This window comes from Cibotium barometz, chromosome 40 (genome assembly GCF_041138505.1).
Source record: "Cibotium barometz isolate CiBa-2024 chromosome 40, ASM4113850v1, whole genome shotgun sequence".
Taxonomy (NCBI): domain Eukaryota; kingdom Viridiplantae; phylum Streptophyta; class Polypodiopsida; order Cyatheales; family Cibotiaceae; genus Cibotium; species Cibotium barometz.
This window is the reverse complement of record NC_141085.1, coordinates 39,140,540-39,277,192: the sequence shown is the minus strand read 5'-3', so window position 1 is coordinate 39,277,192 and position 136,653 is coordinate 39,140,540. Positions and strand designations below refer to the sequence as shown.

Here is a 136,653-nt window from a genome sequence, read left to right as displayed (position 1 = left end):
CACATGCATGATCTCCCGCATGCATACTAGTTCAGTTTTGTCATGCATGATCTTCCACATGCATACGAGTTTGGTTTTATCGTGCATGATCTCCCACTTCGATTTTGTCAGGATTTCTCTTCTTTGCACGGGCACTACATCAAACTCATCAAATGTAAGGGCATTAGGGTTACTCTTCATCATCACGAGCCAGTGTGGATGCAAAACCCTAGTATGAATCCTATAAAGTTGTGAGAATAGTATACACTAATGAACTATCCGAATAGGCCTCATCATGCAAGCTACTCTCTGATGTCTTTGATTCTTTGAGAAAATCATCCATCTAGTCTCCCTTATTCATATCCTTGGACTCTAACTGCTTACACAAGTAGACCACATGTGCCTTGTTATGCATGTGGTAAAGCACATCAAGCCCTTTACCAGGCTTGGGATGCGCAACAAGCACTTTACCATGCAGTTCCACGAGCAAATATAAGGAATAATGCTTCTTTTCATGAAAAGTGCCACCAATGCATGTGCCTGTGCATCTTGCCATTCCACTTGGCTTGTTCCACTAGGAGAGGTGTGAAGGCAGATGCCCCACAATTACATCCGAACTAGTATCACCACTTGGCTTGTTCCATTTGTGAGAGGTGCGAAGAAGGATGCCACCACAGCTACACTAGGTGGAATGGCAAGGATACACATGCACATGCATTGGCTTGTTCCGCTATAAGAGATGTGAAGGCGGATGCCACGGTTACATCTAAACCAATATCACCACCTGGCTTGTTCCATCATGAGAGATGCCAGGGAGGATTCCATAGTTACATCTGAACCAATATCACCACCTGGCTTGTTCCATCATGAGAGATGCCAGGGAGGATTCCATAGTTACATCTGAACCAATATCATAATTTGAAGTACTTGTACTATCCTACACTAGTGAGACAGGGCGTGCCTCCATGCCAATAACAACATTACAAAGCCCTTTGACAACCAACACATGATGCATATCATAGCCACAACGGGTCCTGTCAAGCTTATCCTTAGTGGGTGGAAAGCATCCCAAATACATCATTGCTTGCCATAGTCTACAAAGAACAAGTCTTTGACACAAAATACAAATATCCCAACAACCTCCGTAACCAGCAAATCACTGATGATGATGAGACTTGTAAAGTGTATGAAAAATGGCAAAGTGTAGAGTGTAGAAATGTTACTGCAAAGGATGCGATGTCAAGGACAACGGAGAAGCAACAATGACGGCCCAATAACACTTATAGCATACGCACACAATGTCTACACACCAAATTTATGCTCGTGCATTGTAGAAAACCTAAAATCGAACAAAGATAGCTCGAACTGACACTCTCTCAAGATGTTTATGAAAATCTTACAACATGCGAACAGGCCTCGAAATGCGTCCAAAAACTGTGTGAAAGTTATAAAAATTAGGTTGACTTTATTAACAAAACTGTTAACTTTGTTAACAAAACACTACAAAGTATACCTTCTCCACCTAAGAGGATTGATCAATCTAAGATAATCAAAAGAGTAGCTCGAGGAGGTAATGACGAGAGTAAATGACAGTAGAGGCGAGACCCAAGAGAACCTACTTTGTGTTAACAAAACACTACAAGGTATACCTTCTCCACCTAAGAGGATAGCTCAATCTAAGATAATTCAAAAAGCAGCTCAAGGAAGTGATGACGAGAGCAAATGACGGAGGCCATAGCCAAGAGAACCTACTCTGATACTAATTAGTGGAGTGGAGACTAAGGTAGCAACACACAGTAGATACAACAAGTAAGGAGAGATATAGAGAAGCACAACACTCAAAGTAGATTGATGAGAATGAGTGAAGTACAAGTGAAGTGACATGATAAGGTCACTTACACACTCATCACTCATAGGGTGTGTACACACGTTCGAGAGAAAAACTCCTACACAACACTCAAAGTAGATTGATGAGAATGAGTGAAGTGACATGATAAGGTCACTTACACACTCATCACTCATAAGGTGTGTACACACGTTCGAGAGAAAAACTCCTATAAGGAGGGAAAAATTACCGTAGCCCATTATTAGCATACGTCCACACAGCACTATGGCTACAAGAATCAGTCCTAAAGTAGCTCAAAAGTAGGCGCCTCCTTCAAGTGGGCTAGTGAATGAGATGACGTCAGGAGATGGCCCTTGATCAATATGAGCTTGATTAAGTATGATTATGGAGTCAAATTAGTAGCTAATGATGATGCATTGTAAGCCTATTTAAAGACATCTATCTAATGTGTTGAGTCTACTCTTGCCTCTTGTCATTAATGCCAATCATTTTCTTAATCCTAATTCGTATCTAGAGTATGCTAAAGACATGGGTGTAATGCATATTAATATCCACCTTCCAACTTGGTTTTCAAGTCCATGAACCCTAACCCTAAATAGCAACCCATCGGTGGGGAAGTCCTAACCCTAATCTAGACGTCATCACACCCTTCTCTCTCTCTCTCTCTCTCTCTCTCTCTCTCTTTTTGTGTTTTTTTGGGGGGGAGGAAGAGAGAGAGAGCAAAGACATAGTGCAAGGTGCACTCTCTGCTATGTTCAGAAGACAGGTGATGGAGAGCCTCTCTCTCACCTACCTCCTTTGATGACCTCTGATGAGAGGATGGAAAGGATGGCACCGCCTATTGAAAGGGGTGGATAGCCACGTTTATGCATCAACAAGTAGTTTTCTCAATATGCATCAACGATGGGCACGCTCAATTAAATTTCTTCTAAAAAGCATGATTATCCAAAATTCAAATGCATGTATGCCAAGTCTAAAAGACCAAAAGGATAAGGCGGCGCTGGATTAGCATGCTAAAAATGTGAAGGTGGAAGCCTAGGTGTAGAGATTTCAAACCAGTTGCGTGTGCGCGCTCGGAGACAGAGACTGCAAGATTGAACTCCTACCACGGCAGCCTTTTTTTTTTTCTGGGTCACTTTTTTAATTTTAATATTTTCCCTACTACCCGATTTCTGACACTTTTGATCTTTTTAAAAAATAAAAAATCAACATTTTTCCCTTTCAAGTCTCAACCACCAGCCTTCTGACACGTCAACAACGCGTTTTTCACCTCTGTTCTAACGGTCCCCCCGTGAAAGAGTGGGTGTAAAGCTACCCCCGACCCTAACGAAAGCGAAAGCTCACCTCCTATTCTAAGGTTTCCTTTCAACAAAGCCCTCATTTCTTCAAAGCCCCCAACCCACACATGATTTTTTTACATCAACAACAACATGGCACTCTGAGCTTTGCAGTTGGAAGTAAGGCCTCTCGTGCTCCCCTTTCTTTCACCCCTCTCTGTCTGCCCCACTCCTTCCTTTCACCCCTCTCCTCGTGCCCCACACTTGCACTTCTCCTCCTGCCCCACACTTGCACTTCTCGAGTCCCTTGCCTCCACAACAACCTTGCCTCCTCTCCCCCCCCCCCTACTTTCCCCCCTTTCTTTTCTTTTCGACTTTCATCTAGAAATTATGACTCGCAACTCTCCTTGCGTGGAAACATGTGCACTTTATTTTATCTAGTTCCAACTTTCAAGAAAACACGTTACCCAACATACCATCTACCCATTTGTTTTGATGTGTACCCATAGGAGCCACCAAGACTTTGAGAAGATTTAGGACACAACAATTAAAGTTTTATAAAAATGCATGAGTAGGTTACACATTATATCTCTCATGAGCATGCACATGAAACTATGCACCCCATACTAGCTAAATTGACAAATTCATGATTTTATGTTTCATTTCATGTGCATACCCATAGAGTTGCATGCATGTAACAAGAATACAAAAAAGGGATATTGTAAAAGAAAATAAATCAAAGGGAATGGTGCTTTCTATAGTCTATCTCATAGAAAGGTGAGCTCCCACATCTGAGATTGTTAAGCGAGATTAAAGTTTACTTTTAAATTCAAAGAGCTTTTAAGTCACTTCTAGCATGTCAACATAAATTTTTTGCTAGGTGTCTTTGGTAATTGCAAGTACGCTAGAATCTACCATTTTCTTAAAAAACAAGATCCATAAAAAAAGTCACAAGCGTATAAACCACACATGCATCACAACATGAGCTTTATAATCAACATAGTAATTACCATAAGCATTTTTAAAGGATGAGTTGAAGTTGTGCCTTTGTATGACCATCATGATGCAAATTTTGGTATAGAAGAGTACGATAAACTCAATCAATGAGCATTTTTATATGCAAATAAAAATATGAAATATCATGAGAAGGAATGAGGTACTTGAGTATTCATATGGCTATAGTTCACAAGGTATCACTATGGATGGTATATGAAATTATAAAGTTAATATTTTTTCCATCTTATGGAACTCTAATATGACTCATCATGGTAAGCCTTTCTTTTCAATTTAAGCCTAAAAATTCTTCAACATATCTGTTTCTTTTAAAAGACTAAACCCATTATAAAGCTAATACATGTCATCATGGCAAGCCTTTCTTTTCAACTTAAGCCCAGAAAGCTATATCTTTGATAAAATTAATTAATATACCGTTTCACACATCCAAGTGCAGGTGTGTGCGCGCGCGCGCACGCGCATGTGCGTGCATGCAAGCATATATGTGTATGCAAGCACACATACATAAGTGCATGCATGCATGATTTCTTACATATCTATGAACTTAAAAAATACAATTATATGCATACATATATGTATTCATTACATAGCATGCTCGTGTAGAATTCATTGCAATAGCACAATGGTTAGCACATGTATAGTATGAAGAAACTTCATGATGTAGGTTATTTGTGGGGAAGTTATTTAAATGAATATTTATGCTAATGCCCTACATTATTAGTGGATAAGATGTTATGGTTAAAACATTTCTAGTGGATAAGATGTTATGCATATAATATGGTTAAAGCATATTGAAATCTTTTGTGTCTTGTATTTGGAAAGTTCTATGCTCCTTCTATAATGTGGTTAAAGCATATTGTAATACTTTGTGTCGTGTATTTGGAAAGTTATATGCTTCTTCCATTTTTAATTGATACATTTGACATTTCAACTAGCTCTTTGGTTAACATTTGATCACAATTATCACTTTATGGTACATTCAAAGAAACATGCATTCATTGAATATTTAAAAATAAAAAGTACTCACATTCATCGTCACTTACACTTGCACTCATTTTAAAGCACTAATAAATCATGATTTAATGATTAGAACATGTTAAGTTTTTTTCTATATCTGAGTAGATTATTAGATCTTGTTTGACATCAATTTAACTATTCTATTATGAATGGACCAAAACAATAAACAAAATATATTTTCCTAAGAAATAACTTGTTGGAGAGTACTTTTGTCAATTGTAATCTTTCATAGGCACATGTATCAAATTAAATCGTTTTACCATCACAACATGAGTTGATCACACGTATCAAACTTAGGCTTCTTTATAGCGACCATCAAAACATGCTCCGATCAAACTTATCTTTTATGCTATAAAGGTACGTTGAAAAAGGTTGATACCATGTGTTTTCTTATGTTGAATGAACTCATGATTGATTCTTTGCATACTATACACCTTCAACCCTACTTTACCTATAATTATAATATCTTAGATAAATTCACATGCTTTTTACCTTCAACCCTATTCTTTACCTATAATTATAATCTCCCGGATAAATTCATATGCTTTTTACCTTCAACCCTATTCTTTACCTATAATTGTAATTTCTTGAATAAATTCATATGCTTTTTTAATTTCCCTTTATGTAGTATGAACAAAAAGTTATCTCCTTTCCCCTATAGAAGGAAATGGACAAAATTCTCTCACTAGGACCTTGGGCAGTTCAAGGAGCATTCTTTGAAATGCTTGGTCAATTTAATTATAAAACCTAGACACTAAGGGTAGCCCCTACACCACAAATGAGTGGAAGAAAAGTGATCTTCATTATCTTCACAAACACTCTTATTCTGTTTTAAAAATCTTACACGAAGCATGTTCCCACACATCAGGCTAGCCTCCTCTGTCCCTTGGGACCAACAAGGGACAATACATGAATATTAACCCATTGTGCATCGACTACACCTTTCATCCTAATCTTAGGCCTTGGCTCACCCTCCATGGATGAGCCTTGCGGAGAAACCCTTAGGTTTTTAGAGCATCGGATTCTCACCAATGTTTGCGTTACCCAAAGAAGAACATGGAATCAAAGAAAACTAGCTTAAAACACTATAAAGGTACTTTGAATTAGTAAAAAAGGAGGAGTTTAAAATATTATCTTTTTTTCATTCAATCCTTGTTCCTTGTTTGTTTATTGTATGAGAAGCCTCATGGTGTCTAAATTAGAGATTTATAAGGGTGAAACCCCCATTATTAATCCTAATGATGGGTCCATGGTTTATCGATGAAAATACACACAATCTTTATGAAGAGATAATTCACTTCTACAAGAACTTTATCTATTTTCAAATAATAACATGTTTAATTTTATGAAAAAATAATCTTATAATTCATTTTCAATTGGAGTATGGTTAGCACCCACTAAGTATCCTTGAACACATATGGTTGCAATTGGCACCCACTAAGTATCCTTGAACACATATGGTTGCAATTGGAGCATAGCTAGCAGCAGCCACCACCAAGTATCCTTGAACACATATATGGTTACAATCAGAGCATGACTAGGACCTACCAAGTATGGTTGCAATTAGAGCATGGCTAGGACCCACCAAGTATGGTTGCAATTAGAGCATGGCTAGGACCCACCAAGTATCCCTAAACACATATATGGTTGCATAAATGGTTTTGTTTATGTGTAAAAGTAAGAAATTAATGTAGTTGACATGAAGAACTATATTTGACATACTCACAACATTTGAAGGTGTGTACACATAAATTTATACAAGGTAACAAAGTGTACAACATAAATGTATACAAGGTAACAACATTGGGAGGCACACAAACTTGAATTTGTCAAAAGTAATGTTGAACGGTTAAGTTGGAAGGCATCATAACTTTTCTTTTGTAGGAAACCCATTAAGGCTATAATGTGTGATAGCATAACAATATAACCAAAGAAATTTCTCAACAAATGTGGCAAGGGTGAGTGAGTAAGTAGGGTAGGGAACAAAGTTGGTATTTTAGCACGTCATTCTCTCCCACAAATTCTTGACAGTCACTCTAGCTCCCAAGCATTACACTTAATGAAGGGAATATGGATAAGCTTGAGCATTGGGTTCATTATGGGCTTGTAGTGGTAAACTAGAGTTGGTACTGATGTTGCCAAGTTGAGATGAATAGTGTCTTTTGAGATTTGTAGAGTATTCCCAAAGGTTCTTACATATGTTCCTGTTGACAATGGCGTATTGTATCCACTAGATGTCTCAAAGCATGGTGACATAGAGTTTTAATGCATAAAAACCCTACAAGAAAAAATGCTTAAATAACAAAGGAGGGCGTGGCTATAAAGGCAAAGTTCATTAAAGTAGACATCAATGTAGAGGGGATATTACTAGGATTGATACAATTACAAAGTGTCTTGGTGGAGTTGTTGTAGTTGTGCATCTCATTGTTGAATGTCAAAGAAACCTAATGCACTTTAAATGGCCTTCATGCAAAAAAAAAATTATGATATGAGAAAGGAAAAGGTAATAAGTTTTAAGATGGTAAAATAGCAAATGATGGGTCCATGGGGTTCACTACTACTAAAGAATGTTAAATTTTAATGATTTTCTTGTTCTATCATATCAACAAAAAGGCAAAATATGCAAGATAGAATGAGTCTATTTTTGTTAAGGACAAAATAAGGTACTTCCTTTAAAGTTAAAGTTCAATGATTTTCTTGCTCCATCGTATCAACAAAAGTAGCATACAAAATATGCAAGAGAGAATGAGTTTAATTTTTTCAAGGATAACATAAAGTATTTCTCTAATTGTAGGTGTAGTTGTAGTACACAACAAAAAATATATTGTGCATGATAAAGATAAACTATGTGAGCATTTCATTACATGGAATCATACTATTCTCCCCCTTAATCCTTAGAAAACTTAAGTTTGCTTCCATAGAGGTAGGCATGCTAAGTTTAAAAAAACAATCAGTAAATGAAACTTTGCTAGGAATAATATTAATAGTTTGTTTTTCTTAAACTTCAATGCTAGGAATGTGATATAGTTGACCTTTATTTTCCATTTTTCTACTTAATCAATCTATCTTTCATTATCATTAATGAAAATAAGATTGCCCATAATAAAAAGAACTAGAATTATGTCATTTATGTATACCTTGTACGAGCATGAACATAGTAATGGAATGATCATAATTAGAAAGAACATAGATCGATTACAATCATGATTGATTATAGATCGATTACAATCGTGAGTGATTACAGACTTGGGCATGCTTAAATAGACCTCAAATAGAATGTGAAGGGTCTTGACCCTTGAGATATCCACATAAAAAGTACTCACACCTCTTCATATCTCTTTCACAACTCTTCATGTATGTATTGCATTTAATAATCCTTATAATTAAACCTTACTCTATAAACCATTCAATGTTCAGACACCTTAGCAAAGGGATAATATCTTATGTTTTAATAAGTGACATACCATCTCCCCTTTAATGATCAACACCCCCATCATAACTTTGAAGTACTCAAACTTGAGTTATCCAAGCAACCTTGTGAGAATATTTGCTACTTGTTTTTCTATGGAGAAGTAAAATGAACCAAAATCAATCAAAAGCATTTAAACACTTGCATTAACACTATTAAGTAGGATTAAAAACCTTAATGACCCTTATTCAAGTCCTAGAAACCATAAAAAATCTCCAAAATCCATTAAGAGACGTAAGCTCACAATCCTATGAAAAAAAAATGTGAGTCCAAGTAGACATGAGCCTGGAGATGTGAGCCATGAGCCTAGAGACATGAGTGGTAAGCTGTGTGATCCTATAGACATGGGTGTCACGGGGCTGTAGTCACGAGTCATGAGTGGTAAGCTGTGTGATCCTATAGACATGAGACGTGAGCCATGAGTCTAGAGGTAGGTGAACCTAATATCATGAGTCATGAACCATGTGAGCATTTAGACATGAGACATGAGCAGTGAGTCTAGAGGTAGGTGAACCTAATATTGGACCAACTAATTTGAAATTGCATTAAAGACTTCTAGGACACCTACTCACGTCTTATAAAAATCATTTGCCACTTAATTTGTACTAGGAAAATTCTTGTCCTTTGTAATTATTGAAGCATTAAAATATAATTATTTTCTAATAATTGCTCACCAACCCCAGAGTTCCAAGTACTACTTGTAATCCATGCCCAAGTAGGCCTATTTTATAAAAATGAAAATCCGTGAGCTTATTTTATAATAACAAATTGTGAACCTACATAGGCTTGAGTATTGAGCCCACAAGGTGTAAGCCCACCACAAGAAGTGAGCCAATTGGCATGAGTCCACTAGATGTGAGCCTACCATGCATGACATGAGTCTAGCTCATGAAACCTATATTTCGTATATAAAAAGACATAAGCCACCAAGCATGAGTCTAATAGACATGAGTCCATAGGTGTGAGCCCATAAAGTAATGTGACTTGTGAGCTAATAGACGTGAGGTAATAGGTGTGAGCCCACAGACATGACATGTGCCTTTTTGAAAAAAGATACAAAAAACTAAAAAAACTTATTTTTTTTTTGCAACTTGGGCAGAACACACATATTTTAATTCATTTAGACCTACTTCAGGAAGCATTAAAGTCCAATTCACTAGAGAGAAATCCTTTGATGTGAAATCGATCCATTTGTTGAAAACGATAATCTAGCTATAGTGCATCAAACTAAACTAACCTAACCTTTGGTCCCATCAAATGAGACCAACACTCAAATAGTGTGCTTCCATGCTAAGAAGGCAAGACCAACACTCACTGATGGAGTGTTCCCATGTTAAGAAGGCAAGGCTAACACTCAATGGAGTGCTCCCATGTTAAGAAGGCAAGACTACTTTTGAAAAGTGTCTCAAGCAAGGAGCTTTCGGAGGAAAGAGGAGCCATAACTAGTTCTTTGAGCCTGATATTTCATTGTATTACTGAGTTTTCTTTTATAATGAGTAGAGGAACAATAGAACTCGTTGGAAAGAGGATCTGTTAACAGTCACATTTGATTTTCCTTTTTCACTGTTTATTTGATCCCTCTAACTCCTCCTCGTAAGGCATTGAATATCTTATTTTTTCAAATGTAGAGTATGCTAATAAAACTAAAGATTTCTAGGATTGGGTAGAACCCAATTTTGAGGACATGCACCCATAGGAAGAAGACTTAGTCTAGTTGGAAGCATCCATCTTTTCATGTACACATGATTCGGAAGGTTTGTAGGTTATAGTCCCCCAATAGAAAAGAGTGCCTTGAATGACATTGAATATCCAGAGTGCCTTCCAAGGATAAGTAATAGTGACACCTAACTCCATTCATAGAGACCTATAGAAATCACACCACCTTAGTAATTGACAATACGAGCAAGAGCAAGGACAGAAGTTCCCGAGAGAAGCCTACGAGACTAGAATCGATAAATGAGGAATGAGCCTTATATGGAAGATGAGTTATTTGAGAAACATGATCTAGGATTCTTAACACCTACACAAAGGAGTATTGTTGAGAGGCAAGAGCTCCTTGGGAGTATTATCAACACCTCTCACTTACCAATACTTCTTTGGATTAGTATCAACACCTAGTGCCCATCACCTCTCACGTAGCTTAGATGGTTGGGAGAACACTAGTAGAGCCACCCATCCTAGGGGTTGATCCCAATGTGCTAGAATATAGGGATGAGTGTCTAATTCTATTTGGAACAAGTGGTATGGCTACTATAGTAAAATTATCACCAAGAGACTTAAAACTTTTGATTTGTTTGGACCAATGGCAAGAGCGACAGTTGGAGCTTCAAGCCTTTCACCCTTGGTAATAGGATACACCCTAGGCGGAGGCTATTATCCTTATCATAATCCAACCATTCATTACTACCCCCCATAATCATAGCATCTCAACCATGACATATACCATGCCTAACCAACATATGTCGTGCCAACATCATATCCATATCCTCAACCTCAACCAACTCACGCTAGGAGGGTTGATAGAATAGAGTCTTAGGCTAGAAATGGAAATAGGGAGAGGAGTAGTAACGAGGGATCACTTTATCGCTCTAATAGGAAACAATACTAGAAGCTACACAAGGGAAACTCGATAAGGTTAAACTAATGCAAATAGATAAGCTAATGCCAAAAATCAATATAATGAGAGATCACATTTCACGCCTTAAAGTGTTTGATCAAATGTGTAACAACACATGCGATCGGTTAGACAACCATGGATGAGCACATTTGGCCTTACCATGGGTAGTGGCTTCGATCACTAAAACCTAAGGCCAAGGTAAATTTTGAAGCCTTGAAAAAAAGACAACCTTCACAACCTTCACAATTTAATATTCTTGACAAGGAACATGATGGAACCCAGTAGATCTCAACCTTCACACATAAAAAAGTTAGAGAAAGAGGAGTCAATCCATGACTACATCAACATGTCTACACTCCTATTCTAATGAGACATTGATGAGAAGTTTCCTAGAAGGAATCTGAGAATCCACATTTCATAATTCTTTATATTAAAAAAATATGTCCTTTAAGCTGTCCTTTAAGGTGTGGTGTTGACTTTGACTTTGATGACAATTTCATGAGGACACACACTCATGAGAGAGCACCTTGAGGGACCTCGTCAAATGCATATTTTGGACACACCCTCATGAGAGCACCCCAAGGGAAATACATCAAAAGAATCCTTTGGAATAGTACCCTCAAAGACTAAATCCTAATGTAATTATGGCTTATGCTTTTTCATCCCTACTCAACAAAAAGTTATTCTCATCCCCATCCAAATGAAGAGTAAGATCTCTAACTCCCTTGATGCATTAAAATATTTTTTTATATGTAGCTAGAAACATAACACTTGTTCATAATGCTAGAAACGTAATCTCCTTGACATATTGGTGATTGGGGAGTTTGCTATGAGAGACACCCAAATCTCGCCATCTGATAGAGCATTCTTCATGTGGATCCATCGGCACGTGTACTGGTTCCAATTGACTAAGTACACACTACAAGTGTATGTGAAGTTGGAGACTCACCTACTATTGTCTAGCTAGCATGCATGAGAGAGCCACAGTGGACTTTGGGGTAGGTATCATAAATGCCCTCAAATCTTATAGGAAGACTCACTTTGAGAAGGCGTTTGTAAGGTGGAAAGGGCAAATGCATGCCACCTTGGATCCTAACTAGTAACCAAACCTGTCGTGCATGGCATGATGTCTCTTGTACAGGTATGTAGAAGCATGCCATAATAATATTATTTTTATTTCATTGCATTACGTGGTGGAGAAGTTGTTGTTATTATTATATTGGTTTCCTAGAGAATTTTAATGTTTTTGTATTAGGTGGTGGAGAAGAAGTGTGTGTGATTGGGTAATTATTACCGAGAACCCTTCAGACGCATGGGTGCAGTCTGAGACAGGGAGACATGATTGTACCCCAAGGAGTGGATTGACGAGCTTCAGGGTAAGGACACTTGGATACTATGCCCATGGTGGATAGACTACCCAGGGGGGAGTTTCCTCCATAGGAGGCTAAGCAGTTTTAGAGTACGTTTCATTGTGTACAGTAGAACATTTGTATGAATTATAAAGCTTGTTTTTTGGGAGTTTAAAGTTCCTATGTTGGTTAAATGCAGGAGCAAAGAAGGGCAAGAAGCTTGGCACTGAGCAACAATGGACCAAAGAAAAAGGGCAAGAAATCAACAAACAAGGAGCCTCCATCATCACGATCGTGATTGCAACGCCCAAAAAAAGGTTAGGATCGGAGTGGAAAGGGGATGACATTGACAAGGGCGCCAACAAGGATAGCCACTCTAATAAGGATGATGAGCATGGTGATGAGCATTAGTCCCATGCACAGGGTGATGAGAAAGTGACCCAGCATGGTGAGAGCAAAGGGCAGGTGTCGGAGAGTTCAAAAGAAGATGACATAGCCCTCTTAGGATCCAATAAGGATAGCCACTCTTAGGATGATGAGCATTAGTCCCATGCACAGGGTGATGAGAAAGTAACCCAGCAGCATGGTGAGAGCAAAGGGCAGGGGTTAGAGAGTTCAAAAGAAGATGACGTAGCCCTCTTAGGATCCAATAAGTGAACTTAACATGTTTGAACATTCATTAGTTCATTATTGAACAACAGTAATAACATGTATTTGGTCTTGTCTCAATGAAGACTATCGTCCAACTGTGGTGGACCCCCTTGCACTTAATTTTGAGCTCCAACGTTGATCACCTCCCCGTCTCACACTAATGGGAAAGCGAAAACACATGTATGATCTCTATTCCATGTGACTCTCTCCATTCATTGTCATTCTAGTATTTGCAATCCACTTGTATGCTTTATTGTTCCAGGAATCTTGCAGTATTCAACAATTCATGAGATCTCCGATGAGGTGGGGAAGTATGGATGCCTTTGATAGCATTGGAGGCATGCACTTGGTGTGGGCCAATTTTCCATCAAATCTATCTCTCTACAAGGACGAGGTTGTGGTTCCTCGATGGAATGTTTAGGGAGGTACTTGTGGAGTCGGCTTTTGTGCCTGCGTTGTAGAGTTCCTACAAGCCAATGGCACTATGGTGTGCACTTTACGCGCGAAGCACCTGGGGATTGCTGTGCAAGAGGCAGGAACTTGGAACTTCACACTGTGAAGGACTTTGTTCTTGTGCTTCCCATCGGCGATACTTGTATGTCATATCAGAAGATGGCCAAGAAGAGGTGAGTGAAGGAGTGAGTGGTTTTTATTAAAGTGAAGCTCAATGATTTCCTTATCATACTTACTAGTGTGTGCATGTAAGTCATTATTTTGGTCATTGTTTGCTATCTTGACTCACCCCAGTGAGAGTACATCCAATCGTCCAAAGTATGAAGCGGGGAGGTGAGGTAGCTGCTATAGATTGTTTAGGTTTTGAGGTGGACGACTTCTTGGAGCCAAAACTACAAGAGGGAACCTCGTCATACCAGTTGGATGCAGACGGGAATCCCATTCGAGATGTTGAGCATAGCGAGCCTTTGCAAGGTAAATACAGCACTCACTTCATTACAACTCAATTCGAGTAGTGTAATCATTTTATATAGTCATTGTTTTTATATTGTCATCCATTTGTTTTGCCAATTATTGTGAGCTTGTACTATGGCAAGTGGTTACTCAAGATGTTACCGATTGCATGGGGCTATAGTCTTAGATTGCTTTATCGATACTAGGACCATGGCTAGAGCATGTAGGATACTGCAATGACATTGCATCAGCTTGGAGAGCGACGAGGTGTGCCTTAGTTTATGTCTACTACCAGTTGCCTATGTTCACGATGATTTGGGTAAATAATTTTTCAGGGGTGAGGTTAGTGAGTATGCTCGACAAGAGTAGCAAATGGACATGGGGGCATTGTCTCCACATGATCCTCACCCATTTTCTCCACTCGTCCTCCCAGTATCTATGAGCCAAACATAGTCAAGTGCCTTGTCATGGCCACCTGATGTTGCAAGGAGTCCCAATATCGACATGTCATGCCACATATATCCCCCATGGGTTCTTTTACAATGCCCTCATCATGGGCACCATGGCCCGAACTTGCGAGGCCACTATATTCCCACCCGCACCTACACCATGTGGTAGAGCTCCCTACCCCCATACCACCTTCCTTCTTCCACCAAAACTGCGTTGTCTGTAGTACTAATGTATTTCACTCACTTGTAATGAAAAAAATATATTGTTTTTTTAAACATTATTGTTGTACAGTGAAATTATGTCAATAGCATTGTTTTTAGCTTCTTCCGTGACCATTTACGTAATTAAATTAACAATTGAGAGAGATGGAGCAAGATGGACAGAGATCTCAAGGACACGAGAGAGAGTGTGAGTGAAAGAGAGTTTGAGCGAGACCTTAAAACAAGTACATTTGTGCTTAAAATAGTAATTTTTATTTCTAAGAAGTTATAACTATAGTAGAGATTTCCATGTTCTAATACTCTTCTTCTAGGCACACACCCCACCCTCCCCTTATATCTTCATATTACAATAGACTCTTTGTAAACTCTTTTATCATAGCTTCATCTAGCACTCCCTCTAATACTACTATGTTTACAATTAAGCAAAGCTCTTCAATCTTTCATGCACCTCAAAGAAAAGGAACCTAGATCAGATGCGTTTATCGAAGCATGGAAAACAACGTCTAAGGTACATGATCTCTACAAGAAGCTCACAATAGAGAAAGCAATAGAACTTGCAAACAAGAACATGCTAGAGGTGAAATCAGCAATAGCCATTGGGATATGGAGACCTTTTGGCATCATTGAAGAGGCAAAGGAGGCTCCCTCTTCGAGCTGAAGTTTCCACCATTGCAGGGAAGACGGAGAAGACCAAGATGATAGTTGAGGCCCAAAATGCTTTCATATAGTGTTGCCATGTGTTTACATAATTGCAGGTGTTTGTCATAATATGCTACAATATTGCTATTTTTATTTGAAATATAAGAGAAGTTGCATCTCTCTATGGTATCTTTGTGACCCTTGCTTTCATGTATTGTTGCATGTGTTCAACATCTTGGCCAGAATTTGCCATGTAATGCTGTGATCTATAAATTTGCTTTGGAATACAATGCAAGTTTTAGATTATAATATGGTGAACATTGTGTACACACATGCTTTCATGTATTGTTGCATGTGTTCAAGTACTCATAGGTGTTTGTCATGTAATGTTGTGGTCTTGTAAAATTTGCTTTGGAATGTAATGGAAGTTTTACATCATAATATAGTGTTTGTCTTTGTAAATGAGTTACAACAATGATAGTGTCCCATGGTTTGTAGTGCCCAACATCTCGTAGGTGTGATAGTAGAGGGAGAGGAGTAGACAGATACAAGAAGTGTAGAGAGAGAAACTGCTTGCCTGAATGCCAAAAAGTGCTCGCTCAAAAAAATACACCCGATATGATTCAACCATGGAACAACTAGACTGGAATAGACCTTACCGTAGGAATTGGGTATGATTCATCTAAGTAAAAATGTCCACTTTATAATTATCACAAATAAGAGGTATCAAATGACTCCCCTGGGGGCTGAACACGGTGTCTTATTAAATGGCTCTACATTAATTCCACTAAAAATTCTACGATCTGAAAATTGATTTCTAGATTTTTCCAAGTTTCTAAGTTTACAATCAAGTTTGGTCTCTAGGTTTTGAAAGCACCCACAATTCGGGTCCACTTACCACCTTTATCTACTTTGATCACAATTCCATAAACTCAGCCTAACCCCATCCAATCCCATGCGTTAGCTTACAACCCTCCACTAGGCCTATGGAGTTGGTGTGAACTCACACACCTGTAATTAAAAATTCCTTTTTCATTACGCACACACTCTCAAGAAAAAAATAGAGTTCACACATGCACTCTATGGCAAACATTTCTTTTCAAATAAAAGTTACTAGAAAATTTCCATAAATTTAAAAAATATGTCCAATACATCATCATAAAAATATTTCAACATTCTACAAAATATCCATCACCATCTCCACACACCATGATTGTGTCTCTCGAACTAAGAAGGTATGTACTACTGAGCCCAAACATCTAGAAGCCTCTCAATTAACCACTATTTATTCTGAAGTAGTAAAATCCATGGATACCATTGGCATCCTTCTCGCATACTAGCATTGAAATGTCACTTTGATGACCAAAGGAGCCCATAAGTATTGCATATGAATCCAATAGTAGCGCCAAAATCTAGAGAGGCACTTCTGATAGTCATACCACTCCACCCAAGGCAAGAACGCTCTAGCCAACTAGTCTCACAAGAGCCACATGAAACTGACGCGCATGTTCAGTCCCCAGACCTTCTTTGCCTAATATAACAAAAACTACCCTTTTTCCATCACACCAACCATGTCGAGAGCACACCCATGTCCAACCAAGATGGGTCAAGGTCTTGAGCAATTGTCTGCATGACAAGACTCACCACTCGACTGGGCCGACATATACAAATCATGCTCCTGTGTGGTATACCTTCACATGGTGTCCACACAAAGCAAACAAGCAAAACATGATTGACCCCATCTTTGTGTGATAAGACACACCACCCCCAACATCTACAAACCATGCACATGTGTGGTACCTTCACAAGGTGTTCACAATGAATACAAGAGTAAATAAGTAAAACATAATCAAAAAGTTATGCATCACTCAAGTATCCACATTCATGCATACAAGAGTAAATAAATAAAACATAATCAAACAATTATGAATCACTCATGCATCCACAGTCATACATCTAGAGTCTTCGTAAACCATCATAATCTCGTGATACTTCCATAATCCTTGAGTCGTAACTCCAATCCAGATCTTCTAGCCACATAGTCCAGGCAAGGTCTTTGCTATTTCATGAACAATATCTAGTTCCTCTTGAGGTTACTTTAATCTATTGAAAATCCTTATAACCTTCTGAAATCACAAAAGGTTGAGACTAAGGCATCAAGACTAGGGGTAAACCTTATAATGGCTTTGTGTCTCCCTTATTTCTAAGGTCATAACTTTTGTTAGATCTCTATAGGGGACTCTAGTCTTCCAGTATAATCAATGTCTTATAGCTTTAGAGTTTAAGAGCTTTGTCAAAAAGTTATATTTAAAGGAAAACTACTTTATACTTCTAACTACCATACATAGTTGAGTGTACTTATGGGTTTGTTAAAGACTTACAAAACTCTTAACTAAATTAGTAGTCCCTTCTACTAGTCAAAAGTTTTAGACTTTAATACCCAACAAGTTTAACTAATTGCTTGGGTCTAACTACCTCTCTTTCTCTTTCCTAAACTTGTATAGATTGAGCCCTTATCTCCAAGGTTTACTTTAGTCTAATCTCTAGTCTAAGGAAAGGATTTCCACTTATGAACTAAACCTAAGTGCCTTGTTACTTGGCCTAAAAATATAAGACTCCATATTCTTTAGAAATCTTACCTTTTGGACTAAGAATTTCTCTCTCTAGATTTAAATTCAGACCCACATCATCATTTTTTACCTTGGGGCTTCAGACTCGATAAATCCTTTAAATTGATTTCTAAGGTAAGAATTAACATCAAAAAGTAACCTTCTAAACATAATACCTTTTCTCGAGAGATACATACATTGTAGAGAAGTCCTCTCTCTCTCTCTCTCTAAAACTATTCTATGATACAATCTATATATAAGCCTTCATTCTAGTCCAAGAATTCTTCCTAGGCCAAGGGTTAATTATAGGACAATAATCTATTTTGTAGAGAAATAAAAAGGAGTCTAGATAAATATTCTCTATCTAGAATTATGTCATCTTTCTCTACCAATTCTAGGTCATTTCCTAAGGTCTTAATCCAATAACTTAACATAATTGTGTTTTAAAAAAAGCTCTACTTAAGGTGAATAATTTTCCCTTTATGTGAAATGGAATCCCTATGCGTATGCATAGTAGGGGTACATAAAAAGGAGGGGAAGATGCACATATACATTTTTAGGTTAATAAACCTAGCCTCATAAATTTTCTTTTATTAAATTTAAAGAAATTCAATGGAATTATACCCTAAAATTCAATGGAATTATACCCTAAAATTCTCCAATCCTAATTTGATAAAACTAGGGGTCCAAAAGATATCAAAAATATACCTAATTTCTTCTATGCTAAGGCAACTTTGAATAATATTTATAGCATCAAAAAAATCTTATTAATAGGAGAGCTAAGGTTTGTCCTTATTAGACCATTCAATTGACCTTATAAAGGTCTAGTGGTGGATAGGCATAAATCACAATTATTTAAATCATTTGCTCTACTTTGGTTATTTACATAAAGCTAAATAATAAAGAAAAATTCATTTCTCTACTAATTAATGAACAATTGAGTTCAAACTTAAAAGGGTAAAATCGATACTTAGAAATTTCAAATTTGAATCAAGGGAAGCCAACTTACATGTATAAAGGCTTGAAAATATGTAGCGGTGCTATAGAGTAAATGAAGAGCTCCCAATTGGTCAAGAAGTCCACAAGCTTTCTACCTTGATTTTAGTGCCCAAAAGTGACCAATTATGATCTCTACTAGCTCAATTGCCTAGAGAGGGTACTATGACAATATAAGGGCTTGGAGTACTACTGTTGGAGTACCATTGTAAGGGGCAATAAAGATGAAAAACTAACATCTAGGACCTCATGAAGGAGGCATGGGAAAAGTGAAGGTAGATGGCCTCATTTTATAGCCCCAAAAATTAGCCCCACCACATGCATGCCTAACTACTCTAGATAAGTGCGTACTTTAGCCCACCACACATTGTCAACCATAGTTAATTGAGTGCACTTGAGTGAATTGTGGGCTCATCCTCTGGTTGAGTTTAAGATCCTATAAGCTAGGCTTGAGTTAATTGTGGGCTAGACTAAGGCTTGAGATATGCATGAGCCCCCTTTTGCTAGAGTGAACTAATAGAGGTATGCACAACACACTTAAGTTTGGCGAAAACTACTTACCACTTACCACTCCTATTTACTACCCATTGCTTTTCACTTCCCACCTAACAATTCATCCTTGGTTTCCACCATACCATGGTTTTGCAATGTGCACACACTAAGTTGGGTTTTTATTTATTTTCTTGGGGATAATCATAATGTTTTATGCTGGATATTTGCACAAGGGTAATTGGCATGTGTTGAACTCATTTTTAGGGTCTATGTATTTAAATTCCCTCATCTTCAATTTATTACCTGCTACTACTAGGGTTACACACATGTGCACATAGGCCCCCAGTACACTATTTAATTTTTTCAAGAGCTGAAAAATCTTGGTACACCCACTACAATTCATTTTTATATGCTAAAATTATTTTAAAACATTAGAAAGAATTCGTCCTCCATTATTGACAAATACATTATTATTCCCATTTTCTTTCTCTACAACAACACATAGATTTTAATGATTTTTTTATATTAGTAAAAAATACAGGGGTAAGAGGAATCTTCCCCCACTTGAGATTCGAGATATACTCATCTCAAAAACTGAGGATAATCTCATACTAAGTCTTCTTTCTCCCATGTAGCATCCTTGCTATCATGAGCACTCTTGCACCTGGCAGTTCCTAGTTTAGACACAAGATGGTGGCCAAGTGTGGCCAGATGGTTAAGAGATAGCTTATGTAGACTTGGAACTCTTGTCAAGTAGGATGCATGCTTGCACGGAATAAGTGACCGCATTATGTGGGCACTTGATAGCAAACTAAAGACACACTATTCTCGAGTTGTGGGAAGTTCATACTTCATAGCCTGTCAGTCGGATACACGTGGTTGTGGGTAGGGTCAAATGACCAACCTACCATATATGGTACTATATATGGGAGGATTTGTAGAACTTTATAATCATCATCGAGTTCATTATATTCAAGCATTCTTATAAGAAAGACATCCTTTGCTCTAGAGTCTATCTAGATCACCCATCAAAACTCCTTACCCAGAGCACATGGGTACCCAGAGCACATGGGTGGACCAATGCCATCACTTTGTAATAAAGTTTTTGCAAGCAGTAATCTTGTTTACTCTCCACTTCTTTCTACAGTTCAATTCTTTGTATTATGTTGATCTAGCTTCTGCCACTCTATTGTGTATTCTTATATAGTATTAGAGCATAGGCTCTAGACAAAGCTTGTTTTTGGTAGTTTTTTTAAAGGCAGATTTGGAAAGATGATCCAAATTACAAATAACACAGTCACTCATGCCCGTCCTCCACCTTTTGGTGATGGGAAGTTGGATGGGACAAATTATACTCTTTGAAAGTTTAAGATTAGGTCCATTCTTGATTCATAGGGGTTGATGTAAAGCTCGGTTCTACTTCAGATCTAGTAGATCCACTACAGACCATACCACCAGATGCTTCTCTTATTTTGGCATGGAGGTGAAGGAATGTAGATACGCTATATCCAGTGTGACTACACTCATTCAATGATGACCCTAATTCAGCACACTACCATAGCTTTTGAAGCATGGAAAGTTGTAAAGAACCAGTATGAGATGAGGAATCACACAAGGATTCAAAACCTTCAGAATCAGCCTGTAGTAGAAAGGCATTCTAATGGAGAAGTAGCATAGTAGTTAATATCATCGATAAAGAATCTATAATATCATATAACAAAGGTGGGGATCACTAAGACTAGCAAGAGTTGGCATGCAAGTGCATCAGAGTGTTGCCCTCGACGTATGACAGTTTGGTGACCTCACTGAACACATAGGTTCACAATGCACCTCTTACTTTTGAGTAGTTCATTGCAATGCTGATAGAGGAGAAGATGCGTTTCAAAACCAGTGATGGTAGCGACATGGCATTCTCTGAATGCAAGGAAAGGCAAGGGGAAGGGCTTCGGTAACCCCAATTCTTCTAGAGAAGAAGAATAAATCTAAGGCAAAGTGTTTCTAATGATTGTGATAAGCTTGGTCATGTGGTCAAAGCGGGTAGATTGAAGAAAGTAGATGAGAAGAATGGCACTTAAAGGCTTAAAAGAAGGAGTTAAAGAATAGTGCTAAAGTAAAATTGGAATTATTTTTGGTAACAGAAGAAATCTGTGCAAAAGTAGAGCATTCGTTAACATTCGATGTTTCATGGATCATCAATAGTAGAGCATTCCTTAACATTCGATGGTTCATGGATCATCAATAGTAGAGCATCTCAACATATAACCACTCAAAAGGGCTGGTATACCTCCTTCAAGCCTATCAAAGGAATCCATCTTGGTAGCGGTTGGGAATGACAAATGCCCAGCCATAGGTTAAGGTATCATTTCTTTTATTTCTAGAAATGGTGATAATAAGTTTTCTGATGTCCTTTATGTTCTAAACATCAAGATGAATATGCTATCTATTACGGCCATAGATGATCGTCATTACTTAAAGGTTCTCTTCAATAAGGCTGGTGTAGTTATGTCATTGGGAAAGGAATCCGATGTAGTAGCTTATATGAGCTATCGACTTTTACAGCCGAAGTCGATGTGGGGACAAGAAAGCTATGACATGAGAGATTTAGGCATGTGAGCTTTATAGTCTTGAAAGAGATGCAAAAGTCTAGTATTGTGGCACATCTATTGGCATTTTCAAAGATGTCAAATGTGTGTGAAGCTTGTATGATGAGCAAGCAGCATCGGCATGCATTTCCACACATGTATTTTCACAAGAAAGCAAGTAGTAGACACAACCACCAATGATAGGACCAACTCTATAAGAGGTGGATGCATCAGATGATGCTGAAGTAGAGAAGCCTGCAACACCTCATACATAAGGGGCCATATCCTAAATGACTAAAGCTACCCTTGGATGGGAAAGCTTCACCATGGCTATCAGAGAAGGGCCATCAGCTATTCACAGATCCAAGAGAATAGAGGAGAAAAAGATGGCCTCCACTCTCACAGGCCTTGTTGAAAGTATAGGAGCCAGCTAGCTTGGAGGAAGCATAAGCAGTGAAGGGGGCCATGCAGTCAAAGTTTGACTCAATTTTGAGAAACCACACTTGGGATCTTGTGGATCATCATGCAAAACGAAAAGTTATTGGCACGAAGGGGGTTTGGAAGACCAAGTACAAGTGTACCAAGATGGAGCTATGAAATTTACAATTCTTGAGCCATTGATTCCCATTGGAGGAATCAATGTCCTTAAAAAGGAAGTGGGAACTTATGAAGGTAGCAATCCCCTACATGCTTATCTCAAGGCAGTTACTAAGGGAGAGATGATATCTTAAGACCCCATGTGTGTGAGGATGGAGTACATTAATATTCTTGAACAAGCTTAGGCTAGGAGACAGTTCTGATCACCAATCTCAATCCTTTATTCCAGATCGCTGATCTTAATGTTAGCCAATCTCAATCCTTTATTCCAGATCGCTGATCTTAATGTTAGCCAATCTAAACTTTAGACCGTCTCTTTTCAAATCGCCGTATCCAATCCAATCATATTAATCCTAAACTCTATCATTTGAATCACCGATCCCAAAATCTCACATCATTAGGCATATCGTTAGGATGTTAGATCGCCAATCCCACACTTTGGATCATCTGCGCACTTTCAGATCATGAAGTCTTTTAGATCATTAGATATTTAAATTGCCTCATTTCTAGATCATCGAATTTCAAATCATCTAATATCTAGATCATTCACATGTTCAAATCATCCAAGTTTGGATCGCCAACTCGACCCAATTCCTACATGGACGATCTGGCTAAGATACATATGTAATGTACAAAGCCCTAAAAATTATTCATTTTGTCAATAATATCAATTCAGAAAGAGCCTCGACTCTGCCCAAATTGCTAAAACCCCCATCACATAGCTCAGGTGCACTTTTTGGAATGGTTGCATCCACCACTAGACCCTTTGCATCTAGTGGATTGTAAGGACTATAGGGTGCATTAAGATGAATGCTCTGGAGGTGGTATAGTCAAGTCCCACAAGCTTGTAGATAAAGGGAACAACACCCAAGGAGGCAGTTCCATACCCACAAGTTTGTAGATAAAGGGAACAACACCCAAGGAGGCAGTTCCATACCTCCCCCATACCAAGTGATAGCCAATAGAGTGGGGTAATTCCATGCTAAGGAATTCATGCTTAAATTTCACATTAAAGACAGGCACACTATCAAGGCATATTATGCCATGGTCCTGTTATAGCAGAATGCACAGCATGCTTAATTTGGAGGATTTAAATGCTAGTTGGCTCCTAGAAAAGGTAGGACTCAACTTTTTCAAATTGCCACCATGGGGCATGGACTTTCAGAGATGTTTCCAAGCCATGGCCTCATATGACTGCACCACCAAAGCTTTCCACATAGAACCCATCCAAGGCCAAAGAGGGTAGAGAGTGATCCTAAGATTAACTATGGACACAGTATAAAACTTCATGATATTGTCAAGAGTTGACCATGCTTGGGTAAAGCAAAGAGGCAGAGAGAGAATGGCCATGTTCGTCCCTATAAAGATAACCAAGCCCCATTGGATAGATGTTTGACTTCATTATCTTGTCACACTAGGAAAAGCCATCTACACTTATTTTTCTTTTCTATAAGCCCAATTGATTCACTAAAGTGGACACAAGGGTGCTTTTCAAGTTGTATAGAGCCTAGAAAGGGCAAGATGATGAGGTAGTTGTCCAAAATTTTGAAGAGCTCATCTAGAGAGAGTTAGAAAAGATGGTGACATTCTGAGGAGGACAATACTTGGGTGAATGTCTCTCTTGCTTATAAGGATTATATATTTAGGACTTGAAGCACCAATGAAAAGACCCACATAAGGAAAAACTTCTAGTCATACCCCACTCAATAAAAAATAAATAGAAGTCGTGGTGACTCCCCCACCTACAAAAAGAGACTAAAGTAGAAGAGGAGGCACGAACCACTACTGAGAAGTCTTTAGAAAATAGTTCAGGCGCACAAAGAGCTGTAGAAAATGCTCAACAAATTTCCATCTTGTTGCAAGAATGGATCTGATTGAGGGAGGCACAAATACATGAAACTTTAAGGGCCAATAAACTAGAAAGGACTCATTCTGAGTCCCAAATCAGCATCATGCAATAGAGCTACATAAGCTCACTTCTTAGCTTATGGCTAATCAATTAATTCTTACCAAAAAAATATACAAGGTAATGGGCACTTTGAAGAAAGAAAAGGGGTCCGCCCTTTATGCTATGTCAAAGTAATAAACTGAAGTCACCCACCTTGTGGCAAACCCGGCCATGACACTAATGCACGTAGCACCATTGCACTACATGCAGCAAAAAATTAAAAAGAGAGATGTAATTATCAGAGATCTATAAATAGGATCTTTCCAAAGAGAGTTCTCAAGAGCCCACAAGCTTGAACTCATTTTTAAAGAGGACATCTTCTTTTAGAAACTAGCAGATATTTATAATCAAAGAGTACGTCCTATTGTGTCCAACTACCATGCATGGTGGTGCTCTATATTGGAAACCCATGTGCAAAGGCCAATGTAGAGCTAATCATACTGAAAGTAGATTAATTTGCTAAGCATGTTGCTATTGTTAGATGAAATAATGGATCACAAAAAAACTTGGATACATGAGGAAGGCCTTGCAGACATGAGTAACACATACAAAGAACTTTAAGTGAGTCCATTATCAACGTGGCATTTCTTTACCACCATATATTGTGGTACAAATTGAAGAGCAGCCAATGCTCTCTTTTTTACTACAATGCAAGTAGCCTATACAACATTTGATAGGATGGAGGGGGATGAAGCCTTGGACTACTTCATTGATGAGTTGAAAAGGTACTTATATAAGCACCATAAGTTGAGAGGACCAAGCCCCAAAGGATCTAGCAAAGATGTTGAAGATACATGCAAAGATGTTGAAGATACATGCAAAGATGCAGAACAAGGGGACAAAGATCTGCCCTCTGGCACCATCACAAATAAGCAACAGAAATATGTTAAAGCATTCTAACAAAGAGTTGAAATAGAACATGGAGAGACAAGCTCCAAGAGGTGGACTTACCGAATCTGAATGTCAATGGATTTGACAAGCCACCATGCAAGAAGGCAAAAAGCCACAACAACAAGGAGCTGAGTTCCCACCAAAACCAGATTAGAGAACCACATCACAATGGGCATGCGATCCTTGCCTTCTTGCACTCTCAATCCCCCAAACTTATTTTTTGAAGTAGAAGGAGAGATTTCCTAAAGATATTCCCAAGGACCTCTCACACCTATGGGCTATTCATTATTATGACAAAGCAATTTACAAATTGGTAAAGAATCTCCCCTATAGAGAGTCTATCCATGGCTTCTACAGACTTGAGGTTCCACTGATGTGGCTATAGCTTAAGGGGGGGATTTTTTTGGTGAACATTTTCCAGCGAATACTTTGTTGGAATCGAGCAAGCATATTCAAAAAAGATTCCCTCCCCCTCCATCAAGAGAGAGGGACTAAGAGAGTGGGAGATAGAGAGAGAGAGAGAGACATGACAAAATTATTTGAGAGATAGAGAGAGAGAGAGAGAGAGAGAGAGAGAGAGAGAGAGAGAGAGAGAGAGAGAGAGAGAGAACATGAGAACATTGCATCCTCTAGGTTGAGGTTTTTTCTTCGAAGTGAAATAAAACCAAGTTCATTCACACGCAACTTCCAAATACAACTCTTCAGTCATCAGAACAATCTTATTTACTTCCGTGGTGGGCTTTGCTTCCGTGGTGGGCTTTGCTTGTCCTTCCGGGGTGAAGGCACAAAGTAAGCAAATGGCATTCATTCCCTTCTGCACTTCCTCAAGCAAGAGATGTTCAGATGCATCATCAGTAAAACCATGGGCTTGCCATATCATAATTAAGCCTACCACTTTGGTCTTCACTTGAGAAACTACCAAGAAGTGGTAAGGATGTGAGACCTTTCCATGCTTGTGCACCATCTATGATCTTTTGCTTGGCCTCCGCATTGGTGGCCTCCCTTGCGATACGTGCAGCAAAACAACTTCAATGCTAACATTTGATGAGGCCATCATAAACAATATAAAGGATGGTTGTGGATGGCGTACTCTACTAACAAGGCTTAGTTGAATGGTGATTGACAAAGGGCTATATAGCTTATCTCTATATTTATAGGAGTGGGAGAGGTGTACACTACTTTTGTAACAAACAAAAAGAACACCTTTCTTCTTTTTGAATGATAATAATAAAGGCATATTTTCTCAATTTTCTACACCACAATAATAAAGGCATCTTTCCGTAATTTTTTTGGGAAGAACAAGTATGTATTATTTCTTTTTGTACATGCAATTTCAGAAACATTCTTTTCAGTTACCCTAAAGGCCTAAATTCTATGTCCATGTACATATCCCAATCACTGGGATGATCTTCCACAAGCTTGAAAACCAATCCATTGAAGCTCTCTACCAACCCATTGCATTGGGGATGGTATGGTGTAGTAAATCTGTGTTTAATCCCCAACTTCTTGGTTAGATCTTTGATTAAATATGCTCTGAATTCTATGTCTAGGTCAAGGTGGTTCCAAACGTTATGTACTGTACGGATCCGTACGTACTGTACGTTGTTTGGTACGGAAAAAAAATTTTAAGGTACGTAAAAATACGTACTATTGGTAAAAATACATAAAATGTCAAAAATTTCAGCCTCAGTCCATGTCCACATTGACATATAAAACTTTTGAAATAGAGACACAACAAGGTCAAAAACCTACTAATTCAAAAGTGAGAAATTAGAATCACAAAGTCGTCAATCATACTTAATAAGTTAATTGTACTTAATACTTAATACTTATTACTTAAGACAAGTCACATTGTCACAAGTGAGTCGTGACAACTCACAATTCACATCAAGAAATGATGAAATTTGAAAATGAGTCTATGAATAATGACAAAATGTGCCATGTCCATACAACACCAAATCAAAACTAAGGTAATCCAAATCAAAACTCATCATCCGATGAGGATGATGACCCTGGAGAATCAAGCATATAACCCTCCGTGATGACATTGCCCTCGTCATCATACTCAGGCCCTGTCTCATCATGGGCACAGGTGGGTGGGCTGCCTCAGATGTCCCTGTCCCTGTCTCTGCATCATCCTGCTGGGTAGTGTGAATGAGGCGAACGGCCTCATTCGCACGTGCTCGAGGAGTCTAAATAGGCAGCTTCCCTCTCCGGGCACCTCTCCAGCCAGAACTCTCTGCATCTGCAGGTCCCTCATGTAGCTGAATTTTATAAGCTCAGGCTCTCGATCTCGTCACCCGTCTGTCTACACTCTCTAGCTCTCTATGCAGGAGGCAAAGAATCTCGGCCTGCTCATCTCTCAACCGTTGCTCTGCCTCATCAATGGTGGTAGGATCTGGGACCAGCTTGACACGTGTTGGATCCACCTATTCAACGTAAAACCAAAGAGAATGCGGAGTGTCAACGACTCAACTTTTTGTATACTATAGTATAAAAGCTATGTAAATGGGAGGCCAATCCCCACAAGCGAATGAATAGGATAAACTCACCTGTTTTGGGGTGCCCAAAGCATGATAAGCTCGTACGAGCTTCATGTTGGCCCTACAATAGACCAGTCTCTCTAGTTGAGAGGTGCTCAAACGATTGCGTATCTTTGTATGTATGAGCGAGTAAGCGCTCCAGTTGCGCTCACAAGCACCTGCTGAACAATCCTGCACTCCAATTCAAAAAAAGTGCTTCATTCATGTGAGCTCAGCAATTCCCAATAAGCTTCACAAGACTAGTTCATAGTCCATAGTACATACATGATATACATACCTGAGATAGCACTCGCAGAGCTATATCTGTAAGCTGTGGAAGACCATGTCTTCCATAGTTTTGCCACCAAGTAAGAGGAAGCTTGGTGGCCTCTGGTCTAAGAGCAACAACTCTGGCAAATGAGGGTCCCAAGTTGTTGACCCAACTGCAGAGCTCCGCATCAATCTCCAATTGCTGCTCCACATCATACATACTATTAATGTATCTATCTCGTAAGGTGAGCAGCTCCCTATCATGAAAGAGAAGTGGCGTCTTGTAGAAAGGATGGAGGAATGCAGCCATCCCATGAATGGGGCGACTCATATACCCCCATCGATAATCCACAATAGCCAATATATCATCTCGGCTGCAAGAGTAAAATAAACAGAGAAGTAGAGCAATTAGTAAGTCAAGACTCAAGACTCAAGAATCAAGAATCAAGATTCAAGATTCAAGATTCTGTAATCGGCCATCAAGAATCAAGATTTTACTTACCAATTCTGTGTCAGGGACGTACAGGCTGCAATATGACTCTTCATCTGCATGAAGAGGTGGTACACTAAGCCCAAAGTGGAGCCCTCCATGTCTGTGACTCGCAGAAGTACAAATACTGGCTGAGCAAAGCCACCAAGAGAGTTTGCACATCCGTCCAGAGGGTCTCATCCAGTATCCGTCTCTGTATGTATTTGGTGGGCTCTGTCTGTGAATGATACATATCTCTCCACTTTGGATCCACAACTGTCTGTAATAGTGGATCTCTCAATTTGAAAAGCCTGTGTAGCACCAAATACATATAGGCAAATCTTGTCTTGGATGGCCGCACCATATCTAGGTTGCTGTGGCTCCTAAAGATAGCCAATGCCTGCTGCTTCTTTCTGAAGAATGTAGTGATCTTCGTGGCATCAGAAACTGTGGGTTGCACCCAACTCAGCTTGCCTATGTCCTCCATAAGCAAATCAAGGCAATGGGCTCTGCACAGGGAGTCCACACAATGCGAGGAAACTCCGCCTCCACCATGTCTCCCATTGCCTTGCAACAATTAGCAGCATTGTCTGTTACAACCTGCACCACATTCTCTGGACCAACTTCAACAATTGCCTGGCGAATGTGCTGATAGATACTCTCAGCAGTGATGCGTTCGCCTGCCTTCCCAGCATCCACAGCGCGTAAGAAATACGTACCAAGACATGAAGAGACAAGAATATTGATGATGTGTCGTCGCCGTGTGTCACTCCAGCCATCTGAAATGATAGTGCAACCAAATTGTTGCCAACCTGCTTTCACTGGCACCAATGCCTTGTCTATCAAGGCCTTTTGCTCATCAAGCATCGTGGTGCGCATCTTTTTGTACTCAAGCCCTGACCATGACTCCGTGTGTCCAACCTGGGCTATAGCTCTGACCATCCTCTTCCATTGGTCAGTCCTCAAAACATTGAAGGAGATATTGCACTCTATGAGAGTGCGAGCAATCTCCATCTCAGCCACCTTTTGCCTTTCTTTGACCCAAGACTGTGCATGCACACGAGAAGGCAAGGTGGTTTGCCTTTCCGTATATGTATCACCCTCATTCTCATCTTGCATGACAGAAGGCCTCTTTCTCGCACACGATGCCTGCTCAGAAGAGGCAGGCTGAGATTCATCAACCTGCGTGGATGGACCAGCCAAGTCCCCAAGAAGAGCATCATGAAGTGCATCCTGTGTCTCTTGTGTGCCTCTTCCTCTTCCAGCTGCCCCCATTGCAGGGAAATTTTCAGCAATCAACTGATCTCTCAATGCTTGTGGCACTCTCTTGCACCCTGCACAATTGTTGGTGGTGCCAATGCCTGTGAGGTGCTTGATGACACGAGTAATTGTACTCGTGAGGGTGAAATTGCAGTACTTGCACTGCCTCTCGCTTCGGCATGATTGCTCTGACAAATTCAATGCACAATGCCATACAATTTCAATCAGGATTCAGCAATCGTGCAATGCATAATATTTAGTGGGCAGCTCAGGTAAGAGTGAGAGTGAGAGTGAGAGGGAGAGGGAGAGAGAGATTGAGAGCTAAGTGCATGGTCCACAGATGGTGGCCTAAGGTTCTGAGAGAGAGAGAGAGAGAGAGAGAGAGAGAGAGAGAGAGAGAGAGAGAGAGAGAGAGAGAGAGAGAGAGAGAGAGAGAGAGAGAGAGAGAGAGTTATGTTGCTGCCTTGGGGGCCTGAGCTAGGGTGGGTGGGAAAAGGGCGCCGACAGCAGATTCGCAGAAGAACACAGAAGATACAGCACAGGGGGCCGAGAGCAGATTCGCAGAAGAACACAGAAGATACAGCACCACAGAACATGGCTGAGCAAAGGGACTCGGGAGGGCGGTGGCAACAAAGGGGGGCGAGAGCAGAAGAACACAGAAGCAAGTGGGAAGGCCTGGGGAGAGAGAGAGAGACTGTACCGGAAGGTGAAGCAAAGGGAAGGCCTGGAGAGTGGAGACTCAGACGGGGAGAGAGAGAGAGAGAGAGAGAGAGAGAGAGAGACTGTACCGGAAGGTGTGCGAGCGCTGGCGACTGTACAAAGCGACGAGTCCAGGTGCTATCGTCGGCTGGCGGCAGTACGGATCGGCGAAACCCAAAAGAATGCGAAACCCCAAAAAAAAAAACCTATCGCAGGCGATCAACGAAAACCCCACCCAAAAAAAAAAATCCACACGTACGGATCGATCCGTACGTACGGATCCCCGTACTGTACGGATGTACGGTACGGAATGCATCCGTACGTACGTTTTGATCCAACCTTGGTCTAGGTACATATCCCAATCACTGGGATGATCTTCCACAAGCTTGAAAACCAATCCATTGAAGCTCTCTACCAACCCTTTGCATTGGGGATGGTATGGTGTAGTAAATCTGTGTTTAATCCCCAACTTCTTGGTCAGCTCTTTGATTAAATATGCTCTGAATTCTCTCCCTTGATCACTAACCATCTCTAAAGGAACTCCAAACCTGCAACAAATCATTTCATACACAAATTTGCAGACATGTTAGGTAGTAGCATTGCTAGTTGCCCTGGCCTCTAGCCATCTTGTCAAATAATCCACAGCACTAATGATGTAAAACTTCCTACTCTTACACCCCACTTCTCAAAAGCATGATAACTAATGATATGATGCAGAGGTTCAAGAACCAAAATCTTCTTCTGAAATTCTTGATATTGAAGACAACTCCTACACCAATGATGGACATCTCTATTCATACTTGGCAACATAACTTTTGATGTCAATACCTTCCTCTTTGTAATGTCAATCCCATAGTGGCCACCACAACCCTCCTCATGACAAGCTTTCAGACAATCAAAAATCTCCTCTTAAAACAAAACTCTTCTCATAACATCATCATTCCCCTTATGGTACAATAAGTCTCCAATCAATACATACTTTAAGGCTCTTCCGACAGCTACCCTTCTCTTTGAAGCATCCAGCTCTCTTCTAGAAAATCTTGTCATCAACAGCACTTGCTCCTCTTCAAAAAGGGTCTCTCTACCTTGATACAATGGTTTGTAGACTGCCACATCATGAAAATATTTTGAGAAGACCTACTCAAGTAGCTCATGGGCTCTCATGTTACTCTCCTTGGATACATACAAAATTTGGAAAGCCTGGAAACAATTTAAGAGCTTCCTCACTTTGAAAAACTAGGACTTCATTCACCTTTGTTTACTTTCCATGTTCCCTGTACCTGTCTTGTAGAGAGTCACCCTTTCCACGTTCCGTGTACCTCTCTACTGTCTTCTAGCCAGTAGAGAGTCACCCTTTATAACCAGTTTTCTAACCTTCCTCTATTTGCACTCTTCTAACCCAAACTGAGGCTTGCATACTCAGGCTCATTATTGCTTCTGACTTGAATCTCTTGGCTACTAGTCCACAACTCTTTGCCTTGTCTACTTACAAAGATAAATCCAGCACTCCCTTTACCAAGACTTCTCTTAAAAGCCCCATAAAAATAGAGAGTCCCATCTACATCCTGCAGCTCTTAATGTATCCTATGGTCTAGAACCACTTTCTTTTCAATGTCCTTCACTGGTTTGGGCTTCACTTTCACCTCTTTGTAGGTTAACATATCAGCCATATGGGCTCTCACACTGTCTTCTTTAATATAAAGCTCATATTATACTCCTGCAATGCCATGATCCACTTCTAAACTTTGGGTTATCCCCAAGATACTTCATTACATGTGGAAGAAGGTTATAGGAGGTAAGCACAATAAAAGGTCTATATATCAGATAGGATTTTGACCTCTTGGTTGCATAGACAAGTGTCCAGAGACTAGCAGTACTTTTGCCATGATCCACTTCTAAACTTTTGGGTCTGGCACTTCCATTCTCACTTATCTCATGTCCTAGCAATAAAACTCTAGCCCTAGCTATTTTACACTTGGCTAGGTTTAATTGGGCCCCATCATTATCCATATGCTTGAAAACAACATCCAGCTTCTATACATGTAGCAACCTGTCACTATACACACAAAAATCATCCACAAAAATTCTCACAAAAGTCCCCAGGTATGGTGCAAGAATCTTGTCTACCCAACTCTTGAAGCTAGCATAGGCATCAAGCAAACCAAAAGGCATCACCCTATAGAAAAATACTCCCCATGGAGAAATGAAACTAGTCTTCTTTTGGTCCTCAGGAGCAATTCTTATTTGATACTAACCACCCTAAATCCATCACATACAAAGTACCTTTCATGTCTAGCTAGATGATCCAGGATCTCCTCTTGAAAGGGAAGTGGATAGTGATGTCTCTTATAGTAGCTGCATTGAATGGTTTATAATCTACATAGATCCTCCATTTATTACCTTTTTTAGGAACAATCACAATGGGAGACACCCACTTAGCATCATCTACATGATAGAAAAAACCTGCTTGTAGTGGCTTGGTAACCTCTGTCTCCAAAATTTGGCTCTGTATTGTTCCTAATCTTCTTAGCTTTTGAACTACTTGTTTAGCACCTTCTTTCAACTTAATTTCATGTACAACACTGCTAGTTCCCCTCATTTGAGTGTAGTCTTTTACAAACAATTTGGGGTACTGGTCCAGCAACTCTTCATACTACTCTTTCTCTTCTTTAATCAGATCCTTTGCTAGCATCTGCATTACCTCATCTTTGGGAATATTTGGCTTCACATTTTGAATACCATTTGACTATGTTGGATGGCTAGAGTCACTTGTACACCACATATGTCTGGCTCTAGTTTTAACACAGCTCTCTGACTCCCCATTTGTCTCAAATGAACCTGTAGAATAGTCTTCATTTATAACTACCAGCAAAAGTTGAATGAGCTTCCCTCTCTATTTCCAGCCTCTTTCTAATCTCCAATATTTTACTTATCTTCAGATCATACCTTATTCTTTTCCCCTTGGTCCTATCAACAAATAGGTCTATACACCCTATGTACCAGCCTTGTTTGGACCTCATAATGAGCCAGGGCCTACCCAATATGATAGGGTATGCCCCCAACCCTAGTTGGCATTATATGCATGTCAATCACAACCTTCTACCCCAATACATTAATTTCCATAGTCTCAATCACACCCAAGAATTTGATTTTAGAGCTATTAGCCATTTTAACACTAAAAATGGGCTTCCCTATCACTTTCAAACCCAGGTCATGAACTGCTCCTCTATCATTGCACAGACTTGGACTCCACCATCTATATACACTTTACTTATCTTTATGCCCTGTATCTAGACATCTACAAAAATTGGCAAAATATCAGACACCCTGCTAAGCTGAACCACATTGGCTTGAGGTGTCTTGACTTTGATTCTTCTGACACACTGGCCAACTTATGCCATTGTCTTCTTATGTTTGAATTCAAATATAGCAGCTGGCCATAATTTATATCTGCCTTCTTATTCTTGACATCTGTCACTCAAGAGGCCATAAGGGGATTCCCTTCTCCCAATTGAAAGTCATCCATTCCAAATTTTCTCCTTCTGGCTCTGACTCTCCCTTGCTTACTAGACTCAGGCTTCTCCATGGGTGCCTTCTCTTTCTCTCTTTTCTTTTTTGCCCTAGTCTCCTTACCAGCTCCCTCTGACTCAGATCTTTGCAACCTGGTTCTCTTTTTTACTAACATGTCTGCCTCATGTTCCTCTTCTTCAATGGTCTCCATATGTACATTTCGCCCTTGAACCCCATTGTTCACCTCTCTATTTCCAACTCCCTTGTTCCCTTCATGCCTCTATATTATGGGATATACACCCCCAGGTTCCCTCCTTGGCTGGGTACACTGTGGAACAATACACCCCCTTTTCCCACAATTAAAACATTGAAAATTCCCCATCCTGTTTCTTAATGGTCTATCAACCCCCTGTGGTCTTCTAACTTGATTTTGAATACCCTGCACAGTCAAGTTCAAGTTCCTAATCTGCTCTGTAAGCCTCTAGATTTCCTGATGCATTCCCTCTTGATTTCTATCTCTGACCTTTGCTACCCTAGGAACATTAGCAGCATGACGACCTCTCTCTACATGAACCTCAACTAGCAATGCCTCAACTATAGGCCCTCGAGGTCTGTGTTCAAACCTGGCTGACATAGCTGACTCTCTCTCTCTTTACATACCAGCTCCTACCTCCTCACTTTCTTCTTCCGCTGTTCTATTGCCAACCTGACTTCTTCAACATAAGAATTTGGGTCCTTTAGCTCAACCGTATCCTTTATGACTCCATGTAGTAACCCTATGAACCTATCTTTCTTTAGAAAATCAAGGGGTACTTGATTTTCCCCTAATATCCTTACTATCTTCCTCCAAACTCCCTAAAATCTGTTAAACAAAAGTACCAATATCCTCTTCCTCCCCTTGGTATAACCTATTGAGCTCCTTCCAGAGCTCCTTTGGACTCTCAGTCCTCCCATACTTCCTCCATAGGGCATTCCTCAAATAATCCCAATTACCCCTTTGCTCCTCTATCATCACATCTTCATAGGCTGGCCGTTCCAGAAGCGACCCCATCATCCTAGCCTTATACACATCATCATCTCTATTATTCCTTAAGGCTGTCAACTCCACCCTTCTCAAGAATAGAGAGACATCTTCCCCTCTCTCACCTCTGAAAACATTATATGTAGAATTAGCCACCATTTGTCCTGAGTTGATATACAAGTGATCTCCAACCTGCAAATCAAAGCTTTAAACAAAAGCTTTCTGGTTCTCAGTGGGGGCACCAAACAAAGCATGTGTGGTGGCTGGGTGATGGCCTCTATAACATCATCAACAGCACACACACAAGAAGAAAATGTGTAAAGATCAGAACTTGGAGGCTCTAAGGTCCCAGCTCAAATGACATCTATCAGCTCAGGCTCAATCCCCTAACCTCTGGTTGACACAAATGGGCACCTCTACACCTTTCTGTCCGACCTGACTACCTCCAACCATCCTCCATCGTCAAACCTTACCTTCAAGACTTCATATCTTTTACCCAAAAGCCTCAGCCAACCATAGCTGATGATTAGCTAACCTAAATCTCACTCAGCTGTGCCACAGATAAATCAAATATTGACTGTTCCTTGACCATAGCTAACGATTAGTTGACCTAAATCTCACTCAACTACCCCAAACATATCAAATATTGACTCTGTTACCCAAAACAGACATAAGCTGATGACCCCAAACCAAAAAAAAAAAGTCTCCAACATCAAAACACCTCAAAGGCTTGTTTCAAAACTCTAGAGCACCCATTAGCATCCTATAACGGATCAAATTTTTTTCCTGAGTGGATTCCTAGTGCACACACGGATTTTTGATTAGTGTGGGGGTGGTGATTTTTTGATATATATCTAGAACTGACTATGCTTAAGCTATGGTGAGTAAGAGAATTTAATAACATATAGTCATGTAGGAGCATGCTACTTCTTCAAAGTTTTCATTTGCAAGGGCTTGCACCATGTTGTCTCACTAGTGTTTCCATTGTAGGCCACTTCTTCAATGTTTCCATTGGCACATAAAGTAAGCTTTAACTTGATGTCATTTTATGCATATTATTATTTAGCAAGATGGCTATCTATAGAATTTGTCAAATAAGAATAAGCCCTTTATGAGCAAGGAATTATGTCTTGAGACTTCTTAATCCTTTAAGAGAGAGGAGGGAGGGAGAGAGAAGATGGAGGAGAGGGATAGAGAGAGAATGTAGGGATGCTAATATTTATATATATATATATATATATATATATATATATATATACATCTCATAGAATTTATTTTTTTGAGAATTATTTTTTTTAAAAAAATAATTACTTTAAAATGGTCAAATTAAAAACGGCCAACTTATTTAAGGGTGTTAATCACCATTGATTTCATGTGTACTTGGTACCTATTGTGTCTTTCTTGTTCTTTTTTGTACTTCTTTCTTATCAATTATGATACACATTGGTTTCCATCAACATAATGTACGGGTAGGCACATCAAAGGCACTAACTCATAGGACAAAGCAAATGGTGTCCAAGGTGCTAGGTGTAGATCACAATGCCGGGTTAAGGAAGGTAAAAATGTGTGTGACCAAAGAAATCGTAATGGCAGTGCTAGTGCAAGAAGGTGGTTCCTCACATTTCATTAGGAAACAAGAGTTTATTAACATTGCAGAGGAGATGGAACCACTGGGTGGTGGAAGATAGCTAGTAGACTAATCTGGTTGGGCAATTATGTTTCTATGAAAGAGTTGTTAAAATCTAGATAAGTAAAGTGTGAAATTTGAACAATTTGAATTTCAGGTTTTGGAGGTCAGTACTGCAGCCTGGCACACGGGCCTTCAAAGGAGATCTTTGGCTTGGATGCACTTCTGATGTTGAAAGTGAGAGAACACTTATGACTTCTTCCATGGAAGCAAGTTCTTGTGACAAGGATCCTCAGGTGAGAAGTGATATGCTTTCAAGATGTCCACCATTGGACCCGCTTCAGTGTTGGATTTAGTGAATCAAATGCGACAGGCTCTGACGACCTGCAACATGCATGGATACAATTTGACCACACCCGAAGAACATCAGATTGGGTGACAATGGCTTGTTATGTGTATGATCCAAGGTAGCATATTACCGATGGAGAGTATTAAGGTAGTTAGAGCTAGTCAAGTGTGTTACCTCATAAATGACTAGAGTTTTCATGTAGCATGCATGATCTTCTAATAATTGCAACATGTGAAATGAAAGAGGAGGATATGGACGTCCAATGTATGTTCTGGGAAGGCATTAATGAGGTGATGGAGAACCATGGTTGTGAAAGGGAAGATTTCTTTGGTTTCATGGAAGAGACGAGGCTTAGGCCTAACTGGAATGCAATTCGACATGTGTTCAATGGTGGGAAAAATAATGTCCTGACATATAGGGATAGGTCTTGCCTATTTCATTGGGAGCAAAGCATGGTTGCCCACATAACAAAGTATATGTGTGCTATGTCTCAAGGAGAGCACAAAGCAATGTGCACCTACCTAGTGAAGTTGCATCAGCCATTGATATATCAATGGTGGCGTAATGGTCATGTGATGGATAGGAATATGTCAGAAATGGACTCTTGATTGAGCTAGTGGAAGGTGCACATAGCACATTGGTGTTCAGTCATGAGACAACAATAGAGAGAATTAATGATGGTCCAAATGCCCCAAGAACAAACCTAGTAGAAAGCAAGCATAGAAGTTGGCTTGTAGGGGAAGGATATAGATGCAAGATTTCTCTTTATGATGCATGTACTACTGATATGGCAAATGAAATTTTACAAAGCTCAAAGGCAATCTCTTACTCTCAAGGAAAGCACATAGGGAGAGGACAAATCTTGGAGAAACTAAAAGAACGGTGCTCTACAAGCCCAACACAAGTGGTCCGAATAGTTAATCAGGCAACTCAAGGAACACCCATGTATAAGGTGCCTACCCCTCTCACCGATGAACAAAGAAAGTGCACATCACAAGAGACCGCTCGTGTGCTGTGGGTCATTGATATTGATGTTGAGGCCACACATTGACTAGAGTACAACGCACATATATGAGACCGCAAGTGGCAGGCCATGGACGATCATTTTTAAGGAGCAAGATACAAGCAATACTCTAGAAAGAACAACGAAAGTCACAGAGTGTAGTGTCATATTGAGTACAAGGTGAATGAAGAAATGTGGGCAGGGGGAAAGATGTGTGGGTAACACATAGCCGGATCTATGAAGGGTGTGCCTGCACAATCTTTTAAAGGCTATTGCAACCACCCTAATGGTCTCATTAGACAATGGATGTGGTTCTGCCTTGACCATGTGCTTCCTTGCTATATTGTGGACACCAACATAGACCCAAAGCCCAATCAACCACCCAAGATATGGCCAGTTCCTACTATAGAAACTAACCTCACAGACAAGGAAGTATATTCATTATGGGAAGTGGATACCAGGTGGAAAGCAAGAATGTAAAAGGTGTTACACCCACCCCACCAAGTAGCAGTGGGGCTTTAAGGGTATTTACAATTGAAACTTCCAAAGAACTACCATCATATGGGTCCACTATTAACACAGAGGCTGGTGGCTCAAGCATGCAAAATGGCATAAGAGTCAAGTACTGCACGTCGATATCAGAGGAAGGGGCCAAAAAAATAAAGGCCACTTTAAAAATGAAAGCTACGATGGTAGAAGAAGTGTAGAAGCTGGAGCATAAGTATGAAGTCTTTAAGATCAAATCGCACAGGGATGATGCACACGTGGAAAAATATGATGTGTATGTGAGACAAACCGTGTTGTACGTGTCTAGATTTTATAGATAGAGAATCCAAGAAGCCGTATCTTGTATGCAAGCATTTGTACTTCATTTATTTGCATACATAAGACTTAAGCTAGAATGAGAATATGTTCATCCACCAACCTATCCTATCGGACCTGCTTTACAATTCCTTGTCTCATAGGAGAACCTACCCAAATTTAGGCAATTTAATGCATGGATTATGAGTTGACCTATATTATTTTGGGACCTATGTAACCTATGTGGAAGCAAACTCCTTGTTGTAGAGGGTTCAATTATGCAACATCTTTCTCCCCCTCCCTCCCTCTTCCCCCTCTCGTTATGGGTTGTGCATTTTCAAGCAGGTCTGGTATTATAGAACGTTGTCATGTATTAATGAATGGTATTCACGTTACGAGCATTCATCGGTTTAAAATCCTACAAAAATGAGAGGGGAATAGCAAGAAAGAGAGAGAAGAGAGGTAAAGGTTCTCCAATACATACTCGCTCTTTCCCCAAAAAGTTCAAAATACGCCTTTATTATTGTGGTATAGAAATTCAAGGATAGATGCCTTTGTTATTGACATTAAAAAGGATAAAAATTGTTTTTTATTTTGTTTGTTTGCAAAAACAGAGTACACCTCTCCCATTGCTATAAATATAGAGGTAAGCTCTAAAGCACTTTGTTTAATAACCATAGCCACCAAGCCTTGTTAGTAGAGTACACTACTCTAAACCCTCCTTGGTTTTGTTTGTGATGGCCTCATTAAATATTAGCATTGAAGTTGTTGCTGTGTGTATCTAAAGGAGGCCACCAATGTGGAGGTCAAGAAGAAGACCATAGATGGTGCACAAGTATGGAAAGGTCTCACATCCTTTCCACTTCTTGGTAATGATGATGCTATTTCTGAAGTGAAGGCCAAAGTGGTGGGCTTAATTGTGATATTGGCGAGCCCATGGTTTTATTGATGAATTGTCTAAGCGTGTCTTGCTAGAGAAAGTGTAAAAGGGTATAAACACTATTAGCTTACTTTGTGCCTTCACCCTAGAGGACAAGAAAGGCCCATAGTAGAAAAGATGATGGTTTTGACATTTGTGTATTTGGAAGTTTTACATGAATGAACTTGGTTTTATTTTTAGTTTGAAGTAATAACCTTGATGTAGCGGATGTGATGTTGTCATGTTTTTAGTTTGAAGCAATAACCTTGATGTAGAGGATGTGATGTTGTCATGTTTTTCTGTTTTCACTCCCTCTGGCTCTCTATTGCCCTCGCACTCTCAAATAATTATGTCATGAATCTCTGAGAGAGAGAGAGAGAGAGAGAGAGAGAGAGAGAGAGAGAGATAAAAACTCAATTGAGACTAATGGGATTGTCCCTTTTCATATTCCATAAAATGTCTTATATACAAGAGCTCTCATTTTACAATGGTCGGCCGCCCATTTACAATTGAGGGCCCAAAACTAGCTTCCTAGCTTTATGTACATCTCATTCCTGGCATTACATAAGCCATAAGATCAGTCATCCCATATCTCTTTTATTATTCAGCGCTTTGTGCAATTACAAAAGATAAGTTACAAGAAGCGTGATCACACTTGAAAAATGATGTTAACTGGAGTGATTAATAGAGGTGAGAGTGTTTTATAGTATTGTATGGGATTACAGGTGACTTGAGGTGGTGGTGGGCCTATAAGTGGAGGATGATGAGGCTTGGGATGTTAGTAGGTTCAGTATTATGTGGTATAAGAGTGAATTGAGGTGGTGGTGGGCCTATATAAGTGGAGGAGGATGAGGCTTGGGATGTTAGTAGGTTTAGGGTGTTCTCATCCACCAAGAGTGCAAAACCATTCCATAGGGGATCTCAAGCATTATGGTCCTTCTTTCATACTAATAATGTGATTAGTCACGGGTTGCAATCCATTCCCATGCTTTGTCTCATGGTACGTGCAAGGGTTACATAAACTTGCATGGTGCAAGAAGAGGAGGTAAGGTTGAGGATGACCAAGATGAAATAAGGTGATGATGGAATAGATGTTGCGGAGCATAAGGGTAACTAGGCTTGCTTAGCTGTGAAATAGACAAGACAAGGAAAGGGCGCTTATGTCGGTGAGGAAGTGAGGCTTGGAAAGGTGGTGGAACCGTCATCAGTTAGGCAAAGGTGTGGAGGCCAGAGAAAATTGCTTCTTCTTGCAGTGATGCTTGCCTCGATTTGAGGTGGGTCCTTCCCAAGTTTGGGACTTGGATGGGCTCGTTTGGCTTGCCTTCTTGGGGGTTCTCCATATACTGACTTCCATCATGTAGGTTGTGAGGATTTCTGCTACCTAGAGCCAGTCAAGGAGTTCCAACTCATCATCATGGGGAATCAGGACTTCTTCTTTCATAGACCAAGAAGTGAGTGTTAGAGAGTTGGGAGAAGAAATGGGGGCTACTGTGGGACCACGGATCCCTTGGTCCAGACCTTCCTCCAATTTGATCTCCTGTGGGCCATGCTCTTGAGGAATCCATAATCGGTCGAAACCCCAATCATGTAGAACACATGTACTCCTAAGCCATGGTTGACCAATGAGTAAAGAGTAGGCCCCTCTGACTTCAGGAAGCTGGATTACCACAAAGTCCAGTAGGAATGGTATCCCCTAGATTACTATAATGACACCTTCTACAAGGCCGATAGGGGTCACCTCCCATTGATTGGCCATTCGAACACAGAAGTTGGCTGGCCGAGTCATGTTGAGGCCTACTGCATGGAGTATGGAATCTAGCATGAGGTTTACCCCAGAGCCACCATACGATTGCCCCAGATAGTGGGGTACCACAAATCTCCATAGAGAGGCGGGGGCTCCGATAGTCTGTTAGGGAGGGATTGGTATGGTGATGGGTTTTTTTGTGCCCAAATTTTTTAGCCCAATAAATGTGTCCACCCCAACCCCAGGAATAAGAATAACCCATCGAGTATGTGTAGAACCTTAGGAAGTAGGGGCTATTGCATGGCCACCTTCTATTATGGAACTAATTGTTGTCACCCCAACCAAAAGAAGAAAGAGCACTTGCATGCATAGTAGAGGAAAAGAGATGCAAGAGAGAGAGAGAGAGAGAGAGAAGAAGAAGAAGAAGAAGAAGAAGAAGAAGAAGAAGAGAAACAGATTCGAGGGAAGATAGTTCAAGCTACATAGAGTGAGGAGAAATTACTCTTTTAAAGAGGACCAAGACCAAGGACCAGAGAAGGACCAAGGAAAAAGATAACATGTCATCATTGTTGTGAAAATATTGGTGGTCACATTGCAAAGGATTGCTGGCATAAAAAGACGTCACATTGTAGAGGATGACACAACTGAAGATGATGATAAAACAAAAGGGGTACAAAGTGGTATGAAGGATGAGCATAAGGATATCCTCCAAGTGAGATAAGGCTGCAGGATAAGGATGTACTCCAAGATGGATGAAGAGGATGTCCTCCTAGGATGAGGATCAAAACGATGTGCTCCAAGAAGGTGAGTGATAGGTGAAGAATGAAGGACCATATATGCCTGAGGTCCAGTCAGCGGTATCTCCTATCTTTGGTGGATTCTATGAGGTGGTAGCATAGCCTTTGGTAGAATCTCCTATCTCTAGGAGATCCCTTGGAGTGTTAGTCGGTGCCATTGGAGCCTTCAATTCTATGGACGATCCCAATGCTTGGCACCACTGTTGCAGTAGTGGACAGTCCGTTGTTGCTGCAACGGTTAGTCGAGCATGTGGGCATCTTGGTGGATGGTCCATATGGGCACCCTTGGTGGATAGTCCATGTGGGCATCTTGGTGGACAGTCCATGCGGGCACTAGATTAGATTTTGCATGTTAACACTAGATTGTTAAGGGTGTAGATGGAGTGGCCGGTCCTCTTTACCAAATTTGTGGCTCATCAATGAAGGTTCCGACCTACGGAAGAGCATGTGGAAGGTATGGGAAGCTCATAACACCTTCTTATCAAGAAAGGTTGTAAAGCTAGATTTGGTGGGCTTGCTTGGGACTCAATCTAGGTTTCTCCTTCTACTCCTACGGATAGTATTGATTGGGATTGGGCTTTTTCTTTTCATAAAAAGGGTCTCCATGTATGGATGGATCTTTGAAAATCTGACCTTTGTTACAACAAGAATCCCTTCTGAGAGGAACATTCACAAACACATTATCAAAGATAGAACCGATAGTTTTGGAGGGAGGGGAAAGAACTTTTCATTCATAACACAGTCCTAAAGGGTGGACGTTGAGAGATTCCTCGTTAAAACCAATATTCAAAACCTCATCAAGGTAAAATGCCAGGGTAGCTTGTAGACAAATTGAATCTCGTATGGGGAACTACTTACCATTCCTACCAATGGACATGTTGGAGTGGAAATCAATGTAGAACCACACACATAGATATAGCAAGCAAGGATAGATAGATGGAAGCACAACACTCAAATTAGATTGGAGAATAAGTGAAATACAAGCGCAGTGGGACATGATAAGGTCACTTACACTCATAAGAGTGTGCATATTCACATCATTACTACACAAGGATTTGTAGCCATTTATATGGTAGTAACATGTGAACATAGGCTAATAATGATGCATCAAATGGTTCACTTGTATCTTGGAGACTAAGCCTATCACCTATCTCTCTACTTGTGTAGGCTTACAGTCTTTAAGACCAAACCACATAGGCAACCTTTGTATGTACTTTGACTGCAAAATCACAATACCATTATCACTCTACATAAACTATATCCCAAATAATAATGCAAGAAGCCCAAACCTGTCATCTCAAATAAAATATGTAATTCAGCCTTGAAGGCTGAAATCTTCTCCTCGTTAGGACCTATGAGCAACGTATAAAATGATGATTTGACTAAAAAATATTCTTTTCTCCTCTTTTACAACATGTAAATGGAAACATAGGGATAGTCCGAAGAAGCCTTGAGCATACTGGTATGGCTAGAGCACTACTTGAGGACTTCATTCAACGTTAATATAGAGCGGATGCCTAACAAGAGTAGAACTTGTTGAGAGCTTTGATAGCCCAAGCAATAAGAGTACCCTCTATGCATAGAGGGTACTCTTACTTGGACTATTACAAAAACCATTTACAACCAAGTATGCATTTATCTTTGTTGAGATGTTAAGCTCAACATGAGATGACACTCATGAGGTGCGTGCATGATCGTTTGACATTTATATCACTGGCGGGTTTGGTAGCTGACACACTGACATATCTTTGCCAGAGATTCTACAGCTGGACTATATCGACTAGTCCACATCTACCCACTCCTCTTAGCGTGTTCACATTATGGACCGCTTGTATATACTCTATTATGTGTGTTAGTCACTTTATCTTCTTTGTAGACCTCTTTTGTTGTGTGAAGAAGAAGAAGAATTTTCAGCCTCTCACCTTGTGTGCTCTCTTCTAGGGTTTGTGTGAGTGTGTGTGTGCTTGTAAGAGCTCAAGCTCCCTTCTCCCCTACATCTTTTCATGGTATCAAAGCTTGGTTCATGCTAAGGGCTGAGTAGCAAGCAAGAGAAGCACATGAAGCAGTACGAGGGTAAGAGCTTCATCTACTCTTCCCCCTTACTACACCCTTGTTGGGAGCTCTTTCGGTGGCACCGGCAAACGAACTCCAATTGAGGAGATTTCTTCGTGAGAGAAAAGGTACAAGGCAACTATTTTGTCCATTGGACATCATTTATCGGACTAAAATACATTTCGGGCGCATCTGGACCTTCGTTTTTCAGTTCGCAGCATTCACAGCACTGGAGGTAAGTTTTGATTATCTACAGAACTCTATTTTTGGAATTGCAAGAAGAGCGATTGGTTGTGCAGACACTGTGTATGCTACAAAGAGGTCTCAAAGTTGCCATTAGGTGTATGTATGCAAAGTAAGATCACTGGTAATTTGGGTGCAATAAAGTGCCGTTGCTCTGCAAAGAATACAACAGTTTGTGCAGGTCAAGCAAGAGTGCCGTTGTTGCTGGTAAATTTATGTTGTAGAAAAGATGTCAAATGATGGAATAAACCAGATTATTATAGAGAAGATTGACAAGAACAACTTCCATGCTTGGAGGTTTAGATTGACAAATTTCCTGATGGGAAAAGGTTACTAGAACTACATTGAAGGTGAACATGAGGAGGCATCAGAGATATCGGAGATTAATCCAACTGCTGCTGCAGATATAAAAGAGTTCAAGGATTGGAATCAAGGAGCAAGAAAAGTCATGTATTGGCTTTCTATCAGCATACAGGACACTTTGATTGGGCATATACAGGATGCCAAGTCATCTAAGGAGGCATGAGACACCTTGGTGAAGCTGTATGAAACCAACACCAAGGCACGAAAAATTTAGTTGAAGAATGAGCTTCATACTGTGGAAAAGAAAAATACGTATGTGAATGATTATGCTTTGAAGATCAAGGGCATTGTGGAATCCCTTGTATCAATTGGTGTTTCTATTGATGATGAGATGATAAGGTGGAAGTGTGTCTGCATGGTCTCGGGCCACAATACAAGGCGTTCAAGACGTCTATTCAGACTCGGGAGAACATTCCCAACTTCACAAATTTGGTGTCAATGTGAAGAGAAGAACTTGGGTGAAGATCAATAGTCTTCACAAAACAGAAATAGTTCAGAGCAGCAGGTCTTCTATACAAGTGCAGATAGAGGACGAGGTAGAGGTCGTGGATGTGGCCAAGGTGGTGGCCGAACATGTAATCAAAATTATTGTCCTCAGCAGCAGCAGCAGCAGCAACAACAATCCCAAGATTCACAACAACAACATATAGGTGGAAGAGGCCATTTGAGAGGCAGGGGGAGTCAACGAGGTGGAAGAGGCCATTTTAGAGGTAGGGGGAGTCAACGAGGTCGTGGTAATTAGCAAAGGCAACATAATGATACACGGGGCTGTTTTTACTATGGTAAGCCTGGGCATGTGCAGGTAGATTGCTATAAGAAGCAGAGTGACATGTAAAATAAAAAAGTGCAGCAAAACAACTATGCATCCTCTAGCAGAAATAATGAGGATAATGAGAGGTTTTTTGTTATGCAACATCTGGTTAATGCTGTGTCTGAAACTGATGTAGCAACATGTAAAGATGATGTATGGTATGTTGATTCAGGTGCTTCAATCCACATGACAAGTCATAGTAAGTGGTTCAAGGAAATGAAGAGTCTTGAAAGACCAGGTTTTTTTGAAACAAGGGATAACACTGCTCATCCGATTGCCCATGTTGAAGATGTGCCATTGTCTATGTAGGATGGTAAAGTGAAGTATCTTGTAGATGTACTTCATGCTCCGAACATTGCAAAGAATCTAGTTTCTGTTGGCCAGATGATTGAACATGGTTTAACCCTGATGGTGGCTGTTATATGTAGAAGACTTCAAAGATAAGTACAAGTTGGTTTGCAAAAGGCAACATAATATTTACATTGAATGTAAATATGCCTGAAGTGAAAGATGCAATGTTTGTAAATGGTTCATGAGTTATTGCAAATACAGATATTTGGCATAAGAGAATTGGACTTGTCAATGTGCAAAGAATGAATTCTATGCAGACTAAAGAAATTGTGACAGGACTGCCTCAGCTTGAAGTTGAAGGTATGCAGAAAGTTTGTAAAGCATGTCAATTTGGAAAGCAAACAAAACATGTATTTCCACATGACAGAATTGTGAGCAGGAATGTATTAGATGTTGTGCATTCAAATGTATGGAGTCCTGCGAAAGACTATATCTATGGGTGGCTGCAGGTACTACACGTAACATTCATTGATGAGACCATGCACGAGGAAAGTGTGGATGTACTTCATGAAGGAGAAGAGTGTTCACTCATTTTCAAAATTTCAGAGTTATGGCTGAAAAACAGACGGGAAAGCATGTAAAGTGCCTAAGGTCAGATGAATTCTTACGAAAGAATGGCATTCAGAGACAATTTACATGTAGATAAACTCCGCAAGCAAAATGGAGTTGCTGAGTGGAAAAACAGGCACATTGCAGCAATGATAGCATGAGCATTGATGGCTGAGAAGAATATGCTGCATAGCTATTGAGCTAAGGCTGTGTCCAACAATTTATATCATGAACAGGACTCCTACAGCCATACATGATGTAACGCCAGAGGAGAAGTTTACTGGCAAGAAACTTGATTTGTCTCATTTGAAAGTTTTTGGATGTATTGCATATGTGCATGTGCCAGATGAGTTACATACCAAGCTGGATCCAAAAGCAAAAAAATATGTGTTTATTGGGTATTCCCTTGAGCAAAAGGGATATAGATGTTATAATCCTGCTGCTGCACATGAATTGAGGGTAAGCAGGGATGTTGTATTTGATGAGATGAGTAGCTGGTATGTTGCTGAAAACAATGCTGTTGGGACTGATGTAAGTGGAAATGTGATTGGACACAGTCATTGAGTGGACCAGGAGAGTCCTCATCCAACGATTCTGTTGATAGACCATGGAGTGGTTGGCTACATCATAATGCTAGTCTCGTGAAAATGTAGTTGGTACGTCACATAAAGGCAAAGAAAAAGTGGTTAATGCCCTTGGTATGCCTGACATTTCTGCAGGGCATTCTCTTGTTGATGGAGATTCTAGTGGCTCTTGGAGATGAGCTTTGATGAGATGAGGAGCTTAGGATTCTAGCAATGAGGACACCTGGTGTGAAGAAGGCTATGGAAGCCATAAATACAAAGTTTACGAAGATCTGAAAGAGTAAAAAATCATGTGCAAAGGCTTACTTATGATGGTTATGTGGCACATCACTATCAATATATGGCAAAAGTTGTACAGGTTGTAGAACCCAGATGTTTTGATGAGGCTATTGGAAATGCGTGTTGGGAGAAAGCTATGGATGAGGAGATGGATGCACTGTATGGAAATGTGACTTGGGATTTGGTTCCATTTCCTAAAGGCAAGAAAGCTATTGGCTATAAGCAGGTGTATAAGGTGAAACATAACACTGATAGTAGCATAAGCAGGTACAAGGCTAGATTGGTAGCTAAATGATATGCGCAGACACATGGGATTGATTATGAGAAGACATTTTTCCTAGTTTTGCAAAGATAGCAACTGTGAGAGTTATGATTACGGTGGCTTTATATGGATCAACCACCACCAGGTTTTGAGGATACAAGTCACCCAAAGTATGTGTGTAAGCTTCGTGAGGCCTTGTATAGGCTGAAGCAAGCTCCATGAGCATGGCATGAGAAGATTGCTGAGTATCTTGTCACTATTGGCTTACATATGGTAGATGCAAATCACTCTTTATATGTACACAAGAGTGATAAGGGCATTGTGATCATCACCATTTATGTTGATAATCTTATTGTTGGGGGTGACAACTTGGAAGAGATTGATGTAACATGCCATCTCCATGAGTGATATCTTTTTCTTCTAAGACACCATCACACCATGCTCGTAAGGTGTATAAGGTATTGTGCATTGATGTTTTATGTCTTGTTTAGCCATATATACATGAAAATCCTTTGATATATACCCCCCTTCCCACCGGCGCGGCGAATCTGTACGAAGGGTGACAACTTTACATGTAGACACATTTTTAGCCATAGAAACAAAGTGTCTAAAGCATGATAAAACCTATGACTTTTCCTTCAAACAGATACATGAAGGTGTGCCTGGAGTAGTCATCAATAAAAGTCATGAAGTAGAGATGGTCGATGATCGATGATGTCATCATGGGACCACATACATCACTACACAAGCTGTAATTTTTGGATAGCCCTAATTAATCCATCTTTCAGGCATTATTCCCATTGCATCTTGCCCAAATGCACCCCTCGTATATATGTTTAATAGGGGCCTCAAGATTTAGCAAGCTTTGGCAACTCTGACATCATTTCTTGCCCTTTTTTAAGGCACAACAAACTGCTAGAGATAGGTCACTTTTCTAAAGCATGCCCCCATAAACTCAAGAGCAACTCCTACATAAGTATAAGGAAATTGGTCACTTTGCTAAAGAATGCCCCCATCAACTCGAGAAGCTCCTCCAATTCTTCCCAACCAAGGAGACAAAAAATCAAAATTTAGCCCTTCATCCTCCAAAGAAGTCGACAAGTAAAACCCAAAAGAATCTCTCTCTAAGGATCCCATCTAGGAAGTGAACACTGATATAGACACTGAAACATTTTGCAAGCGGGAGAGCGAGTGTGTCGTAAGAAGTCTCAGTCAGATTCTCAAGGTAAGTTCCTTATCCCTAAAATCCCCCACCCTTCTAAGAAAAATTATTGGTATGGCGGTCATGGGATAAGCAAGAGTCTCCTCAAGAAGGAGGCCCATGCCCATGCCCTAGAACTCTCCAATTAATACTCTATTCTTGAAGCTCTTGACCCTATACATGAAAATCCTTTGATATATACTCCCCCCCCCCCTCCCCCTTCCCCTGCCAGCAGGCAGATCTATACGAAGGGTGCCAACTTTACATGTAGACACATTTCCAGCCATAGAAACAAAGGGTCTAAAGCATATAAAAACCTATGACTTTGCCTTCAACGGATACACGAAGGTGTGCCTAGAGTAGTCATCAATAAAACTCATGAAGTAGAGATGACCCCTGATCAATGATGTCCTCATGGGACCACATACATCACTACATAGAAGCTATAATTTTTGGATAGCCCTAACGAATCCATCTTTTAGGAATTATGCCCATTACATCTTGCCCAAAATGCACCCCTTACATACATGTTTGACAAGGGCCTTAATATTTCACAAGCTTTGGCAACTCTGACGCCATTTCTTGCCCTTTTAAGGCACAATAAACTGCCAGAGATTGGTCACTTTGCTAAATCATGCCCCCATAAACTTGAGAGAAGCTCCTCCAAAAGTGTAAGGAAACTGGTCACTTTGCTAAACAATTCCCCCATAAACTCGAGAGCATCTCCTCCAATTCTTCCCAAGGAGACAAAAAATCAGAATTCAGCCCTCCAAAGAAGTCAACAACTCGACCCCAAAAGAATCCCTTTCTAAGGAACCTCTCTAAGATAGTGACAAGGTAAGTCTGTACACTTGACCAAACAGACAATAGCCAGCCACATGGTGGCCTGCTAGATTGGATAGATGTTATCTTACTTGTGGGCAGATGGTGGATATGTCCCCCCTAGTAGGTGTAAGGTTGTCCTTGGACATTGCCGTGTCGGATCATTCTCCTTCTTATCCTTCAATGTGGGTTCCGAGGTTGGGCACCAAGTTCATGAGGTCCTCACCCTTTCATGAACTTAAGGATACAGGGGTTTGATGCAAGGGTGAAATATGTCTGGATCCCCTCAACACCTTGGCTCAGAATGCCCCCTATATATATACTTATGAACCTTGATCTTGACAAAGCATTCGATAGGGTGAGATGGGACTTTATGCTAGCAGACATTGATTGGCTCGAATTCAAACCCAAATTATGTAGGATGGTGGAATCCTTGTTTTGGCTAATGCTCATGCCACTATACTACTGCGCACGGTTATACCCAAATTTTCCTGCGCTCATCACCTTATCATATGAGATGGTTGGACTGCCATTCCGTGGCCCCAAGTATGACACCCTAAAGGACAAGGGAGGACTCGGGAGCATAGTTCTGTCTCTTACCGTCATGCATGTGGAGCCATTGATCTCTGCTTCGACAAGGAGTAGCGTCCTCTCTCTGATGGCATCCCCCGCTCCCTCGCAAAGGTGTTAGGGCTGCCTGTGCTACATCCACTCCAACATCGTCAAGGCCTCTCGTAGAACATATCCCCTCTGAGCTGCATCTCCACCTACGTAGCGCTTGCAGGCTTGGAAAGAGCTACCATCAACATCAACATCAACTAAGAATCATCTAACGCAAACAATCTTCAAAACAAAATCAGAAACAAATCTAATACATCCAAGCTTGCCCATGATAGAGCTATTACCTACAATGTATGGCACCAAAATGTTGTTTTTCTATGTAATGACTAATGCTTGAAAAAGTCAATTGAAATAATAACCCTCCATATCTTCTCTATTTAAGGCGACCCCATATGCTTTCTATTTAAGGAAATGAAATGATGACCCCATATGCTTTCTATTTAAGGAAATGAAATGATGACCCCCCATATGCTTTCTATTTGCCCTTACATATCCTCTCTATTTAAGGCGATGATATGATGACCCCCTATATGCTTTCTATTTGTGTGCATTCACCCATATCTTTTCTGCTTAAGTTCTCACAATTCTCCATAAAAGGCATTCAACGAAGTAGAGGGAGGAGAGAGAGGAGGAGGAGGAGGAGGAGGGGATGGGGATGGGGGAACTCATGAACTAAGGTTGTATTAATTAATTATAAAAATTTGCTTGATCAAAATTTATTTCATTTAACCAGTGTTCTCAACAAACATGCACACTTACAATTAAGTTAAATCGACTAGTCTTAAGACCCCATTTGTGCACCACCTTTATACTATTTCTATTAATGAAATGTGGAAGGACTAATCTGGTAGATAAGCAATGCATTGAATTCCCACTACTTCCATGTCTATTAGTTGCAATTTTTGAATTCTCCTTTTATCTACATGTGAGTCCTACTATGTTGTTATTGTAAGTGACATCCATTTAAGGGGTAAAGCATTACTTATTTTGAAGTGCAAGAGGTTGCTTTTATACTTTTAAAAAAACTCTCTATAACAAAAACCCCACATGTAAAAGTATGTGTCACAAATGCGGGGTTAGCACACCATCTTTTGATGCCCCACATACTTTGGACCTAATCCTCTTCCCCAACCCACAACATATTGACAATGTGCAGCCCTTTTCCCAGGAATATCAAAGGAAAACTCAGGGGAGGACAAATTCCTTCCTTATTTGTATTTGTTTGTGTTTTTAGGGTCTTTACTATGACATTTTGGTAGTCTATTAAACATCTAAGATCTATGGTTTTTTATGGTGCCGCCTCCCTTTGAGATCCTGATCATATGGTAAGAATATATAAAGAGGAAAGTCTAGACTTGCTATTGCCTTTGCCATGAGTTGCAGTGTAAGTACAAAGAGGCTTGAAAATAAGAGCTACCCAAAAAACCTTGCTGTAATAACCACCCCATAGGCCTCAACCATGACAGCTAACCATTTCTCATTTTGATTTGAAAAAATCTCAAAGCCATGGAGTTACCTACTCGGCTACGAAATTTTCTCCCCATGACATACCAAGGGTCTTGACAGATGAATTCCCTACCCCCCTGTGAGGGTCGGGCAGGCGTTGGACAAGAAAATCCCCCTGCCGGCGGGCTGTGTGGGCAGTTGAGATCTCTTCTCATGCCTAGAGTCGGGCAGAGGTTGGACAAAAAAATCCCATGCCTTCCCATGAGGGACTGGCGGGTGAGATCTCTTCTCACAGGCATGAATTGTGTCTGTAAAGACCCTAAGTTAATGCCAGATGCGAGCCAGAAGACTTGAACTCCATCAGCAACAACAGAAAAATCAATTGAAGGGCATAAAATTAATAAACTTGTGCACAAAACATTCTGTTTTGTGCACTTAACTCTGCAATCCAAGTCTCATACAGGACCACCGGCTATAAATAACAGCACCTGGAAATTCTCGTTTCTGTTAGAGCCTAAATTGGGTGCAAATAGATGCACTACAATGTATTCAAGGGTAGGATACAAGTGGCCAGCTCTTTACATCTGTGGCCTTGTTTGTACAAGATACAATTCACCTTCCTTTATGACACCTTCAATATCCTGAGCTGTTCCATAAAGCTTCTCCACAGCTGCACCAGCTTCTGCAATCTTGGAGAGTATAGACTTTTGGAATTCACTATCTACAACGAGTGGATCAGTTGAATAGTCGACATATGTTTGCTCTTCCTCATCCATTGGAACACTGAAAAGAGAGCCCGTAAGGTTAAGAAGCAAAGGACCTGGACAAGAAAACATTCTACATTAAGCTTTCCATGGTTTGAATACAGGAAAAATGATACCTGTCATAAAGTCCTGCTCCAGCATACCCTTCCAGATCTTCACCGTTAGAATCGGATCTAAAGATAACGGATTGTTTGATGAACAGTCCAACACGCTTGCTGGGAAAGCCTGTTATCTGCTCACAAGCATTTTTGAAGTCAAATACAGAAACACTAGTTAACACCATCTTTATGAATGCATGTCCACAGGCCAATTTTTACTTTTCCTTGATAATGGTGCCAGGGCCTTACATGTGTGAGTTACTGGATGGAATGAGAAAAGCTCCCCCAAAGAGGATGCAAAAGATCTTGACACTAAAATGGGAGTATCTGAGCTCCCCATAGTGGATGCTTGGAGAGTGGGCAAGGATGCTACAAAGGCACGGGCATTGATCTTGAAGTTCCCAGACATGGGATCGAAGAGAGCCTTCTTATCAAAAAGGATGGCTCTCAAGGGAGAGAAGATTTATCTGGATGAGGATCTCACACCAACGCAAGTAGCACACAGAAAAGAGCATATGCCTCGGGTATATGAAGCACGCAAGGAAGGGAAGTGGGCAGTGTACAGGGATGGTAGGGTGATTATTACAGAGCGCCGATCCACATGGCGGTGCGCGGCCCATGGGACCCTAAAGATGATAGTATGGAATTGTAATGGATCTCTACATCTAGATGAAGGATACTTCGAAGACACATTCAGAGATAGAGACATTGTCTTGTATATGGAGACCCACCAGTGTGCAGGGAGTCGCCTCCCGACAGTGCGTGGATATACATGGGAGTCGGTTTATCGCCCCCACCCACGTACACCTAGTAGTACTAGAAGATTAGGCGGAGTGGCTGTGTTATTTAGAGAGGAGCTTCGGGATATGGTTCATGTAGTACATAGAGACACAGATGCAAGATATATGTGGATTAGAGTTCGCACAGAAAGGCTACAGGACATATACATTGCCGTATGCTATTTTCCTCCTGCCTACTTGAGATATGCATAGCAGGGTGAGTCACCTAATTGCCATTGTATGAGGACATCATACGCTTTGCTAACTTGGGAGACATTATTTTGGTGGGGGACTTCAATGCTCGTACGGGCAATGAGCAATCAACACTTTATGACACAGAGGAGCCTTTATATAGAGAGCTTGAAGTGGATGAAGTGGGCATACAGAGGACATCATAGGATATGGGTGAGATCACAGAGTATGGGACACATCGCTTGGCTTTGGGGAGTGCTCATGGGTTGCTTATTTATAATGGTTTGTCACGATGGCCCAGTTCGGGTGCTTTTACATGCTGGAATAACAAGAAGGGTGCTAGTACAGTGGATTACTTGATGGGATCCCCTACTTTGATGCCAGATATCCAGAGTTTCTATATTTCTAACAGGCCGATTGGGATTGCGGCAGATCATGCATACTTATGCTTCACAGTGGTATGCAAGAACCAAAGACAGTTATTGCCATTACGTCTCTCTTGCCACCCTAGATACCATTTTTCACGAGAGATTGCTGGAGTTTACTGCAGTGCAGTCTAGCCCTTTAGAGGAGCTTACAAGAGGCTTTACAAAGATACTACATACCTCGGCAGCATATGCTTTCCCATATACTATAGCTGCCTCTAAGCCCTTGAGCAGTACTATTCCGCAGAATAACTGGTATGATGACGAATGCCGAGAGACCCGAGTTCAGCTACAAAGAGATGTCGCCCTTGGGGCACGTACACAGAGACAGGCCAGGACGCTCTTCCGACGCTTTGTGCGAAAGAAGAAGCGGGATTACCTAGCAAAGCTCGAGGCAGAGTTGTACTAATTATTCTTGAGTCAGGACAGTAAGAGGGCTTGGAAAATATTCCAAGAGAGGCAGCCACCTACCCTGATCACGGCACCTGAGACTTGGCACGAGTATGCAATGTCCCTATATGATGTACCTTGACAGCATCCCATTCCGCGCCCGCCATCACCTCGACCAGATGATTGCGTTTTCTTCACTTTGCGGATGGTGCTAGATGCGATTGATAGACTACACCATAGTTGTTTCTCGTACCGGTACGAATGGGTTCGTATGGTACGGTATCGTATGGTGCGATTTTTTTATTTTTATTTTTTCCAAAAAAAATTTTCTTGAAAAAAAAATTCCAAATGCTAAAAAAAATATAGAAACCCTGCTTTACGAAGATCCCAAATGCTCGCAATACTTCGCAACTTTCGTGTCCACTCAGTATTCCATATGGGGTTGTTGAGAGACCTAAAAAATCTGGCCAGGTAGACTAGTAGTGTACAGTTGATTGGTAGGATGAGAGAATCTTGCTACATCACTTGGGGATCCCTGGTATAGGTAGGCTAGACAATTAGATTCTCAAGTTATGCACGAGGGAGAAGATTTGGACATGGCCATTTTGATCTAGAGAGGAGTCCCTAAACTTATCACCCTAGATGCACTCCTCGTATTTGTGCAAGGACGGTCCCTTAGTCATAAACGCTACACTGGGAGACCTTTGGTATTGCATTACCCATCCAGGTTCTTTTTTGGAGACAATCGGGAGATCCAACCGGGAGAGACAAATATCCATGTTCTGGTTCCTCAAGCACTGTAGACTCCTCTCCTCCCAACCTTCCCTCACATTCAAGCTTGAAGCTTCATAGGTTGTAAGTGTAAAAAATAAAAACCGTATTTTATCGTACGGTATCTGAAAATTTCATATCGTACCAAAAATTCCCATACGGTATCGTATTTTCGTACCGTGACAACCATGGACTACACATAGGGAGGGCGCAAGATCATGAAGGTCTAACAGCTGACCATTTCTCATATGCACGGGATACTTTGGCACCGATCCTTGTACACATGTTTAATAGAGCTACGTGTGAAGGTTTCCCGGCTAGTTGGACAGATAACACTATTGTGCTGTTGCTTAAGAGCGGGGATCCCATGATGCCCAGTAACTATCGTACGATCATGATTGGTCATTATCTGGCTAAGATATACGGATCCATCTTGGAGCATGAGATGAGCCGGTGGGCAGAGAGGCAGGGACATAGAGCAACTGGACAGGCTGGTTTTAGGAGGGGATACACCACACTGGATCATATACTCACCCTCAGAGCTCTTATTGAGGAGGGACAAGCACGACGATGAAAGATATATTGTTGTTTTGTGGACTTCCGCAAAGCATTTGATACGCTACCACATGCTAGGCTTATGAGGAGACTACAGGATATTGGTGTCCCTGAGGAGATGCAGTGGGGAGTATACACTTTGTATGAGTCTGTGATAGGCAAAGTACGTGCCCCAGGGGGCTTGTCGGATGCAGTGAACAGTACTATAGGGGTGAAGCAAGGCTGCCCGCTTTCACCCACGCTCTTTGGGCTATACATTGATGAGGTCTAAGACTATGTGGATAGAGTGGGTGGCCCAAGCTCCATAGAATATAGGAGCTCCTTCAGCAGAAATACCCTCGCCTAGCACTCACTTCCTCCAAACGGCTTGCAGATGAGGGAGACACCCAGTGTTGGTATGCCCAGATGCGCACATGGCTGGCCTTGCATGGCATGAGTATTGATGCACTCCCGCCTTTTGCTTACAGCCTCGACTGCCCGTTCTTAGATCTCAGCCGTTCAGAGCTGAATCGCGTGATCAGGATGGACATTGTGAGACTAGATACAAAGAGGACATGGGTCAGGCCCCCCGCAGCCGTTGGGCACAAAAATGGCACACTACCATAGTCATTTTCTACACCTCTCTTCGGACGGGTTTATTATACGCCATGCTTACATGGACACACACCTCTCACATGGCATTCGGAGTGCTATTGGACAGATTCGCACCTCTTCACACCAGCTGAGGATAGAGACAGGTCGATATGAGGATATATCACTAGAGGACAGCATATGCCAGCTTTGCCATCGGGAGGTGGAGTCAGAGGAACACTATATATTCTGTCTACTATGAGATCCGAGGGAGGTACCATCGCCTGTTCCGTGAAGGCTTTGGACCTTTGCGTCGGATGATGGACTTTGAGGACCAAAGGTGCTTAGGGCTCTTCATATTTGAGCTTAGACGCCACAGAGAGAGCCTATTGAGGGACAGGAGAGCAATGGGACCAGAGCCACCTAGACAGAGAGCCCTCACAGATTTTTTCAGAGCCAACACTGTAACCCCACCAGCCTCTACTCCCCCATCTACAGGCCTACCTGGCAAACCACCCTCCAGAGCATTGCCATCTGTAGAGCGAGACGCCCACAACCACGAGGATCGCGTCCACGACTCCCTCACCATCGGTAGATTCGAGCCATCATTGCCCGCCACCGGAGGAGTTTACCATGACGATTCAGCGGTTCAGCTTTCAGCTCTTAGCTCTCTTAGGATGTTACTATTTTCATTCTTTCTTTCAGATTTGTTATGATGAGACATCATCATCATCAGTTGTACCTTGTTTTGGTCTCATGGGCCATTTCGGCCTTTAGGAGATGTTAATATCTCTCTCTCTCTCTCTCTCTCTCTCTCTCTCTCTCTACACACACACACACACACACACACGATTGCCCATCTTGAAAGACTGCTTTCAAGCCCACTTTCAGCATCTCATAAAGGAATACCGTCCTCTCATCCCGGGGTGATAGGTGGCGTTATTGGGAGAGTGATGGAATCCCCTCCCACCGCCGCTTCGGTCCTAGCTCAGACGACCGGGATTCCATCTGTTCGTATCTGCATAGCCTCTCCGTAGTCAGTTCCTCATGCCATATCACTTCCTTGCCTTCGGGGAGCTCCTATTATGCAGAGAGACGAGTACTCTGGCCTCCCACGCCAATGCTTCATTTGAAGGCAGATGGGACACCTCCTAGACTTGTCCTTGCTGTCAATTCACGGGGGGGGGGATACCGGCCCCTAGAAGTCAGAGAACTAGGGCCCAGCCTCGGAGGATCCCGGTGCAGGAGAGTGGCAGATTGCTGGCCTGAGGTGGAACCACAATCGGACTGCCAGAGCAAAGCGGCACCGCCAGTCTGGCAGGCCACAGGAGGATACCATTCTGTCAGAAAACTGTTACGAGCATTTGGCAAACCCCCCCAAGTACTAGGGCAGCCAGTTGGCTACACCTTCTTCCGATGCCTCCCCGTCGAAGGAGCGGTATTTTCAAGGAGACGGTGGCTCCTATTCGTATCTCCAAGACTTCCACCCCAAAGAGGCATGATGATCTTCTACTTCCCCCTGAGTGCAACACTGGGGACGGATTGGAGTATGGAGTCGGTGTCTGCCACTATTCACGGGCAGGCCACAAAGCTCTCACATCATTTGCATGATCTATGTATCACCAACGTGCTCACTCCCTTCAGGCCATTGGCATGGATGGAGGGTGGCAATACCCCTTCCTCCCTCCTACACACACCTGCATTGTGACAGGTGGAGCAAAGAGTATGCATATTCCAGGGCTCAGAAAGCCTCCACATGGAGGGCATGATTCATGCCCATTTGGCGCGTACCCGCTGCTACCAGAAGATCCTTCAGGGGCAGGAGTCACACCTTTTGGTCCCATGCGTTTGGCCCCTCCACGACCCAGGGTAGTATGCATTTTTGTCAGCAAGCAACTATTACTTGCAATGCTCAACTCAGGCCCCATTATCACTAGAAGCTTAGTGGACAGAGTGGGCTTTCTGAATGTATATGCGCTGAATGTCACAGCAAGCAGAGCCACTTTCTGAAGTACAGTTCGCCAGTCCTTCCGACAAGTAGATTTCTAGTGCATTCGTGGTGATTTCAACATGTTAAGGGTCAATAGAGGATAGACTCAGAGGAGGCGTGGCTACAGTTTCTGGCATGGAGTACTCGGCTTAAAAGGAGTTGATTTTGGCTTTGAGGGGACATGACCCTTGGCACTTACGCAGCCCCGGGAGTCTGATCTGAAACTTTCTTTGGGCTGGCACAGTGACAGGAGGCCTGCCCGGGACAAGGTGGCCTAGAGAGTGATCATTGAGCCGTGACACCAGGGGGAACTGGGCATCATCGACCGCTCCATTCAAAGCTGCGCCCTTTTGGGCAAGTTGATAGATTGTGGCCTTCTTCCAAGCAGCGAGCCCTAGAAGGACTTCCTCTTGGCTAGGATATCTGTCCACACCCCCATTTTGGGAGGCCCTTGGCCCCAAAGTACGAGATGGATCTTCATGAAGATGCGGGCTCATGGATTTAGCCCTGCATTTGAGGACAAATTTGCAACAAGTCTCATGCGTGCTTCGGATCATCTCAGGCACGCCCTTCAACAATCCACTCCAGTTGCATCCGAGGAGTGTCTCCAACAGCCTTTGATCTGGAACCCCCTAGTCCATTTGCCGAGTGGTCATATGTTGGGGGCTTGCCTGCACGTATCCTGGGGAGTTTTTGCGGCTAGTCGGTTCATGCAAGCTGTTGTCGGCTAGGATTAAGTTTGCTGGCCGACAAACATTTGATGCAAAAAAATGCTTGATGTCAGACCCGAATGCTGGCCGACTACATATGTAGGGTTTGCCAACGCCATTTGGCACCCTACACATGCTTTGCAAGACCATGGGGGCTGACCCATGTCCATCTACCTTTAAATGCTTGTGTAATGCAACTACTAGACTGACTTGGACATGCCCAACCTCAAATGACTTAAATGGTTCCTTTATCCAAGTGGGTTAAGGGACTGACCCTGACACCTAAGGCTAGGAGAATGACCTACATGGTACGTGCCTAACATGTCCGGGACTAAGGCTCACAGTGAGGAGAAAGGCGACCAAAAAGCCAAAACATTCGCCCGAAATGCCTCCCAAGAAAACGAGCCCTAAGGTGTCCGGACAAATCACCAAGAAAACCCCGAGTGTGAAAGCAATACCAAATAACATGAGGCACACTCTCTCTAGGATGGGAGCACTACCTACAAGATGCAGTGGCAATATGCCTCCGTGTGACGGAAGTTCCAACTAGGAATACCCCAACCATACATCTCCATAGAAACAATAGTTGCTTGAGGGGCAATCCGCTCTTCCAAATTCTTTTCAATGCAGATCTCCACTGACAAAGAGATTTCGACATATGCCGAAGGTGATTTGGGGGGCGATAAGAGCAACCTGTAAGCCCTGGCTGCAGACAATTGGTAAAAAGGCACCAAAGTATATCCTAGAAGTTGCCTATCAAAACGCCAATCTTGAAGTCTCCCTGCCTCCTCAAGCATTGAAACTGGCTGAAAAGGTTGCATCATTTCCGAAATGACTCTCCAAATTGGCTTGTAATGCATCCCCAAATTACGTTGCCTGACGACTCGTGGAAAGGTTAAAACATAAACATTTTCATCCACAATGCCCAATATAGATAGATTGTAGGCCTTTCTTGGATTAGACAAAGCAAGTGGTCGATCAAATATCCTACTCCAATGAAAACTCTGTAGCAACATCGAGTTACCCCGATTCGGAGGCCTACCGGACCATTGTAGATGGTGTAGGATAGCTTGCCAATCTTCAATAAGAGAAGTCACATATGAAGAGCCCAGAATACGGCCAGGTTAATGCCCAAAGACTATATCATCATAATTGATATAATCCAATGCCCATATGCATCTGTACGCATGTTAGTGCACATAACTCCCAACATACGTGCCCATGGCTAGACTTGCTCTGTAAAATCAGGTAGAAGAGTGGCCTTCCTTGCCAGTATATGATAATGAATATTAAGGACATTGAGCCCACCATGCATTTTGGGCAAACATATGAGCTCTCGCCTTAACAAACATAGCCCTTGTCTATCCGCTTTGGTTTTCCATACGCATTCCATTGCTTTAGACATGAAATTGTCAATTTGTTTATGTGACCAAGGTAGTAGCAGAAGATAAAACTGCACATATGCCTTGATAATTGACTGCACTATCCGCAATCACACATGTAGAGGCCACATAGATAATTTCCAATATTCAATTTTACAGTGCGATTTGCCCATCACCCATTGAGTCTCATCCTTCAAAGACAACTCTCAACCAATGGGGTAACCCAGATGCCTCACTATCTCATTAGGTGGCAGGATCTGACCCGGCCACAAAATCTGATGCAAGTCATAAATTTTCAAAGGCAGCAACTTGGATTTTTCAAAATTCACATGCAATCCTGCAACCAAACCATAGAGGGATAGTGCTTTCATGAGAGTCCTTACATCAATCTCAGTATTCTTGGGAAAAAAGAAAGAGTCATCAACATATACATGTGCCACAAATCGTGTACCATCTACCATGGAAAGACCATAAAGTTGTCCATCTTGTGTCATGTAGAGGAGCATCGGGTGAGTCGCGATGGCATACACTAGCGCACTAAGTGAACAACCCTGCCAAACAGATTTCCCAAGATGCCAAGAGGCAAAAAGTTCTCCGCCCAAAATGCATTTAGTTTTTCCTCTTGGTAAAGCGAAAAAATGATATTTTTCATTCTAGGCCCAAAGCCCATTCTGTCCATTGCCTAAGCTATAAAGTCCCAATGCAGTGTGTCAAAGGCCTTGGCTATGTTAAGTGAACAACCCTGTCGAACAGGTTTCCCAAGATGCCAAGAGGTAGAAAGGTCTCCACCCAAAATGCATTTAGTTGTTCCCTCTTGGTAAAGCCAAAAACTGACATTTTCAGTCTAGGCCCAAAGCCCACTATGTCCATTGCCTGAGCTATAAAGTCCCAATGCAGTGTGTCAAAGGCCTCGGCTATGTCTACCTACATGATGAGAGCATCATGCTGCGTATACTTGGCATATTCAATGCCTATGTATGCATTTGCTATACTGTCAGTAATTTGTCTTCTAGGGACGAATCCATACCGCAATGGATGTAAACCTGCATGTAGAACACCCTTTATTCTATTAACAAGCATCTTGGCGACCAATTTGTATATGACAGGCATTAAGGAGATGGGACGCCAATCCGATATAGTTTCACTGTGCTATTTTTTGGGCAGCAATTTCAACAAATCTTCTTTCCATGAGCATGGCGACTGTCCAACATTCCAACAGTGATTTACCATAAGATTGATTGGTGATTTCAAGATATTCCAAAACATTTGAAAGAACTCCACTATCAGGCCATCCCAGTCTGGAGACTTCATTTGCCTAGACCTTTTATAGCATCATCCAATTCTCAATCTGTGAAGGGCTCATCCATGTTGTTGGCCGCTTGTCGTGTGATGACAAGCAGAATCTGTTGTAAGAAAAGTTCTTGCACATCAAGATCCTCCCTCAAAAGTGGTAGAGGGGCAGCAAACATGCGAGAAAGTATTCATGGCAAGCATCCGCAAGCTGAGCTTTAGTGCAAGTCCAAGCTGTTCTTTTGACCCTTGCGATGCATTGTTTTTGTCTGGAAGTATGCAAGTCTTTGAAAAAAGATTTTGACGAGCAACCTTTATCAACCTTAGTTTGCCATTTATTAAGCTTATGTTTGTCATGATGGCATAGGCAATTTTCAGCTTGTGTTAACAGCTTTTGTTCATCATTATTCAAGTCTCTAAGCTGGCTAATTTCAATGTACTCTTGCACGTCTTCTATCCTCTCCCATATACCATCTGCCATAGTGCTATATCACAGCTTGCTTTCGCTGTACAAAACTGAACCAAGAAATATCTATATCCTCTTGCATGTGCAGGACAACGGGATGTGCAGCTGCACGTAACCAATCAGCGAAATGAGCATTGACAAGTAATTGTTGTTAATTATAAGTAGCCTTCTTTCAAGTGATGGGAAAATCATTGTCAACCATGCCAAAGTAAAGGCCAAGCCATACCGGCGAATGATCAAAGAGGCGCAATGTGTAATCAATCCACATTTTACATATGTATGCATCATACTGAGCAGCATTGAGAAGATACCATCTATCTAAGCGTGCCCAATAATGCGTAACATTATCATGATGAAAAGTATAACCCTTTTGATGTGGCATGAGCTGTGTCCTAACCCTTTTAATGTGGCATGAGCTATGTCCACAAACATGCATCTAAAGAAGTCATTGTCTAAGCCCAATCTTGCTTTTCAGAACACATCATGTGAGAGTGGTGAGAGGTGTTATCATGAAAGTCAAGCAAATTATTGAGATCCCCTGTAATAAAAGCATTTAAAATCCATGGATATGTTCATAAGGAGCGCCACATCGCAGCTCTATATGCAAAAGTTTGCGATGCATAAACATTCATATAGCTTTCTTGCAAAAAATCATAGATTGCACCACAAGCCAACGACCATTTGGATCATTGTGAGCCAGTATAGGCTGCAACTCATGCTTTAACCATTATAAGAGAACCAAAAAAAGCTTGGGTTCCCACATGCAAAATATGATATCTATAGAAGACCCCTTGTCTTGCAACAGAACTGTGCTGATTATGATCTTGCAAACAAACCACATGGAGATGCACAGTATTTACATATGACCAAAAAAGCCTCCATTTATTTACATCACACAGGGCTTCTATATTATGAGTAAAGCACTTGATTGGTATGAACATATTTACAATACAAGTGAAAAGAGAGGCTATGCCAACTTGCATGGCAGCCTGACTGCCTATGTGACCATGTAGAGAGCGTTCCATAGCTTGATCATCAACCGTATTTGTATGCAATGAGGCCTCTACGCCATGAGCAAACAAAGAATCACCTCTCAGACACTACTACAACCCACATCCTACCGACTCCTATAATATTGCCTGAAGCATCGGGCACCGGAGTAGTCAATCTAGACGTAGAAGTCGATCCAGATGTAGAAGAATCCTTTGTCCAATTGCGAGGGACCAGAGGCCTCTTTCTAGAGTTTTTTTTTGGGAGTTTGCCATGCATTAGAATCAAGTCAATCATTATCTTTCCCATTTACCACATGAAAGCTTGTTGTGGCAACTTTTGCTTTCCCTTTATCTAGGACTACATGCTGTAACTAAGTAACATTCTTTCCCTTTTGAGTTTGCACTGAAGCTGCAGGAGAAACTTGAGGAGGGGGCATGGCTGCAAAACAGGCAGCCACAATAAAAGCAACGGACATTCCGATTGCATATGCATAAACTTTTTGCAAGTGAAACAGGAACTCACGAAATTTCCCCATTTAAGCTTAAAGAAAATATCCTGTGTTGGGATTCCTTGCATTTCGGCATCCATTGCAACCCTGTCAGGGGTTTGTTTGTATGTATCCCAAAGGATACAGAATCTACTTACACTGCCAGAAGATCTGGGAGGGCATACAACCTTACCTTGTGATTCAACCAAAAAAGGCAATGCACGGCACATATACACCAGGAGATCCACCACTTCTACCCACACAAGGCATCTATGCTTGACAAAATTCTGATTATCTTTGGTGGGCGACCAAGAGTAAACATGCACCATTTGTTGTCCGAAGAACAAAGGCGACTTTTCCAACAGCATTTGTTTGTACATGGATTCAGTGAGAATCACCTCGTAAAAACCTCGCGCTGCAGAGTAAACCCCTTTCATGAAGCATCCCCCAACCATGGCTTTTATCCATTGACCAACATCTGTTGCAGCGGGCATTTTACCAGGAAAAAAAAGAATTACTACTTTCTGTGACAATTTCATTACAAGATCAAAGAGAACATGGCCAAGGATTTTCAAATGAAAATCAAGCACAGGCGCATCCCATTCTTGTCAAACGTCCGCAAATCCTTCCTCAAGAGTGTCACAGAACTGTTGCAATTCTAGATTCTCACAACCAAGAGGCTACAAATCAGATTGTAATTATCTGCGTTTGGGCTCAACAGACAAATCCCGTCTACGATAAGTAGCTATAGACTGTGCCATGAAGGAAAGGAAAGAAAAACAAAGACACACAAACACACAAAGCAACATGCACACACACACATACACAAGCCTCAAGTGACTAAGAACAAGAGAGAGGTGAAGCAAGGAAAGAGACACGAACCAACGCTGAAAAGGACCGAAAACACGGCCATACACACAAGCGAAGGCCTAAACTGAGACGAAGAGCAAAAGCAGCATGCATAGGCCCTGGCGAGCAGCACGTAGAGGTCAGACACCTTGACCAGCCACCGCCTCGAGAACACACACACACACACACACACACGTGTGCGTGCTAGAAAGAGACAGGCGGTGCGCACAAGAAGAGCAAGACCATGCAGGGGCGAAGGGCTCACACAACACACACACTTTTTTTTCAGAAACTGTTTGCACCCCCTGCTACCACTTTTTTGTAAGAATTACAAGCTCGGGATACTCTTTTACAGCATGTTCTTCCCATTCTCAACCCACATGAAGCTCTCAAACTTGATATGCCTTTCATTGATGTGGAGCTTGATGATGCCTTGTCCCATCTCAGCACTGGTAAGGCACCAGGGTATGATGGCCTCACGATGGAATTTTTCTTACACTTTTGGGAAGACCTTAAAGGTGTTATCCTACAAATGATTAATGAGGCTTGGCATACAGGAGTACTCCCCCAATCATGGAAGCATGGCATAGTTAAAGTCATCCCCAAGCGGAATTTGTGTGAGCATCTCATGGATTGGAGGCCCATCACATTGATGCCTGTTGTTTACAAACTCTTTGCTAAAATGCTGGTGCACCGTCTTCACCAAGTGCTTTATGAGGGTCTGCATTCCTTGCAATATGGCTTTGTTCCTAGGCAGCAGATCCATGATAATATTGGCAATGCTCTCATGGCTATTGAATATGCAAAATATTCTGACCAGGATGTTTTTATTATGCAAGTGGACTTTGCTAAAGCTTTTGACATGGTCAACTGGGATTTTATCTCACAGACAATGGCTCAGATGGGATTCGGGCCAAAAATGGCTAATGTCATCTACTGCTTGTATGCTGACTCTACAGCCCAATGCATCCTTGGCAATCATCTTTCTCAATCTTGGTCCTTGGGTCGTTCGGTCAAACAAGGGTGTCCACTCAGTGCCCTCTTATATGTCATTGCCACTCACCCAGTTCTCAGATACTCGGATCATCTCACACAACACACACTTTTTTTTGTAAAGCTTCATGTCATTAATTATAGGTGGGAAACCTCAAAACGAGGAAAACCCACCAAAAAGACCATATACAAGGGAGACTGCTAGAGTGTTCACTATGTTCAGTGTGAACATAGTTAAACATCTAAAAACAATCTGTAAAAAGAGCATACAGAGATGAGTCAATCTCATGAAGAGAGAGACAGTCATATAAAGATTGCTGAAGAGAGGAATGAAAGAATGAGTAAATATCCAAATGAGGCCCAGCAAAAACTATCCTGTTGCGAGACTGCCAGGTAGTCCATAAAGCCCAATAGCGAACCCAATCAAAGAAGACTTTATAGGATCTAAGGGGTGAAGGGAGAAGACCGAAGATCCAAAAGTATCCAAAGGGTGCCTGTCGGAAGCGGGCTCTCAAACGTGCAGCAATCCGATCCAATAAAGTCCTGGTGAGAGGACAACTCCACAAAAGATGAAAGACTGTCTCTTGAGAAGCACCACAACTATGACAAGTTGAAGGTGCCAAAAGTCGCCTAGCCAAGAAAAGGCCGACTGGCAAGACTCCAATCAAGCATCTCCATAAAAAAAGTCTACTTTTCAAAGGAAGACTGCATTTCCAAAGAGAATGAAGCCGCTGTTTCCACCAAGCCTGACTTTTATGAAGATGCCAAATCTGATTTGCATGTTCTTGAACCCAAGAGGCAGGCAACAAGAGATGATATATCGAATGAACCGAAAGTTTAGCCATTGATAAAGGGCCTCGTGCAGGTTGTTCTCTTTTAAGGCTCTAATCAACCAAACGATCAGAACGATCCAAATCTGCGATTGGTTCAAAAGGAGCAAGAAGCTCTCGAATAAGCTGCCAGATTGATCTATAATGCATCCCCAGACCAAATTTCCTGGCGGCAACCACAAAAGAAAAATTTCCTGGCGGCAACCACAAAAGAAAGCACATGGCCACCAGCATCCAAAACATCATCAATAAGATAAACTCCTTTCTTTGAAAGGAAATATGCCTTCCTAGGCTCACGTAGAGCCAAGGGAACATCAAAAGCCTTTGACCAATGAATACTCTCAAGGCGAAGCGAAGAAGATTGCGCATTAAGCCTGGGATTCCAAAAAAGATATTGCGTTACCTGTTTCCAGGCAAAAATTAACTTAGATGAAAGAGGGCAGCCGACAATCTTTCCATCGAAATGGCTGAAAATTGCATCCCAATACGTAACAATCCACTTTCCAAAAGCAGGTGAAGACATAGACATACACATATGACCCAACATAATAGCCCATGGTTGGCGCTGTTGTACAAATTCCAACAGCAAAGTGGATTTACGAGCAAGCACATGAAAATGAATATTCAATATGTTCAAGCCACCATGTATCTTTGGAGAACACATCTTTGGCATTGACAAAAGACGAAGACCCTTTTTACGATGTTGCGTTTTCCACACAATTGCCATTGCCAGAGACATAAACCGATCTATATCAGCTTTCCTCCACATAATCAATGGAAGAAAGAACTGTATGTAAGCCATTACAATAGCCTGCACTATCCTGAGACGTACATGAAGAGGCCAAGTGGAAAGCTGCCAATAATCAATTTTGCAATTCAATTTTAGCATAACCCATTGAATCATTTGTGAAGATGACAGCTGCCAACCCAAAGGGTAACCCAAATGACGAACGATATGTCCACCAGGAGGTATTCCACCGGGCCACAATACATGATGCCATTGCTGTACATTAAGCGCAAGCAAGGTAGACTTACGGAAGTTTACTTTCAAACCAGCAGCCAGACCAAAAAGTTCCAAAGCCTCCATTAATCTCTGAAGATCTTGTTGCGTATTCTTGGGCATAAAAAAAGAATCATCAGCATAAGCCTGAGCCAGGAAAGTATGCCCAACAGGAAGCTGTAAGCCATGCAATTCATCAATAGCTTGCAAAAAATCCAAGTAGCAAAGAAAAGGATGTGTGGCAATAGCAAACAACAAGGAACTAAGCGGACAACCCTGGCGAACTGAACGTCCCAATTTCCAAGAATCTGATAGAGAAGAGCTCAAAATCAAAGAAGCATCACTGTCATTATAGAGCCAATACACAATATTTTGCCACTTTGCACCGAAACCAAGATAACTCATAGTCATAGCTATATAGTCCCAATGCACAGAATCAAAAACTTTCTCAATATCAACCTGCAAAATGAGTACATCCTGCTTTGTGTATTTGGCGTATTCAATGGCAATATAAGCATTAGACAAATTATCATTGATTTGCCTGCGAGGCACAAAACCATATTGCGCAGGATGCAAACCACCATGTAAAAATCCTTTAATACGATTTGCCAACATCTTAGTCAGAAGCTTATAGATGACAGGCATAAGAGTAATGGGCCTCCAATCAGAAAAAGCTTCACAAAGATCCCGTTTAGGAAAAAGCTTAACCAATCCTTCTTTCCAAGAAGATGGTAGTGCATCATTTGCCCAAGCTTCATTGATCATATACAGCAATGGTTGTTCCAGCTGAGGCCAAAACACATGGAAAAATTCCACTGTCAATCCATCCCATCCGGGAGATTTCCATCGACCCATTGAACGTAAAGCATTTTTAAGTTCAATATCAGTGAACGGAGATTCTAATTCCAAAGCATCCTGTGGAGAAATAATGGGCCGAACATGATGCAATAAAGCATAACGAGCATTAAGTATGTCAGGTGAAGTAGTTGGCAGTTTAGCAAAAAGAGCTGCAAAATGCTGACTAGCAATATACGAGAGCTCCAACAAAGAATGAGTCCATTGACCATCAGATTTTTTCACCCTTCTGATGCATTCCTTTTGTCTTGAAGCATGTAGATTTTTGAAAAAATCTTTGGAAGAGCAACCCTTGTCTATGATAGCTCGATGTCGCGAACGTGTCAGCCATTTTTGCAATTTTCTCTGATCATTTAGCATGAGGAAGTGCTTAGCTTGCATTAAAGATTCTTGTTCATTGGTATTTAAAACCCGAAACTGAGCAAGATCAGTCATAGATTGACATGTTTCTTTAGCCTGCAAGATCCGATTCCGCAAGTCGGCCATGTAATAACGACCATAATCACAGATCACACCCTGCATGCGCTGAACAAATTGAAACCAAGCAATGTCAATATCCTCATGCATTTGAAGGGGCAAAGGCTCAATGGCTTGCAAAACCATTTCCTTGAAATCAGCATGCACAAGATAACTGTTGTTTAAAAGCAACAGCCTATGTTTCTGAAGAATAGAAACATCCTGTGGCATATCAAAATAAAGGCCTAACCATAAAGGAGAATGATCAGAGAGTAACATGGAGCGATCAATCCATAGCTTGCAAACAAAATCATCGTATTGGTCTGCATGTAACAAGTACCAACGATCCAGACGTGTCCAGATATGTGGAAAAGCATTGTGATTAAAGGTAAACCCTTGCAGACGAGGGAATACATGCTGCCATAGATCCAAAATATTGCAGGAAGAGAGCAAATCATTCCATGTTCTGCGTTCAGCTCCAAGCATATGAGTTCTTCGAGTGGAATTAAATTCAGGAGATGGAGCATTATTAAAATCTCCACAAAGGAATGCATTATGGAGCCAGGGATAAGCCCACATTTGCGACCATATATTTGCCCTATCAGCTGAGCTTTGTGGCGCATAAACTGCTGCAAATTCATAAATTTGTCCATACAATGAACATTGAATGACCATCCATCTGCCAGCAGAATCATTGTAGGCCAACATTGGTTGCAGATCATGCTTAACGAGCATAAAAACTCCCGAGTAATGCTGAGTGCCCGCATAAAATATATCATAACCAGCAAAGTGACCTGATTGACCCACTAAGGTATGCTGATTGTATTCTTGCACACACACCAGATGAGGTTGCATTTTATGTACATAGTGCCAAAACAGCCTAAATTTACCAGGATCACAAAGTCCTCTAATATTGTACGAAAGACATTTTATTGGAGCATCAAACATCAAATCTGTACAAAGGTATATACAGTGAACAGCCAGCAAAAATCAATGCTACATAACAACAACTGAATCAGGGAGAGAGCCCTCGCCGTGAATCAAGAGAGACTCATGCATATTCGTATCAACACACATATCCAAAGCATTTACGGCATCCATACTCGAGGAAGCACCTCGAACTACATCCGACCATATTCTAGAAAGCATAGTCGAAGAAGTAGAAGACTGTGCAATAGTGGTAGATGCAGTCCAATTACATGAAGGAATAGGAGCACGACGAACCATAGTAGCTTTTTTCGGAGTTTTCCATTCAATCGAAGATATTTTATCTTTTCCTTTATCCTTGGATTGATTAGGCACGGCCAAAGAAGAAACAACTTGTGGAATAACTTTAGCTTTTCCTTTCTCTTTCTCCTTTTGAGTATTTCGAGTGGCTTGATTTGTTGGTATCTCCTTAACTTGAGTAGGCTGCACATTCGCTGAAATGGGAGGTACAACAGATAACGGCGGAGGATGCAGCAGAGAAGGACATTCAGAAGCCATATGCCCAAAATTATGACAAGTGAAACAAGCACCTGCAAAGACTCCCCAATTTAATTTGAAATAACGTGCACCCATGCCACGCACATTTTCTACTTCAACAGCAATTGCAGGTGGTTGCTCATGGTCCGTATCCCACAAGATGCAAAATCTATTTTTGTTTCCTGTAGGACGAGGTGCACAAACCACTTTGCCCAGAGTGGCTGCTATACCTGGCAAATGTTCCCTCAAATATTCCGGAAAATCCACGACCTCGACCCAAACAGGACAACAATGCCTAATCAAGGACTGATAGTCCTTGGTCGGGGACCAAGGTAACACATGTACCAACTGTATACCAAACATAAGGGGAGAAGTTTCAAGCATCTGCTGCTTATATTGACCATCAGACAGTAAAACATCATAAAAACCCCTTGCTGCAAAGTGAACTCCATCTACAAAGGGTCCACCTAGAATGGACTGAATCCATTGAGCTACTTCTTGCGCAGAAGGCATTTTGCCCGGAAAGAAGAGGATAATTCCTTTCTCTGAGTATCTACGCAGAGGAGACACAATCGTCGGCAATTTAACCTTATAACTGAAAGAAGGAGGCGGGCCTTCCATTTGACACGACTGTCTACAAAGTCCTCACATAAAGCCTCATATACAAACTGTGAATCCGACGAATCTTGCTTAATCATGGTGACAGATTCAATTGCAGTATGTTGCCTCTTGTTACTGTCTACAACATTATCCCGGCGAGCATAGGTCACAACAGTCTCAGACATAATTGCAAGAGTAAAGTCTGTACAACACTGCCAAACAACTTTTTTTTTTAATGAAAGCTGTATGCTGTATACAGTAGCCTAAAAAATTTCTGCTGATGCGAATCAAAAAGAAGCTCTATTTGCTGGAATGCTGAAACTGACTTCTGCTGATGCGAATCAAAAAAAGCTTTGTACACTGGAATTCTGAAACTGATTTCGGACTGTAGAAAATCTGCAGATGCGAACTGAACCTGAAAAGGAAGGCGAAGCTGCACGGGGAGAGAGGATGGCGTGCGAAGAACTGACAAGAAGAAGCGCATAAACACACACACTACACACACACACACAGCCGCACACACACACACACTCGTACAGGCGCACCGTGTACACACACACACACACACACACACACCTCTCACACAACACACACACACACACACGTGCATGGTGGCACACACCGGCACAAAAGACCGGTCACTCACACAGATGGACGGCAGACTGCTCCTAGACGCTCCTCCACTCCACATAAACACATGCACACACACACATAGATGTTCAGGAAGAGAAAATTGCAACACAAGCTCAACCTCCATGATCTGCAGTGAAAAAAGTGTACTTCCAAAGCGCAAAAGCACAACATACACACCACAGTTGCTAGGGGTTTTTTGAAACGCGCTTCATAAACGTTTCAAAAACATTTCTTTCAAATCCCAGATGTTTAAAAAACGTTTCATACAAAGAGGGGGGAGGGGGGGTGTACATGCCCCAAAATTCATATATAAGTCTATAGTATGCAAAAAAATATGTTGCCTTGCCTACAAAACAATATTGAGCATGCATCATTTACACATTAAAACAAGTTTACAAGTTAAAACTAAAGATTCAGGGAGCTCTCTGGATTAAAAACACCCAAATTGTACTGATAACAAGTGGGAGGGAAAGGAACTCATTTCATTCGAAAGAAACGTTTATGAAACATTTCATAAATAAATAATGAATGAAATGCGTTTCTTTGCAACTATGATACACACACACACCAGACACACACTGTTCTCAAGTGCATACAAAAACACAAGTCTCTCTATCAATAATCCAATCACTATTCCCACAAAAAATACCTACCTGAGGTGATTTGAGATCTGTCTTCTTCGAGATAAAACTTAGGGCACGACCTGAGTAGGCACCAACCAGTGTTTCACCTAAACCCTTCACGACCTATGGAGTGCACAACACCACCAGATTAATCAAACGTGCTGAGAGAACCATGAAAATTTCTTTTTCATGATAAGGACAAACATATGCCTCTATGGCTTCTACCTCCGCATAAATCTCTGATGAGTCATCATTGGAAGGATTGGTTGTGTGGATAACAAAAGCATAATCTGCTCTCACAATTTCTTGGATTAAAACAGCCATGCAAAGATCACTATGGTCTATTTTTGCTTTCCGAGTGCTGAAGTAAGCTCTTTCGTTCCATTTGGAAGCCCATACCTGCAAAATTTTACTACAAATCTTAAACAAACAAAAAAAGACGATTATGACTCACTAGTAATCTTATGAAAACTAGTGATAAATAAATAAAATGCAATTTATGGATACTTCACACAAGAAAGTGAATTAAGTATTATACCACAACATGGAGAATTCAAGGTCTGCTGGATGTCTAACCTTCTTGATTGCAGTCCAAGCCTGTTCCCACCTTTGCTGTCCTTCATCACCAGGCCAAGGCATGTTGGACTTTTTCATGACCAACTTCAAATCTTCAACCTGCAGAACATGTCACAATTCGCGTCACATGCCAGACATGTACATGTCTGCATGTGTGTTTGTGTGCGCGAGCATGTGTGTACATACATACACACATGATCACACATATAGAATCTAGATGCATGTATCTATCTATATGTATGTATGTACATACATACAAACATACACAAAGACTAATAGATAGATAGATAGATAGGTGTGTGCGTGCGTGCGTTTATATATACACAGTTACTTTTGATCAAAAGTAGTTTTATCCACACAAAGAGTACACTTCGCGTGTAAACATGGTAACTTTTAATCAAAGTAAATGTTTCCACACAAAAAGTAAACTTTATTACCAAATTTTCAGGTGCTTGAAGTCCCAAGACTGCCTGGCGGATTTCATGAAGTTTACTGAAGTCTCCCTTTTTCAAAGAATCCTCCAAAGTCTTAATTTTGGCCGCAACATCCTATAATTTGTACCAATTATTACATTATATTTCAACTTTCCACCATGAAACCGGAGGCAAAACTAGATATAAAACACTTAAGCTATAACAAGACTCCCCCAACCCCCCCGCCCCCCCCCCCCCCCCCCCCCCCCCCCCCCCCAACTCTCTAGAAAAGACAGCAAGTGCTCGCCCAAGTGGCTATCTACTCCACCACCCAGAAGGGGGCATGAGTTTGAACCCCAATGTGTGTATGTGTGTGTGTGTGTGTCTGATATGCAAGCGTGCCTGGACACCAACACAAACACACACACACACACAACCCTGCTGTATATTTACCCTGAAACTCCTCTGCCACCCAGGGGGGGGGAGAAAAAGTGTGTCGTCTGTGTGTGTGTTGTTGGCGGGGGGGGGGGGGGGGGTGGGGAAGAGAGGAGAGACAGAGACAGAGAGATCCCAAAATGCAAATACTGGCCTTATTCAGCCCTTCTGAAAGCACTTTTTCGAAAACTCCAAATGGAAGTGCAACAGATGTGGGCACTTTAATCCATGAGGGTAGTTTATTTTTCAAGTGAGCAATATTGCGCGACTTGGCTCCAACCTGCAAGACACCCCAGTTTGTGACCATGTTTTTCTCATTAATTCACTATAGTTATATAGTTTTTATTTTTTGTAAAGAAGGCTCATACAATGTCACCATTGAACTCGTCTGCAGCAACGGCATACTTGCCGCTAAATGCTTTTTTCTTTAGGCTAATACCAGGCACGGGCTCCTCAGCAACAGCAGAACTTCCATCACCACTTGAAATATCTAAGTCACTGATCTCACTGAAACAATTTTGAAGAGCAACCATTCAACATCAAATTGCTTCCTTTTGCACACAACTGTAAAGGATGATGTACATCTGCTTTGAATTTATTGTTTTGTAAACATATGTATGTATATATGCATGTGTGTGTGTATGCATGCACGTGTGAGTGTCAGTGCGCACATGTTCCTCTGTACACATCTAAAATATTCACCTAGTCAGACTGACAAAAAAAGATGCCATATCTGGCATAATCAGCCTTCATAAAGACAATCACTAGACTAATGCAAAGCAATACATAAGGGATCCATGATCAGGATAAAGAGAACAATCACTCTCAAGTTTGCTAGGAAAAACATCACGTAACACAACACTCTAGAGGGCTTGAACCTGTAAACAAGGTCAGATGAGGTTGGTTGCAATTTAAGAAGAGAACCCTTCTTTGCCTGTAGGTCACTGAAGATTTGTGTGTCGAAACACGTAGCAAAGCAGACCTAGAAACACAAACCAAAGGTTGATAAAGAACAAAAAAAAGCATAGACCAAATGAAATGTTAGCCTGTCCATGTTGCACTAACTACTTGCCTTTCCGTTTCGTGCTCGTACTGAGACGTGTGACAACACGTCGGGCATATCTGGGGTTAGAACTGCGACTGCCCCATCGGGGATTTCCTCCTCCCCTTTTACTTTGTTGGCCACTAAGATTGTTGGCCTTTCATAAGCTTTGTCTTGAACTTCCCCAAGATCACCCACCACCTCCACATAGCCACGTACTTCTACTGGGCTGATAACTTGCCAGCTGCACGAAAGGTAGATAATAACTATGACTGCAGAGCCAATGATAGCCCTCCCTCTAAAGCTTACAACATGATGGCAATGACCCTAAAAAATGAACACCTACCTGCCCAGATTGGCAGCAGAGCGTAATACGGGATCGATCCGGTTCAAAAGCTGAGAAAGAGATGCGGCAGAGCCGGATCTGATAATCTCCTCTGTGAATATGTCGATCTGTTTATTAAAAGACAAAATGGCATTACAAAAATCACATGCAAAAATCTACATAAGACAATCAGAAGAAAAACACAAACAGGGACGTACTGCCCATTGCTCGACTCCCAGCAGGCTTCCAAGATACTCAGCCGATGGTTGTAAAAGCCTGTGGTACTGCTCAGCTTTGTCGGCTAGTGCTAGCCTGGTACGATCCAGTACTGCTTTGGCCCTGAGTGGCCACTGTGCATGGCCACTTTTGCATGCCTCGTGAACAGAAGACCATTCCTGTAACAGCAATGGTATACACAATCACTCCACTCTGTTATCTACTCCATGGCCAGTTTTTTTTGAGCAGAGAAAACATGCAAGAGTTGAAAAATCACCTTCAGGCAGTACACAAGCTCCTCATTGTTATTAGATGATAGACACCCGTTCTCGAGCACCATAATTATCATGTAAACAATCTCCTGCAACCATAAATTTTTTGACAATTTTATATAACTTGGATAATACCCATGCATTGACATTGTAATTGCCTTTGCCAGGCTCACACTACTCACCCCAGCAGCAGCACTGCTCAATCCTTCTAGCCCCCGCTCAACTGCAGTTCTGACCGTTGAATCAAGTGCCAAATCTAGAAAAATGATATCCCGTAGCCGATCATGCGCTTTGAGGAGGGATGGTCGAAGTTCACGACGAGACTCGACCAGAGCCTAAAAAACAATTATGGTCATCAAAAACTTCACATAAATGATCACACTACACCTCTAAAACCTCACTTGTTATTCATAAGATAAAACCAATGAAGCTTCCTTTACTGAAAAAAAGGGGTGGTGTTGTTCCTCTAAAGAATCTTGACACGTAAAGAGAAGATAGCACTACTTAAAAGTTCACCTCCAAAAGAGGAATAACTTCCTTGTCCTCAACATGATCCAACACGAACTCCAGAAGTGCCTGCAAACAACATAGGCAATCTCTCAAGTATTACGCAACATTCAAGGCTTTTTTAGAAATCCAATCAAATAAACCAAGTTGGGCCTTACTGGGAGATTAGAAGACAATCCTGTAACTGGGTGGATTTGAACCCCTCCCATGAATCCTTCCCCCTGAGCAAGAGACGAAAAGGAACTACTGTAAGGCTCAAGACAACAAGTTAATATCACAAGATTTCAAACCCCCATCCCCCCCAACTGTGATGTCCAGCAGGTTCACACGCAGGGAACAGGACTGCATGCTACTTTTCTGCTGATGTGAAATGATGCTTTTGTGACCTCTGTTATCTCTTATAGATGTTGCTTTTCAAAATTATATTACAAATCTGCTGTTGAAATTTGTCAACTGGAGACTAGGTCTGATTCATTTCCTCTTATTTCTCTGTGTCATGACATACCATGAAAGGCATGTTAGAGGAATGTGTGAACCAGAAGCTTTACAGAAAGGTACATCTTTTAGGATGACATATTTGGATCTTAACAATGACAAATGTTCACAGTATAAGTCAAGGATTCCTTCTCCTTTCCAAAAAAAAAAAAAAGATTCTTCCATGAGTTAGAACATGCACATTTGGAAAATAGACGCAATAGTGCAATGAGTGTCCATAGAAAGAAAGGGGGAGAGGACAAGCTGCGGCTATCCCACTAGCGACCCTTGTGCAACCCCCACCCCCCCAACCCCCTTTTTTTTACAAACTACCCCACAGCCCCCTCCCTTACCTGCCTTTTTTTTTGTGAAAACCATGCTTCTATTAACGATGACTTATGTACAATATAGGAGATGGACTCAAGATAAGTCCATCTTCAAAGAACTTCAGAAGCAGTAGAATTTGGAAAAACACCTCAAACTTGTCTAAAAGCAATGTCCTCCAATTGTAAGCAGTCATGAAGGGATTGTCACAAATTCATCTTAAAGTAAGAATATGCCTCTAGAGGCGTTTGCACAAATTCACAATTGTAAGCAGTCATGGAGGGATTGTCACAAATTCATCTTAAAGTAAGAATATGCCTCTAGAGGCGTTTGCCCAAACATAGCATTGCTTCTCATCTTCCATATAATCCATAAAGCCCAATTTCTAGTCCATAGAAAGAAAACATCAAAATCAGGAGAGTTGCACACAAAAATTCCAAATATCCAAAAATGATTTCCATATAGCCTGCCTAGAAAGCGACCTGAGATATCATCGGACAATCATCGAAGAAAATCCCTCGTCTCCAAACAACACCATAACAAATGTGGTGCAGTTTCAGAACGAGCTCCACATCTGTAGCTGTCCCTCTCTTAGCAAGCATCTCTGCAACAGGGAGGACACCCACTAAAGAACACCAAAGAAACAATCTTTGCTTTAAAGGAAGCTTACTTTTCCATATACCCAGGAGGGGTTTTTTCCACCATCTTTCACTCTTTTGCATACCCCATAGAGTGTTGCCATGTGCATGAATCCAAGGTGGTGGAAGCAAATGATTATACATGCTAGCTGCAGTTATCTGATTCAAATGTAATCCATGAGCATTGTCAATTTGCCCTTTCACTTTCCAGTCATGCAGCCTGTCATTTTGAACCAGTGGAGGCAATGGTTCATATGGCTGCAATAACCTTTTAATCTTCCTCCAAATCGGTATTATATGATGCAAACCCAAGTTATGCTCACAACAGTGGAAAGGATAGCACATTCCCTGTGTATCATCCACAACATCCTATAGCGTGCGTATACCCAAGGATGCCAAAAAGCATACTTTACATGGTTCTTGCACAGCTAGCGGTTCTGCAAACAAAGAAGACCAGTGCAGACTTTCCAGACGCATAGAGTTACCGATTGGCAAAATCACGTCCCACCCATTTGAGGTCTTTTAATGCAGTCTTCCAATCTTGCACCATTCTTGTAGCATATGGACGGCCCTCAAAACGGCCTAACACTGCTTCCCAGTGTGAATTCATCCAAATTCCATAAGCCATAGTTTTCATGCATGTACACATGGCTGCAAGCATGATTGCCCAAGGCTATTCTTGCCGAAATGGAATAACGGTAGCTTTTCGAGCTAAAACATGGTAGTGAATATCAAACCATCATGGATCTTCAACGAACAAACACAATTGTGCCGCAACAGTTTCAAGGCTTTTTTATTTGTCTTGGTCTTCCACAACAATTCCAAAGCTTCATACATGAAAGCATGCGAATCTTTCTTTCTCCAAACAAGCACTAGGAACATAGGCATTGATCACTGATTGATCATTGTACACTACGTAATCTCACATGCAAGGGCTACATGGATAGCTTCAATTAAGCAAGTTTTGCTTTGAGCCTCTGCAGTACCTATTGTGCCGCATTCTAAACCATCATATCCCAGATGCCATACCATTCGATTTGGCTGAACTATTTGACCTGGCCATAGAAGTCCTTGCCAATCCATACAACGTAACGGAATCAACTTTGACTTCTCAAAATTTATATAGAGTCCCACAGCATTACCAAACAACTTTAAGACACTAATGATGTGTGTGAGATGACTCGGATCATTTTAGGCATGAAGAAAGGGTCATCAGCATAGGTATGTGCCATAAAGTGAGTTCCATCCGCTAATTTCTATAGGCCATGAAGCTAAACTATCTGCGTCAATTTGTCAATGCACAAGAGGATGCATAGCAATTGCATATAGTAATGCACTTAGAGGACAACCTTGTCTTACCGATCTTCCCTACGTCCAATGTCTAGAGAGATCCTTACCCAAAATACATCGGGCAATGCTATCCCTATATAACGAATAGATTACATGCTGCATTTTCGTCCCAAATCCCAAAGCAACCATTACATCAGCTCATAGTTGTTTCTTGTTTATTGTATCCCCTCACTGTACTCCACTCACCTCCATAGCGTACCCCCCCCCCCCCCCCCCCCCCTCTCACTATATTCACACCCTATAAGGGTTTCTGTTTACCTTCCAGTTCCAGTTTCATTTTCTAGGTGCCAGTAGTATCATCTTTATTTTTTCATTTTCTGGTTTTTTATCCAGACATTGTATCAGATCCACCATGATGTAACTTTTTGGTCTCATAGGTCATTATGGCCTTTTGAAGACGTTAATATAACATTGCATTTCATTTTCATTTCTCTCTCTCAACTGTGTGGACCCAAGAGGTGGAACACCGACATAGTGGATCTTGTGGACCCTCCATGAGCTACTCTAGACCTACCTCACCCGAGAGGAGTTACCTCGGACCGAGCCTCTGCACTCCATCGTACCCGGCGCCCTCGACCCCCCCATCGGCCACGATCACCTCATCAGCTCCAGATCGAGGACATGCTCCACCGCCATCGAGCTACCTTTCCACGTGACATAGCTAAGGGAGACCTCTCGACCATACTCATCAGCCCCATGCTTGATATTTTGGAGAGTGGTATCCCATCTACTCAGAGCTGATGTTGCTCCCATGTTTTTATGTTCTTAGTATTCCATTATGCGTTTCCATGGACAGTTTTATATAACCCCAGTGAGATAGCTATGTTTATGTTTTCTTTCTGTTCTATTTTCCATTCCATGATGAGATATGCCATGGACATTATTGTATCACTTTGGTCTCATAGGCCCATTGGGTCTTTAGTAGACACTTAATATATCTTTCTTTCTTTCTTCTCTCTCTCTCTCTCTCTCTCTCTCTCTCTCTCTCTCTCTCTCTCTCTCTCTCTCTTCCATGAAGGGGGCAGTAGAGGCCAGATTGACTAGAGGATATGCAGCACTAGGAGGTCTACAGAGGATGTGCTCACAGGTACAGTTTCAGGAGCCACGCACTAAGCTGTGGCCTTTTGACACGCTGGTCACATCGGCTATGCTATATGGAGTACAGATCTGGGGGCCTAGCCTAGATCGTCACAATCGATCAGGACGCACATACGATGGATGGAGATCGATGGAGAGACCACTTGTGTCCATGATATCTAGGATGATTCGGGCTAAGGCCTCAGTACCCCATGAGATTATCAGAGCCGAGATGGGAGCACCACCGATCGTAGTCGAGGCTCTTGCCAAATCAGTGTCCTTCATTCATAGCACCCGGGAGTTTCCCCGACACCGGTATGCACAACTTGCTTTAGAGTCCTCTCATCAGCTAGACATGGAGGGAGACACTTCATGCTGGTATGCGCAGATAGCATCCTGGTTTGAGCTCCACGGGTTCAATTTAGACAGACTTCCACCCTTCCAGTACTCTCTGGAGGCACCCTCTCTCACCTTGACACATTCTGAGATTAGTAGAGTCATCAGACAAGACCTCATTCAGTTGGGCACTAGGAGGACATGGCTAGAGCCCTCACAGGAGTTGGGGACGAAGATGGCTTTCTATAGAGACCATCTTCTACGCACCACTGAGGATGGCTTTATACTTAGACCGAGCTACATGGATACCCATCTGTCTCATGGATTGAGGTGCGCCATTGGACAGATCCGCACCTCTTCACATCAGTTAGAGATAGAGACAGGTAGATTTAGAGGCATACCTATAGGCGACAGGATTTGTCCGATTTGTTGGATAGAGCCAGAGACGGAGGAGCACTACATCTGTCGCTGCACAGCATATAATGAGATTCGGTGGCGCTACCATTGCCTTTTCAGAGAGGGATTTGGACCATTGGCTAGAGTCATGGACTATTGTGATCAGCGATGCTTGGGTTTTTATCTCCTGGAGATCCGCAGGCTCAGAGAGTCCATAATCAGAAGCAAACGCCCGACTGGCAGCGAGTCCACAGTGCACACAGAGACAGATTACTGACTTCTTTAGAGGGCCTACCTGGGAGGACACACAGCCGACAGCCCAACAGTGGGCACCCCGTGGAACTCTAGTTGAGAGAGCTATCCAGTTGGGCAGATCCAGACGCCCGAGGGTTCGCGGATCCTCACATCGGAGGCGGTGCCTACACCGGAGGATTCAGAGCATCATTGCAAGGCATCGGGTTCGTCCAACCAGGCATCTCACTATGGCAGATATCCATGCCATCCGGCAGAGACCCATGCTAGAGCTCCTAGGATGATTACCACTCCAGCCATATATTGTTGTACTCACTGTCACTTTTCTACTCCCCCGTATTCATGTATTCATGTCTCCATGTACTCATGTACCCCATTTTGACTAGTAGCATTAGCTTCCCACTCTCCCTAGTTGCTGCTTCCGGATGCTCCCTACTGATGTATTGTAGGGCTAGATACTTACCTTCAGTTCTTTCTTTTCTTTTCCAGATAGTGTATCAGATCTCACATGGTTGTAACTTTGGTCTCATAGGTCCCTTTGGTCTTTTGAAGACGTTAAGTTACATCATGGTGGATCTGGTACAATGTCTGGATAAAAAACCAGAAAATGAAAAATAAAGATGATACTACTGGCACCTAGAAAATGAAACTCGAACTGGAAGGTAAACAGAAACCCTTATAGGGTGTGAATATAGTGAGGGGGGGGTACGCTATGGAGGTGAGTGGAGTACAGTGAGGGGATACAATATCATGTGAGACGGGGGGGTACACTATGGAGGTGCCTCCATCTCATAATATGTGCCTTTTGAAGACGTTACTATAACATTTCATTTCATATAACATTTCTCTCTCTCTCTCTCTCTCTCTCTCTCTCTCTCTCTCTCTCTCTCACGGCTCCGCATAGAGAGAGCCTTCGGAGCCATCACAGAGCAGGAGTCGAGGAGAGATGAGGAGACTTACTGGCCGCAAAAGGCGGGCCTTCGTAGAGATACACAAGCTAGAGATCTTTCATTTCTTCATGAGTAGAGATAGCCCTGTCTCATGGCGGCACTTCAGAGAGCCCCGGACCCCGACACCTATTGCAGACCCATAGACATGGCACACATATGCAGAGGGCCTATACCACGCCCCACAGCAGCCACCTATACCATAGGAGCCTCGACCTACCACAGCTAGCTTCTTTACCCACTCGATGGTACAGGAAGCTATCCGCCGCCTACAGCATGGACGGGCCGCCGACCATATGGGCCTGCAGGGTGAGCATCTCATATATGCAGTAGATTCTTTAGCTCCTTTTCTTGCACACCTGTTTAACAGGGCACTAGCAGAGGGTTTGCGGAGTGGACGATGCACACCATTGTGCCGATTCACAAAACAGGGGATATGCTCGATCCGAGCAACTACAGGACGGTTATGATTGGCCACGTGCTGGCCAAACTCTATGGTGCAGTGCTGGAGCAAGAGCTTAGCTTATATGCTGAGCGAGCAGGTTTACGCTCATTAGGGCAGGCACAGGCTTCAGGAGAGCTTTCTCTACCACTAAACATGTATTCACTTTAAGATGTATGATTGATCAGGGCAGAGTGAGAAAGAGAAAGCTCTATTGCTCCTTTGTGGATTTCTGCAAGGCATTTGACACAGTACCACGAGAGAGGCTCTTTCAGCACCCGCAGTCTCTTGGCATACCAGCAGATATGACATGGGGCATCTATGCATTATATGAGCAGGTTTTTGGGCGAGTCAGATGTCCAGGAGGTATGTCCGAGACTTTTGCTAGCACCATTGGTGTGAAGCAAGGATGCCCACTTTCCCCCACGCTATTTGGGTTATACATTGATGAGGTGGCTGACTTCATTACACGGGGAGGCGGATATGGAGTTGATTTAGCAGGTACCTTAGTACATATTATGCTCTATGCTGATGATATTGTATTAGTGTCTGAGTCTCCAGGTGGTCTACAGCAACATCTACATGCACTCGATGATTTCTGCACACAGAGGGGTCTTACTGTGAACCTTGGGAAAACCAAGGTTATGGTCTTTCATACATCGAGACAGGGCAGGAGTCAGCTGACATTCACTCTCGCAAGATGCCAGGTGGAGGTGGTGACGTCATACGTGTACCTAGGGGTTACCTTCTCTACAGCAGCCACACGCTTCACCATGGGTTCAGCAGCCAGAGCTAGATTGACACGGGGATATGCAGCATTGGCTATGCTAGAGAGACAGTGCCACCAGGCGCATTTTCAGGAGCCCTGGACGAAGGGGTGGCTATTTGACACATTAGTCACACCGGCATTGATGTATGGAGCAGCGGTATGGGCGCCAGGCCTTGGTGGACACAGATAGAGAGACCACAAGCCCTCATGATGGCACGCATGATACGCAGCAAACCGTCAGTACCTCATGACATTATCCGAGCAGAGTGCACAGTGGGAGGTACCAGAGGATCTGGAGGAGTGGCAATACTTTACAGGGAGGAGCTTCGTGACAAAATACATGTGGTACATAGAGATGCAGTTGCGAGGTACATGTGGGTCCGAATATGCAGAGAGGGGCTCTGCGAGCTATATGTGGCGGTATGCTACTTTCCCCCAGCCCACTCCAGGTTTGCACCATCAGGAGAGTCGCCCTATATACCACTATATGATGATATCATGAGGCTTGCCAGCATGGGAGACATATTACTATTGGGAGACTTTAATGCATGTACAGGCACAGAGCAGACAGAGTTGTATGATACTCAAGAGGCTATGTACCGGGAGATCACGACAGAGGATGTAGGGTTGCAGAGATCAGCACAGAATGAGGGGGAGATTACAGATTATGGCAGGCTAGAGGATTGGCACGTGTACTACATGCATCTGCCTCATATGCGTTTCCCTGCACTATGATCCCTTCCACCCGCCCCCGCAGCACTGCCCCACAAAACAGTTCGTATGATGATGAGTGTCGTGAGACATGAGCACAGCTACAGCGTGAGATTGCCATTGGTCTCGCACGCATAGACAGGCCAGGATGATCTTTTAGCGCCTTGTGCGGAGAAAGAAACGAGCCTATCTGGCTAAGCTAGAGGAGGAGATCTACCAACACTTCCTGGGGAAGGACAGCAAGAGGGCATGGAAGATGTTTCAAAAGAGATAACCTGGTACTCCGATTACTGCACCTGAGGCATGGCATACTTATGCTAGAGAGCTATATGATGCACCACGACAGCCCCCCACCCCCCCTCCACTGGGAGCTAGACCGGCTAGCAGCACCTTTTTACTATGCAAATGGTGCTAGACCGGCTAGCAGCACCTTTTTTACTATGCAGATGGTGCTAGATGCGATAGACAGGTTACAGAATGGAAAGGCACAGGATCATGATGGGCTAGTTGGAGAGCACTTCTCATATGCACGAGACACTTTGGCTCCGCTCATCGTACATGTGTTTAATCGTGCCATTTGTGGGGGTTTCCCGACAAGCTGGACAGAGCATATCATTCTACCACTCTTTAAGAGTGGGGACCCCATGGTACCAGGCAACCACAGGACGATCATGATTGGTCATTACTTGGCCAAATTATATGGCTCTATATTGGAGTCGGAGCTGAGCCGATGGCATCTCATACACTATCTAGGAAAGAAAAGAAAGGACTGAAGGTAAGTATCTAGCCCTACAATACATCAATAGTAGGGAGCATCCGGAAGCAGCAACTAAGGAGAGTGGGAAGCTAATGCTACTAGTCAAAATGGTGTAGGCACCGCCTCCGATGTGAGGATCCGCGAACCCTCGCCCAACTGGATAGCTCTCTCAACTAGAGTTCCACGGGGTGCCCACTGTTGGGCTGTCGGCTGTGTGTCCTCCCGGGTAGTCCCTCTAAAGAAGTCAGTAATCTGTCTCTGTGTGGACTCGCTGCCAGTCGGGCGTCTGCTCCTCATAATGGACTCTCCGAGCCTGCGGATCTCCAGGAGATAAAAACCCAAGCATCGCTGATCACAAACCACATCAGGTTGACTGTATAAATCACCTAAAGTACGGAACTAGAGAAAGAAATGCCAACAAAGGAAGAATCCAAATTTCCTTATCCGAACACAACAAGATAAACTTGTTTGAACTCTAAAGAAAGAGATTTCAACAAGTGAAAATGCCAATGGGATTACCCTCATCAAAACATGCAGGCTATAGATAAAAGAAATTTATTCCAAGGGAGATATCACTGCCTCTTCCGAGAGGGTTTTGGGCCACGAAGGGTCATGGAGTTTGAGGATCAAAGATGCCTGGGATTGTTTCTACTTGAGCTCACGAGATACAGAAATGAAATGAAATGAAATGTTATATTAACGTCTTCAAAAGGCCAAAGTGACCTATGAGACCAAAGTTACAACCATGTATGCTGTGCAGCGACGAGACAGATGTGGTGCTCCTCCGTCTCTGGCTCTATCCAACAAATCTGACATATCCTGTCTCCTGGAGGTATGCCTCTAAATCTGCCTGTCTCTATCTCTAACTGATGTGAAGAGATGCGGATCTGCCCAATGGCGCACCTCAATCCATGAGACAAATGGGTATCCATGTAGCTCGGTCTAAGTATAAAGCAATCCTCAGTGGTGCGGAGAAGATGGTCTCTATAGAAAGTCATCTACAGATCTGTGTGTGTATCCTCTATGCTAAGAGGTCTTGAGGGTTGCCAGATTGGACATGCAGGTTTCTTTTCCTTGACTGGCTTTGTTGTACTTAGTTAAGCTTTTCCATTGAATTTGAATAAAGAAATACCGAAAGGGGCACCAAGCTTTGGGGCCAATAGGTGTCGTCTTGTTATTTGTGTAGGAGGACTCTGGCTCCCCAGTGTCTGTGTTTTACTTTGCTGAATTTACAGTTTTGAGAGAGCATGTTAAATGTTTGCTTACTGCCCTTTGGGATTCTTCTGAAGGCCGGTTTCAAGGTTCCGTTGCCGGGACATATCATCCACTTCTTCAAGAGGGTTTTCTCGTGGTTGTCTCGGGATACACGCTGCTGTAAAAAATCAGCAAGATGTCAAGAAGCTATGAGGATTGGGAAGATGAGGAATAGGACTCCTTTCTTGTAAGAGAAGCTGAACATGAACAGACTGCTAAAGATGCACTTAATGCACATGTAGCGCAGTCAGATGACTCTGGGACAAGCAAGAGTGGATATGCAAAAGAAAGCAACCGATAGTCACGCGCTCTTTGGAGTTTGCATTGGGTGACTAGATGCTTTTGTAGTGAGGTAGCCTCTTGTTGGCAGTTTACCAAATCACTGAAGGATTCATTGTGCGTCATGTGAGTCTACTTGGACCTTTCAAGGATGAGATGTGCTTACGGATGTATCAAATGCAGTCCTTATGGTAGTGGAAGAACGTCATGTGGTTCTTATACCAGGAGCAGATACTGGCACATGAGGAAAGGGAGGCTCAAGGCAAAGTTTCCTGTCGCTAGCCTGTGAATTATACACTTTTCACTAATGGATGCGATATGGATGGAGGAGGGTGACTTTGCAGATTCACCCCAGGATTTGCAGCTTTATCTTGAGGCTTTTTAGTTGGAGCCGACTCTTGTCAAGGCTCATACAAGTTCAGCTAAGCATGGGTCTAGGGCATTACCTGGTGCTCAAGAGGGGGGGGTAGCACCTCCACTCCCTTGGGGTAGACAAGCTCAAATTGATATCTAGAAGTTGCTTGGTGTTTCATTGCGTATTCACTCGGGGTACTGCTAGCTGACAGTATATCTGCTTGTTGGGACTTCTATGATCTTGTGTTCTAGATACATGAGATGGTAAAGTTGGGTATGGTTCACAGTCGACCACACCTTAAACTATAGTTGCAACTATGGATATCTCTCTTGACAGGAATGGTTTGCAGAGATAGTGTTTGCCTTGAGAACTAGAGTATGACTGAGGAAGATTGGGACACTAATCTTTGTCATATGGTTCTGGCTGTTTTTGACCACACGGTTGGTCAAACACTTCAAGACTCCACGGAGGGCGTAAGTCTTGCGAGCAACTATGGAGTTAGATCGAACTATGTTTAAACACGTATACGTACACTTCTTGTGGTAGTATTGCATTTTGGTGCCATTGGATCTTGGTATCAATGAGAATACATGGGAAATACTCCGGATTGTGTTGTATGAGGAATATATGTGGCTATGATACATCAGGTACTTCAGTATGTTCAGGGTGTACCACCAGTTGTGGGTCTTGCGGGATGGCCATATGAGAAGTGGATACAGCATCAAGTTGGATATATGTATAGAGTACCTACTAGATGTATGTTTGGATGCATTGAGTGCTTCATATGGTCATGATGTACCACTAGTCGTGGATCTTGCGGGATGGCCACGAGCGTAAGGCTTGCGAGCAGCCCTTAGACAGTGGGTAAAGCATCTTGAGGAGCATGTTGCTTGTGAAAGTGAAAGCATATGTGTGTCGTATGTGGAATGATACCCGGTTTTGTTTTTGGCTAACTCAGGTTATATGTTTCCACTTGGTTTTAGACTTTTACTACAGGTTTTAAAGAACGTAGCAAGAGGCTTATGTCACTTGGCGGTGACAGTGTGGCCATATTGTGCAGGATGATTTGGTGTCATCGTATGGGCACAATTGAGGGCTAGTGCTTTTGTCATATGAGCAGTCTTTGCTTGTGGGATCCTTTGCCATGCTTTTGAGTGCAATCGGAGAATGCCATCACTCTATGTATTGTCAGCAATTATATGTTTGCACAGATCATGGCTATGGAAGGGCAACAGGTTGGAGCAATGGCTTTATGACAGGGACTGCTTTTGGGCAGTTTGTTACAGCTTGCCAGGGCTCATGTGTTCATGATCATGCATGATTTGGTCATGCACACGAGTTGTGGGCTATTGTATATGCTGATGTTGTGGGAACACAGCTTTGTTTTGGGACTGTTTATGGGTTGTTTTGGTTGGCTACAAGTACAACTGTGTGCCTGGGTTTTTGGCTGCATTTACAAGGTCACATGGATGTGTTTCTTAGCATGGAAGTGATGCAAGCTCGTATGGGTGGATATACATAGGGCACATTGCTTTCTTCCTGCTTGAAAGGAACAAAGGGACCTGCAGTTTTGGGCATACCCATGTATCTCAGTTTTGGCGCAGAATTACAGCCAGACATATTCAATTAGAACTCTCTTGTTTGTGTGCCGTGTTGGTGCTATGTTTGAGACGGTGCTATGGATGATTTCATGTGGGGGACAAGACAAAGGTTTCATGCTAGGTCAGACCAAATGTTGCATGGGAAACAGGTCATCGGATGCACGCTGGAACATGTCTTTGCTTCGCGCGGAAAACATGCTTTTGGTTTTTCTAAGAGATAGGGTCACATGCAAGCAGTGGTTACAGGAATGGACACATGTTTGGTATAGCCTTGCTGCTGCTGATTGGACAAGTGAGGGAATCCATGGTTAAGATGGACAGGACCCTTGGACGGCAGAGATAGATGGTTCAGATGTGTCTATTGTATCATATGTTGTGCTGTCACATGAGTTCTCTTTTGGAAACAGATTAGAGTCCTTTTTGCTAGAAATAGAAGCACTGGATGTCTCACGATGTATGTTGTCCATAGGGTGACAAACTATGGGTAGTTGAGGTACCTTGATCGTGGGAGAAAGCTTCTGTTTGCAGGACTCAATGCATGAGAGTCTTTTGACTATGGGTAATCCGTTGTTCACTTGCAATGCAATTGAGGACGCTTGCCATTTTTCAAGAGGGGGGTATGTCATGGCCTTGTGAAATTGTTGGTACAGCATATGTGTGGGCATGGTGGTCTGTGAGTAAGATGAACATTTAATTGTTCATACTTGGGTGCCCGGACAAAAAGTTAACTTGTGGACATCCCCAAGTGTGAAGGGGGACCAAAGGATTAAAGCTTATAACCTTAAGTGGCCCCTAGGAATAAGTGGCCCCTAGGCATAAGTTATAAACTTGGGTGGCCCCCTAGGATTTTTATGGGGAGAGGGGACTACTCTACTTTTACAGTACACGCCTCCCTCTCTATCTCTCTCTTGCTTTTTCTGAAGGGAGGGCGCATACAGCCTAGGTGATTGCAAGCGTGGAGAGAAGGTGGCTGCAGCAGAAAGCACACAGTGGGCTGCAAACGCTTGGAGTTGGCAGTTGCGCAGGTGCTCACCAAACCAGGTTGCAGGTGGACAGAACTGCAGGTGGCTGTAGGACAGCAGCTGTACAGAGCTGGGCGTGGGTTTTTGCAGGCGGCGGCTGCAGGACAGTTGGTACACAGAGGGTTGAGCGAGGGAAGACTACTGGCTGGCTGTTACAGAGCAGTAAGTACAGCCTGAAAATCTCTCTCTCTCTCTCTCTCTCTCTCTCTCTCTCTCCTCCTCGTGTGAGCTCACGAGGGCAAAGGCAGGTGGCTGTAATTCAGGACAGCAGACACTATTCCTTCAGGGCTGGTGTATCTGATGAGGACTGGATTGAGGGACAGCAGTGTACCGGCTGAATATCTCTCTCTCTCTCCACTCGCTTACAACTGTTTCAGAGTTGTTTCATCTGGCCCTTTGTGAGAGGAGGGGTTTGGCGGTTTGAAGGGTGGAAACAGAGAAAGATTGTGGATTTGTTCTTTGGCTGAGTTTGAGGCTACGATCATGGAACAACTAGATGCGTGCTCAAGGCTTCCCTGTTGCATTGTCTTGGTTGATTAGAGGAGACAGCAGTGTGTTGCTTTTGTGGGACACAGATCTGTGTGTGTATCCTTTACGCTAAGAGGTCTTGAGGGTTGCCAGATTGGACATGCAGGTTTCTTTTCCTTGACTGGCATTGTTGTACTCAGTTAAGCTTTTCCATTGAATTTGAATAACGAAATACTGAAAGGGGCGCCAAGCTTTGGGGCCAACAGGTGTCGTCTTGTTATTTGTGTAGGAGCACTCTGGCTCCCCAGTGTCTGTGTTTTACTTTGCTGAATTTACAGTTTTGAGAGAGCGTGTTAAATATTTGCTTACTGCCCTTTGGGATTCTTCTAAAGGCCGGTTTCACACAACCCTTTAAGGGGGCTGTTCACACACAAACACAAGCGGATACACAAGTTTGGGATGGAAGCCCTTAACCTAGCATGCGAAGACCTGCTGTAAGGCTGTGAGGACAGACTACAAAATCTGCTGGAAACTACTGTGGGATTCTAAAGAGTGCTGCAATAGACATATCGATATACGGAACTAGAGGCAGAAATATCAACCAACCAACCAAACATGGTTATCAAAAATGACCTTTGCCGGCTCTACAGAATGACCTTATTCTCACACTGACCAAGGAGAGTATAGATAACATGGGGTTCAATTATCGCATGCATTTGAGGATTTCTATAAGGCATTGCCATGTTTAATTACTTGGGTTGCATGCAGAAACAGGCTGAGAGGGGGATCTCACAAAAGAGTGCAGGTATGCATGGTAACACACAGAAGGTTGAGACAGCACGCTATGATTCATTATTAAATACAACAACATTTTCAGGGTACACTATGATTCATAACACACAGGAGATTGAGACAGAGGAGCACGCTATGATTCATTATCAAATACTACAACATTTTGAGGGTGCTCTAATTGGCCAACCACTGCCAAATGCGAGAGACAAATGACACCAGCCCATGAGGCTGCGTAATCAGAGCTTGGATTGAGACCCACCTACAGACTTGTCTTAAGGCATCTTAAAGACACACACAATCCCAGATTCTGAAGCCACATCCATATCCCAGAGAACATTATGGAGAGCCTAAAAGAGGCACCGGATATGAAGAAATAGATCCTGGATATAATCCATGGCACAAGGTAGGTTCACCATCTATTCCAGAAGATGAGATTCTGTGCCGTATTTGTAAACCGGTGTTGGATGGAAAAACTTGCCCCATTCTTTACAGCGGTGACTGTTTCCTTTGACTGTGTGTGCAGCTCCCTTTTCTTTTTTCACCGCCACTTTTACAAGCAAGAATCTTCAAGGCCTCTGTATTTACACTCCTGCACTGTTTTTTTTCTGATTCCCTTTGTTTCTCTAAAACCTTGGTTTGAAGCACTTGAGATGAACAAACAAATGTTACACCGACTACCCATACTTGATAACGAACCACTTTTACCAGCAAGGATCTTCAAGGCCTCTTGTGTTTACCCTCCTCCAATGTTTCTTTTTGAATTCCCTTTGTTTCTCTAAAACCTTGATTATAAAGCACTTGAGAATGAACAAAGAAATGTTACACCATCTACCCATGCTTGATAATGAAGAACTATAGGACAAAGACAAACCTCAGAAGAATAACCCATGCAAGTAGAAATCGCAGATTCAAGATCTGCTCCTGAATGAACTGCCTGGAAAAAGAGGGGAAAAAAACATTAGGTGATCGTGCAAATAAATCCCAACGATAAGAGGAAAAAGAACATTAGATGATCATGTGAATAATGATATGAGAATCTTTCTGTGTAAATCAATCAAAAAAAACCTTGAGTGTCTTCAGATAGGCTGTCAAATCGCGAATAAGACCCTCTTTCTGGTCCGGTCTAAAGCGAGGCTCTGATACTATGGGTCTATCATAGCTTGCAAGTCGGTCCTTTGTAACACCATTAGCTTTCAAAGTTTTCCAATAAGCATTGATATCTAAATCACTTTTGATGTAATCAAGTAGCGCCTGCAAGGCAAAATCATGATATTAACAAGTCCAAAACAAGAAAACAGCAATGTTAAGCTTTTGGACATCATTGACTCAAATAAAAACCTGGCAAATCACAACATCATCCGGACTTGTATTGTTATGAAGCTTTTGGTGCCACTCTTCCATCATACCTCCCTTGCAGTCATTCTTCCGCTGAGGTCATAAAAGATTGGAGTCGAGTTAATAATTTCCTAGTGACAAGATGCTTGAGCATGTTTTGTGCATCTAATAAGGCTGGTTACAGAAATTGCCCGCCTGTAGGACGGGTGGAGCGCTAGGCTGGCGAGATTGCTGGCAGGCAGCCTGGATGGCCCACCACTGTCGGCCTGGAAAAACATCTCTGTAACCAGCCTACGTTCAAACAGTTTGTCATGCATTACAATGAGGACTTAAATAAAAGAGTCACCTGTACAACTAGTATCTCATCCCTGATACGCTGCCCTACATCACCTTGACCGCCTCGACCGACTGTAGACATAATAATCCTGACAATCTCTCTGTCTCCAGGTTGGTCTCTAAAAATCTCTTGAAGCAAACCTGTGAGCCGGTCCTGGGCAGCACTGATCTCTCTGCAGCAGGATAAATAGAATAGAATTCACAGCCACAATTAAACCTTAAAATGGTTCAAATTAATTAAAATGTTATTACACTCACCGTGGCTTAACATTATAATTTTTGTTCCAAGTTAGCTGTCTGGTGGCCATGAACCTCATCCAGACAAGGATTGCTACCAAGGGTAGCTGACCTCCACCTTTAGCTTTCATGGTCAGATCCGTGGCTATGTTGAATCTGCATAATACATTGAAAATTTAGTTGGCTAATCCTAGAAGAACTTAACAAAGCGAGAATAAGGCCCTTAGAACAACAGCCCATGAAACCCCGACAGACAAGCTAGATTGCCCAAACATGAGCAGCCACCCCATTGTCAGATTCTCCGACACAGAGGGATGGGGCTAATGTACAAGGGGCCTAAAATCCTTGAGTCACAAACCTGTGCATCAAAGACCTTTCAGCATCACTTTCACGGTCTGCAATCTGCTCTAGCAGCCATTTGGCAGTTCCTTCACCACCTCCAAGGTCCTGTTTAAGAATATCTTTTAGCTGACCATAAAACAGTACTTTGCAATAAGAAGCGTAATTAGTGACGCTCCATCTTTCTAAGGTGCTGCTCCAGTACCTTTTTCGGCTTCTTGTCTGCCTCTAAGGAGATGTAGAAATCAGAACCATTGTTTTTATCCAAGAATCACCCGACCGAAAAACGAATGGGATGCCAATGATACCAGAGTCACTGATTTTAATCTCCAAAGCCTGATACCACCAACGCAAACAAGCTGTGTGTGTTGATCAAAGCTAGAAAACCTCAAGAAAGCACAAAATCGCATGCATGAAACTCAGAACGTTCGAGAATTGATACCTGAAAAGATGAATCACCAGCCATGCCATCTTTGAACACAGTCTCACAAGAGCCTTCAAGTGGTGTGGAGTTGGGAGGAATGATACCTTCTGGAGGGGCCTGTTAAAAAAAAAAATATAGATAAGCAGCGCCTATTTTGAGGCCTCATATCTTTTCTCTGAGCTAACATCTTCAAATTCTGCCTATCAAAAGTATCACCTGCCACTCTCCCTTTGAGCTTTTTGACACTGCCCAATGAAGAACAAGTGACTCTTTTACATCTGATGCAAACCAGACATGACGGTGTTCTCCTAGACTGACAGCCCAAACCTGATATATCACGAGGTAGCAAACAAATCATCTCTCTCTCTCTCTCTCTCTCTCTCTCTCTCTCTCTCTCTCGCTGCCTGCCTGCGCCCCCCTTCGCTCTCTCTCGCGCTGCCTGCCTGCACCCCCCCCCTCCTCGCTGCCTGCCTGTGCCCCCCTTCGCTCTCTCTCGCGCTGCCTGCCCTTCACCCCCCCCTCCTGCTGCCTACCTGCGCCCTCCCCCCCCCCCCCCCCCCCCCCCCCCCCCCCCACGTTGCCTGCCCTTCGCTCTCTCTCTGCCCTCCCCCCGTCTCTCTCTCCTGCGCATCTCTCCCTCCCCTAGATCCCACCTGTGCGCCCTCTTTGCCCGCTTGCACCCCGCCCTGTGTCCCCTCCATCTCTCTCTCTCTCCTGAAGGTCAGCACCATGTTGAGACCAACCCTGGTCTGCTGAAGTAACAGTCACAGCCCACAAGGATTAACGACAAAAGAAACGTCATGGAGGCACGTATGGAAAAGCTCGAAAAGATGCTGAAGGATTGAAGAAAACCACGGACAGCAACCTCAACACTGTCCAGAAGAACCTCCTCAATCGCATTGCTAAGCTAGAGACCGAGGCAGAAACATGGAAGAAAGAAAAGGAAACAATGCAGGAGGAGATTGCCCAGCTTAAAGGCGAAGTAGCTTCACTGCGTGAACGCCCAGAAGAAGGGGAAATACTCGAGGCAGACAAAGAAGCCATGAAGGAGGAGCTCACCCAGACAATTACCAAAACCCTGGAGGGCAAGATGGAAGCAGTAAGAGAAGGATGGGTGGAAGTGGTCAAGAAAAACATTAAGAAAGAAGTACAAGAGGACACGCACATGGTCCAATCCACACTAGATGAAGAGAAGATGAGGAGAATCCGTCGCCTGAACATACGCGTGACATGTATTCTAGAGACAGAGGGGTGCACCCCTGAGGTGGACGGCCCAAAGCCCTAATGCTACAGTTCGCAGATGAAGTGAGCAGGCAAACCTTCATGAGACAGAGAGTTATTCTGAGAAACCTACCAGGGGACCCCATCTACTTTGATGATGACCTAACTTGGATGCAGAGACAACATAGGAAATCATGCATGCCACAAATTAAAGCAGCACGTGCTGAAGGGAAAAAGGCACATTACAGAGACGGCCATGTATACATAGAGGGCAAGATGGTGGCATAGCGCCATATGGCCTATGGGACACAGGAAATTATCAAGAAGCACAAGGAGATATATGCAGCAGTTTGGAACTGCAATGGGGCTCTATGGACACATCCAGGCAGACTAGAGGAGGTTATGGAGAACCAGGACATCATGTTTTCTGACAGAGACACATGAAAGCCCAGAGAGAGGCTTACCACGGGTAGCAGGGTACCAGTGGGAATCAGTGTATAGACAAGGGATGCGACAGGGCACTTCCAGAGGCTCAGGTGGGATCGCTATACTATTCAGACGAGCACTACACCAACGTATCAGGGTGGTGTCGAGAGACCCAAAGGCGCGCTACATGTGGATTAGGATTAGCCTACAGCTCTCAGAGGTGAGAACAGTTTACTTGGCAATATGCTACTTCCCGCCGAAGGGGTCGAGATTCAACACAGGTCACATGGAGGACCAGATTGGAGGAGGAGAGGAGAGAGGGGCCCTTCCTAGTGAGTCTCCATACGCCACTCTATCCGCAGATATCCTACACTATTCGACCATGGGGGAGGTTCTCCTGATGGGGGACTTCAATGCACGCACACAGAATCGACAGTGTGAATCATTCGACTTCACAGATCCCCTCATCCTACAGGCACTAGACGATGTAGATGCAGGGACCACAAGGATGTTAGAGGACAGTGGGCCAGACAGTACAGGTTATGGGCAACACCTTCTGGACCTGGGAGCTAGACACCATCTCGTTATTTATAACGGGATGTCACAATGGCCAGAATCGGGAAGACTCACATGTTTCCCATCATCAGGAGGCAGCAGCACTGTGGACTACATATTGGGCTCGTGGGAGAGCACAGACCTGATAGACTCTTTCACTATCCCTACATGCCCCATTGGTGCGGACCATACTTATTTGGCTTTTTCTCTTAGGAGCTCTCTTGATCTGCCACCCCCGACCACTCAGGCATCTCGTACCATCTTCCACTTTACCCAGGAGCTTGCAGACGTTTATGATTCAAAAGTACATGATGGCCTCTTTGGTATGGACCCTACAGCACCCATTGATGTACTGACAGCCCAGCTTTCACACATACTGCACACAGCAGCTAGCCACAGCTTTCCACACCATCTCCAGACATGGAAGCCACCTAGATCCGGGGACATGCCCCATAATAGATGGTATGATAAAGAGTGCAGAGAGCTTCATCGACATCTCTGAGCCCAGATAGCGAAAGGGGAAATAACACAGCAGCAGGCCAGTAGACAGATGCGGTCTCTTACACGCCATAAGCGACGCACATATGAGGAGGCTCAATACTGGGACATCTACCACATGCTCGTGAGCAAAGATGCAGCCACTGCTTGGCGACGACTCAGAGAGCCACGCCCCCCCACCCCGATTACTGATCCTCAACGCTGGCAGAGTTATGCAGAAGGGCTTTATGATGTTCCGCACCAGCCACTCATCCCTCGCCCCACCGAGACTCCACCGACCTCATCGGTTTTCTTTACTACCGATATGGTATCTCGAGCTATACATAGATTCCAACATGGGAGAGCTGAGGATCACACCGGCTTACAGGGTGAGCATTTCATTTATGCAGCTGACACACTCTCTCCTTTTATTGCTTACCTCTTTAACAGGGCTCTGGTAGAAGGTTTCCCGGCTGAGTGGACAATGCACACTATTGTACCGATCCACAAAGCTGGGGACATGTTGGACCCCGGTGATTACAGGACCATCATGATTGGTCATACCTTGGCCAAACTCTATGGGGCTATCCTGGAGGCAAAATTGAGCACACACACTGAGAGGAAGGGGCTTCGTGCCCCTGGTCAGGCAGGTTTTCGGCGAGCCTTCTCTACTATTGATCACATTTTCACCCTGATTGACCAAACTCGGGCACAGAGACAGAGACTCTATTGCTGTTTTGTGGACTTCCGCAAAGCCTTCGACACAGTCCCGAGAGAGCGCCTCTTCCACCGCTTACAGACACTGGGCATACCCCCCGACATGATGTGGGGGATTTACAGATTATATGAGCAAGTGTTTGGACGAGTTAGATGCCCAGGGGGACTATTAGATATGATTGCCAGCACCATTGGTGTGAAGCAGGGCTGCCCTCTCTCCCCGACACTCTTTGGCTTATACATCGACGGGGTAGCAAACTACATCATACACGGAGGAGGCTCTGGGATTGACATCTCAGGTAAGACTGTACACATTCTATTATATGCTGATGATATCACTCTTGTGTCGGATACTCGGACAGGGCTACAAAGGCATCTACAGGCCTTGGATACTTTCTGTGCGGAGCGAGGACTCAGAGTGAACCTTGGGAAAACCAAGGTTATGGTCTTTCATACATCAGCAGCAGTTAGATGCCAGACTATCCTTACACTAGCCCGGGGACAGGTAGAGGTGGTGGGCTCATATGTATACCTTGGGGTCACATTTACTAGCTCATCAGGGAGATTCTCTATGGCACAGGCAGCCAGAGACAGAGTGACACGAGGGTATGCAGCACTAGCAATTTTGGAACGCCAGTGTCACACCAGGCACACTTCCAGGAGCCCCGTACGAAGGGGTGGCTATTTGATACACTAGTTACTCCAGCATTGATGTATGCAGCAGCAGTATGGGCACCAGGTTTGGCTACATCCTCATGGACACAGATAGAGCGCCCTCAGATTTTGATGCTCTCACGGATGATCTGCACCAAACCTTCAGTACCACATGATATCCTTCGAGCGGAGTTTGCTGTACCACCTATGTTAGTAGAGGCCATGTTCCAGACTATATCTTTTACACACAGGATGCAGGAGCTCCCACTAAATCGGGTATCTCGGGCTACTTTTGAGGCATCCAAACAGCTTGCTGAGGGACATACCTGGTCATGGTACTCCCAGGTGGTACAGTGGATATCATCACAGGATTGATATTGACATATTACCACCCCTTACAGTATGACCTAGCTGCACCACACAGACGCCTCTCTCAGAGAGAGGAACAAAGGCATGAGACATGACATTTGGCAGGGCCACATACAGGAGACTTGGCTATCTCCCAGTCAGCCACTCCCGACGAAGATGCTCGACTACAGAGACCACTTCTTGAGCACCTCCACAGACGGCTTCATCCAGCGACCACGATACTTGGAGGTCCACTTATCACATGGAGCCAGAGTAACCATTGGGCGACTAAGGGTCTCATCACACCAACTAGAGATCGAGACTGGGAGAGCAGCACGCATCCCTCCAACAGAGCGCATTTGCAGATTATGCCAGACGGGGGTAGAGACAGAGGAGCATTTTGTTTGCCAGTGTGGTGCTTTGCAGGAGATCAGGGCATGCTATCCTGAGGTTTTTAGAGGGACCACATCACTTAGACAGATCTGGGAGAGATCGGACCAGAGACAGCTAGGCAGACTACTACTAGCACTACAGAGACACAGGGAGATCTTACTTCAGACACCTGCACATCATAGCGGAGGAAGACAATCCCAGTTGACTGACTTCTTCCAGAGATTGGCACCAGTAGCCCAGCCACACACATTGGGAGTGACATCTCAGTGAGCGGAGGAGATTCGAGCTAGGCGACGACCCAGACTAGCCGGCTACCAGACACCACAGCTACACCACAGAGAGATCGCGGCCATCCGGTCTCGACACCAACAGGAGGTCCAAGAGCAACTGGCACATTTTCGCTCTAATCCAGGACGCATGTTCCAGACATTTACGGCATCCTCAGATCGGATGTATGACATATTGTACCCAAACTATGGGACTGGATGGAGTTAGGAGTAGATAACATATCATACTTGTATCACCCCTTCAGCATATAGAGATGCATTAGTAGCCCTAGTACTCCATCCACACCCTCTCCTTTGTACACCACTATTGAGTCCCCTATGGTCGTGTTGTCATACTTGTACATTTTATTCTCACTCCACATTTTCCTCTTGATGACTGGAGGAACATCATTGTACTACTTGTTTGTCTCATAGGCCAATTTTGGCCTTTTGCAGACGTTAATATATCTTTCTTTCTTTCTTTCTTTCTTCTCTCTCTCTCTCTCTCATCAGAGGACACTGGACCAGACAGAGGACATTATGGGGACCACTTACTAGAGTTGGGAGCTAGGCATCGTCTCGTTGTTTATAACGGGATGCTACAGTGGCCAGGATCAGGAGGGCTGACATGCTTCCCACATGGGGGTCATACACGGACCGGAGGCACGATGGTAGACTACATTATGGGGTCTTTGGAGGCATCACAGCTTGTCACCTCATTCTCCATCCCACCTCGTCCTATTGGGGTAGATCATGCATACTTGGCATTTTCACTAGCCGGATCACAAGTATCACCAGCCCCCCACATACCGACCACACTACCATCTACTTCACACATGACATGGCAGACATATACACTGACAGAGTAGAGGATGGGCTCCTACTCATGGATCCCCTGGCACCTATGGATACCATTACAGCCCAGTTGGCATCACTCCTACACACGACTGCATTATAGAGCTTCCCACATCGTGTCCACTCAGGAGAGCCTGCGAGATCTGGGACTATGCCCCAGAACAGATGGTATGATGACGAGTGCAGAGCCCTATACGCACGGCTCCGCATACAAAGAGTCTCGGGAGCCATCACAGAGCAGGAGTCGAGGAGAGAGATGAGGAGACTTACTCGCCGCAAAAGGCGGGCCTTCGCAGAGATACAGGAGCTAGAGATCTTCCATTTCTTCATGAGTAGAGATAGCCCTATCTCATGGCGGCACCTCAGAGAGCCTCGGACACCGACACCCATTGCAGACCCACAGACATGGCACACATATGTAGAAGGTCTATACCACGCCCCACAGCAGCCACCTATACCTCGGCGACAGGAGCCTCGACCTACCACAGCTAGCTTCTTTGCCCACTCGATGGTAAAGGAAGCTATCCGCCGCCTACAGCATGGACGGGCCACCGACCATATGGGCCTACAGGGTGAGCATCTCATATATGCAGTAGATTCTTTGGCTCCTTTTCTTGCACACCTGTTTAACAGGGCCCTAGCAGAGGGTTTGCCTGCGGAGTGGATGATACACACCATTGTGCCGATCCACAAAACAGGGGATATGCTCGATCCGAGAGCAACTACAGGACGGTTATGGTTGGCCACATGTTTGCCAAACTCTATGGTGCAGTGTTGGAGCAAGAGCTTAGCTTATATGCTGAGCGAGCAGGTTTATGCTCATCAAGGCAGGCAGGCTTTAGGAGAGGTTTCTCTACCACTAACCATGTATTCACTCTGAGATGTATGATTGATCAGGCTAGAGTGACGAAGAGAAAGCTCTATTGCTGCTTTGTGGATTTCCGCAAGGCATTTGACACAGTACCACGCGAGAGGCTCTTTCAGCACCCGCAGTCTCTTGGCATACCAGCAGATATGACATGGGGCATCTATGCATTCTATGAGTAGGTTTTTGGGCGAGTCAGATGCCCAGGAGGTATGTCCGAGACTATTGCTAGCACCATTGGTGTGAAGCAAGGATGCCCACTTTCCCCCACGCTATTTGGGTTGATGAGGTGGCTGACTTCATTACACGGGGAGGCGGAGATGGAGGTACCTAAGTACATATTATGCTTTATGCTGATGATATTGTATTAGTGTCTGAGTCTCTAGGAGGTCTACAGCAACATCTACATGCACTCGATGATTTCTGCACACAAAGGGATCTTACTATGAAGCTTGGGAAAACCAAGGTTATGGTCTTTCATACATCGAGACAGGGCGGGAGAGTCAGCTGACATTCACTCTCGCAGGACGCCACGTGGAGGTGGTGACATCATACGTGTACCTAAGGGTCACCTTCTCTGCAGAAGCAGCCACGCGCTTCACCATGGGTTCAGCAGCCAGAGCTAGATTGACAAGGGGATATGCAGCATTGGCTATGCTAGAGAGACAGTGCCACCAGGCGCATTTTCGGGAGCCCCGGACGAAGGGGTGGCTATTTGACACAGTAGTCACACCGGCACTGATGTATGGAGCAGCGGTATGGGCGCCAGGCCTTGCTACCCGTTGGTGGACACAGATAGAGAGACCACAAGCCCTCATGATGGCACGCATGATACGCAGCAAACCGTCAGTACCTCATGACATTATCCGAGCAGAGTTTGCTACGCCTCCTATTATGGTAGAGGCCATATTCCAGACTATATGCCCGCTAGACAGATTCAGAGAGATGCCACAGGACAGATTGTCATGCAGAGCTTTTGAGGCATCTAGACAACTGGCTGAGGCACGAGACAGAGGATCATGGTATGCACAGGTCACACATTGGTTCTCACAGCATGGCCTAGACATGGATCATCTACCACCATTCCAGTATGACAGGGATGCACCACATATCCGTCTCTTTTATAGTGAGAGGAACAGAGTATTGAGACAGGACCTATGGTAGCTCTATACAACACGAGAGACATGGATATCGCCTACACAGCCTCTTCCACCGAAGATGCTGTACTACGGAGATCACTTCATGAGTATCACTGATGATGGATTTATAGAGAGGCCTAGATACATGGAGGGCTTTTTACCACACGGCTCCCGAGTAGCTATTGGTCAGCTTAGAGTCTCATCACATCAATTGGAGATCGAGACTGGCAGAGCAGCACGGATCCCCTGAGAGGAGAGGGTATGCAGATTGTGCAGAGAGAAGGTGGAGAGTGAGGAGCATTATGTATGTAGATGCAGAGCATATACAGACATCAATAAGAGATATCCCATTTTATTCAGAGAGCCACATTCCCTACGCCAGCTCTTTGAGGCAGCAGACCATTGCATACTGGAGAGATTCATTCTAGACATACAGCGTCACAAAGAGACATCATTACAGGCTCAGACAGCTCCAGAGGGGGGACGACAAACACAGATTACTACATTTTTTCAGAGATCCACCCCACTCCCAACCCCTGCACAGGAGGGAATTACTCTCCAGAGAGCAGACACACTCAGAGCCCGCAGGAGAGAGAGGACACCTGGCTTTCGGACACCACGCCTATACCAGAGAGAGATGACAGAGATCAGAGCTTAGTTTCACAGAGAGGGTGTGGAGCGACTGGCTCGCTTCAGAGCAGACCCAGGCATGTTCTTTAGGGAGCTGTGGACACCCCCTTCATTGATGTATACCATTTTATACCCCCAATATGGTACAAGATGGAGCTAGCTAGGTTGCATATCTACTCCATGCATATAGCTTTGCATTCTCCTAGTAGTAGAGCTCCATCCCCTCCCCCACTCATTGTACTTATTACACACCCAAATTCAGCTTTTTAGTTCAGTACTTTTCGCAGGTTCAGTTTCAGGAACCTCGAACGAAACTTTGGCTTTTTGACACTCTAGTGACATCAGCTATGCTTTATGGAGTGCAGATATGGGGACCTTCAGTGGGCCATCACAGCGCAGGCGGGTGGAGAGGTATGGAGAGGCCTTTGGTATCTATGATTGCTAGGATTATTAGAGCCAAGGCCGTGGTACCTCATGAGATTATTCGAGCAGAGCTGGCGGCTGCCCCTCTGGTGATTGAGGCTCTTACGAGATCAGTCTCCTACATACATGGCTTGTGGGATCTCCCCCGAGACAGATATGCACGCCTCGCCCTGGAGTCCTCCCGACAGTTAGCTTTACAGGGAGACACGGCTTGTTGGTATGGACAGATGACATCTTGGTTCCAGGCACATGGTTTTAGCATGGACAGATTGCCTCCCTTCCAGTATTCTCTGGAGGCACCCTCTCTCACTCTCACACGGACAGAGATTACCAGACTCATCCGTCAGGATTTAGTTCAGCTGGACATTAGGAGGACATGGATACAGCCGACTGAGGAGCTGGGCACGAAGATGGCTTTCTACAGAGAGCATTTTCTTCAACTCACAGCAGATGGTTTTGTGATCAGACCCAGTTACATGGATGTACACTTGTCTCATGCAGTACGATGTGCTATTGGTCAGATTCGCACATCCTCACACCAGCTTGAGATTGAGATTGGCCGATATAGAGGTATACCAGCTGAGGCCAGGATATGCCGAGTATGCCATGGGGAGCCAGAGACAGAGCTGCATTATATATGCCATTGTACTGCATCTTGCTTGAGCTGCGGAGACATAGAGATAGCTTGCTTAGGCGCACAGAGAGCCAGACTCAGAGGCACATTACAGATTTCTTTAGTCCAGCCATCACTGCGCCAGATGGACCACAGCAGCAGCAGGACATGGATACCGCCCACACCAGGGGTACACTGATTGATCGTGCGATTGAGCTTGGGTGGTCCAGACGCCCACGACTACGGAGGGGGGGCATCCCAGCATAGATGGAGGTTGCAGCGGCAGATTCGGATTATTCTTGCGAGGCATGCGGGACACCCAGTCAGGGTGCTGACCACAGAGGATATTGAGGAGATCCGCCAGTGTCCGATGCGGCACATATTATGAGATGGAGGCACCTCCATAGTATACCCCTCCGTCCCACATGATATTGTATCCTCTCACTATATTCCACTCACCTCCATAGCGTACCCCCCCCTCGCTATATTCCAGTTCCAGTTTCATTTTCTAGGTGCCAGTAGTATCATCTTTATTTTTCATTTTCTAGGTTTTTTTATCCAGACATTGTATCAGATCCACCATGATGTAACTTTTGGTCTCATAGGTCATTATGGCCTTTTGAAGACGTTAATATAACATTTCATTTCATTTCATTTCTCTCTCTCTCTCTCTCTCTCTCCAAAAGACATTGATAGTTGTACATTGATTTGTCTCATAGGTCGAGTTCGGCCTCTAGTAGACGTTAATAGAGCTTTCTTTCTTTCTTTGTTTCTCATGCCTGTGCACCTCTAGCTGTTGCCCGCCCTGATCTACCACTGCACCTATGCGCTGGGCTCCCTCCGCCTCCCCTTTGCCCTGCGCGCTCTGTACCTTCTACACCCTGTTTCTGCCCAGCTCGCGCCCGGCCCGCGCCGCCCCCCCTTCTGTGTGTAGTAATGTAGAATGTCAATACCCCGAACCGATGGTTGAACCCTGAACCGAAGCCACTCCCGCCCTTACCCCATCACGCATCGGGCGAGATCCCGTCTTCTCCCATGTCCTTCACCACAGCTTGAGTTGAGTGACTGTGACAATGGTGCTCCCTCTTGAAGACAAAGTGAACAAGATCGAAGAACAAGCTCAAAATGCCCTTTCAGACCAAAAGAAACTGATAGACATGAGATTGAACCAGCATCAAAAGGAGATTCATGCTATCAGGACTGAGATTCAGGGCAAAGAGGAAATGTACAAAAAGCTGCAAGCTGAGATGCGACAAGAGATGGAAGCCTAGAAGGACGCAATGCCTGGCTGCATGCATGCAGAAATGTATGGAATTATGCAAGGAAGAGATGCACAAGTATGGCAAAGAGGAAGGAGAGCTAGCCACACAAGAAGCTCTTGCTCTAGAGATTGCCCAGTTGCGAGACGCCAATGCCAAACTTGAGGCGGAACTAGAGAAGGCTAAGAAGGCCATCACAGCAAAGATTCAAGAGGCCAAATCAGGATTCGGAGAGGAGCATGCAAGCCTCCGAAAAGACATGGAAGCAACCAAAGAAGAGGTTGGAGAAACCTCCATCACAGCAAAGATTCAAGAGGCCAAATCAAGATTCCGAGAGGAGCATGCAAGCCTCCGAAAAGACATGGAAGCAACCAAAGAAGAGGTTGGAGAAACCTCCAAATGGGTTGAGGTTGTGAAAAAGCACCCCCCCCCCCCCCCCCCCGGGAATGCCACATCCATCATGACGGCCACGCTTGAGGAAGAGAAGCGTTGCCAATCTAGGGCTCTACATGTGCGAGTAACAAGCTTGCAAGCGGGCAACTCACCGAAAGAGGACGGTGAGACTTTATGTAGACAGATGGGCCTCACTAACACCCCTTTTGTAGATGCTTGGCAAGCCGGGAAGGACTTGACGAGGGAGAGGCCTCTCCTCCTCAAGTTCAAAGATACAGAGTCCCGTTTGGCTTTCTTGAAGAAGAGGGCCACCCTCCGAACCACCAATATACCTTGGAGATGACCTCACCCCCCCTACAGGTGGAACACAAGAAAGCCGGGATGGTTCATGTTATGGAAGCCCGCAAGGCAAGAAAATGGGCCATTGATCGTGATGACCGACGGATAAGCGCCCCACATGACGGTGCGGGGCCTATGAGACCATAGATGCATTGAGGATGGGAGTATGGAATTACAATGGAACTCTGTGGTCAGACACAGGACGCTTCACAGAGACTTACACAGATAGGGATACTATCTTCTACATAGAAACGCATCAAAGTCTTGAGAGAGGGCTACCCAAAGTGGAGGGTTATACATGGGAATCAGCTTTCAAAGGACAAACACGCACCAGTGGGGTGGTGCGTGGCTCAGGAGGAGTGACATGCTTATTTCGCCCTCATTTGAGAGGCATGCTCACAATGGTTAGACACGATGAGGAGGCTCGTTTATGTGGATGCTTTTAGCCAAGCCTGGCTTGAGAGTGATGCATATTGCAGTATGCTACTTCCCACCAGAGAAATCAGAATGTGCATGCAGGTTGACAGAGAAAGGAGAGATTCCCTATGCGCCATTATTTGTCGACATTGCAGAGTTCTCCCAGCAAGGAGAGGTCCTCCTATTAGGAGACTTTAATGCACGGACAAAAGGGGAACAAGTGCAGACATATAACTGTTAGTAGTCATCTCCTATCTGTATATTTACACCAGGGCCTCTGTTGTGGGTGTGCCCACCCGATTTAGGTTTTCCTCATTTTTCCCCACTCTTCATGTTTTTCCCTATTTTTCCTCAGGTGTGGGAGGCTGTCCTGTGGTGGCTGTTGGCTCATCCAGATGATGGCCGATTGATTCTGCTGCCCCCAGGTTGTCCTCTGTATAACTGGCCGACTTGATCTGTGTGCTGGCCGACTGGAGGGCTGAGCAGGTCGTAGACATCTAGCAGCTGTCGGCTGTCTTTTGTGCAGGCTATCTGGCTGTACGGGCCCCACAGCCTTGGTGAGCTGTGCAACCTCTGTAAAGGTTTTTATCTCCTTCTCCACCGGTAATTTTAGTTCTTTTATTTCCTCTTGCATTTGAGGTGCTGCAGCCATGCCTTGTCCCTCATTTTGATGGTCTAACTTTTCCTTCAATGCATTCAGCTCTGTTCTTAATTCCAAGATCATACTGTCTTTCTCTGCAATCATTGCATGCATTTCCTCTTGCAATTATTTTTTGATTGCAGCCTGCATGAAAGTTTGTGCAACCTGCAGTTCCACTCGTACTCGGGCTTGCATCTCGCCCTTTATCTTTGCATACATGTCTTAATTCCAAGATCATATTGTCTTTCTCTGCAATCATTGCATGCATTTCCTCTTGCAATTATTTTCTGATTTCAGCCTGAAAGGGAGCAGGGAAGGTAGCAGGTGATGCACAAGGTCCAATAGTGTGGTCTGGGGGCTGCAGCAAAGAGGCGTGAGCACACAGAGAGAGAGGCGTGGAGGTTCGAAAAACACAGAGAGAGAGATCGTACGATTTTGGGGGAAAATCATTAGAGCATTTTGCCCTTGTGTTCCCTTTTATTAAAAGTAAGGTCTTGAGACCTTTAAGAAAAAAAACAGTCTTTGGCCCAAGTTCAATGTGAACTTGGCCAAGGACTTTTAAAAAAAATCCTAAAGCCTTTTTTAAAAAAAAAGGCCATGTACAAAGATATACAAAAAGTACATAGAGGGGGTCATTTAGGCCTGTAACCCAACAACCTCCCACTTAAAGGCATAAATGGTGCCTTTAAGCTAAGTCACTCCCACCATCTGTATGCATAGCTGATGTTGTGCTTTGGGTAAGCACTTAGTGAGAGCATCTGCAGGGTTTTGTGACGTATGTACCTTAACAACTATGATAAGGCCATGCTCAAGCACTTCTCTAATGAAGTGATACCGCACGTCAATATGCTTTGTGCGCGCATGGAACATGGCATTCTTTGCCAGACATATGGCACTCTGGCTATCACAACCAAGCATAGGTGCCTTGTCAGGCAAACCAAACTCACTGCATAAACGTGCCAACCATATGGCTTCTTTGGAAGCCTCAGTGGCTGAAATATATTCAGCCTCTGTAGCAGACAGTGCAACTAGCTTTTGTAGTCTAGAGCACCATGAGACAGCACCTCCTGCAAGAGTATATACATAACCACTTGTGGATTTGCGTGTATCCACATCACCAGCCATGTCAGAGTCACAAAATCCCTTCAATTCCAAAGGACCCTTACCATAACAAAGGCATTTGTTTTTAGTCCCTTTTAAATACCTCATAATGGACTTTACTGGCATCCCAATTGAATTTGCCTGGATTAGCCATAAACCGGCTCACAACTCCCACTCCATGGGCTATGTCAGGCCTAGTAGCAACCATAGCATACATAAGTGAACCACAAGCTGATGCATAAGGAACACCTTGCATATCATTGGTTGCCTGATCAGATTTGGGGCAATCATCCTTGGAGAACTTAACATATGGCTGTAATGGCACACCAAGAGGCTTTGCATCAGCCATGTTAAACCTGTCCAGCACCTTTTCAATGTATTTTTCTTGAGACAAATACAATATGCGCTGGTCCCTTTGCCTTCTAATCCTTACTCCAAGAACATGTTCAGCTGCCCCAAGGTCTTTCATGGAAAATGCAGATTTCAGCTGCTGTTTAAGAGCATCAACAGTGCTTCTTTTCTTCCCAGCAATCAACATATCATCTACATAGAGCACAAGAATGATAGGGCTGCCATCCTCATCAAATTTTGTGTACAAACAATGATCTGCATGGCTCCTTTTGTACCCATGTTTGAGCATGAAAGCATCAAACTTTTTGTACCATTGTCTAGAGGCTTGTTTCAGCCCATACAAGCTTCTTTTAAGCCTACATACCAAATGTTCCTTTTCCAGGAATAACAAAGCCCTCGGGCTGCTTCATGTAAAGTTCCTCATCAACATCGCCATGCAAGAAAGTTGTATGCACATCCATTTGGTCTAATTCCAAATCAAGGGCAGCCGCTATGGCAAACAATACACGCAAAGTGGTCATCTTCACTACAGGAGAGAACACTTCCTGAAAGTCTATGCCTTTCGTTTGAGCATATCCCTTTGCAACCAGCCTTGCTTTATACTTGGGTTTTGCATCAACTGTCTTGATTTTATACACCCATTTGTTAGGAATGGCTTTCCTTCCCTTGGGCAATTCCACCAAGTCCCAAGTATCATTTGCATGCAAAGCTTTGATCTCTTCCTGCATAGCAAGCTCCCACTTCTTACTGTGCTCACATGTCTTTGCCTCTTTATAAGTAAGAGGCTCCCCCTCATCTGTCAGCATAATATAATGCAAAGAGGGATCATATCTACTCACATTCCGCCTTGGACGAGTCGACCGCCTTACCCAATGATCCACATTCTCTGGCAATGGGTCTACATCAGGTGGCAAAATCAAATCATCAACAAGGGGCTGCTGTACATCGTTTTCAGCATTGTTATGTGGCTGCAAATGCCCTTCAGGAGCCTCATTTTGCTGTCCAACATCATCTGGCTCAAACACCACTGGCTCATCAACATTTTCAGTCATATGTGGTGCATCCTGAGGGTCTAAAATAGGCCTAATAGGTGGCTGTAAATGCTGAAATTTCACCTTTTTATGGTCACCATTAGAGGCACAATTGTTTTTAAGCAGCCTTGCCTCATTAAAAACAACATCCCGGCTACGCACAACCTTTTTGAGCTGAGGTAACCAAATCCTGTAGCCCATTTCACCTTCTTCACCACATCCCATGAAGAGGCCTTTAATGGACTTGGCATCCAGTTTACTCCTCAACTCAGGCCTTATATGCACAAAAGCCTCGCAACCAAAGACACGTAAGTGATCATATGAAGCAGGTTTGCCAGACCAAACCTCTTCAGGAATGTCACCCTTTAAAGACATGTGAGGGGATCGATTACATATATGAACTGCAGTTTTCAAAGCCTCTCCCCAAAAACCATGAGGGAGATTAGTTATGGACAGCATGCATCTCACCCTCTCACAAAGAGTCCTATTATAACGTTCAGCCACACCATTAGAAGAGGGGCTGCATGGAACAGTAAGCTCCCTCTTAATGCCCAAATTTTCACAAAATTTATTAAATTCACCACTTGTGAACTCACCCCCATTATCCGTACGCAAGCATTTCAGCTTTCTACCTGTTTGGGTGGTCACAAATGCATGAAACTTCTTAAACGCAGCAAAGGCTTCATCCTTAGATCTGAGCAAATGAACCCAAATTTTTCTAGAATGATCATCAACAAAGGAGACAATATAATGTGCACCCCCCATAGATTTGGTAGGCATGCTACAAACATCAGAATGTACAAGATCAAGCACACTAGACTTACGAGAGACACTAGAGTAATAAGAACGCTTTACTTGCTTGCCATATTGACATTCATTACAAAAATCAAGCTTTGTGCCTTAAGCATCAAGCTTCTTCAAATTACAAAGTTTAGCAAGGCCCTTTTGGCTCATATGGCCAAGCCTCTTATGCCACAACTCCATATGCGAGTTAATTTCAGCCAAAGCAATAAATTTGCCCAACAAGGCCTTTCCATGCAAGCAATAAAGTGTTCCTTTCTTTGTACCTTTCACAATCAGCCGTGAGCCTTTTGTCATTTTCCATGATCCTCTCTCAAACAAAACGCTGTAACCATGCATATCCATTTGACCAACAGAAAGCAAACTCTTCATGATTCCTGGCACATATCTAACATCATGCAAGACAAACTCATTCGTGCCATCTATAGAAAGATGCACGGTGCCGATACCCTCAATGGAACATGCATGATTGTTTCCAAGGTATACATGGCCATGGCTGCCTGCAGCAAAAGTAGAAAAACACTCCTTAATAGGAGTCACATGAAATGAAGCACCGGAATCGACTATCCAAGTCTGGGACAATACATCATTGACAGTCAACAAAGCATCAATGAGATCACTCTTGGTGATCTGCATGTCCTGTGCATGAACATTGAGAGAGGCATCAAACTCATGAGCATCGTCGGCTGACAAAGTGGCACATAGGATGTCCTCTACATCTGACAGCTCCTCAATAACAACACTAGAAGCCACATTGGCCTTCTCATTTCCTTTGAGCTGTCCTGTGTGTCTGTCTTGACTTCCTTCTTCTCTTTCTTTTTGTCTCCACCGCTCTTCTTCCTTTCCAACTCTGCTTTGTAGTACCTGCATTCGGGTTTCTTGTGACCTTTCCTGCCACATTGATAGCATGTTACATCACCCTTGCCTTTGCTGGCCTTTCCCCTTTCTTTACTCTTACTCTTACTCCTCTGTGCATAAGCAGTCTTCTTCTCTGTCCTGCCTCTAACCATGTTGGCTGAACTGCCACCCTCTCCACTTGCTTTCCTCCTGATTTCTTCGTTCAATATAGAACCCCTAACACCCTCAAGGTCAAATTGGGATTGTTTGACAATGAGACCACCAATGTCTCCCAAGAATCAGGTAGAGTCATCCGCAAGAAGATAGCTTTGAGCTTATCATCAAAAGGGGGCAAACCTGAGTCCTGTAACTGAGATAGAGTACCTGTAAACAACGACAAGTGCTCTGCAGCGCTCTTGGACTCATCTAACTGCAGGCCAACAAGTTTTCGCATCAAATGCACCTGATTAACTGGCGTTGTATTCTCATACATTGCCTTCAACTTCTCCCACAGCTCAAACGCATTCACAAGACCCTTGAGGTCTACCAAAATCTCATCAGAGACGGCCATTTTAATGTAGGTAATGGCCTTCCTGTTCAATGTAAGCCACGCTGCATCTGTCATATCTTCTGGCTTCTCTGCTTCAAGTGCCCCGTCACAATCTTTGAGAAAGAGGATTCCTTGAATCCTATCCTTCCAAAGATCAAAACCTGTTCCCTCAAAGCGCTTGATCTCAAAGAGATTCTTTACGTCAGAGGAAGATGATGCCATGGTTGCACAAACGAGAGGGCTAAAGTGCTGAAATTTTGGGCAAACTACACCAAAACGGGAATGTAGCCTCACTACAATGTGCACAACGGCTCCAAAGGGTCACAGGAGCAAATTGAGCCAAAATATGCAAGTTTCGGCAAGAATAACAAATTCTGAATTTTTTTGTGCAGAAAATTCAGCGAGCGAATTCTTGCCTAAAAACAACAAATGTTGTTGTTGTTGTTTTTACCCTCACAGAGCATTCATAATGCAAAAACACAGCAATTGGGAGCATCTATAGGCAAAAGCCCCAATTTCTGGCATGAAATTGTAGCAAATTGACTCACAATTGGCCTTTCGGAACCAAAACTTGCTCAATGTTAAGAAATTACAGCAAATTAGGCATCTCCCCAATTCAAATACATCGAATGTGCACCTGTGTAAACCTGCGTAAACTTGCAATTTGCTGTAAACACCTGTTTCTGGGACCTGTTTTCAGCAATTTTGCCGATTTCGGGCAGTGGGGACCAAGTACAATCGTTCCCACAAGTTAATACATCTTTGGAGAACCTGCAGTTTGCTGTTATGACCTGTTTTTGACCTAATTACAGCCTGTTTTGGGCTGTTTTGATACTCTAGGTACCCCAGACGACCCCAGAAGCAAGGGGGTTCACGATGGAGCGAGAAATAGCGCGTGAAAAGCACTTCTTGCTTGCTTTTTGTTCCAATTCATGGTTCTACAAATGCTGCGCATGAACAACTTCTTCCAACTCATTGTATTCATTCTCCTTGTTAGACAGTCAAGGATTTAACTGCTTGATTTGAGCTTCCTTCATCATCCACATCTTTTGTGATGATATCCAAACACTTTGCACCTCACTAGAAACCCTTATTGTGTAACCAAGCAAGCCAACATTGCCCTCACAAACATATTTGATCAAAGAAGTTAGGCCTGAAAATTTAGTTCGTTGTTGGGTTTGTCCAGCCACCTGTGCATAGGATTTTGAAACCCTAATGGGCTTTGATACCAGTTGAAAGGGAGCAGGGAAGGTAGCAGGTGATGCACAAGGTCCAATAGTGTGGTCTGGGGGCTGCAGCAAAGAAGCGTGAGCACACAGAGAGAGAGGCGTGGAGGTTCGAAAAACACAGAGAGAGAGAGAGAGAGAGAGAGAGATCGTACAATTTTGGGGGAAAATCATAAGAGCATTTCGCCCTTGTGTTCCCTTTTATTAAAAGTAAGGTCTTGAGACCTTTAAGAAAAAAAATAGTCTTTGGCCCAAGTTCAATGTGAACTTGGCCAAGGACTTTTAAAAAAAATCCTAAGCCTTTAAAAAGAAAAGGGCATGTACAAAGATATACAAAAAGTACATAGAGGGGGTCATTTAGGCCTGTAACCCAACACAGCCTGCATGAAAGTTTGTGCAACCTGCAGTTCCGCCCGTACTTGGGCTTGCATCTCGCCCTTCATCTTTGCATACATGTGTGCATACGTTTCAGCCAAATAGGCATGTGTTTCTTGCTTAACTTCCTCACACAGGAGGCGTATCTCTATCCTGACTAATCTGTGTATCTCATCATACATTGCTTCATCAATTCTCTTGGATGTCTTCCCGGTCGCTTTGACCGGGGAGAGTGTCCATTCCCTACCTTTTTCTCACATAAAACTTCTTAACAGAAGGGGACTTTACCGGTGTATGAAATGCAGCATCGGCGGCTCCTCCGAGTTCGGTGACAAGCTCCTCTTCGTCCATGTTGTTACTTCCTCAGTATTGGCTGCTCCTCTTCAACGTTGGCGGCTCCTCCGAGAGAAATGAAATGAAATGTTATATTAACGTCTTCAAAAGGCCAAAGTGACCTATGAGACCAAAGTTACAACCATGTGACATCTGATACACTGTCTGGACAAGAAAAGAAAGAGAGAGAGGGAAAGAGAGAGATGGCCGGGGGGGGGGCTGGGCACAACACGCGAGGGGGGGTGAAGGAGAAGAGGGGGGGGGGACGGGCGAGGGGGGAGCGAAGGAAGAGGCGGGCGGAGGGGGCTCTATGCAAACAGAGGAGGGAGGGCGGGCAAGGGCGAGGCCAAGAACAACAGCGCGGGGGAGGAGGGCGCATGGAAGCAAAGGCGGGGAAGGCGGAGCTCGCGATGGGGAAGGTGGAGAGAGAGAGAGAGAGAGAGAGAGAGAGAGAGAGAGAGAGAGAGAGAGAGAGAGAGAGAAGATATATTAACGTTTACAAGAGGCCAAAGTGGCCTATGAGACAAAAGTACCAATACATCCAAAACTCAAGGAAACTAAATGTCCCGAGTAGAAAATGAAAAGCATAAACTGAAAAACAACTAGCTATAACATGTGGCTAGTGGCCTAATACAACTGCCAGAAATAGGCATATCTGATAAAAGTGTGGAACTGGAAAAATGGTAGGCTATGGGAAGCAGTCGAGATAGACTCATCCCATAATGTCTCGTATAGGTTGATCCAGTATAGACATGCTGAAGCGCTGAGGTTGTGCCGCACAACATCATGCCAATATCGCCTCTATCCTCTGATAATGTCTCGCTTGGGGCCGCGGCCCAACAGGTTGTGGACGTCGTGCTCTACATAGCTCTCGAGCTCTGTCTAGGGTGACTCCTAGAGGTGGTTGTGTGGGCCCAGTCGACTCATGGTCACCGGTGCGCGGGGTCGCTGCTGCTCTGAAGAAGTCGGTAAGGGTGCACTGGCGTGTGTCTCGGACGTGTCCCCCCTATCTGGAGCGTAGGATAGAGGCAAAGCTTGGTGGTTTTGCACTCTTCATAATATTCCCTCTCGTGTAAGAGGTGAAGCTTGGTGGTTTTGGACTCTTCATCATACCATCCATTTTGGGGTTGGGATTCCACTGGCAAACTTGCTGTGGAGCATGTGGTGTAGGGGAAGCTGGCATGGGCGGAGTCATGGATGGTAGAGGAAGTTGGGATGTGATGGTGGAGATAGTGAGGGATAAGTTGAGAGCCGAAATTTGGCGGGAGGGGTGGTCCTCATAGATGTGGTCAAGATCATGATGGAAATGAATCCGGGTGAAGGTGGCGACAGGGGGTGTCTGTGTGGGTGATAAGTTGGGGCATGAGATTGTGAAAGAAAGTAATGTGTGGTCAGCTAGTATGGGGGGAGGAGGGATGGTGAAGTTTGAGATGTGTGGTATAAGAGTGGGAGATCCCATGAGGTAATCCACCGTCCTAGTGCCTCCCCCATGCGGAATGATGTTGCATTCCCCATATCTTGGTTGGCCCTCTAGAGGCCCATCTCAGCCAAGTCAATTTCTAACAACATAGTGGCATCTCCCTGGAAGTCATTGTCAGAATATGTAGCGGAGATGAAGACAAGATCTGAAAACACAAGAGCGAGTGCACTACAGAAAAACACAACAATCGAGAAGCGTGTAACTCTGCTATAAACACAAGGAAATCTCGAAATACTGAATACAAACTATGTGGGGGCAAGGGGCCATTTTATATGGCAGCCAGTCGGCCTGCACAAAAGACAACCGACAACAGCTAGAAGTCCACGACCTGCTCAGCCCTCCAGTCGGCTAGCTTCTGTTAGTCGGCCAACACACAGATCAAGTCGGCCAGCTACAGAGGACAATCTAGTGGCAGCAGAATCAGTCGGCCATCATCTGGATGAGCCAACAGCCACCACAGGACAACCTCCCACACCTGAGGAAAAATAGGGAAAAATATGGAGAGTGGGGAAAAATGAGAAAACACCTAAATCGGGTGGGCACACCCACAACAGAGCCTTGGTGTAAATATACAGACAAGAGATGACTGCTAACACCCCCTCTCAGCTCCTGGATGTGGAACCAGCCCCAATGAGCTGGAGTGCCGTCGAAGCAAAGCTTGATATAGAGACTTCGTGAAGGGGTCCACCGCACTCTCCTTCATCGAACAGAACTCTAGCAAGATGTCATCAACAACAATCTTTTCATGAACAAAATGCCTCTAGATGACCGTGGGTTCCACCAGTGGAAACCCAATCCCTCCAAGTAACCTCTGCAACCTCACCACCTCGTAAGCAGCACCACAAGCAACCCGGTACTCCGCCTCTATCAATGACAAGGCAATAGTTGGCTGCCTCTTACTGCTCCATGAAACCACTCCTGAGCCAAGGGAAAAATTGTAGCCTGATGTCAAGGTCCTCGTGTCTAGCTCTCAAACTGAGTCACTCCATCCTTGGAGTCTGACTCCATCCATCAATCCCCCTCTTGTATAAAAGAGTCCAAGATCCTTCGCATGCTTCAAAAACCACAAGATACGCAATCCTGTCTCCCAAAGAGTCCTGTGCAAACATGAGCTCAACAGCCTCATCAGGAAGCTCCCGTCCAATCTGGACTTCAGCAATGAGATCAATGAACCATTCTGCTTCCGAGTCAAGGAGGCATCATACTTCTCACAAGGATCAAGTACCGTTACGGTGGGATGCCAAGTCCTAGAAACGTGCTGAAGACCACTCAAGGCCTTCAAAAACCTGTAAACCACCCCCTCTGAGTTCGGAACCACAAAGCCTGGAGAATGTGCAACACTCTCTCTCCCAGGTCCTTAGTTTTGTGATGAGTGGCAGTCTGGTAATGGCCACTTAAGTGTGGATACACTGCAGGTGCAGGCTTTCCCGAAGAACCAGATGGTGGATGGCTTGCCAGTTTTGATGGCAGCTGTTGGTAGGAACTTTCCAGTACAGATGTTGGTAGTTCTTGTGTTCGTCAATCAAAGGAAACTCTACAGGTCACCTATGCTCTCATGTATCGTAGCATTCGGGACAAAGAAACTCATGTAGATGAGTAAGTTCTTTCCACGGGGACCTACTGGAAAGCCAGGCAGGTGGCAGTTGATTACTTGCAGAAGGAGGTGGATGCTGAAAGTTTGTAAACTCCATTCTCCACTCTGCCTTCCCAAACTACCTGGCCTATTGCCTTGTCTCGGAGAGCAACAAAATGCTCATCAAACTCCACCCGTATGCTAGTCTTGCAAACCTGATGCACGAACAATAGATGAAAACCAAGTGATGGAACATACAACATTTGGGAGGAATGCTTCCTCCCTCTACTATCTCTAACCTGCCCTCACTATGAACTGGGATAGTGGATGTATTCCCAATAAGAATGTGACCAGAATACCTGCAGAGATCCTGTAAAGCCGAACGGGGAGGAGTCATGTGCCTGGAAGCATCACTGTCGAGAATCCACTCCCGAGTATCCATAGCGGAGAGTTCTCCAACCTCCTCCCTGCACGAAGAAAATGAAACATCGGTGTCCATCACCTCCAGGTGCACAAAAGTTGTAGTCTTCACAGTTGCTGCTGAGGATTCTACACTCTTCTCGATGCTCAGGTTGGGACACTGCCTCCAATAGTGGCCTTTCTCGCCACAATCATTACAGGTCCTCTCTACCTTCAGTTTCTTGCGGTTTGAGTCAGACTTCTTCTCAGAAGACTTCTCCGCTGAAGCCTTCCCTTTGCCCTTGTTGTTACGGTCTTTCGACTGTTGGCCAGTTAAGGCCTCCGAACCTCCGCCCTATGGAGGGTTTGTGAATATTGGTCCAGACCATGGGCACAAGCTCCTCCCATGTGATGGTGCTGAGCCTGCCACCACTCGTAATCAACGAAGAGTAAAATGCTGAGTACTGAGAGGGCAAATGTGATAGCAACATTATGGCCATATCCTCCGATGATATCTCTTTCTTAGCCGCCTGGAGAACTTCCTGCTGAGGAGCCTGCAACTTGTTGATGTGCTCCCGCATCGTCGACGACTTTGCAGGATTCATCACCCGCATTTGTACTTCCAAGGAGATTCTCTTCATGGGCGATACCCTGTTATAGAGAGAAGCCAAATGCTGCCATATACCTCTGGCCAACGTCATATGCTTGATAAGATTAATTACTTGTGGTGGGCAATTGAGGAAAATGAAAGAACGGACTCTAGCATTGACACGATCCCATAACTGTGCCTGTGCCTTGCGTTCCTTCCAAACAGAGGGTAACTCCCCTTCCTCTAACTCCGGCCGTTGAACCCCAACAACAATGAAATCAGCAAGGTCGTAAGACTCCAAAACAAATTCCATCATTGCCTTCCATATGCAGTAGTTGTTCCCATCCAACTAACGGTCCACTCGGAATGTGGGGAGTATGTATACGTGGATATGTTAGGAGGCACACCACCCTCTAGTCATACCAGTACCCAGGATATCACTTTACTCGGGAGACCTCTAGGGTATATGGCGGTGCAGTATATGATGGTCTGTTCGCTCTTGACCCGAGCAGTCCACTTGATGAGCTTACGAAAGAGTTGGCATATGTATTACATGGTTCAGCAACGTATGCTTTCCCGTATACCCCCTCCTCTTTCTACCCCTCCTCGCCATACGGCCCCACAGAATGGTTGTTACGATGATGAATGTAGCGAGACTCGTGACTTTGCAGTGGGAGATCACCCTTGGCATCCACACACATAGACACGCTAGAACGCTCTTCAAACGCCTTGTGTGGAAGAAGAAGCGGGATTACCTGGCCAAGCTTGAGATGGAGATATACCAACTATTTTTGGGGCAAGACAGAGGGCGTGGAAGATGTTCCATGAGCGATAGCCACCCACACCTATCACCGCACCTGAGGCATGGCATGAATATGCAAGAACTTTATATGAAGTACCAGGGTAGCATCCCTCATCCGTCAGCGACTCGCCCGGATCATAGTACTTTTGTCACCATTCGGATGGTTTTGGATGCTATTGACAGACTGCGTAATGGAAGAGCCCAAGACCAGGATGGTCTGGTGGCAGAACATTTTTCACATGCCAGAGATGTATTGGCACCACTGCTAGTACACATGTCTAACGGGGCCATTTACGAAGGTTTCCCAGACAGTTGGACGGCACATACTATTGTACCTCTATTTAAGAGTGGTGACCCCATGATACCAGGGAACTACAAGACCATCATGATTGGCCCTTGCTTGGCCAAGATATTCGGATCTATTTTGGATCGAGAGCTGAGTAGATGGGCTGAGATACATGGACTCAGAGCACCTGGGCAGGCAGGTTTCAAACGAGGTTTCACAACTTTGGATCACATATTTACCCTCAGGGCTCTCATTGAGGAGGGACGAGCACCGGGGAAGAGGATATATTGCTGCTTTGTGGACTTCCGCAAAGCCTTTGACACGGTGCCACGTGCCAAACTCATGAGGAGACTACATGACATTGGTGTTCCCGAGGAGATGCAGTGGGGCATTTATGCATTATATGAGGCGGTGAAAGAGTACGGACTCTCGGAGGCATGTCGGATACAGTGACTAGCACCATTGGGGTGAAGCAAGGATGCCCATTGTCACCCACCCTTTTTGGACTTTACATTGATGAGATATCTGACTACATTGACAGGATGGGGAGGCAGGGGGCCAATCTGGCAAGGGTTTGGATACCCATACTGCTATATGCTGATGACATTGTACTTATTGTAGACTCCCCTGAGGGTTTGCAACAATATTTGGATGCTTTGCAGTCGTTTTGTGCATATAGGGACCTCATAGTGAACCTTGGGAAGACTAAGATTATGGTCTTCAATACCGCACAGGGCTGGGTGACTAGATCCGACCATCAGTTCACTTTTAGAGGTGAATCAGTTCACTTTTGGAGGTGAATCAATGGAGTACACTAGATCATATGTGTACCTAGGAGTCACATTCAACGGACCACAGTTCTCTATGAGGCAGGCAGCAAAGGCTAGATTGGCACATGGATATGCAGCCCTAGGGGCACTAGAGAGACAATGTGCCTACATTCAGTTTCACGAGCCGCGCACCAAACTCTGGTTGTTTGACACAATGGTCTTCAATATCGCACAGGCCTGGGTGACTAGATCCGACCATCAGTTCACTTTTAGAGGTGAATCAGTGGAGTACACCAGATCATATGTGTACCTAGGAGTCACATTCAGCGGACCACAGTTCTCTATGAGGTAGGCAGCAAAGGCTAGATTGGCACGTGGATATGCAGCCCTAGGGGCACTAGAGAGACAATGTGCCTACATTCAGTTTCACGAGCCGCACACCAAACTCTAGTTGTTTGACACATTCAACGGACCACAGTTCTCTATGAGGCAGGCAGCAAAGGCTAGATTGGCACGTGGATATGCAGCCCTAGGGGGCACTAGAGAGATAATGTGCCTACACAGTTTCACGAGCCGCGCACCAAACTCTGGTTGTTTGACACATTGGTCACACCTACACTCTTATATGGCTCAGATGGCAAGTACTAGAGAAACCACTGGTGACTATGATCGCACGCATGATTCAGAGCAAACCATCGGTACCTCATGAGATTGTCAGAGCAGAGATAGGAGCCGCACCAGTGGTTACCAAACCCCTGTTAGTCAGTGATATTTTTGCAGAGGATATGGGAGCTCACCAGACAGAGATACCCACACCTAGCACTTATCTCATCCATGCAGTTAGCGGCAGACGGCAATACACGATGTTGGTACACCCATATGTGTACCTGGCTGAGATTACATGGCATGACAATTGATGTACTCCCTCCATTTGATTATAGCCTGGACTGCCCCTTCTTGGACCTTAGTCTCTCTGAACAGAATAGGGTGATTAGGATGGACATCGTGAGGCTAGATGCAGAAAGGACGTCGTCCAACCCCCCCCTACCACTAGGCACGAAGATGGCCCACTATCGGGACCATTTTCTACATCTTTGCCCAAATGACTTTGTGACACAGTCTACATACACGGACACCCATCTCTCACATGGCATACGCAGTGCCATTGGACAAATCCACACTTCATCACATCAGCTGAGGGCAGAGACTGGCAAATATGAGGGGATGAAGCCAGAAGACCGCATTTGTCAGCTATTACAACATGTGATGGAGTTTGAGGATCAGAGGTGTTTGGGGCTTTTCAGGGCCAAGACCACCCCCGACAGATACGACCAGGACCTCCACTACCCCCTCAGCGAGCCAGACGTCCTTCAGGAGGAGTCACCCTTGACAGAGCCATAGCACTTTGTCGAGCGAGACGCCCACGCTTACCAAGACCTCGTCCACGGCCGCTTCATCACCGGTGGATTAGAGCCATCATCACCCGTCACAGGAGACGACTGCCCCGCCACTTTAGTTTCTCTATCTTACGGCACCCCATGAGAGAGATACTGAGATAAGTAGATTACACCAGTCTTATGCTAGTTGTAGATATTATACACTTTTGTTGTACCTCAATAGGAGTATTTTCCTTTCATAGCTGTTTAGGACTGTTTTAGGACTTTTTTAGTCCTTTTTGTTTTACTTTTGATGAGACACCATCAGCTATGTACTATGTTTTGGTCTCATAGGCCACTTTGGCCTTTCGCAAACGTTAATCTCTCTCTCTCTCTCTCTCTCTCTCTCTCTCTCTTCATCTTTATTTTTCATTTTCTGGTTTTTTATCCAGACATTGTATCAGATCCACCATGATGTAACTTTTTGGTCTCATAGGTCATTATGGCCTTTTGAAGACGTTAATATACCATTTCATTTCTTCCGAGAGGGATTCGGACCACTCACATGGGTGATACAGATTGAGGATCAGAGGTGCTTGGGCATGTACTTGATGGACCTCAGACGACACAGGGATGTAGTGTTAAGACAACATGTTGAGAGACAGCCCCGGCTCCGACAGGACACCTCACAGAAAGCCATCACAGATTTCTTTGTGGTACACACATCCACATCGGAATCCACTGCCCATAACAGTTCCTCTACTATGACATCAGAGCCCACCACCCGTACCCACGCTCCAGCTCCACGCCCCAGAGGAGTTCTTAGCAAGAGAGCTCCATCCATTCTACGAGCCAGACGTCCCTGACCCAGAGCATCAGGACCCTCCACCACAGAGAGACATATTCGTGAAGTTCTCCGCCGACATGACATGCTCCCATCACAGAGGCCTGACATTCACTCCACCATCAGATCAGTTTTGGCCGAGGCGGGTATCGTCATTAGCTGATCACAGCATATCTCACTCTACTACACAGGATCATCTGTTGATCCCATGTACTGTCAGATGGTTTCATTTTACTTTTTCTTTATGGCTCAGTATATGCATGGTACCATTGTATTACTTTTGGTCTCATAGACCTAGATGTTAATCTCTCTCTCTCTCTCTCTCTCTCTCTCTCTCTCTCTCTCTCTCTCTCTCTCTCTCTCTCTCTCTCTCCACGCACTGGTGGTCCATGGCATGACGTCGCACAAGCCCTCCCTCCCTGCTCGCGCTACGCATTGGTGGTCTCCCTCTGTTCGTGCCCATCCGCTCGCGCTGCCCTGCTTGCACTACGTACCCATGGTGTGCTGCGCCTGGCGCTGCCCTGTCCACACTATGTTGTGCCTATTCGTACCCACCCGCCCGAGCTGCCCTGCTCACGTTGCGCACCCTTGCTCTGCTGCGCCTGGCGCTACCCTGCTCGCGATGTGCTGCCTATCCTCCATTGCCAGAAATACTCTCTCTCTCTCTCTCTCTCCAGTTTTTCTTTTTTTGCCACGCATGTGCTTTTTCTAAAGGAGGCCTGGCGGGCTGAAGCGACAACATATGTTCTCTCTCTCTCTCTCTCTCTCTCTCTCTCTCTCTCTCTCTCTCTCTCTCTCTCTCTCTCTCTCTCTCCCGCCTGCTGCCCTCTCTCTCTCTTTGAGCCTGTGTCGCCTCCCTCTCCCGCCTACTTCCCCCCTTGCTGACTCTCTCTCTCTCTCTCTCTCTCTCTCTCTCTCTCTCTCTCTCTCTCTCTCTCTCTCTCTCTCTCTCTTCACCGCCCGCTGTGCGCCCATCATCTGCCTATTCGCCACCGACGCACCCACGCACCCACCCACCCACACACCCTTTCTCAAGCCCCCAAGGCAGCAACATAACTCTCTCTCTCTGCTGAATCTCCTCTCTTTCCCTTTCCCCTACATGACTTGAACCCCCCCCCCCCCCGCCCCCCCTCCCTATTGTTGTTGTTTCGCGCTGGTGTCATGGATTAATTTTCAGTTCATTGGCTGTGGGAAGTTCTGCAAAAAGTCATGGCCAAGACCGGGTTTAAAGAGGAGCTCGTGAAGGTGGAGGACAAGCTCGGCACAATTATCAAAGAAAACAAGAAGATGGTCGACTCTTCCGTTACCGCAATCATAAACCGCCTCTCCAAACTCAAGAAGGGATTTGACAAAATCCAAGAGCTCGAAGAGAGATATTCCAAGCAAGAGGCTGAGATTTCAGCCTTAAAGGAGGAACTAGTGGAGGCCAAATTGCATGCTAAAAGTCAAGCGGCTGAAATCTCAGCCCTCAAAAAGGAGTTGGAAGCCACTTCAAAAAGCAAGCTTGAGGATGGAAAATTTCAGCCCTCCTTTATTGAAGAGCTGAATACCATCAAGGAACAAATGAGGATCATTCGAGAGGAGGAGGAGCAACATAAAGAGAAGACATCTTCATGGGTGGAGGTGATCACAAAGACACAAAAGAAGATGGACGAGGCGGAGAAATGGATCGAGGTCGCCAAGAAAGGGAAAGGTAAAGAATCGCCACCCATCCCCACTCCCACCATCATCAACATGACCCTTGAAGAGGAGCAAAGGAGGAAGACCCGGGCCTTACTTACATGTACGAGTGTCCGGTCTAAAAGACCGTGATGATGCGGAAGGGGAAACCAAGGAGCTCTTCTCTATGATGGGCATTGAAGCCACGCACACAAAGGCATGGAGAGTGGGAAACAAGAGAGAAGGTAGTGGCGAATCTTCTGAGCAGAGAGCACTTATCATTCGTTTCCCCTCCATGGAAGCGAAGAAGGACTTCTTGAAGAGACGTCCTACACTCAAGAAGACGGGAATATTTCTTGGAGATGACATCACACTCTCGCAACTTGCCCACATGAAAGAAGTTATGCCCGAGATAAGGGCTCCCCGAGAGAAAGGAAAAGTGGCCTTCTATAGAGATGGTAAGAGTGGTGATTATGGAGAGGCGCTCTTCATGAGACGGCGTGAGACCTATGGGACTACACTCAAAGTTGCTACTTGGAATTGTAATGGATCTCTACGCCTTGATGTAGGGGCTTTTGAGGATAGTTTCACTGGGAGGGACATCATCTTCTACTGTGATACGCATCAGGCTCCTGCACAGTCCATGCCACATGTTAGTGGATACCGATGGGAGACAGCTTGTAGACAGGAGACTCGTTCAGAGTATAGAGGACAGGGCTCGGGAGGAGTGGCAGTATTGTTTAGAAAGGAGCTACAGCCTTTGATACATATAGTCCGCAGAGATGAGCAGGGGTTAGACTGAGGGCAGAGACGGGCAGATATCTCTACATTGCTATATGCTATTTTTCTCCTAGTACATCAGTGCATGCATCACCTAGCGGGCAATCTCCCTTTTCTATTTTGGATGATGACATTTGGGAGTTCTCCAGGGATGGTGACATCATTCTCCTAGGGGACTTCAATGCCAGGACCGCCCATAACCAGACAATATTTTATGATACCTCAGAGGAGATGTTGAGGGAGCTTGATGTTAGGGATATGGGCCTATCTAGACTCTCACAGGATGAGGAACAAGAAAATCAAGAAAACCATAGATTTAAAATTAAAAAGTAAGAAAAATTTAGCTTACATGGAGTTGTAAGCTTTCCTTTGGCTTGAGGGATTGATCGGGCGGTTTCACTAGCTTTCCACATAGGCATGGTGCTAGTACAGTGGACTATGTTATGGCTCAGCCCAGTCTCATTCCCTCTTTTCAGGATTTTATGGCAGGCACTAGGCCGGTTGGAATAGCAGTGGATCATGCTATCTTGTCCTTCACTCTCACATTTCAGTTCAGCACAGCTCCATTGGGACAGGTCTCCACACACACTCGTTATACCTTTACGAGGGAGACTGACACCGTGTACACGGATGAGATATACAGACGCTTATGTGCGGAGGAGCCGGGACGGCCATTAGATGAGCTCACTCAAGTATTGATAGAGACGCTTCATGCTGCAGCATCAGAGGCATATCCCCATAGTCAGCCTACACGGAGACGATCTGGGAACATGCCCCAGAACAGTTGGTATGATGAGGAGTGCAGAGAGATGAGGATCAGATTACAGAGAGAGGTGCTCATGGGTGTTACCACTCACAAACAGTCACGGATTACCTTCCGGCACCTAGTGCGACGGAAGAAGAGGGCTTATCTTGCTCACTTAGAGAGGAATTTGTATCAGTTATTTATGAGTCAGGACTCAGGCGAGGCATGGAGACTATTCCATGAGCATTCACCATCACCAGCCATTACCTCCACAGAGATTTGGGGTGAGTATGCAACATCCCTATACACAGCATCAAGACAGCCGCCCCTGCCAGACCCATCGGAGCCATGCCTAGAGACATGTGCTTTTTTTACTGCTGAGATGGTAAGGAAAGCTATTGACAGGATGAGAACTAGGAGAGCATATGATCATGATGGTTTGGTAGCAGAACACTTTACTCATGCCAGAGATATGCTTGCAGAGCTTATTGCTATGATGTTTAACCGAGCCATGTGTGAGGGTTTTCCTGAGACTTAGAATATGTCCACGATTGTGCCTATCTTCAAGTCAGGGGATCCCATGCTTCCTGGGAATTATCGTACCATCATGATTGGTCACACAAAACATTGGCTAGATTATATGCATCTATTCTTGAGCAGGAGTTGAGTAGATGGGCAGAGGGCAGGCAGGGTTCAGGAGAGGTTTCTCCACTCTTGACCATATCTTGACACTCAAAGCTATTATTGAGGAGGGCAGATTATATGGCAGGAGGATTTATTGTTGCTTTGTGGATTTCCGCAAAGCTTTTGACACAATACCGAGAGCCAAACTCTGATGCGCAGACTACAGGAGATGGGAGTGCCCACAGAGCTGATTTGGGGAATCATGGCTTTATACACGACAGTTGTGGGGCAGGTACGTACTACTCAGGGTATATCTGAGATGGTTCACTCCACTATTGGGGTGAAACAGGGCTGCCCCCTTTCTCCCACCTTATTTGGGATGTACGTGGATGAGGTTTCAGACTACGTAGAGCGGGAGGGTGACAGAGGAGCACAGCTAGCAGGGACATGGATTCCGTTGTTATTGTATGCTGATGATATTGTGCTGATCTCAGATTCTCCAGAGGGGATGCAGCGTCATTTGGATGCATTGCACACGTTTGCACAGGACAGTGGATTGTCTGTTAACCTTGGTAAAACCAAGGTGATGGTGTTTAACACCACAGCACAGTGGGTTAGGAGGTCAGTACCCACCTTTACATATGGTCAGGAGACAGTGGAGTATACAGATGCATATACTTACCTTGGTGTGGTTTTTAGTGGCCCACTATTTTCCTTGAGGAGAGCAGCGGAGACCAGATTGACCAGAGCTTATGCAGCATTGGGGAGACTAGAGAGGATGTGTTCGCAGGTTCAGTTTCAAGAACCTCAAACAAAGCTCTGGCTCTTTGACACTTTGGTCACTTCAGCCATGCTGTATGGAGTGGAGATATGGGGACCCTCAGTGGATCACCACAGCCGAGCTGGTAGCACTGATGGATGGAGACGTATGGAGAGGCCCTTGGTTTCTATGATTTCCCAGATGATTAGGGCCAAGGCCTCCATACCACATGATATTATCCGTGCAGAGATGGCTGCCCCCCCATTGGTAGTATAGGCACTCACTCGATCAGTCTCCTTTATACATAGCACTTGGGCTCTCCCTAGAGACATATATGCTCACTTAGCCCTGGAGTCTTCACGACAGTTGGCATCACAGGGAGACAGATCATGTTGGTATGCACAGATGACAGCTTGGTTCCAGCTGCATGGCTTTAGTATGGACAGGCCACGTCCATTTCAGTACTCCCTGGATGCACCCTCCCTCTCTCTCACACGGGCAGAGATTACCAGACTTATCAAGCAGGACCTGACTCAGCTGGACACTAGGAGAACATGGATACAGCCGACACACGAGCTTGGTACAAAGATGGCTTTCTATAGAGATCATCTTCTCCAGCTCACGCAGGATGGGTTTGTGATTAGACCCAGCTACATGGATACTCACCTTTCTCATGGGATACGGTGTGCTATTGGTCAAATGCGCACATCCTCACACCAGCTAGAGATTGAGACTGGCAGATTCAAAGGAGTACCAGCTGAGGCCAGGATTTGTCAGCTGTGCCAGATGGAACCAGAGACAGAGTTACATTACATATGTAACTGTCCAGTATATTATGAGATACGAGGCCATTTTCACTGCCTGTTTAGAGAGGGCTTCGGACCACTTTCTAGAGTCATGAGATACCAGGATCAGAGATGCCTCGGATTATACTTGCTGGAGCTTCGTAGACATAGAGAGGGTCTCTTGAGAGGGAGGGGATCACATAGGGAGAGACACCTACAGAGGCAGATTACAGACTTCTTTCGACCAGAGATTGAGCAGTCAGGCCAGCAGGCATTGCAGTCCCAAAGTATAGCCGCACCAGAGGTACACTGATTGATCGGGCTATAGAGCTGGGACGGTCCAGGCGCCCCAAGATGAGAGGCCCATCTCGACACCGGCAGAGACTACAACAGAGGATCAGGACCATACTAGCACGGCATGGGAGACGCCCAGTCAGAGTACTCACCATGGAGGACATTGAGGTTATCCGCCATCGACCGATGAGAGACATCTTTGGATAGTGATGTGTATGATGCTTACCTTTATTGTTGGAGTTTTCCTCCCAGCTGTTATCCATTAGGAGCTCCTAGTACCATACTTTTCCTCATAGTTGTTTCAGTTTCAGTTAGTTGTTTAGTTGTTTTTAGCTTTTCTTACACAGACATTGTATCAGATCCACCAATTGTTGTAACCTTTTTGGTCTCATAGGTCATTTTGGCCTTCTGAAGACGTTAATATATCATTACATTTCATTTCTCTCTCTCTCTCTCTCTCTCTCTCTCTCTCTCTCTCTCTCTCTCTCTCTCTCTCAGATCCACCATGATGTAACTTTTGGTCTCATAGGTCATTATGGCCTTTTGAAGACGTTAATATAACATTTCATTTCATTTCATTTCTCTCTATCTCTATTGCACTCCCTCTCTCGCTCCTCTCTGCATGTGGGAAGCACTGCAGAGTAATCTCGAGGAATGGCTCCGAGTCTCCAATAGGAACTCGAGGCACTCGAGACAGCAATGAAGACACTAATCAAGGAGAACAAGAAGACATCCTCAAATGCGGTGGAGAACAAGTTACACCGGCACATCATGGCCCTCGAAGTACGGGTCACGATTGAACAAGAGAACACGGCACTCAAGGAGAGCAGGTGAGTGCATTGAAAGTGGAACTGGTGGCCGTCAAGAACACCCAGAAGGAAGAAGGGGAGATCAATGGCAACACTCACACGGCCATCAAAGAAGAGATCTACAAGGAGATCACGAAGGACATGGAGGAGAAACTCGAAGCCAAGCAATCACGATGGGTTGAAGTGGTGAAGAAGAACATCAATAAAGAAGTGAGGGAGGAGACTCAAAGGGAAGAACACCAAATCATTCACACCACCATCGAAGAGGAAAAGATGAGGCAAGCCCGCCGCCTCAACATTCGAATCACAGGTATAGCCGAGACACCCGACTCCACTCCCGAGAAAGATGGAAAGCTTCTATGCACGAAGCTCGGCTATAGGGAAGAGGACCCTCTCCCCTTCACCAAAGCAAGGAGAGCCGGGAAAGACTCAACACGCAAGCAACCCCTAATCCTACAGTTTGCACGAGAGACGGAGAGGGCCACATTCATGAGGAAGAGGGTGATTCTACAAGGAGTATAGGGAGATCCCATCTATTTGGATGACGACCTTACGAGGATGCAGATAGAGCACAGGAAAACATGCATGCCGAGAGTCCTACAGGCCCGGAAAGAGGGCAAGAGAGCATTTTATCGCGATGGCCATGTCATCATTGATGGCAAGGCCACCGATTAGCACCAAGCGGGGCCTATGGGACATCGGCTATGGAGGATCCAGATTCACAGATACACATAGCAGTTTGGAAATGCAATGGAGCACTTTGGACACATCTTGGGAGGATGGAGGAGGTCATGGAGGGTCGGGACATCATACTACTTACAGAGACACACCAGAGCCCAGAGAGGGGGCTACCCAAAGTAGAGGGCTATCAGTGGGAGTTTACATACAAGGGGACCACACGGCAGAGCACATCGAGAGGATCTGGAGGTATAGCGGTACTCTTCAAGCGAGAGCTACAGGAGCGCCTACACGTGGTAGCACGTGACCAGGAGGCTAGATACATGTGGATTAGACTGTAGCTCTCAGCAGACAGGGTGTTATACATTGCTCTATGCTACTTCTCTCCTAGAGGATCAAGATATGCCATGACAGCAGAGGATGAGAGTAGAGGTGAGGAGGAGGACACAGGGCCATTGGGAGGGTCACCATATGCAGCCCTTTCAGATGAGATCATACACTACTCCAACCTAGGGGAAGTCCTCCTTATGGGGGACTTCAATGCACGGACACAAAGCCGACAGTGCGACATTTATGATTTCGAGCACCCCGAGGTGATGCACACACTAGAGGTGGAGGACACGGGAGCTTGTAGGGTGTCAGAGGACATGGGGCTGGATAACACCAGATATGGTCATCACTTACTTGAGCTGGGAGCGCGACACCATCTCGTTATTTATAATGGGATGAGACAGTGGCAGGATTCAGGAGCACTCACATGCTTTCCACGATCAAGGGGGCGGGGGGGGGGGGGGGGGGGTAGCACAGTGGACTACATCATGGGGTCCATGGAGACCACACAGGCAATGACATCTTTCACCATCCCCCCTGTCCTATCGGTGCGGATCACACGTACCTCTTACTGTCATTGGCGAGCTCCACACCAGCACCCACACAGCCCACACAGGCATCGCATACAACTTTCTACTTCACCCATGACTTGGCAAACATATATGAGCATCATGTATATGACAGGCTACTTCAGATGGATCCCCTGTCACCTCTAGACACACTCACCACTCAGATGTCATCTCTACTACATACGGCCGCCACCCACAGCTTCCCCCATCACACACATTGCACACACAGATAGATCTGGGAGCATGCCCCAGAATCGGTGGCATGATGATGAGTGCAGAGAACTATACAGACACCTCCGTGCCCAGAGAGCAATAGGGACCATTACACAGAGACATGCGAGCCGACATATAAGGACCCTCACACGCCGTAAGAGGCATGCATATGAGGAGGCACAGTATTGGGATATATACCACCTACTCATGAGTAGAGATACGGCCACTGCATGACGCAAGATGAGAGAGCCTCGCCCTCGTACCCCGATTGAGGATCCACGCACATGGCACACATATGCAAAGATCCTCTACCATATCCCTCACCAACCCATACCACAGCCACAGGAGCCCCGCCCTACCACCTCTACTTTCTTTACCGCCTCGATGGTAGAGAGAGCTATCCGCCGGTTTTACAGCATGCGAGATCATCTGACCACACTGGTATACAAAGTGAGCATCTTATTTATGCAGCTGACACACTGGCACCCTTTGTTGCTCACCTCTTTAATAGGGCACTAGTGGAGGGCCTACCAGCTGAGTGGACTATGCATACCATCGTGCCTCTCCACAAAGAGGGAGACATGCTAGACCCCAGCAACTACAGGACTATCATGATTGGTCATACATTGGCCAAACCTTATGGCACAGTGCTCGAGGCAGAGTTGAGCTCATATGCAGAGAAGGAGGGACTGTGAGCACCAGGGCAGGCTGGATTCCGACGCCTTTCTCCACTATTGACCATATATTCACTCTGAGATGTCTGATTGATCAGGCTAGGGCTAGGGCGCGGGAGAGGAGATATCTGATTGATCAGGCTAGGGCGCGGGAGAGGAGATTATACTGCTGCTTTGTGGATTTCCGCAAAGCATTTAACACGGTGCCACAGGAGAGACTCTTCCAGCGCCTCCAACCATTGGGGATCCCATCAGAGATGTTTTGGGGCATCTATGGTTTATATGAGCAAGTCCTCGAGCGCATACGATCCCCCGGGGCCTATCTGATGTTATTGCTAGCACCATAGGTGTGAAGCAAGGATGCCCACTCTCTCCTACACTATTTGGGCTATACATCGATGAGGTGGCTGACTTCATTGTTTACGGTGGCGGGGACGGGGTAGACATCTCAGGTACAGCATCATCTCCATGCACTCGTTGACTTCTGCACACAGAGGGGACTTACAGTTAACCTTGGGAAAACCAAGGTCATGATTTTCCACACCTCACGGCCGGTTCGACGACAGGCCATCTTCACACTAGCAGGAGGACAGGTAGAGGTGGTAGACTCATATGTGTACTTGGGGATTACATTTGCAACTCCGCCAGGAAGATTTACTATGGCACGATAGACTCACACGAGGGTATGCAGCTCTGGCCATGCTAGAGAGACAATGTCACCAGGCACACTTCCAAGAGCCCCGCACGAAGGGGTGGTTGTTTGACACACTAGTCACCCCTGCTTTGATGTATGCTGCGGCAATATGGGCACCTGGGCTCGCTACCTCCACATGGTCTCAGATAGACAAGCCTCAGATTCTCATGCTCTCACACAGATGATCCGCAGCAAACCCTCCATCCCACATGACATTGTCCGAGCGGAGTTTGTTGCACCTCCTATGCTAGTAGAGGCCCTCTTCTAGACGATTTGCTTCATACAGAGGATCAGAGATATGCCATCAGATCGACTCTCACATAGAGCTTTTGAGGCGTCCAGGCAGCTTGAAGAGAGTGGAGATAGGAGATCATGGTATTCACAGATGATACAGTGGCTCACTCAGCATGGTCTCAACATAGATCACCTGCCACCTTTCCAGGATGATATACATGCACCACCCATCCAGCTCTCTCACAGTGAGAGGAACAGAGTCCTTCGGCAGGATTTATGGCAGCGATACACTCAAGAGACTTGGATTATACCCAATCAGCCTCTACCGCCAAAGATGCTATACTACAGAGATCAGTTTATGCGTATCTCAGCACATGGATTCATTCAACGACCAGGATATATGGATGTGTACATGCCTCACATTGCCCGAGTGGCAATTGGCCAGCTCAAAGTGTCATCACACCAACTTGAGATTGAGGCAGGTAGGGTAGCACGGATCACAGAGCAGAGAGGATATGCAGACTATGCTGGGAGGAGGTTGAGAGTGAGGAGCATTATGTATGCAGATGCAGAGCATATAGTGACATTAGAGAGAGATACACCACCATCTTCAGTGGACATCCCTCACTCCGCCAGATCATGGAATCCGCAGACCAACGCAGATTTGGCCAGTTCTTGCTAGAGACACAGCGCCACACAGAGAGGCACTGCTACGGACTCATGCCATAGGGAGAGGGGGGCGACAGCTCCAGCTCACTGATTTCTTACAGAGATCTATCCTAGTGCCTACCCTGACCCTCTATGTAGGAGATAGGAATGATGAACTATATGCTGAATATGCTCATATGCTGGATGAACTGATGTCCCACTCTCTTTCCCTTGTCTCTTGGGAAGGAAACGCTGAAGGGATGGCTTTGGGACTGATGCGATGCTGATGTGATGCTGAAAACGCAGATGCTCTCCTGTTGCCTGGGAAGGAAACACTGAGGAGATAGATGCGTTGGCTGAAAACGCTGATGTAAGATGCGATGATGGACTGAATGGTATGTGCCCCTATTTATATGAGTGAACTGGTGCTGGTCGGCCAGCCTTGCTGCAGTCGGCCAGCCTTGAATGCTCACGACTGCACCTGGATGCCATAAATGCCATCAAATGCTGGTCGGCTGACTTGAAGGCTGTCGGCTGATGTAGATATGCTGTCGGCTGATACTAACAGCCCTGACTTGATGCACATTAATGCCTTATATGCTCATGATGACTAAAATGCAGATGTTGGTGATAAAACACCCCCATATGATGCTCATACTAATAATGCCTGAATGAATATATGCCTGATGATGCCATGCCACTTGTACACCTGATGGGTGTGCACGTGACAGATCGAGAGCACCAGGCTACCAGACTCCCAGACTACATCAGAGGGAGATTACAGAGATACGGGCTCGACATCAGCACCATATCTAGGAGCGGCTAGCTCACTTACACTCACACCCGGAGATCATGCTCCAAGGGATTTCTGCCTCGCCATCGCCTATGTATCACATATTACACCCCCATTATGGTACTAGTTGGAGCTAGACAAATCTGCATTGCATTCTTGTATACCCTACGCATATAGGTTGCATACTGAACCTTTAGCAGTAGTGCTCCATCCATCACACCCCCCCCCCCCCACTAGCTCAGTACTTTCATAGTTTATTTCATGTTTATTTTGTCCTTTTTTTTTTCTGGACATCCAGAGGACATTGATAGTTGTACATTGATTTGTCTCATAGGTCGAGTTCGGCCTCTAGTAGACGTTAATACAGCTTTCTTTCTTTCTTTTCTTCTCATGATGAGTTTCCATGGACAATTTTGTATCACCCCAGTGAGATAGCAATGTTTATGTTTTCTTTCTGTTTTATTTTCCATTCCATCATGAGATATGCCATGGACATTATTGTATCACTTTGGTCTCATAGGCCCATTGGGTCTTTAGTAGACGCTTAATATCTTTTTTTCTTTCTTTCTTCTCTCTCTCTCTCTCTACCGGGAGATCACGGCAGAGGATGTAGGGTTGCAAAGATCGGCACAGGGTGAGGGGAGATTACAAATTATGGCAAGCATTTTCTCACACTCGGGAGTGCACATGGGTTGGTCATATACAATGGCCTATCGAGATGGCAAGGATCAAATGCTCTCACACTGGAACTCTAAAGGGGGAACGAGCACAGTGGACTACTTGATGGGATCTCCTTCATTGATACCTGATGTGCGGGGTTTCACGATTTCCAGTCGGCCCATTGGCATAGCAACCAATCATGCATACCTGAGTTTCACACTAGTAGGTAGATCCCCGAGAGATGGGCCAGTCACTCATCTACCTAGGTACCCGAGATATCAGTTTACATGTGAGACAGTTGGGGTTTACTGGGATGCAGTGTCTAATGGCTTGTTTGCTTTAGACCCACATAGCCCTCTGGACGAGATTACGAGAGGATTGGCAGGTGCACTACATGCATCCGCCTCATGTGTTTCCCTGCAATATGATCCCTTCAACACCCCCCCCCCCCCCCGCCGCAGCACTGCCCCACAGAACACTTGGTATGATGATGAGTGTCGTGAGACACGAGCACAACTACAACGTGAGATTGCCATTGGGACTCACACGCATAGATAGGCCAGAGTTGATCTTTTGGCGCCTTGTGTGGAGGAAGAAACGAGCCTACCTGGCTAAGTTAGAGAAGGAGATCTACCAACTCTTCCTGGGGAAGGACAACAAGAGGGCATGGAAGATGTTTCAGGAGAGACAGCCCGGTACTCCGATTACTGCAACTGAGGCATGGCATGCTTATGCTAGAGAGCTATATGATGCACCAGGACAGCCCCCCACCCCCCCACTAGGAGCTAGACTTGCCAGGAGCACCTTTTTTACTATGCGGAAGGTGCTAGATGAGATAGACAGGTTACAGAATGGAAAGGCACAGGATCATGATGGGCTAGTTGGAGAGCACTTCTCATATGCGCGCGACACTTTGGCTCCGCTCATCGTACATGTGTTTAATCGTGCCATTTGTGAGGGTTTCCCAGCAAGTTGGACAGAGCATATCATTGTACCACTCTTCAAGAGTGGGGACCCCATGGTAGGCAACTACAGGACGATCATGATTGGTCATTACTTGGCCAAACTATATGGCTCTATATTGGAGTCGAAGTTGAGCCGCTGGGCAGAGAGGCATGGTCATTGAGCACATGGACGAGCCGGCTTAAGGAGAGGATTTACTACCTTGGATCACATACTGACACTTCGAGCACTTATTGAAGAGGGCAAGGCACAAAAGAGAAGCATATACTATTGCTTTGTGGACTTCCGCAAAGCCTTTGATACCGTACCAGGTGCCAGGCTTATGCACAGATCGCATGACATTGAAGTACCTGAGGATATGCAATGGGGGATATATGCTTTGTATGAGTCTGTGATAGGTAGAGTCCGACGGACTATCTAGTATGGTGACCAACACGATAGGGGTGAAGCAGGGATACCCGCTATCACCCACCCTCTTTGGACTGTACATTGATGTGGTCTCCGATTATGTAGACAAATGGGGAGGCCCAGGGACATGCCTATCAGGGGTGTTGATACCCATCTTGTCATATGCTGATGATATCGTTCTAATCTCAGACTCTCCGGAGGGATTAAAGAGACATCTAGATGCATTACAAGCATTCTGTGCGGATAGAGATCTAACAGTGAACCTTGGGAAAACCAAGGTTATGGTGTTTAACACCACACAAGCATGGGTGACGAGATCATAGCCTCAGTTCACTTTCCGAGGGGAGCCAGTTGAGTACGTCAGGTCATATGTCTACTTGGGAGTTACTTTCACAAGACCGCGTTTCTCCCTGAAGGAGGCAGCAGCAGAAGCTAGATTAGCTCGAGGGCATGCAGCCTTGGGGGCACTTGAGAGGCAGTGTGCACACATAGTTTCAGGACAAGATCCCGACCACGACATCCTCACCATCGCCAAATCAGAGCCATTATTGCTCGGCATCGGAGGCGCCTACCTCACTTCTACGACCTCTCCATTCTAGACAGCCCCATGGCGGAGATATTTGATCTGAGGGGAGAGGGCAACACTTCAACTGATCAACATACATGGAGGTCTCCAATAAGTGAACCGTAACACCTCCTGCCATGATTTAACCAAATGATCCAACAAAGGAGAAGCAGATACACGCACAGATTGTGAAGCATTTAGAACATCCCACCAAGATGCAACAATCCAGGTCTTCCCATCTACAATACCCACATCCTCCAGAAATGCAACAGCCATGTCTATCCATGGCTGGGAATCAACACATAGCCTGAAGTAAAGTCCACCTACGGGCAAGAAGGTGTACCCAAACATCCAGAAGAGCTGCCCCTCCTAATCTCTTCATGGTAGTAATATGCTTCCATGAAACCCAAGTCAACCTTGGATTATTGCCTTTCTTTTTCCACAACATGAATCAAAGCGGCTGGGTGAGAGCTGTCAAAGCCTTTCGAGGCCAAGGAAGTAAGGGCAAGAAATAAGAAAGCATAGCTAGCATAATGACCTGTGCCACTTTCAGCCGGGTGTGAAACGGCCATGCCTGAGACTTCTAGTACACAAACTTATCCCCAATACGGCCTGAGATCCATTCTACCAGTTGTTTGTTGGTGACATCCACCCCGATAGGATAGCCCAAGTGACGTACAATGGTCCCATGCGGCACAAAATGACCCTGCCAACCAAGCTGCTATAAATCTCTCTCTGTGCAACTAAGAAGAGCCGACTTCTGGGTATTTATATACAACCCAAAAGCTTTTGCAAACAAAGACCAAGCTACCATTGCCCTCTCAACATTGGCTTTGTTGGCTTTAAGAAACATAAATGAATCATCAGCCAGTGCTTGACCCACCAATTGTTGACCCGAAGGCAAAGTTAGCCCAACCACCTCGCCCTCCTGAGCCAACCGAGCAAGCAAAGCAAGCATGGGATGGGTAACCAAAGCAAATAGCAAAGGGCTCAACAGACATCCTTGCCATAGAGAGCGAGTAAGGGACACTGGGGACATAACTCCACCATTCATCATAATCCGAGACTGAGATCCATGGCTGAGAGGGTAGATCAAATGAGACATACATGACCCAAAACCCATAGAAAGCATCAATTCAGCGAGGAAAGACCAAGTGACATGATCAAAGGCTTTCTCCAAATACAGCTGAACCATCACCACCTCCTGCTTTGTTTTCCTTGCATAATCAATGCCTACTTGAACATTAAGGATATTATGCAAGATATTGTGCCCCTTTATAAACCCAAACTGAGCAGGGTGTATCAAGTCCGGCAAAAACTTGTGCAATCTGTTTGCCAAGACTTTAGAGAAAACCTTATACATACAACCCATCAAAGAGATAGGCCTCCAATGTTTTAAAGCAAAGAGAGAAGGCACCTTTGGCAACAACCGAATCACCCCCACTTTCCAAGAATTAGGCATAGCTCCAAATTACCAGATCTCCCAACAAATGGATGTCAATTGCCAAATCTCCCAACAAATGGATGTCAATGGACCCTTCAACTAATCCGCATACTTGGAAAACAATTCATTAGTAATGCCATCCCAACCTGTGTCTTTGGGCAAATGAGCAAGCACAAGGCCAATCTCCTCCTCTGTAATATCAGCATCTCAAATGTTGGCCGAGTCCAAAGACACTTGATGTTGCACCAATGTTAGAATACTAGCGCGTGCTTGTTGATGAACATCATTAGATAGCACCTCAAGAGTGCCCAAAAGCTCCTGGTAAAACTAAACACACAAATCAATGATGCTATGAGGCTCCTGAAATCATCTCTCCCAATGAATTTTCAAGCCTCATAATATTCTCTCTAGCATAAGAGGGATGCAACTGAGCATAAAAATTTATGTGTCTGACAATTATCATCCTTAAACTCCAACCGGGCAGATAACTTAGCCCTCGTATAACTTGCCTCCTGACATTCAGCAAAACTACGAGAGAGCCAAGTAACAACAGTATCCACTAGATCATTCCTCGATGATATAGCCGCCTAAGATTGCAAGGCTCCCAATAAAGATTGCAGCAGTGTCCAGGTCTTGCCTCCTTTCAAGGCCTGATGAATACCATTATGACAAGCAAGGCATTGAACATTAGACAAAAAGCAATCCCAAGCTAACATTCCCTGTTGTGTAAAACATAGCTGAAAATTATCAATCAATTGCAGCATGTATCGATGAAAGACCTCATGATCAAGAAAGCTATGATTGAAGCGCAAAGGGAGCCTCCCAAGCAAAGTTTTATAAACATCCACAAGCTGATGCATTATGTCCAAGACCACAGGAAATGATCCGAGAGAACATGCTACCTCTCCACAGCCACTTTCGATATCTCAAGCAAAAATAAATCATCGTGCATAACATACATTCTATCTAGCCTGCTCCA

At 44.1% G+C, this 136,653-nt stretch overlaps 2 protein-coding genes and 2 pseudogenes across 2 annotated transcripts; 2 read left to right on the top strand and 2 right to left on the bottom strand.

Annotated features, from left to right (window-relative positions):
• Nucleotides 1-27,829: 27,829 nt before the first annotated feature.
• Nucleotides 27,830-29,337, bottom strand: LOC147615487 (uncharacterized). The gene is made up of 4 exons (XM_086778874.1): nucleotides 28,845-29,337; nucleotides 28,371-28,716; nucleotides 28,103-28,264; nucleotides 27,830-27,979 (listed from the first exon to the last, which is right to left on the bottom strand). The coding sequence occupies exons 1-4, from the start codon at nucleotides 28,931-28,933 to the stop codon at nucleotides 27,830-27,832; spliced, it is 747 nt and encodes a 248-aa protein (XP_086635000.1). The 5' UTR covers nucleotides 28,934-29,337.
• A 23,166-nt stretch (nucleotides 29,338-52,503) lies between these two features.
• On the bottom strand, nucleotides 52,504-93,319 carry SEX1 (Pyruvate phosphate dikinase, PEP/pyruvate binding domain-containing protein). Its single transcript, XM_086779574.1, has 25 exons — nucleotides 93,208-93,319; nucleotides 93,010-93,108; nucleotides 92,773-92,903; nucleotides 92,587-92,675; nucleotides 92,250-92,384; nucleotides 92,002-92,164; nucleotides 91,659-91,748; nucleotides 91,386-91,571; nucleotides 91,192-91,254; nucleotides 76,235-76,297; nucleotides 76,086-76,145; nucleotides 75,752-75,904; nucleotides 75,575-75,658; nucleotides 75,300-75,476; nucleotides 75,103-75,209; nucleotides 74,787-75,000; nucleotides 74,593-74,696; nucleotides 74,083-74,221; nucleotides 73,869-73,994; nucleotides 73,304-73,414; nucleotides 72,867-72,965; nucleotides 72,516-72,689; nucleotides 72,321-72,413; nucleotides 53,006-53,121; nucleotides 52,504-52,908 (listed from the first exon to the last, which is right to left on the bottom strand). Exons 4-25 carry the CDS (start codon nucleotides 92,592-92,594, stop codon nucleotides 52,704-52,706), a joined length of 2,670 nt encoding a protein of 889 aa, XP_086635700.1. The 5' UTR covers nucleotides 92,595-92,675; nucleotides 92,773-92,903; nucleotides 93,010-93,108; nucleotides 93,208-93,319; the 3' UTR covers nucleotides 52,504-52,703.
• Nucleotides 93,320-94,088: 769 nt separating this feature from the next.
• Nucleotides 94,089-97,337, top strand: LOC147615485 (uncharacterized; annotated as a pseudogene).
• Nucleotides 97,338-97,373: 36 nt separating this feature from the next.
• On the top strand, nucleotides 97,374-103,844 carry LOC147615484 (uncharacterized; annotated as a pseudogene).
• The last annotated feature ends 32,809 nt before the right edge of the window (nucleotides 103,845-136,653 follow it).

What these genes read in the sequence shown, in the direction of transcription:
- SEX1 (XM_086779574.1), bottom strand. An exon ending in AATTATAATGTTAAGCCACG is followed by an intron (nt 92,165 to 92,249) that starts GTGAGTGTAATA and finishes ATCCTGCTGCAG; the next exon opens with AGAGATCAGTGCTGCCCAGG. An exon ending in CTTGGACTGCAATCAAGAAG is followed by an intron (nt 72,690 to 72,866) that starts GTTAGACATCCA and finishes AAAATTTTGCAG; the next exon opens with GTATGGGCTTCCAAATGGAA.
- LOC147615487 (XM_086778874.1), bottom strand. Translation starts at nt 28,933, where the DNA reads ATGGAGGGCTCCACTTTGGGCTTAGTGTACCACCTCTTCATGCAGATG. An exon ending in ACGTCCCTGACACAGAATTG is followed by an intron (nt 28,717 to 28,844) that starts GTAAGTAAAATC and finishes TTACTCTTGCAG; the next exon opens with CCGAGATGATATATTGGCTA. An exon ending in CTCTGCGAGTGCTATCTCAG is followed by an intron (nt 28,265 to 28,370) that starts GTATGTATATCA and finishes ATTGGAGTGCAG; the next exon opens with GATTGTTCAGCAGGTGCTTG.